Source organism: Amphiura filiformis, chromosome 8 (assembly GCF_039555335.1).
Source record: "Amphiura filiformis chromosome 8, Afil_fr2py, whole genome shotgun sequence".
Classification (NCBI taxonomy): Eukaryota; Metazoa; Echinodermata; class Ophiuroidea; order Amphilepidida; family Amphiuridae; genus Amphiura; species Amphiura filiformis.
This window is the reverse complement of record NC_092635.1, coordinates 25,930,038-26,033,509: the sequence shown is the minus strand read 5'-3', so window position 1 is coordinate 26,033,509 and position 103,472 is coordinate 25,930,038. Positions and strand designations below refer to the sequence as shown.

At 37.2% G+C, this 103,472-nt stretch overlaps 3 protein-coding genes across 5 annotated transcripts; 1 reads left to right on the top strand and 2 right to left on the bottom strand.

Annotated features, from left to right (window-relative positions):
* Positions 1 to 20,982: 20,982 nt before the first annotated feature.
* Positions 20,983 to 102,275, bottom strand: LOC140158869 (protein artemis-like). 2 transcript variants are annotated; one of them, XM_072182126.1, is made up of 15 exons: positions 102,083 to 102,275; positions 82,169 to 82,220; positions 80,043 to 80,187; positions 76,406 to 76,461; positions 74,478 to 74,579; positions 72,134 to 72,206; positions 70,552 to 70,589; positions 68,304 to 68,406; positions 67,158 to 67,265; positions 66,524 to 66,621; positions 64,118 to 64,172; positions 62,355 to 62,443; positions 59,933 to 60,042; positions 24,388 to 24,462; positions 20,983 to 22,047 (listed from the first exon to the last, which is right to left on the bottom strand). In XM_072182126.1, the coding sequence occupies exons 1-15, from the start codon at positions 102,192 to 102,194 to the stop codon at positions 21,215 to 21,217; spliced, it is 2,049 nt and encodes a 682-aa protein (XP_072038227.1). In that variant the 5' UTR covers positions 102,195 to 102,275; the 3' UTR covers positions 20,983 to 21,214. The 2 variants fall into 2 exon arrangements, with proteins under 2 accessions (XP_072038227.1, XP_072038228.1); XM_072182127.1 differs by having other exon boundaries at positions 20,984 to 22,035; positions 102,083 to 102,274.
* On the top strand, positions 28,053 to 47,147 carry LOC140158863 (uncharacterized). 2 transcript variants are annotated; one of them, XM_072182118.1, is made up of 2 exons: positions 28,053 to 28,459; positions 42,676 to 47,147. In XM_072182118.1, the coding sequence occupies exon 2, from the start codon at positions 43,144 to 43,146 to the stop codon at positions 44,746 to 44,748; it is 1,605 nt and encodes a 534-aa protein (XP_072038219.1). In that variant the 5' UTR covers positions 28,053 to 28,459; positions 42,676 to 43,143; the 3' UTR covers positions 44,749 to 47,147. The 2 variants fall into 2 exon arrangements, with proteins under 2 accessions (XP_072038219.1, XP_072038220.1); XM_072182119.1 differs by lacking the exon at positions 28,053 to 28,459 and adding an exon at positions 32,340 to 32,605.
* LOC140158862 (uncharacterized) lies at positions 52,943 to 55,707 on the bottom strand. The gene has a single exon (XM_072182117.1). The coding sequence runs from the start codon at positions 54,898 to 54,900 to the stop codon at positions 53,440 to 53,442; it is 1,461 nt and encodes a 486-aa protein (XP_072038218.1). The 5' UTR covers positions 54,901 to 55,707; the 3' UTR covers positions 52,943 to 53,439.
* Positions 102,276 to 103,472: the final 1,197 nt, after the last annotated feature.

Below are 103,472 nucleotides of genomic sequence, written 5' to 3'. Positions count from 1 at the left end.
CAACATCTTGGACTAATGACGTGAAGCTGGTTTGAATGCAAGGTGCAACGCACTTGGCATCAGATCGAGTGAGATGGCGTACTCTTGTGAAGACCACAGCAGTGCTACACAGCGCCACCTGACACAGAGAGAGAGAGAGAATTGGTTATCTTCAGAAGATAGCAGGATTAACACAATCTAATATTGGGTTATCTTCAGAAGATAGCAGGATTAACACGATCTAATATTTGGTTATCTTCAGAAGATAACAGGATTAACACGATCTAATATTGGGTTACCTTCAAAAGATAGCAGGTTATAGGCCAATAGTATTAGCTCATATATCATTAAAAGGTTAAAATTTCTCATAACAAGCTGATTTTTTCAGGATAGGTCCAGGAATATGTATAGAATCAAATTCCAAAAGTCCCCGAGAATCCCCCTTGTGCTTCCTTCAAAATCCAAGATGGCGTCCAAAATGGCTGCCATTTTCAGTCTTTATCATAATTTTGCCCCCAGACATGTTAAAATCACAAACAAAGCATCTAAATATATGTTTTGAGGTACAAGGAATGTTTTAAAAACATTTGCAAGAGGTTTCAATGATCCTAAGTAGCCAAAATCCAAGATGGCGTCCAAAATGGCCGCCATTTTCAGTTTTTATCATAACTTTGCACCCAGACATGTTAAAATCACAAACAAAGCATCTAAATATATATTTTGAGGTACAAGGAATGTTTTAAAAACATTTACAAGAGGTTTCAATGATCCTAAGTAGCCAAAGTCAAATATGGCGGCCAAAATGGCTGCCATTTTAGTAAGTAAAATTAGTTTTCAACTAGACTTGTTAAATACATACAATAGATATATTCAAAATGTACTCGAAGGATTTCAATACCTAGATATAAAGCCAAAATACAAGATGGCGTCCAAAATGACCGCCTAAGAAGTGTTTAAGATGTGTTAATTGGCATTGCAGAAAGTTCAAAACTCATGATTTGTAAGCAGACTTATAATGCACATCATCCAAATTCACTACCATAATATTACCATCATTATTTTACAATATTGATTCAGTGCTTTTACCATGTGTACAATACAATAGTTACCATTATTTTCTATTTGCCTCCATACTAGCTGAGCTCATGCCAAGATGACTTAAGCCTATACCCTTACCCTAATTTCGTGTAAAATTACATGAAGGAATAACCTCACATCGGTATCCATGTGATGTTATGCAATCAAATGGTATACCTTAAACTTAATCAACTTGCACTGTGTCTCCTGCATTAATGTTCTGCAATGTTGGTTCGGTCTCCTCCTCATTGTCCCCAACTAGTACAGGTGCTGTGGTGTTGCTGCAAGACTGACCACAGCATTTGCTGCACATCAATGTAGTCTCAAGTTTCTTGCTGCTGCATGTCATGTTGTTGCATCTTGTTTGCATCCACATCATGATACCATGTTGAGCAATGTGTCTGGTGCAACAGCGAGTTCTGTTTCTACTTGAACAAGAATTCCATCTTGTGATCTCCATTCCCAGTCAGTTGGACTTAGGTTGTTCCCCATCCATTCTTGAACCGTGAGGAAAGTGCGGAATGAGTGCTGTTTTGCAGCAGCACAAGTTGGGGAGTAAACTTCATGAGCTCAAATGAAGAGCTAAGGTTACTGCGACCAATTGCCCGTTTGTATACAGTGTGGCGGTATTCATTCAATGAACCATTGCTAGCCCCATACATCTTCAGGATGAAGCTTCCCCTGCTCTCTGTACCTCATCATGCATGCTGCTGGCATTTGTAAAGGTATCTAACAAGTCATATTCATGTTTCTTGTTCGGGGTTTGCGCTTTCCTCGACGATAAATGGCTGAGACTGTGTCACGGCCTGTAATAGCGTGAAGAGACATCAAAGCAGGTAAAAGCAGAATTGGGAAGCTGTGGGTGCAATACATCAGACAGGTGGCCCTTTAATATATTCGGCATTTCAGTAGAGCTGAAAGAACAGGGAATTGGAAGCTCCACCTCTACTGCATAAGAGAGATGATGCCTCACTTCTACGCTGCAGGGCAGCTCCACTATGCCAAATCTACAAGGTTGTATTTACAACAGATGGAGTCTTTGGGGAAAAACATGCCCCCAGATGAGTACCAACTGTTCACAGACAAGGGATATTTCACCATCCGACGTCTAGATTTTTTCTGGGGTGGAAACTTCTCTGACCAAACCATTGAGCAGTTTTTTGTTGTGGACTTTGAAGACATCAGGGAGAATGACACATGGTCGCGGCATCACAGACAGTACATTAACCAAGTGGGTCCACACACTTTCTCGATGTGCCCCAGATTATGATGCTTTAGAACAGTTCACGGGTGTTCATACGGGAACATAGGGGATCGTAAAGTTTTTGTTAGTTGGTTGAAGGCACATCCCCCTTTGCTGGGTATGGACTGGATCACAGTGACATCGCCCCGATATCTTCACAGTAGAAATCGCCATGGTAGGTTGAATCCACAGCCACGAAAGGTCATTTTATTCGGACCTTATGAGATGCATATTATTAGCGAAGTGACCTGACTAAGGCTACTGACAATAGACGGGGTAATTGATTTCTCGCTCTGTGAGCAAGCTTGTATACGACATTGCGGTCAATGGTTATACTCTCTCCACTTGAGTGAGTGCCGCTATAGCCTGCTGCGCGATGTAGTCCATACAGGACCAACGCAATATAAAATTGAGAGTTTTGGTCAAATTTTGAGTTCAAAGCGCGGCCAATTTTCAAAGCGCACGCTAACGACTATAATATCTGTTCAACACGTATTTTCAAGTGTATGAGACCACATCTGGTTTCTTGAGAAAAATTCATTTACGGGAGATATTCATCATTTTCTAACCCAGTATCCGAAGATTTTCGTCTGATATCAAAATCGTGCATAGCAATTCACGTGTATCGATCCCGTGTATTCATTTTAATGTCTCTGCTGCACCAAATAATTATTAGCCAGGCGATGTCGGTGTGTGGATCGTCTGGTATGTGTCAACTGGGACTGTAGCAGATTCATCCGCTAACTGTGATAGAGCGGTGGAAGTTGGCACGAAGTCAGCAATTTAGAAAAAACGGGTACGAAACATTGCCTTACGCCGAAATGACAAGGTTACTATGATTGGAGCAAAGGACAAGATGGTGCGAGTTAGGGGACAACAAGTAGAAGTGAATCCGACTCTATTATTTAACAGAATCACATGTGTACTGAACAACAGCTCTGAGATAGTGTCGTTCTTTACGTACGAACTATAGGTCCTCAGCAATCTCTCTTTGAAGATTACCTTATGCGTAAACCGCCAAAGAGTTCCCTGGGCCTTCTGTTGAAATCGTTCACTGAGCATTCCAAGCTGCCAGAGAATTGTCTCTTTGTAGTAGATGGTGGTTACCTACTTGACATGCCATTTGGCCACATCCCTCCACCTATGCAGGCATATGTCAGAATTACACATCACACATGCTAAAGCATTATGGAGCACACCCGATTGTTGTATTTGATGGATACGGCACTTTTCTCACGGTTCAAGAATGGATGGGGAGCAACCTAAGTCCAACTGACTGGGGATCGAGATCACAAGATGGAATTCTTGTTCCAGTAGAAACAGAACTCGCTGTTGCACCAGACACATTGCTCAACATGATATCATGTGGATGCAAACAAGATGGCTGCAACAACATGACATGCAGCTGCAAGAAACTTGAGACTCTTCTGTACATTGATATGCAGCAAATGCTGTGGTCAGTCTTGCAGCAACACAGCACCTGTACTAGTTGGAGACAATGAGGAGACTGAACCAGCATTGAAGAACATTAATGCCGAAAACACAGTGCAAGTTGATCAAGTTTAAGGTGTACCATTTGATTACATTACATCACGGGGATACCGATGTGAACATAGGCTTAAGCCATCTTGGTATGATCTCAGCTCTTTTGGAGGCAAATAGAAAATAATGGTAACTATTGTATTGTATACATGATAAAAGCACTGAATCAATATTGTAAAATAATGATGGTAATAATGGTAGTGAATTTGGATGATGTGCATTACAAGGCTGCTTACAAATCATGAGTTTTGAACTTTCTCCAATGCCAATTAACACATCTTAAACACATGTCTGGTTGAAAACTAATATTACTTACTAAAAAGGCGGCCATTTTGTCCACCATATTGGAATTTGGCTACTTAGGATCATTGAAGTCTTTTGCAAATGTTTTTAAAACATTCCTTGTACCTCAAAATATATATTTAGATGCTTTGTTTGTGATTTTAACATGTCTGGGGGCAAAGTTATGATAAAAACTGAAAATGGCTGCCATTTTGGACGCCATCTTGGATTTTGGCTACTTAGGATTATTGAAACCTCTTGCAAATGTTTTTAAAACATTCCTTGTACCTCAAAACATATATTTAGATGCTTTGTTTGTGATTTTAACATGTCTGGGGGCAAAGTTATGATAAAAACTGAAAATGGCTGCCATTTTGGACGCCATCTTGGATTTTGGCTACTTAGGATTATTGAAACCTCTTGCAAATGTTTTTAAAACATTCCTTGTACCTCAAAACATATATTTAGATGCTTTGTTTGTGATTTTAACATGTCTGGGGGCAAAGTTATGATAAAAACTGAAAATGGCTGCCATTTTGGACGCCATCTTGGATTTTGGCTACTTAGGATTATTGAAACCTCTTGCAAATGTTTTTAAAACATTCCTTGTACCTCAAAACATATATTTAGATGCTTTGTTTGTGATTTTAACATGTCTGGGGGCAAAGTTATGATAAAAACTGAAAATGGCTGCCATTTTGGACGCCATCTTGGATTTTGGCTACTTAGGATTATTGAAACCTCTTGCAAATGTTTTTAAAACATTCCTTGTACCTCAAAACATATATTTAGATGCTTTGTTTGTGATTTTAACATGTCTGGGGGCAAAGTTATGATAAAAACTGAAAATGGCTGCCATTTTGGACGCCATCTTGGATTTTGGCTACTTAGGATTATTGAAACCTCTTGCAAATGTTTTTAAAACATTCCTTGTACCTCAAAACATATATTTAGATGCTTTGTTTGTGATTTTAACATGTCTGGGGCAAAGTTATGATAAAAACTGAAAATGGCGGCCATTTTGGACGCCATCTTGGATTTTGAAGGAAGCACAAGGGGATTTTCGGGACTTTTGGAATTTGATTCTACACATGTTTCTGGACCTATCCTGAAAAAATCAGCTTGTTATGAGAAATTTTGGGGTTATAGCTAATACTATTGGCCTATTAACATGATCTAATATTTGTTTATCTTCAGAAGATAGCAGGATTAACACGATCTAATATTGGGTTATCTTCAGAAGATAGCAGGATTAACACGATCTAATATTGGGTTATCTTCAGAAGATATCAGGATAAACACGATCTAATATTTGGTTATCTTCAGAAGATAACAGGATTAACACGATCTAATATTGGGTTATCTTCAAAAGATAGCAGGGTTAACACGATCTAATATTGGGTTATCTTCAAAAGATAGCAGGTTTAACACGATCTAATATTTGGTTATCTTAAGATAGCAGGATTAACACAATCTAATATTGGGTTATTATCTTTAGAAGATAGCAGGTTTAACACGATCTAATATTTGGTTATCTTCAGAAGATAACAGGATTAACACGGTCTAATATTGGGTTATCTTCAGAAGATAGCAGGATTAACACAATCTAATATTGGGTTGTTATCTTCAGAAGATAGCAGGATTAACACAATCTAATATTGGGTTATCTTCAGATGATAGTAGGATTAACACAATCTAATATTGGGTTATCTTCAAAAGATAACAGGATTAACATAATCGATCTAATATTGGGTTTTCTTCAGATGATAGCAGGATTAACACGATCTAATATTGGGTTATCTTCAGATGATAGGATTAACACAATCTAATATTATTATTGGGTTTTCAGAAGATGGCAGGATTAACATGATCTAATATTGGGTTATCTTCAAAAGATAACAGGATTAACATAATCGATCTAATATCGGGTTTTCTTCAAAAGATAGCAGGATTAACACGATGTAATATTGGGTTATCTTCAGATGATAGGATTAACACGATCTAATATTATTGGGTTTTCAGAAGATAGCAGGATTAACACGATCTAATATCGGGTTATCTTCAGAAGATATCAGGATTAACATGATCTAATATTGGGTTATCTTCAGAAGATAGCAGGATTAACACGATCTAATATTATTGGGTTTTCAGAAGATAGCAGGATTAACACGATCTAATATTGGGTTATCTTCAGAAGATAGCAGGATTAACATGATCTAATATTTGTTTATCTTCAGAAGATAGCAGGATTAACACGATCTAATATTGGGTTATCTTCAAAAGATAGCAGGATTAACACGATCTAATATTGGGTTATCTTCAGAAGATACCAGGATAAACACGATCTAATATTGATTTGTCTTCAGAAGATACCAGGATTAACACGATCTAATATTGGGTTATCTTCAGAAGATAGCAGGATTAACACGATCTAATATCGGGTTATCTTCAGAAGATACCAGGATAAACACGATCTAATATTGATTTGTCTTCAGAAGATACCAGGATTAACACGATCTAATATTGGGTTATCTTCAGAAGATAGGATTAACACGATCTAATATTGGGTTATCTTCAGAAGATACCAGGATAAACACGATCTAATATTGATTTGTCTTCAGAAGATACCAGGATTAACACGATCTAATATTGGGTTATCTTCAGAAGATAGCAGGATTAACACGATCAAATATTGGGTTATCTTCAGAAGATACCAGGATAAACACGATCTAATATTGATTTGTCTTCAGAAGATAGCAGGATTAACACGATCTAATATTGGGTTATCTTCAGAAGATAGCAGGATTAACACGATCTAATATTGGGTTATCTTCAAAAGATAGCTGGATTAACACGATCTAATATTGGGTTATCTTCAGATGATAGAATTAACACGATCTAATATTATTATTGGGTTTTCAGAAGATAGCAGGATCACGATCTATTGGATCATCTTCAGAAGATATCAAGATAACACAATCTAAATTGGGTTATCTTCTGAAGATAACAGGATTAACACGATGTAATATTGGGGTATCTTCAGAAGATAGCCTAATATTAGGTCCAGTTAATCTTGCTATCTTCAGAAGATATCAGCATTAACACGAACTAATATTGGTTATCTTCAGAAGATACCAGGATTAACACGATCTAATATTGGGTTATCTTCAGAAGATAGCAGGAAAAACACGATCTAATATTGGGTTATCTTCAGAAGATAGCAGGATTAACACGATATTTGGTTATATTCAAAAGATAGCAGGATTAACACGATCTAATATTGGGTTTTCTTCAGATGATAGCAGGATTAACACGATCTAATATTTGGTTATCTTCAGGAGATAGCAGGATTAACACATCTATTATTGGGTTATCTTCAGAAGATAGTTCAGAAGATAGCAGAATTAAAACAGCCGCACATTGTCCCAATAAAGCCCTCTTTTTGGAAGCTCGAAGAATTTACATGAATGGAATATATCCCACAGATTATATCCCACCGATTATACCGAGTCAATGTTGCAACTGGGAATTGTGTTTTCGTCTTTGCTCCCCCTCCACCAAAAACGCTGGCTACGCAAACTAATTACCGCTCTGTAAACTGCTGTAAATTACCAGGTCTGTAAATTACGTCTCGGATGACATACGCCTCCATTCGTATTGTTGAAGCCAGGAATGGCTAACTGCTTATTTCATAAACACACGTATTTTCTCCTATATCAAAAGTGGTCCGTAAACGTGATAGCAACAGGCCGGTCGTCATTTTCCGCCCAATTTGGGCTCCTTTGATGATTTGACTTCATAGACGCTAACCATTGAGTGGCAAAAACAGGTGGTCTTCTTACAGGTTTTCATAGCTTTTAGCCGCACAATGTTTCTGTCAACACTGAAATTACGATAGTAAAGCCAGCAGGCACCCTCTGAGCCGAACCTGACAAGTTTTTGATTTGCAAACGCACGGCGGGAAGGAGAGTGTTGTTTAAAAATGACCTTCACTGCATGGGTAGGGTGGTGATAAATATCTCCTGTACGGTGGATGGGGAGGGGGGCTGCTTACCGCCATTAAAAATGTCAAGTGATTCAAGCCTACAGTAATGATTATAAACTTTATAATATAAGGAGTATTTCACTCAGTATTCAACCAAAGTGGTTGACATTAACAAGTTTATGGCCCTATATAAACATGAACATGCACACCACGTGATGGCATTTAAACCAATCGGTACGGTTGAATTCAGGTTTCGTTAAATCTTATGTTCTCTATTATGCATACACGACTTACACGTACAAAACTGAAGTCGAACAAGTAAAAAAGCACTTCATTTAGCGTATGAACTGGCCTATTTCTTTTATTTTATGGTTTAAAGGAAGGTGACCTGGTATGTTTGGAAAATCAAATTCTTTAAAAAAAAATATGTATAACATAAAATCCATTCATGCAAAAAGAACACGTAAATATGTTCCTTGTAAATGTGACTCAGTAATTCATTATAGAATTACTGACATAATATATACAGCGTGATACTGGTAGTCTACAGTGTTTTTATTTATGATAACCATCATGATCCTGTAATAAACTGATATCAAATGAAAGATCCTATTTTTCGCATTAACATATTGAAATTAGAAGTTCCAAGATATTATCAAAAGACTGTTGAATTAGTCTAAAACGTGGTATACCACAGATGAGACTAATTCGACAGTTTTATAATGATTACTTCAGAAATATACCGATTGGGAACGCTTAATTTCAGTATGGTAATGAGAAAAATATGAGCTTTCGCCTGATACCAGAGTGTGAATTTTGATGGGGTTAAATGGGGTGGGGGACAAGGCCGTCAATCAGGTTACCCTTTAAAGGTAACAAACAAGTCAAGTTCATTTACGTACGTAAAAGGCAAATCATCATTCAAGGTGTACATTTTACATTTCTTGAATAATGTTGAAGGGGTTTAATAAATAATTGGATGCTTAAGAATAATAATGACTGGTCTCCTCAAAAAACTGTTTAGAAAGGAGACCAGTCAATATTGTTCTCGGAACATGGTTTTGTCTACTTCACTCGGGTACCATGTGAATAGGAATCTTTCACCATTGTTGCCAGCTGCTATCTACTGTACGTATACACATGATTTACTTCACCCATAGCATGTGATATAGAATATTTTATCATTGTTGGCAACTGTACTAGCACATGATTTTGTCTACTTCACTCAGGTAGCATGTGAAAGGGAATCTTTTACCACTGTTGCCAAAATGCTATCTACTGTACATAGCACATGATTTTGTCTACTTCACCCAGGTAGCATGTGATAGGGAATCTTTTACCATTGTTGCCAACTGCTATCTACTGTAGATAGCACATGATTTTGTCTACTTCACTCAGGTAGCATGTGAAAGGGTATCTTTTACCATTGTTTCTAGCTGCTATCTACTGTAGATAGCACATGATTTTGTCTTCTTTATCAGGTAGCATGTGACAGGGTATATGTTACCATTGTTGTTGCCAGCTGCAACAATGAGTAAAGTAGACAAAATCATGTGCTATCTACAGTAGATAGCAGTTGGCAACAATGGTAAAAGATACCCTATCACATGCTACCTGGGTGAAGTAGACAAAATCATGTGCTACCTGAGTGAAGTAGACAAAATCATGTGCTTCACATGCTACCTGGGTGAAGTAGACAAAATCATGTGCTATCTACAGTGGATAGCAGCTAATCATGTGCTATCTACAGTAGATAGCAGCTGGCAACAATGGTATCACGCTGTATATATTATGTCAGTAATTATGTAATGAATTAGTCACATTTACAAGGAACATATTTACGTGTTCTTTTTGCATGAATGGATTTTATGTTAGGGCATATACATATTTTCTTAAGAATTTGATTTTCCAAATATACCATGTCACCTTCCTTTAAACCATAAAATAAAAGAAATAGGCCAGTCCATTCGCTAATTGAAGTGCTTTTTGACTTGTTCGACTTCAGTTTTGTACGTGTATGCATAATAGAGAACATAAGATTTAACGAAACCTGAATTCAACCGTACCGATTGGTTTAAATGCCATCACGTGGTGTGCATGTTCACGTTTATATAGGGCCATAAACTTGTTAAGGGATCTGGAATGAGCGTTTTAAGCGTTTCGACAGTATTTTTTGTGGGACATGAGAGCACATCAGACATATCGAATTGCATTCTGAATACGAAGAATGTCTTTCTGATATCAAATAATTTTCATTTTTGAAATTCACGATATAATACAAATTTTATGACAAATTATTAAAATCTGATATTTTTCACATTTTTGATATAACAGTCCTTGAAGTAAATTTTATAAATCTAATGATATATTCTTAAAGTGTATGTAGCTGGGAGGAAAAGCCGACGATCAATTGAAAATTTTGACCTTTCATATTGAAGATATGGATTTTTTCCCAAAAAGACCTAATTTTTTTTTGGTGTTTTTGGAAAAAAAATCCATATCTTCAATACGAAAGGTCAAAATTTTCAATTGATCGTCGGCTTTTCATCCCACCTACATACACTTTAAGTATAAATCATCAGATTTATAAAGTTTGCTTCGAGTACTGTTTAATATAAAAATATCAATTTTTATGATTTGCCATAAAATGTGTATTACATTGCGAATTTCAAAAATCAAAATTATTTGATATCAGAAGGCCATTCTTCGTATTCAGAATGCAATTCGATATGTCTGATGTGCTCTAATGTCCCACAATAAATGCTGTCCAAACGTTCATACCCCACCCCTTAATGTCAACCACTTTGGTTGAATACTGAGTGAAATACTCCTTATTATAAAGTTTATAATAGGCCTTAATCACTTGACATTTTTTAATCACGGCGGTAACCAGCCCCCTCTCCCCACCCACTGTATAGGAGATATTTTATCTACCACCACCCACCCCATGCAGTGAATGTCATTTTAAACGACACTCTCCTTCCCGCCGCGCCGTGCGCTTACAAACTTGTCGGGTACCGTAGGGCTCAGAGGGTGCCTGCTGGCTTAACTATCATGATTTCAGTGTTGACAGAAACATTGCGCGGCCCAAAGCAATGAAAACCTTCAAGAAATCCGTCTGTTTTTTGCCACTCAATGGTTGGCGTTTATGAGCTCAAATCACCAAAGGAGCCCAAATTGGGCGGAAAATGACGACCGGCCTGTTGCTAACGACCACTTTTGATATAGGAGAAAACACGTGTGTTTGTGAAATAAGCAGTTAGCCATTCCTGGCTTCAACAATACGAATGATGGCGTATGTCATCCGAGACGTAATTTTAACAGATGTTAGACTGTGACCGGTAATTAGTTTGCGTAGCCTTGGTCGGTGGCAAAAATAACAACTTCTACCCGATTTTGGTGGTGGGGAGCAAAGACAAAAACAATATTCCCGGTTGTAACATTTCGGTAGGCCTATTAATATCGGCATGATCGGTGGGATATATTCCGTAAATGTAAATTCTTCGAGCTTCCAAAAAAGGGCTTTATTGGGACAATGTACGACTGCAACAGACTGTGTTAATCCTGCTTCACAATCTTCCCACACAGATAACCCAATCGTATAACCATGTGCTATCTACAGTAGATAGCAGCTGGTAAATTTAATGGTAAAAGATACCCTTTCATATGCTACCTGAGTAGGCCTAAAGTAGACAAAATCATGTGCTATCTACAGTAGCTAGATAGCAGCTGGCAATAATGGTGAAAGATACCCTTTCACATGCTACCTGAGAGAAGTAAACAAACCATGTGCTATCTACAGTAGATAGCAGCTGGCAATAATGGTAACATATACCCTATCACATGCTACCTGGGTGAAGTAGACAAAATCATGTGCTACCTGAGTGAAGTAGACAAAATCATGTGCTTCACATGCTACCTGGGTGAAGTAGACAAAATCATGTGCTATCTACAGTGGATAGCAGCTAATCATGTGCTATCTACAGTAGATAGCAGCTGGCAACAAATTATGGTATCACACTGTATATATTATGTCAGTAATTCTATAATGAATTAGTCACATTTACAAGGAACATATTTACGTGTTCTTTTTGCATGAATGGATTTTATGTTAGGGCATATACATATTTTTTTAAGAATTTGATTTTCCAAATATACCAGGTCACCTTCCTTTAAACCATAAAATAAAAGAAATAGGCCAGTTCATTCGCTAATTGAAGTGCTTTTTGACTTGTTCGACTTCTGTTTTGTACGTGTATGCATAATAGAGAACATAAGATTTAACAAAACCTGAATACAGTTCAACCGTACCGATTGGTTTGAATGTCATCACGTGGTGTGCATGTTCAAGTTTAGGCCTATATAGGGCCATAAACTTGTTAATGTCAACCACTTTGGTTGAATACTGAGTGTAACTACTCCCTATTATAATCATCACTGTAGGCCCGGTTAATCACTTGACATTTTTAATGGCGGTAACCAGCCCCCGCTCCCCACCCACCATATAGGAGATATTTTATCTACCACCACCCGCCCCATGCAGTGAAGGTCATTTTAAACGACACTATCCTTCCCGCCGTGCGCTTACAAACTTGTCGGGTAGGGCTCAGAGGGTGCCTGCTGGCTTACCTATCATGATTTCAGTGTTGACAGAAACATTGCGCGGCCCAAAGCAATGAAAACCTTTAAGAAATCCGTCTGTTTTTGCCACTCAATGGTTGGCGTCTATGAGCTCAAATCACCAAAGGAGCCCAAATTGGGCGGAAAATGACGAACGGCCTGTTGCTATCCCGTTTAACGACCACTTTTGATATAGGAGAAAACACGTGTGTTTATGAAATAAGCAGTTGGCCATTCCTGGCTTCAACAATACGAATGATGGCGTATGTCATCCGAGACATTTTAGCCTGATTTTAACAGCACTGACCGGTAATTAGAGTGTAGCCTTGGTCGGGGGCAAATAACTTCTACCCGATTTTGGTGGTGGAGGAGCAAAGACGAAAACAATATTACCGGTTGCAACATTTCGGTAGGCCTATTATTCGCATGATCGGTGGGATATATTCCGTACTGACATGTAAATTCTTCGAGCTTCCAAAAAAGGGCTTTATTGGGACAATGTACGACTGCAACAGACTGTGTTAATCCTGCTTCACAATCTTCCCACACAGATAACCCAATCGTATAACCATGTGCTATCTACAGTAGATAGCAGCTGGTAAATTTAATGGTAAAAGATACCCTTTCATATGCTACCTGAGTGAAGTAGACAAAATCATGTGTTTTCAAATTTCACCATTGTTTCTAGCTGCTATCTACTGTAGATAGCACATGGTTTTGTCTACTTCACTCAGCTCAGGTAGCATGTGATAGGGTATCTGTTACCATTGTTGCCAGCTGCTATCTACTGTAGATAGCACACGATTTTGTCTACTTCACTCAGGTAGCATGTGATAGGGTATCTTTTACCATTATTGCCAGCTGCTATCTACTGTAGATAGCACATGATTTTGTCTACTTCACTCAGGTAGCATGTGAAAGGGCATCTTTTACCATGTTTACCATTGTTGCCAGCTGCTATCTACTGTAGATAGCACATGATTTTGTCTACTTCACTCGGGTAGCATGTGATAGGGTATCTTTCACGTTTGTTTCTAGCTGCTATCTACTGTAGATATCACATGAATTTGTCTACTTCACTCAGGGTAGTATTTTGATATGGCATCTTTTTATTTATTTTCAAGCTTTTATATACTAAGTATCTCAAAGCTATAATGAAGTGTGCCCTTGTCACAAGTTGAAAAAGAGGAAATGGTCCTTGTCTATAAGACATAGCATGCGATGTGCAGTAGACGGGTATCCAATGAAAATACCTTTTGAACTCAAATGAATGTTTGAAGCAGGCAATGCACACTGGATTCTTTATAGACTGGCCTTTGAGCAATAATCTTTCAAATGACAAGATCCAAGTTATTCAGTGGGACTCCATGAGGCGAGAAGTGTAGAGTACAAGTAATGTAGACAATCGTCCATGCAGCCAGGGTAGCTCAGGTAACTGGGTTTAAGAATGCTATTTTCACACAGGATAGCACCGAGATGAAACTTGCACACATGCATAGACCAATAAGCTGGTGCACAAAAGTTTAAACTGATTTGGAGTTTATTTAGCGGTCATTCCAAATTATTAAGTAGCACACAGATGGAATTGGCACACATGCATTAAATTAACTGGTACACAAATGTTAAACTCTGATTTGTGGTCAAAGGTCATTTAGGGGTCATTTCCAGCCACTGACCAAATACCTACCTTCAAAATGCTTCTTTTCCAACAGTCACAATAATTGGGATTGCTACTGCTAAATACTAATGCTACTAATGTCTTTTTGAGGGACAGAATAACAACAGAATTTGAACCAGCACATCTTTTTAGGAAACTTTTATTGATTCACAAGATATTAACAAAATTTATTTCACAAAATATTACAAACATTTACATTGAATTCAGAAAAGTTCAAATAAATTGCAAAATGATATCAATATGATAGTATGCATCACATTTCTTGTAAATGTGACCCTACTGAACAACAGTAAGGATTTCATATGAATGAACAGCCTGCACGTGAATCCAACACGCTGTTTGATTGGTTTAATCAGTATTTTCACCCGGCCACATTTTGTACTTTGAATTATGAATGTGTACTGTGTTCATTCAAATGAAATTTTTACTGTACGGTGCAGTAAACATTGCATATTACAATACCCCATTTAATGAAAATTAGGTATTACTGCAATCTTTCCCTTTTTAATTAAGGGGCTGTGCAATAATTATGAGCCCTGGGGAAGGTAAAATTGGGGGTGGGGGAGCAAGAATTGTTTGCAAGGTAAAAAAGAATGAGGGGTGGGGCAAACCAAAAAAGGATGAGGGGTGGGCAAACCATGTTTGGTAATTTGAAAGGGAGAGGGTAACACACTGGAGGACAGGACATTTTATTTAGATGGGCAAATTTTATCTAAATCTTTTTATGGATGAAAATGATTGGATCTTGAATCATTCAGACTGTTTGAGTTTGGTAGGAATTCCAAAATGTTTCAGGTGTGGATTTCAAATGAAATAGCCACAATTCCCAAGGGTTGAATACTGACCCTGTTATTACTATGAACTTTAATATACAAGTTAATTTTAACGCCATATTCAGTGATCTTCTGGATTGCATCAAGCTATTCCAGTTGAAATCAATACAACCCCATTTAAGATAATGTTCTTAATTTTCCACACAGGGAGTGTGCATTTCAAATTGGGTTATCTGAATGTGTGACTCCATTTGAAATCTACCCCTGTGTGTGAGATTAAGGTCATGTCTTCCATAGGGGGTGTATGTATTTCAACTGGAATAGCCCATTGCATAATGAGCTCATATGAGTGTATTTTGAGGTAGAAAACGAATGAGTTTAGCTTTCATGTCACAGTTAGACTATGCCATAGTCGAAATTTATTAAAAATATGTTATTATTAGTCATGATGAACCCATTTCATTGAACTCAAAATCATACTGATGTTTATTAAAATTAAAGTATTCAATAGTAAAATGGTCATAAAGAGTTAAAAATATCAGACGATTAGTGACAATAAAAGTAATTGAATGCAACATTATCTTGCATAATTATAACGGCTCACTTTAATACTGAACAATTCTGATTTTGGAACTATCTACCAGTTTATTGATAGCGAACCCCGAAATTTCGACTATGAACTTTGAATTGTAAGCAGAACTTTACCCCCTGGACTTTGCTCTCTAAAAACACACTGTCAAGCATACTTGTTTATCAGTCCATTAACCACAAGTACGCAGCTAGATGTTTGATGAGAGATTAACTTTCAGCGTCAACACAAAAGCGCCGTTAATACCACAGGCAGTTGTTTACGGTGTGATGGCGCGGGCCCAGACGATTTAAACCATAGCGAGGTATGGGCGACCAATCACAAGGCAGATCCATTTAAAGATGCATTTATTGCATTACATCATCGCCAATTTTAGTTAGGCCAGAAATTGGCCTAACTCTCCATAGAGTCCCGTGTTAAAAATCTTAACCGCAAGGGCAATGTCAGTAGTCCACTTGGGAAGCTAACAAACAGAGGGAGTAGGGTGACTGATCAGATGTGAAAATCTATCAATTGTGCACACATTAATTAAATCAGAGTTTTAAGCTTAAGTACAATATCCAGAGTATGCACAATGGGCAAGTGGACTACGGGGTAGTCTATGTCACAGTTGGCATACAATGACATTGCAAATAAAATTAAGTTCAAATGAAATGAATAATATAAAATATTGCAAATTTGATGCAATTCTACATTTCTACTTATAGTAATTATTAAACTTTTTTGTAACAAATTCATATGAAAATTCTAGTATTATCATTTATGGTATGGTTGTTCACACCAATCATGTACCACATTGCGCTTACTTTTTGCAGTGTATTGAATGTGTGCATGTCCACTGCATTGTCAAACCACCAGAAAGTTTTGAAACACTCATACTTATATGAGGGCTGGTCAATAAGTTCCCGCAACTATGGTGTATCTCTGCTCATGCATGACTTGGATGGCTGTTACTTACGCTAAATTCAAGTTTGTACTTTTGTCTTTCAAAACGAATATGTATTAGCGATGCTGAATGCTTGATTACGTAATGACATTAGCATAAACACAATAGCGTATGGGCACTGCCTGATTTATGGTGAAAAGTAGTCAAGAAAATCTCGCGCCAAATTGAGGTATTGTTACATAATTCCAAATATCTCGAGAATAAAAGTATAGAATCTGGCACGGTTTTGCAGCTTTATAAACCGATAACATAGGCATGATGCTGGACTCTTTTAGACATACACCATTTTTATTAAAGAAAAGAAATCGTGTTGAATATCTCCAATTTTGAGTAGGCTTTATCACCCATTGTTCTTTACATAATAAGAGATAGAAAGATTAATCGATGACAAAATTTAACCAATGGTACCTGCTTTGATTGGGTATCTACTGATTATAAAAAAGGGAGGTCCCAGTGGTAATACCATAAACATTTCTTTCTTAATGAACCCTTAATTTCAAAAGGTCTTGTTTTTGTAATTAAAGTAGCACACCATAGAGAGGCTCTGGATTGAATAAGAAATTTGAATTTCGAAAGGTGTGTCTAATTTTAGCATTAGACTTGGTATAGGCTAGCAATTCACTCACACAGCTACTGTTCCATAAACCTTGTATTAGTCATATTTTTAGCGCGTTTTTGATGAATTTTTACTTTTTTCATACATTTTTGGTACTTTCAATCATGCATACCATCAACGCATGCGCATATTTCTATTTTTGTTGCAACAAATTTTATTGTCCTGACTATGATGATCTGTAATACCATACCAATAACCATATTTGGTTTTGTTTTATTTTGGAGATAATTTAGATTCTTTCTTCTGCCGTGTGGGCTCTTTTTCGCGATTTTCACACCATTTTTGCTTGTTGTTATATAGGCCTATTTTTGGTGAAGTTCAAAGATGGTCCCTTTCCTCATCTGTCGACGGATACATTTCTTCTTTCACAATTATCAATCGAATATACTCAGATTACCTCATACCATAACAAAGGCTTGTAAACTGCTTTGGTCCTTACTTCTGCTTCTTTTTATTACACGTTCCTCAAAGCCAATTCAAATTTCTCGCCAATGTTGACAATTGTCAGTGTACATATAGCAATGACTTTATGCAAATGAGGTTACGTAATTAAAGGTACTCTGATACTAATTATTGTGCGTTTTGAAAGACAAAGGTACAAACTTTATTGATCGTAAGTAACAGTCATCTAAGTCATGCATGAGCGGAGATAAATAATGGTTGCGGGATATTATTGACCAACCCTCGTAAGATGCCAATTTGAGATCTGTCATCTTTGCTGATAAATCACTGGCGTGTCTAGGATCTTTTCCTGCGGGGGGTTCAGAGGGGCTTTCAGAGTTATGCGGGGGCCTCAATGGCTAAAATCGCCAAAAAACGGTTGATTTGACATGATTTTTAACAAAGTGCGGGGGGCTTCAGCACCCAAACCCCCCTACCACCTTGTATATGCAAAGCCAAAGCATAATTGAATGCAAAGGGTAACATGTGACATGATCTGATCCAATTAAAGTTGGAAATTTTGTAAATTGAGTTATTACTAAGTTGCTCATTACCCAGCTTACTGATGCTGAAATCCCACAAGTCCCTGCACAACTTTTTATTTGTCCATTTTCTTCTGTTTTTTGCTCCTTATTTTTGCCGCATCTCAATTTTATTATTGCTGACTTTGGTCTGATCTGATCATATCATGTCACATATGTGGTGTGATCAAGCAAAATCAGTCTGCAATCTGTCATATTCAATTTTCAGTTTCTTATTGGATTGTAAAAAGCATTTGCAAAGTTACATTTTGTAGAAAACCCCATTGAAATTGGACAATCAGTCCAAAGATATGAGCAGTTAAAGAGTTTCCAAAACAATAGGATACAAATGGAAATATTTCCTTTGTTTGGCTCTATCTCAAAATCAATATCTCTGACTTCCGACTGATTTTGCTTGATCACATCACATGATATTGATATGACACATGTGGGATATACCAGGTGGAGTACTGTACGGACCTATATTTATACTAAGGTTCACCACATAATGTTAATCAATGCAGGTGGACTTATTCACTGAACTGGAATTTGGTTCATTTCTTCAATACAAGAATGTAGAATACAACATAACAGCAATTTCACATTTCTCCTCTGTAAATGTACCTACACGTAAATTCAAATTTTCAATTCAATATTTATCTAAATGAATGCACCTACAAATAAATTTTAAATTGGATATCTAAATGCACCTACAATCTTGTGCGAAATGTTAGCACACTTGACATTCTTATCGCCCCATGCATGTGAATAGTGAGCAAAGTGGAAAACAATACTATGTTTTTATCATTGAAGATTTTGTGCTTCTTCCCCCCGCCTCCAAGCAATGTTGGGTAGACATAATTAGCCTTTTCTACATATGGCAGACACAATAGGATGGCGCTGCACAAAATGGGTAAAGTTTTTTGAATATTGTTGGGTTTTACCCATATTGAAGACTGCCCTCCTATTGTGTACGCCATATCTCGAAAAGCCTAATTGTACAATCATCTGCCACTCTGTTCAGCACTCAACATTAGGGAGTTTACGATTTCCACAACGGATGGTTCTGCGATGGTAAAACACCAAACGTAATGCGTCGTCCTCCAAATTCTACAACATGTGAAGAGTCTGACAACTGTCGTAGCGACGATAACAACGTTTGGTGTTTTACCATAGAAAAATTCCCTATTGTTGAAAGGGAGGGGACTGCATGAGATGTCCAAACCATAAACTAAAGCGATACAGACTATTCACAAACAGGTAAAGTCCTAGCATCACCCGAGGGTCGATGGTTCCATGAAGTACGACAGACGAAACTGCAATGCACATACCACATATTTTTACGGTCTTTAGCGTAAACGCGAAAACATGCAACGCTCTATCTCGTATATGCTAAGGCACACAAAACAGGCATGACTGTTAGACACACACAATTGAATGATCCGCCCTTATGCCAGAATTCACAGCATACAAAGCACAGGTGCTGTTTACGAATAGCCTGTATCTCTTTAGTTTATGGTCCTAACATTTTCGCACATGATTGTACACATAAAATTACATTTTCAATTCTAAATCACCCACACATAACTTGTAATTTCAAATTCAATGTACCTACATGCCCCTACAAATAACTTGTAATTTCAAATTCAATATATGTGACATGATCAAGGGGAATGAGTCGGATGTCGCTAATATTGTTTTTGTGATATTGGCAAAAACAGTGTTCAAATTCTTTTGATTCATATTGTTTTCAGCCATTGATAAATTGCTCATAACTCGGTAACCAGATGTCCGATTTCGGATGGGGTTTACATCAAAATGTAGCATTCATAAACTGCAAGAAAATGATGTTAAAAACGTCTAATTGAAAATTGCCGACATGTGACTCATTCCCCTTGATCATGTCACATATCTAAATACCCCTACACATAACTTGTAATTTCATATTCAATATATCAAAATTGCCCCTACACATAACTTGTAACTTCATATTCAATATGCATCTATGCATGAATTGAAATTGTCAATACAACGCATAATACAAATATTCAATGAATATAGCACCATGTGGGAAACCAATTGTCATATTACAATACTATAGTTTACAGGATATCATAGAAAACACTTTTAGGAAATGATTAACAATGGCTTTTTCGGGGCAGTGCAATAATTATGTTTACCACCCAGGGGTGAATTATAGGGGAGGGCAAACATTTTTGTAAGCATGTTTTTGGTAGATCAAAAAGGACACAAGCAACTTTTGACACATATCTTCTGGGAATCTTTTTGATATTACGTCCTAAAGTGTATAGAAAACATAGCAACAAATATGCAAAAATTTCCATTTTGTGGTAAGCTGATGGGCCAAAGAAAAAAAGAACACTAATTTTTGACAGACCATTTTGAGAATGTACCCTCCATGGTACACATAATTATTGCACAGCCCCTTATTGGTTACTGGTCTTCTTAGCCATCCAGTAACACTTTAGAAAATATCCCAAACTCCGCGCACAATCTTGTCAAAGTAAATGGCAGATGTTTTCAATGTGCTATTCCAGTTGAAATCCATACACCCGCTGTGGAAGACATGACCTTAATCTCCCACACATGGGTGTGCATTTAAAATGGAGTGACCCATTCGGGTAACACCATTTTAAATTCACACTTCCTTTGTGGAAGATTCAGGTCAAGTCTTCCACAGCGGGTGTATGGATTTCAACTGGAATAGCCCAACAGCTTCTATAATGTACCCAGAAAGGCTTGTACATTGTGAGGTATCTGTCTACTTTCTAGCTGCCTGAGAAAATAAGTATATTCTTTGGTTAATTTAATTGGTTAGTTTCTTAGTTATTTGGAAATTCTTAAACTACAAACAAATTAAGATTCACATAAATTCCATTGATAGAAAAAACAATGCTACACTCAAAACAGCTGGTTTTTGCATGAAAGAAGCTCAACATTCTTTCCTCCAGCTAGCTGCTCCTGTAGCTTAGCAACTGCTTCCTTGTCAACATCTTTAGCCTCTGGTGTACAAGGTATACTAAACACAGATGATGCATTGGATTTTTGTGAACAGCTAGTCTCTTGTGAGTCTGGTTCATCTGCATTATCTACTTGCTTCACAGGAGAAGACTGCGTAGGACTTAGCAAGTTTTGTTCATCTTTGCATCCACTGGATGAGAGTGGTAAAAATTCTTCAGATTTTTGTGAGCACAAAGTTGTTTCTTGAGAATCTGGTTCATCCATATCATCTTCATGTTCAGCTTTGCTACCATTCGACAAAATGGGTAAGAACCCTTCAGACTTTTGAGAGAACAAAGTAGTTTCCTGAGAATCTGGTTCTTCAACATCTTCTGCAGCACTTTGTGAGTCTTTCTTCATCAAGATTCCATCATCTTGACAAGAATTTGGTAGATACTTCAACCAGCTGTTCACATCACCTGAAGAGCCACAAGAGCTTGGGATATCATCATCACTGTCTTCATGATTGTGTTTACTATCATCATTGTCGCATAAATCATGACAAGTCCGTTCAGAAGGTGCAGGGTTTGGCTTCTTATCATCTTCTTGACCCTGACTATTTTTATCGGATTCTTGAGATGCCATCTGTAAGTCATACTCCAGGTCATCATCTGGATAGAACTCATCAGCGCCACTGCTGATGCTTCCCATATCACTGTCTTCGTCAGCTTCATCTTCGTCACTGTTGTTCTTTATTTGACCGTTGACATCACCTGATCCATCTGCACCATTGACTGAAATGGGAGAAGAAAAAAGAAGTACAAATATTTGTAGGAGTGAAATTAATACCATTTTGCTATAGCACAATAATTTTGCAATATTATACAAATATTGACTGCTATGAGGGCATGGTTAAAATTATAGGCCCGGTGATCTCAAAACCATGACTATGCCCGAGGCGTGGCCGAGGGGCATAGTCATGGTTTTGAGATCACCGCTGGCCTATAATTTTAACCATGCCTCAATAAAAAGCAGTCAATATTTGTTTTATATACCAAATCTTAAGATTCTTGTCATCTGTTTGGTTAAAAGCATCGATTTTGGGAAGAGAAATGAATAGTTTCAATGCGAACGGCACACAGATTACAATCTGTGCTTTCTGCGTAATTATAGCGCGTGAAAACATTAACGTGTGCGTAATATCATTTACGCTGGGAAAAACGCGCAGTTTGATCGTGACGCACGTGCCCGGTCCATAGTTCATTTCCATGGACCGGTCCATAGTTCATTTTGCGGGCATAGTTAATTCAATGACTGCACTTTCAACCAATCAGATGACAGGAATCTTTATATGAGGTATATAATTATATATAGGTGTGAATCACATACAAGATGACAAACTTGTGATGACAATGATAGCTACATTTAAAGAAGAATGTGAAGTTCATTTTTCAAAACCAATTAGATACTTTTTTCCACTGACCTAACAGTTTCGAGTGTCTTGGGCGCATTCTTCTTCAGAGTGAGCTATGTCCACACACCTTCTCCGACAAAATTTGGTCTGTAGAGGGCGTACTACTCACGGAGATGATTGGGTCATAGATGTGACTTAGAAAATGGGTCTCCTTGTCTCTGTTCATGACTTGTGGGGATTTCTTCCTTATCCAGATGGATTCCATAATTCTTCTCGATCTAGCGTCACCTTCCTTACTAAGAATTCTGGACCCTTTCCAATCGATGACACCAATCATCTCCCGAGTGAGTAGTGCGCCCTCTACAGGCCGAATTTCGTCGGAGAAGGTGTGTGGACATAGCTCACTCTGAAGAAGAATGTCGTCCAAGACACTTGAAACTGTCAGGTCAGTGGAAAAAAGTATTTAATTGGTTTTGAAAAATGAACTTTATATTCTGAATTTCTGCAAACCTGATGAATTTATTTAGATATATTTAAAGAATCCAGACTTTGCATAGCCCAGTGTGTATCAGTATTATGGTAAAGTGGCTATATTGGATTGTCATACAATATACATGGACACCAAAATAGTATACCTTCAGCATATACTGTGTTACAACAGTTTGTAGTGGTTAGTGTGTGCTATAGCTACAAGGCATTGTACACAAAATGCCAACAAACACACACTTCAAATCAAAGGTTGCCAGGTGCCAGGCGAAATAATTCTGAACTACACTATTTTGCTCTCCATGAGTGATATGCACACAAAGCCGAGTCTGGACTCTTTTTATCTAATTTCTTGAAGTTTAGCTTGTGGTCAGGCTTCCTAATCCAGAAGGCTAGCCCTACCAATGTGGATCCATTTTATTGATTTATCTTCCTAGGTGATGTAATGGTATATAGGACTAATTAGACTTAAGCCTGGTGGTTTAGGAAGCCTGACCACTAGCCATGCTTCGAGAAACTGGCCCATAAAGTCTTAAACTCTTGACTCGCATACACACAAACAAACAAGTAAGTATAACTGAACAAATTTCCCACCTCACTATACGATGCAGTGGTATATTCACACAATAGGGTCCTGGGAAATTCTTTTTGATATGTCTGCTCTGATATCTTTTTCTACTACATTTTAAAGTCAAAATTGCAAATTTTTCCCACAATTTTTAAAATTGGCAAATGTTTTGCTCTTTCCTGACCTACTACAATCATTTCTTGTAAAACAGAGAGACTGTAAACCAGAGAGACTGTCAGTATAGTATACTTGACTCATATCTTTTCAATTTCAAAAATAGTATTCGCCAAACAATGATGTTATCACTGATATTATGTTACTATCTTCTATGTGTAATTGGAGATTCCATTTAAACCGCACACACCAATTGCACCTAATATTCAATCCAGCTAGAAATTCTTGCTAGTTTTATGTTCAATTCCAGTTGAAAATTGTTGAAATATATAAAATACAGTTAAATTCTACCCGGGAATTCTACACACTTTGTGCACAAATGAGAACATTTTGATTGGAATTCCAAAATCTTCCACACCTTTTTCCATATTTATGGATGAAAGATGTGGATCTGGAATAATTAAACAGTTGAATATGGTTGTATTTCTAAAGTCTTTCACAAGGGGTGTAGATTTCAAATGGATAGCCCAATTGTTTGCAAGTTGATATTACCTTTAGATGTTACAGGTCTACTCTTCCTGGGAGATTCTCCAAACAAGTCAGCTAGGTCATCTTCATCACCGTGTGCTGCAAACATGAAAGGAAACAAAAGTGAGTTTATGTCAAGCACAAGGAAACAAAAGTGTTATTTTATGTCACAAAAGGTCAAGCTGATTCCATGTAAAAAGTATAAACCGCGTCATCTCCTGGGGTAGGGGCACTAAACGTTAGAAGTGACAGTATGTGCCTGTCAATAGAATACCTGATGACTCCCTCTTTTTAAAGTCATATCCGATTTTCCATTTTTTTTCTTACAGTCTTATCATGCAATAATATAATGAAATGATGCAGAAACTTTTATCTTACATCAGCCAATTAACATTGTAAATTTGGCATATTTGGAACAAAAATAGAATTATGTTAAATTTTTAAAAAACTTTTTATCTGATGACCATTTCTTTCAAAATTGTATACCAAATGACTCCTTTTCAAAAGCTTAAATATCCAATGACCCTTTTTTTTTTTTTTTTTCATACCCAATGACCCCCTATTTTAAAACAACATTTTATACCTATAGGCCCAAACTTCAAGACGTTGATAGGCACATACCCATCACTTCTAAAGTTGAGTGCCCCCCTGGGCATCATCTGCACCCCCGCACAATGCAATTCAGGGGGGAAACTCATATAGACAATGATATTCTTATCTTTTCCCATTTTTAAAGTATATGGTGAACACAATAGGCAATGATAGGAGGGGACTATAACCGAGTATTAAACCCTTCATGCAGAGCCATCCTGCAGAGCTAGCCATGCAGCGGGTTCTATGGACCACCCTTAAACCTGTCAATGAGAGTATGTTACCCTTCAAATCAATCAATTAATCAATCAATCAATCAATCTTTATTTCATTCAAAATACAACAAAACAACAACAGCAATACATACACATTTGAATGAGGAGATGCTCATAGAGGCCTGAAACAAACACCCCGTTAACATAATGGCCTAAGTTTCAAAATTTATCGGATAAAAACAATTACATACATACAAACACGCCCCCACACACCACCCTCTTTCATACATTCATATAGAGCTAAGTCAGATAAAATTAAGATTTCATAACATATAATCACGTATATCGCACAAGAGAGCTGACATTTTGTGAATATAGTATAACTGCTAGGAGATCCGTTAATTTAAGCAAGAAAAAAACCCCAAACAATTAAGAAGTAAAACCAAACTAAGAAGTATTCAGTGTACATTTCCATAAGGTTTGTTTTAATTTGGGACCTAAAGAGTTTTACTGATTTAGCCATTTTTGGCGCATTTGTCAATCGAATGATTGGAACAGTGTGATGGGATATAGGGGCTGTGAATGTAAAAAAAATTGTTATGAAGGTGAATCGGTGAGGGGGAACTTCCGCATAGTGACAGGTAGACCATCCTTTTTAGACTAGCTCCTACCCAATGATCCCCTTTCTTTTATCCTATTACTCAATGACCCCCTTTTCTATTTCCCCCTTTTTATGATGCCCTTATTTTTGCTCAAGTCATGACCTTAATTGTTGAATTCTGCTATCCAATGACAATATTCTAAAACTCACATTCACCACAAAATACAATGCTAAACAATGATATATCAGGTCTTCTAATATATCAGATTTGTACTGTACCAATTACAAACAGGCAAAATATTTTGTGTTGTGAATTTTATACCATATATATAAAAATTCAAAAACGAAACAAAAAAATGCAACCATATTTTTTCACAATTTTAGGGTCGGTCGAAGAGGTCAATACAATTTTTTTAAATCCTTATTTGTTGTTTTTTGTCATTGTTTGTTGAATGTGTAGTGTGTTGAGGATGTCTGTTGCTAATATCTTTCTATATCTCAAATTCCCCTGTATACCCATAAATGCACACAGGTGCTTCCCTTGCTTTTACAACAGAGAGGTTTTGTGTACCTATTACATCCAGCCAATGGTTTGTATATATTTATTTATTTAGAGAAAATAATGTACTCCAATGGGTACCTGCAAATTATACTCTCTATCAATGACTTAAGGGCAGAGTAATGGGAGAGAACATGGACCTTTTCGAGCTTCATTATTTCTGAATTGTATGTCCAAAGTATATAAAACTATACATTTTTGGAAAGGAAATAAGTCAAGGAATCCGATGGTGACGTCAGATTTGTTCAAAAATCTCAAGTTCTTGAAAAAAATCACAAAAATTCACTTTTTTACCCCAATTTTTTTGTGACAACTTAGAAAAAAATCCGTTCAGGTGTAAAAAAAATCAGTTAGCTTTTCATGAAGAAGAGACATGAACTTGGGGAAGGTTTTTTATTTTTTGAAATTAGTCTCTTTTTTCAAATATTGAAAAAACATGTGAAAAAAGCCATTTTGTCACTCTATTAAGCTAAAAATTGCACATAATGGTGTATATTTTTGTTTCAAACAAATATTTTGAAAAAATGAAAAAATCCTTCCCTAGACTTTGATGTACTCTAAAGGATAGTGCAAAAAGTTTACCCTTTGCTTGCATATTTTTCGAGTTATCTTGTCACAAAAATCGCGAATATTGTCAAAAGTGAACTCTGAGAAATCAACGCTTTAGTAAAAAATGTCAAAATTATGCACAAAACGTCCCTAAATTTTAAAACGGTAAGACTTTCACACTTGTAAAAGCTGTATCTGGTGCATGGTCTAAATATGCATCTTTTTGCACCAATGAAACTATAATCTCTGCTTTCAGTGCGCCAAAATTCAAAATAATTAAAAATCTATGTGGCATTTTGACTGCAAATTTTTGTTTTGTTTACACCACATTTGCTGGCGTTAACAACATACCGAATGCGCCTTGACTGCGTTGGACATACACGCAGAGTTACACCATGTCACGCGACTTGAATCGCGCGCGTAATCACAATATTTCGCATTCGTGCATTTCTGACTCATTATTTCCCGCCAATTTACTAAGCTGTCTTGAGCCATGTGACTTTTTAGAGTTGAAAAGAGTGAAATAAATCAAGCAAAAATACGAATAAATATTAGCAAGTTGTATTTTATCAGTTTCAAGTGAAAGAATACATCTTAGTGTTGATAAATATCAAAAAATCTCAAATTCGGTCGTGGACGAATGTGTCTTCCATTACTCTGGCCTTAAAGGAGGATATTTTCAGTAGATATCCACAAAAAAAGCTTATTCCCAAAATGTCAGTTGAATCCGATTTTGCGTTTGCGAGTTATGCATGATTATGTGTATGACACATATTTTTGCTAAACAAATTAATCTGCAAGAAATTTTTGGCACATAAACATTATGTAGCCAGAGGTTTCCAGTGGTATAAAAATCTCAACGTTTTTTTTGTTGCGAAAAGTAGGGGGATGAGGCTGTGGATCATGAAATGCCCTTTTAAATTTCCTGTCACATGGGACACCGTACAAAATTATTACTTCAAACATTATTCATGGATGATCAAAATACCTTGAAAAATAATTAAAGAATACATTGATTTTTTGCAGACATGATGACTAATTGTCACCAGCAACCAATATTAATTAATTATTGATTGACTCATTATCTACCGCTGCACAGTCAGCTATCCAAACACATAGCTAGCCAAGGATGTCAGCCTCATGCCCAACAGCCTGGTTTCATAACAATAACACAGTAAAGGCTGCCATCCATCCAGCCATGCAGGGTTTAATAGCATATGGTCACAGCTTGCACGTTGAGAGCGAGCAAGCGACAAAGTACAATGATGGCACTTAGATACCAATGCCCTTTGGATGATACCAGGAGCAACCGGAAATAGCCTCCAGTCTCATCCACGGTGATGCAGAGGAAAAGAGATGAATTGTAAGCGAGGTTGGATTCATTTTTTTCTGTGCACAATTTGTGATTAATACGAAAGGAGACAGATGCATAGGAACATGTTATTGTGAATATAATATTATAATGCACAGCAGATGAACATTGTGATTTTTCTTTGTCTGAGGGATGTTGCCAAGCAGAAAAGTGTGCACTGCTGTGGTGGTAGTCAACTGTGACAAAAGGCATGGTTTATAAAAGCAAAGGTAAATGTTAAAATATTAACCCAAAATGTAAACTAAGGTTTTGTAGTGATAATATATTTCACTCCTTTGTATACATGTATTCGATTCTGTATGTATTACCAACGTTTTGGCATGTCAATCTTGATGAAATAGTATATTAATTCACAAAGCCAATTGTGATTAAATCATTATTGCCAGTATACAAATATCAACTGTCTATGAGTGTGATGGTCGAAATATAATCACGAGGTGAAAGTGAGTGATATAATATGTATGAGTGATATAATATATTATATGGGTGTTCAGGGGTTTTAATAAATTAAAAAATAAATAAATTTGAGGATTAATAGTAATACCAATGCATGATGCCAACCCACATGCCTCTGTACACTTTACAGTGCATGGGGGGTATGTGGGGTCAGGTGTGGGGTGGGTGTTTGTGTGGGGGGGGTTCCAGCTTGCCACTAGCATCTCCCAGGTGCCAGTGGCATCTTCTATTTAGACCAGTGTTCCTCATAAAGAGCCACTTTAAAATGTATAGAATTCTATTAAGCACCACTATCCATGAGAGGGGATTGGGTTACAGGTGGGATTCTGTTTCTGCTGGGATAGTTTAGCCTTTCAACAAGGCTCTGCCTGGACCACCGTAGTGGGAGCGCCACCTATAATATTCCACTGAACCGCTCGCGGTTTCCCCCCCCCTAGGATCCCGAGGTCTTTGACAAAGACTAGGGATAGTTACTCGCATCACCCCAAAATTCACTCGAATTCACCCGCAACCGTTTGCTCAGTAGAAACATGGATTCTAAAAGCCCATTTAGGTGAGCAATAATGTTGGGTCCAAAAAAAGATATACAAGCAATTAGTAACAGGATTACACAAACTAACCCAGTTAGAAGGAAAGAAAATTAAATGGCTAACACACTTTCCATTGTTCTTGTGACACCATATACAATGTATTGTGTTTCTTTTGTTGTGTATGTCTCATGAACTTAACCCGACACCTTGTCAAGATAATAGTTCCAGACCAAGTTTACATAACTTTGGTGAATTCAAAGAAGATATAATAGCAGCTGCATTGGAATTTATTTTAAAGGTCAATTATGTCAAGTTCAGGAAAAAACAAAAACTGTGAAAGTGGAAATTTTTGTTAAATTTATTTTCATACTTTTCGCAATCCAAGGAACTGCGGCAAAAATAACAACATTGGCAAAGCATGAAAAATTACACATGTGAAAATGTCCATATTTTAGTATGAAGACTGAAGAGCAGGAAAAACAGAGAATTATAGGAAACATTGACCAGTGCCAGTGTAGTAGTCACACATGCATATTAAAGCCCTAATCAATAGGGACTGAAATGGTGTGCCCCTTACAGACCAACCTACAGGGAAAAAAACATATTTGTCCCCTTAAGAGGCTCTTGAGCCAGAAAATGGAGAGGTAGCATGTGAACTGATGAGAAGATTCCTCTCAAAATGATTATTTTAAATTTTACAGCAAAATGTAACAGCTTGTATAAAATGTTGGATTTTTTCCAAGAACAATTTTTGTGTGATCACAAATTCATGCCAAACTTCGTGCAGCACGTTTTTGGCTTGAGCATTATGTTTAGCCTGTTGTCCATCAGGACCTTTAAATTTATAGTTCTTTTGGGAGTCATACACAAAGGTTTTACTATACCTTTGTCGTTTGTGGCGCAATAACAGGAAAAAAGAAAAGGGAGGTAGGGCAAGCAATTTTTGGCAGGTCGAACAGCCCCTTACATGTAGGCCTATATGATCAAAAGCATATACATGAATTAATTGAATTTATCTTTGAATAATATAATTAATCAGATTCAAGTTGTTGGGGGTTGTTGGCAGACAAACTGTTTTCTTCTGTTGTTACTTTTTAGTAGTTTCATGACCTGGAACGGTTCTCTTCAGAATGGTCTTGTCATCAGCATACTACAATCGTGTGAAAATGTCCATCATTGGATCGATTCGAAGCATGATCGAGTCGTAATTGCTGATGAAAATTACCTGTTGTACACATTTTGTCATTGTTCATGTTTACTCAATGGACTTTATAATTACTGTTGTGTATGTAAACTGTGTAGGCCTATACCCAGAAATTATTACAAAATAATGATGAGGTGATTACTGTGTGAATGCTCTCATCATTTATAATAAAATCTGAATATAATCAGAAAATTACAAAAAATACTGGTGTGGACTGGGTCAAGGAGTTATCAGTTGTTGTTAGTTAAAAGGGTATTTCATGATCCACAGCCTCATCCCCTCACTTTTTTCAAAAAAAGTTGAGATTTTTATACCACTGGAAAGCTCTGGCTACATAATGTTTATGTAGAAAAAATTTCTTGCAGATTAATTCGTCTAGCAAAAATATCGTCAAATTTGAATTATGTTCTGGTGTACCAGGACAAAATTACAACAGTAGCATATGGAGCAGTGTAATACACATATTAAATCATGCATCAACTGAAATGTTGGGAATAAGCTTTTTTTGTGGATATCTACTGAGAAATATCATAAAAAGAGGATTCTAAGATCACAAAATACTCCTTTAATATAAATAATTTAAATATGAATTTACATTTTTTTAAAGTTTTTAAAATAATGATTGAAATGGCTGCTTCCTGACCTTGTTAAAAGCTTCAGTATCATATCCTTTTATAATTTTACATAAAATACACCACAGGAAATTGCACTCTTTAATTATGGTTAATAGCCACATGATCATGATGATACTAATCGCTGGTCATGTGTCTTTCCTTTGATATTCAGATTATTGGGAAATGATAATTGCCAAGGTTGGTACAAAACACACAATTGGGCTACTTTTAAATGGAATGCCACTCTTTTTGGGAAACAAATTGGCTAATTCAACAAAGTATGAGAATTATTATAAGATGTTTCTACACATAAAAATTAAACCCTTTATGATTCTGGGATATTTTGGTAGTTTACCCCAGAATTATACTTGTAAGCATCCGCGTGAAAGAAAACATGGATTTAGGGTGGTTTAGGGTATCTAAACACTCATTTTAGTGGAAGAAGGGGTGTTTTTTAACTTTTTTTAAAGAACGATCCTCGCTTAGGGTAGTTTTTTTAAATTACCTAATTAACGGTCATTAGTGGTGACATATTTATCAAGTTATTTGGCACAAAAGAGTGGTTTCAGAGCGATTTTACACACCAGATTTAAAAAAAATTCAGAGTGGACTTCAACAGCTTCTTGACTAGCCGATCATCGACACTGATAATAATAACTCATAAATAATGACACACGCAATGTCTACCCTCGCTTAGGGCCATTTTTGAAAGTCAATTCACATGGATGTTTACCTTTATGAGTTTTACTAGCTTTTTGTGCAAATAAGCATCAAATTCTAATGCATTTTTATTATCAATATGATCACTTCCATACCCAATCGGCCCGCAATTAACAAAAGAGGATTACTACCCCATAATCTTAGGTATGGTTGGTATTTTAAAAGTATATGTAGAAGATTTAATTTCTACTTCCATGCTTGAAACTTATAACCACCTACTGCCCCTAGTCAGAGCGGTAGCCAGGGGGTGCAGGGGCGGGCATGCACCCCCACGGCAATCAGAAAAAGTTCCAATATTTTCTGCAAAAAACAAAACAAAACAAAAATCAACCATTTTTGGAAGAAAAAATCACAAAAGGTCCATTTTATTTGGTAAAAACATGATAAAGTCAGCCCGTTTTGGATGGAAAATTCACTAAGGTCCACTTGTAACCCCAATAAATCCTGGGTACAGGCCTGCCCCTAGAAGTTGACAAGCGTGAAATCATGGCAACTCTGCCATTCAAAAACTAAATGAGTAATTACATTAAATTTGTTCAAGCATGATAAATGGAAATTTGCAATTTTAGGTCCAGACCTGTTTCTGTCACAGTGGTGGGAAGGGTCATAAGGTTAAAAGAGAATACTTGATATTGATTCTTACCTTACTTAGAAATACATGTAAATATTTGCCTTAGCCTTGGACAGAACTAGCAAGATAATATATAGGTATATAGGTAGCAGGATTGATAGCTTACTTTTTATATGGATGGAATATTTGGATTGTGAGGATCTTTGGCTGTGGCTATCAAAATCATATTGAAATAGTGACCACTAAAAACCTGTATAAAAGTAAGTTCAGATTCCTATTCATTTGTATCAAAATCTTTATTACTTCAACAAAATCTTTACTGTGGGGAGGGGGTATGTTTGTGTGTGTGTGGGGTGTGGGTGGAGGTGCATATATTCAAGAGAACCATTATAGGGGTTTATGGCAATTTCTCATTTTCCATTGTTACATTTCGGCTCAATTTCCAATTCATCCTTTTTCAATTCATGAGCTAATTTTTGGTTCAATGGATATGAGGCTCAGGATATGCTTTGACATATTTTGGCTGTGTTTTTTTTTTTTTGGGGGGGTGTGTATGGGGTGGGGAGGGGTCAGGGGGAAATTTCATGCAGGTTGGTATGATTTCCTTTCCTAGAGGATCCCTATTTCTAGAGATTTTACCCAACATGCACTGAATATTTTTCACTTATGGAAGTTTTACCCAGCATTTCACTGTGAAAATGAGTATATGACAATGTTTATACACACAGGTACAGTTAGCATCCTGGACAACCGATTCTTTTGTTTGGCAAGGCTCACTCAGTCATTTAATGAGGCAATACAAACGATCGAATTTGGTGTTGAAATGAGCTAAATTTTTAGTTACACCTTTTCGATGTAAAATTAATTTTCTCGGCCAAATGAAAAGCAATCATTTTCATTTTTTCAGTAAATGTCAGGAAAAATTGTAGTGCTTGATACTGTATTTTTTTTCAAATTCTAGTGTTAAACTTAGGCGTGAAATTTAATCATTTAGTGTAAGATTTCAATTTTGATAGGCTTAAACTCTGCCCATGAGCCTTTTTTGGATCAACCTTTTAGCTTTTCAAAGTAAGATAGTTCGCTAATGAAGAATTTTCCCAACTTTCTAACGCACATCACCGTGAGCGATATATCATAGTTTTGTCAGAATTTGCGCTTTTCATTTCACCATTTTTACTGCCGGCTGACCATTTTTCAAAATCAACGAGTGAAATCTAAGGCTAATACTAGCATTGTGGATCGATATCCCTGGGTTTAATAGGAATACCGGCATGGCCACAGTGTTGCTAGAACTTCAATATAGCAAAGAAATTCCCAAGCCTATAGCGCTCCTACTGATCATGTTTAACCAGAACACTCAATTGGGGATTTGGGCTACCAAATCGCTGGTCGGGCAATTTGCTTTCAATGGAAAATTGACCTGGATAAACAACAAAGGAAATATCGACTATTTCTGCTGGTTGCTCTCGAGATAAAAGTACTGAGTTAGACATTTTCGTATGAAGGGAAAAAGGGTAAAATAAAAACGGAAATTCTAACAAAACTATAATATATAGACCCACACGATGTGCTTTACAGAGGTGGGAAATATCTTTCTTTAGCAAACTATATTAGTTTGAGACGCTAAAAATGAATTCGTAAAAAGCTCATGGGCGAACTGAAGGCCTATAAAAATCAAAAATATCTAGTGCTGTAATCGATTGTCGTAAGTATCGATAGTCGGAAAATACATAGACTTCCGACATGTCGAAACACTCAATGTCAGTATCGATACACAAACGACATGGCACACATGCTTAGATTATCTCAAATCAGGTCTCAAATTACCGTCAAATACTCAAATTACCGCTCCCAATTCCACTTTCGCTTGTTTGATGCATGATCCATGTAGTTTTAGCTGTTAGGCTTCAATACACTTGTTGTTAACTTGTTTCTGGAACTTACTGATAATAAAATTGGTAAACTCAAATCCGTGTTTCAAACTGCGTGAGTATCGATAATAGTATCGACATGTCGGATGTTTGCCTCCCGACATATCGATACCCAGAAAGCTTATCGATTACAGCACTAAAAATATCACACTAAAAGACACAATTTGATGCTTAATTTTAACACCAGGATTTGTAAAAAAAATGTATATCCAAGCACCAAGTTTTTAACTGACATTACTGAAGAAAAAAAAATATTGCTTTATATTTGACCGAGAAAATTAATTCCATAGAAAAAAGGTGTGTCTCTGATTTGTGCTGATTTTAACATGTATCGATCGACTTTCAGCGCGACTAAGCATTTCTAAAGAATCGGTTGTCCAGGTTGCTAACTGGGTAATTTTTACATAACGTTATGTAAGTATAGAACCTCATAATAATAAAGTAAAATTTACCTCAGAAGTTCCAAGCAATATTTACTAAATTATGTACAATTTTAATTAAGTAAAATCAAATTGTACATAATTTAGTAAATATTACATACTTCTAAGGTACATTTTACTAACTTTTTTGAGGTTCTGTGCTTACATAACATTACGTAAAAATGTATAGCTATGTGTTAGCTGATTTTTGGCAAAAGTACATGAAGGGTTATTTTTTCCAGTGACAGAAAGTTGCCTTATTTTGTGCATGAATCAAAAAAGTTTTGACTCATCTGCACCTTTCAAAGGTGTATTATTGAAATGGTGCCCACTGCCCAAGCTATCAGTGCCAAAAATCCTCCTGCCCGACCTGCCAAAAATGCTTGCCAGGCTTTTGGCCTGTCACAAATTTGCTGCCACTATAATACAACACCCTACACATAATTATTGCACTACCCATGCACAGATCCAGAGAGAGAGAAAAGAAAGAAAGAAAGAGAGAAAAGAAAAAAGTATGCACTAAATTGTGGGAATTGAGTTCAGAAATGCACAATTTCCCCAAGCAAGGGGCGCTGCACTTTTCAACCCCTGCAAGGGGGTGTTGTCCCCTGGACCCCTGCCAGGGTACCCCTAGACCCCCATTTTGGTCACTGACTTTACAGCACCACCAGGGGGAAGCAGTCCTGGATCCACTGGTATGTGGCACTACCACTTAGACATAAGGGAGCAAATCAAAGATTGATGAAGTCTTCTAGCGTCATTTCTTTATAAAGCTCAAGCCCTAGTCCCTCCTTCTTTATCTGTAACATAAAGTGAGTGGAAGTAGGTATCAATAACATTGATTTTTTTAAAGAACACAGGAGAAACATAATCCATATATCAACCTCCTCTCTAAACTAATCGGTTCCATACAAAGGACATCATTGATATTTTGGTTTGTTCCCTTGCCCTGTACCCAAATCTTACTCAAAACCAGTGTGATATAATCAAAGTATTGACTGCTTCTATTCATAGCTGAACCAATATTATCCTACCTAGCCTGTGAATTTCAACATATGAAAGGGCTTAGTACTATAAAAGGTCTTTGACTTGATCTTCATTTTAGTATCATTATGATACGCTAGATCATATTTTTCCCTTATAGCTAAGGGTCGTTTTCTGTAATGTTCTTTCTTCTTTCTTTCTATCAATCTCATAATGAGCCATCATATCAATATGTTTTTTCCCCTTAATTGGTCACTAGGACAATTGGGCAAGGGGACAAATGTCACATGTCATCCACTTTTGGTCAATGGCCAAAAATGATATTTTCACTAACTAGAATTACGCATTAATCATGGACTTGAGGGAACAGAATTGAAATTTGCAGTCGAGGATTTATAGGTATACCTATGAGAAAAAAAAGTGCAATATTGATTCTATTCTCCCTCTTATAACACCAAGGGGCGAGCAAAAGAAAAGGATTTGTAAAAAACTTCAACTTGAAAAGAAATAAGAACTAGAGATAATTTGCGCTCACAGAGCGCAGACAATCGCAAGGCATGTAACCCTTTAATGGCCGTTTGACCTGACCTTTGACCTTAATGTTTCCCGGGTCACGAGGTTTGTTGTCACCGAAATTAAGCCCTATACCCCCTACAGACAATGAAATTACGGTATAAGATTTGACCCCAGATAACCTTTGACCTGACCCTGCAAAGTGTTCCTACATATTCCCCCTGGTCATTAAGTTCGTTGTCACCGAGTTTGAACCTCGTACCCCTTACAGATGTCCAAAAAATGCATTTCTAAAATTTGACCTTTGACCTGACCCCTACAAAATGTTCCCTGGTCATGAGATTTGTTGTCACTGAGTTTGAGCCCCATATCCCTTACAGATGTCCAGAAAAGGAAATTGTAAGATTTGACCCAAGATAACCTTTGACCTGACCCCTGCAAAGTGTTCCAAAATATTCCCCTGGTCATTAAGTTTGTTGTCACAGAGTTTGAGTCCCGTACCCATTACAGATGTACAGAAAATGCATTTCTTAAATTTGACCTCTGCATGACCTTTGACCTGACCCCTGTAAAATGTTCCCCTGGTCATGAGATTTGTTGTCACTGAATTTGAGCCCCATACCCCTTACGGATGTTGAGATAATGCAATTGTAAGATTTTACCCCTTAATGACCTTTTGACCCCAATTCTTTGTACAACTTTTAGACACTGGCTAAAGGCGATTGCAGGTATGCAAGTGACGACATTGTGTTATGTAATTTGTGGAAGAAGAATCATTTTTAGTGAAAATCACATTTTGGTCATAATGACCTTTGGATGACCTTTGACCCCGAGTTGGTCATGTAACATTTGTGCCCCCACCCAATGGTCCTTGTGACCAAATATGGTCACATTGGCTTAAAGAAAGACTTAAAGACGAAGAACTGACCAAAAACAGAACACTCGCAAATTGGAAATTTGCGATTGTAAAAAATGTGCAATATTGGGATCATATACAATTTTTTACTCAAAGTAGAACCACGATTGGTCTGTCGAATAATGCTTTGGCTTTTTGACTTTCTGGATCCCATTCTACGATGTCCTTTATTCCTTCTTAAAATGAATTTTACTGAAGGTATATTTTCTTGTACAGTGTTGAATGTTTTGTATGTATTGGTATTTATGCACCTGCAGAGATATGGGGATGGCATTTTGTCTTCTCCATTCTCTAGTCTGGTTTATGTGTTTTCTTTTTAATCATTGTGCTTAAAGTTTGTATATGTTTTAAATGATTGCAATTAAGATTGAAATGATCAAATAATACATAATAAATCAATTGAACTATGATAATCCCTATTAATCCTGTGCAAGGCATGAAACTAATTGGCCAATTACTCAGAATAGCAATTTGGCAAAGATATCAAGGTATCATTTGCAAAATTATCCATATCTTGAAAAGTATTGATGCTATTTATATAATTTTATATCATTTTAAAGCTTATTGCAGGGGTGTGATTGGTGCTTTAAGAAAAAAACCCCAAGGCATGGAAATTGCGAAGCGGAGCTCTCGCCTGTTGCGGCCGGGGGTCCAGGGGCCCACTTAAGGGCCCCTGGTGGGGTCCATGGGCAACGCCCCGGTGGGGGTCGAGGGGGCGAAGCCCCCCGAAGCCAGAGGGGTTTTACACACTTGAGCACCACTGGAGATGCAATTTCATGGGGTAAAATGCAAAAATGAGAAACTGTTAAAATACTTCACTTTATAGTATAAAAACATTTATTATCTGTGAATACATACTTCCAGTATCATATCATTCACATACACATGAGAAATTGCATCACCATTTTTGCACAGTACAGTGTGTCTATAAATCATCCAGTCAGGGTTCTAAGGAATTTTCATTTTAAAATGAAAACTGAAAATTCCGGAAATGTGACATCTCTGTTAAGCATTTAGCTCTTGGTCCAGGGCCACTCCAAAGCGAAAAAAAAAAAAAAAATTATTTATTTATTTATTTTTTTTTTTAATCCGAATTTTAGAATCCATCAAAAGCAGGGCTTGGTGTTAGGGTTAATGATTTTGCTTCTGCATGCCCAGAACCAGTGAACCTGACAGAGAGCCAAATAAAGAACCATCTGCACCATAACACAATTATGCAACATTATAATTCAACACAGAATTAAAAAAGACTAGTTTGCGTCTGATGTCAGGGCAAAGGTGTGACGTGATTGGTTGCTAACCTGCGCAGTACAGCATTTTTGGTCTGGTTGTCAGGATGTCATACGCAAACTAGTCTTTAGTTTAGTAGGAGCTTACTATGCTTGCCTTATGATTACATGTAGGCATTCCTACTAGGGCGTCTATACATTTCAGCTGGAATAGCCAATATTTCTTAGGTAATTCCTTAGCAATTCTACTGTATGTTTAGCATGGTTACCAAAATTATCCTACTTGCATAAAATTTCTTGTTCCTGGGGACAAAAAACTAATATCATCACAGCATCACCATTTGCTGAAGATGCTAGTCATGCTAGTTGACCTAGCGAAAACGTACCAGGTGAGCGAAAATAGTGTAGTGTTAAAGTTAAACTCTTTAAAAAGTCAAAAAACTACTAGGTTCTAACATAAAATTAAAACCACAGTTTCTGACAAATTATTTCTAGGAAGAATTACTTTTAAGGCCTTTCTTTCTCAACGTTGGAAAGTTAGGGAAAAACGTGGGAAAGTGGATTGCCTTATTGGCTTAAATTTGCTTTTCTATTTATTTAAAACACAAACAATACAATACAGATATATCAATACAAACACCCTGGGAAAACATGCCTGTTTATCACATCTCATTGCATAGATCGACTGCTCAGTGCCAGAAGTGGGTAAGTGCAATAGGTGTCATGTGTATAGCTGCCAGGGGTAGAGGAGTACAATACATTGTATACTGTAAGTAAATTGCCTAATGTTCACAGGGCAGCTATTGCACTTACCCACTTCTGGCACTGAGCAGTCGAGATGCCTGTTTGTCTGAATCTATAAATAGCAGTCAAGCATAGGAATTGTAGTGAAATGAAGCATAGAAACACAATTTTTAAATAAAAGCAGATTGTGATAAATAGGTATTTAATAGTATACAATCTTTGTTGTTTTGCTTGCTTGTTTGAATTTTGCTTCTGTGTTAATAAAGATTGATTGAACACACTGCTTTATTTGAGTCAGCAAAAAGGCAAAATGCCACTTTTTCAGCTTTAATTAACTCATTGAAGTCCTTGACCGATTGACAGCATCATCCCCCTCTTATATACCCGCAAAGGTTTTTGTCCTTCTACTTTTACTTTTAAGTACTAAAGGATTATTATTGAGCTATGTTCTATTTGGCAAAACATTACAATCATTAATTGATTTATGTTTTTAAACCAAAAAACTAAGTACTGTATTTTTCTGGAATCGGGAGTAATCATTTTAACTACAAGTTGAACTTTGACTCGTTAAGTATGTACCCACTGCCATCACGGCCCCAATATTTGAGTAATTTGTCATGTATTTCTTAAAACATCATATTTTGACCAAATACTTTATTTTGTCTGGCCCAATTCTTGATGGTCATCCAATATATTTGACCATGCTAAGTGTGGTCCTTGTATGTACTACATGACTGTATGTGTTGGAAGTCATTCTGACCATTTTCCATGCAAAACAATGTCATAAATTAACAAAATATTTGGTCATAAATTAACAAAAATATGTTCCCCATGTGTTCCCTTTAAGTCCCTATGTTCCATATAATTATACAGTACTTGTGTGTGTTGAATTTGTTTATTGTATGTCTGAATAGAACTGCTTTTATGCTCAAAATGGCAAGTTTTCCTATGCAAAATATATTACAATACACTACAGATTTTTCACTCCCATTGTGGCCTGTACACCATCCGCGATAATGAAAACGCGTAAAAAGGGTTGTTTTTCGTGGGTAGGCACGATACGCGCGTATCGCGTTTAGGGTGTCAAAAACATGAAAAATTGGAAAAGAGGGTAGCAAAATTGCAATTTCTAAATACGCGGAAATGAAATTTAGGGTATAAAATTTGATGTTAGGAATGAAATCCCTGTTTAGGGTGTCGCTTTAGCCAAGGGTTAAATCCTTGTTTAGGGTGCTTTTCAAAATTGATCATCGCGGATGGTGTACAGGCCACAATTGGAGTGACCCCCCCGGTGATGTTTTCCCTTAAATTTCTATGTTTTTTTGTTATTTAAGTATGTGTAATAAAACTGAACTGTAACGAAAAGTCCTTGTTAAAACCCATATGACTGTTGCTATGAAGACATGTGACATGATCAAGGGGAATGAATGACATGCTGGGCAATTTTCAATTACAGGTATTTTACGTCAATTTCTGGCAGTATACGAATGCTACATTTTGATGCAAACCCCATCAGAATTGGGCATCTGATTACCGAGTTATGAGCAATTTATCAATGGCTGAAAACAATATAAAACAAGAATTTGAATACAATTTTTGCCAATATCTCAAAAACAATATTGGTGACATCTGACTCATTCCCTTGATCATGTCACATTATATGTTTTAAATATTAAACATACAATAAATACTATGCCAAATCAGTATGGTTTTGATCAATGAAAACAGCAGCCAAAATCACATGTACAGTAGTATACAGTGGGATATTTTCTAGAGGTTTATATTTTGATGCTTTGTGTGGTTTCTTTTATTTCAAAACCATTAATTTTCAAGTTTGCAGAAAAAACATATTACATTCATGTGGTTCACATGGTTCAATAAACTGCTTATAATAAAACAGACCATAAACCTGTTCAGACCTGTAATAGAAATACAGCCAAAATGCCATGCATATATGGAGCTATATGTACATGTTTTTCTCAAGTTAAAGCCATAATGTATGATTTCCATCAAACCTTAATTTAGTTAATCTAATACCAAAAATGAAGAAATATTAGTAATAACTGTCAGGAAGGTTTTCCATTTTATGCAAAAATATTGGCTATCTTGTCTGTTTAACTTGGGTGTTTAACATACACTGTATGTTAAGAATGCACTGTATGTTTAACACCCGAGTTATGATGATAATTATGAGATGTAGGGCCTATAGTATGATACGTCTCTAAATATTTAAACTAAATAATCTAGGCCATGGGGTACTTATTACAGCATCCTGAGTACATTCTGAGGAGTACCTCCTCATTCAATGTTTGTGTAAGTTGTTTTGCTGTTATATTTTAATACTGAATGAAATACAGATGAATGAATGAATGAATTTAAATAATTAATTAATAAAAAAAACCAGGTTTGACCAAAAAAGTTATTAAAAAAATTGTACATGACGGCTTTAAGAAATATGATTTTGAGTTTAATTAATTAATTAATTAATTAATTAATTAATTAATTAATGAAAAAAAAACAGGTTTGACAAAAAAGTTATATTAAAAAAATTGTGCATTATGGCTTTAAGAAATTATTTTCAAACCATAAAATTACATTTTTTTTTTTTTTTTTAATACAATTTTGATGGTCAGAACACAAAGATTCAACTCTTCACATAAACTCACTGAATTTTATCCTGATTACATTTTGAATAACAACAACAACAACAGTCAACAACAACAGCAACAACATCAACAACAAAATAGAAATAGAAATAAAAAACTTAACATATTTGACTAATTTTAATCTGTTGGTAATGCTATGCAATCCTAAGAAATTTGTTTGTATTGTTCTCTGTTGACTTTTGTTTAGTAGTCATACCTAATTAAATATGGGGAATGTCAATTAGCATTGTTTTCCTCTGTTCCTTTCTCCATTGTCCATGCTTTGTATACAAAACAATGCTGGTTGGCTTCAATTTTATATTTGCTCTTCTTTGCCATTGAAAACAAAAGTATTGTGTTGTTTTATGAAGAAAGTTACCTGGCAGCCAGAAAAGGAGGGAGAAAATGATATTTTAAAGGACATGTATACTAAATAAGCCAAACTCTCATCGGTCAAATACCTCACCAAAACAAAAATGAAACATTTGTCCAATCATATGCTATTGTTAAGGTTGCACAACCCTATAGGGTATGCGAGAGAACAATACTATTATTAATACAACCCTAATAGGTTGAGAGAACAATTATGGTATTGAAAATGCTTAATTTTCACCACAATTGAAAAAGTTCTTTTATATGGCAAGTATGGTCATTTTGTAAATATAAACTAGTTAACTTAGTGCCCTGACAGATTTAATAACTAACAAATAATTTATCAGATTAATTTTGAGAATCAAAATGTTTCACACAATTTGTTAAATTAAATGCCTACAAAATTTTATTGAAAGCTTTCTTTTTCTTTTTAAAAATTATTATTGACCAGTTTACCTATTAAATGAACCATTAGATCCTTTGATGTTTTGCACGTAGCTCCTGGAATTTTAATTGCACTTAAGCTCTGGCTCAATATTTTACAAGTTTTCTTTTTCTTTTTCATTTCTTACTACAGGACTGTTCAGGCAGCATGGTTGGAAATATTCTGATAGTGGTGCAACTCTTTTGGTTAATGACTACTTTGTGATCATCCATTTCCAGTGGTGGAATTCTACACTTCAAAAACTTCTTCAAACTTGTTTGAAAACAACCAAAACAGGGAATTTTGCACCTAATTTCTACAAATGTATGAAGTAGAAGGTCTTACAAGTTTTAGGGAGGAGCATATTTTTGTTAGATTTTCAAAATATGCTTAACTGACTATTACTAGACATGCTACATTGTGTCATCCTTGGTGATATTCGATGTTCAATGAATTATTCAATAGAGAGCACAGCATGAGTTGAAACACAAGGCATTCTGATCTACACATTAGCTTCATCAATTTTACCAGAAGATAACTGCAGAGAACATCAGATAGAAATCTCACTGCATGCATTATCCAAAGTTGTGATAGTCCAGTATTTCTTGAACTCAACAAACCATGGAACGTGTGGCAACATACATCATCTTATTGCTGATTTTCTCCATCAATTGTGTCTCAGCTTGCCCTGAGCTATGCAGGTGTAGTGGTCATACTGTTTCTTGTCCAGATTCCTCTGTGATACCAGACGGCATTCCACAAGACACTGCATCATTGTCTTTTGTAGGTCATCTGTTCACCAATCTTCCCAGCTACACCTTTGTCTTACACAAGTTACATAATCTAGAATTGCTGCAAATTGAATACGGCAACTTGGAAGTTATTAGACCATATGCCTTCCACGGATTACCTAGACTGAACTTACTTCACTTACGGGCAAATAACATAAATTTGATCGACCCAAAAGCTTTTGATGGGCTTTCACGGGTCACCATTTTGTATCTTACCGAAAATAAATTACAGCAGTTAGCTCCGAGACAGTTTGATGGTTTAAGCAGTTTAACCTGGTTGAGTTTAAGTAACAATGAGCTCCAGGGTATCGCACCAAATGCCTTTAGTGGACTTGGTAGTCTTAAAAGTCTATATCTAAGAAACAATCACATCACAGAGCTAACAACTTACCAATCATTTAGTGGACTACGTAAATTATCACTTCTAACTTTAAATAGCAATGAAGTCCTTCAACACATTGGCAATGGTGTATTTTCCCAACTCGGCAACTTGGAGAAGCTAGAATTGGGTGACAATCAGATATCAGCGGAAACCCTGAACGAATCCACATTTGTTGGGTTGCAAAATCTACGACTGCTGAATCTAAATGAGAACCCACTATCCACCGTGCCAGAAGTAGCTTTTAAGGCTATTCCGCAGCTGCATGTTTTGTATATGTCTAAAACTGAATTAAAATTCATTCATCCAGGTGCTTTTCAATATTTACCCAATCTTATGGAGCTCACTTTGGATAAGAACTATGATCTATATGGCATTCCCCAGGATAGCTTCCACACAATGCCTGCTCTACAAGTGATGAAATTATCGGAGACCAATATCAAAGTTCTACAAGCAGACATATTTGCCAATGCCAGTAACCTGTACCACTTATCTATCAGCAAGGCAAGACTTTCCAAAATCAATCCTGGAGTCTTTTTAAATTTAACAAACATCCACAGCTTGGATCTCTCCAACAACAAATTAACATCTCTTCCGTCGGACATATTTGCTTCCATACCCTATAGCAGAAGTCTTAAAATTGATTTACGTAATAACCCTTGGGTATGTGACTGCCATCTACCTGAGTTTATTCGTAGTACTAACAAACTGTATACAACTACACAACTTCAGAAAATCTTCACAATCAGCAAAAATCCGCCAAAGTGCATGAACCCACCCAATTTAGCATCTACTCCGATTTTTACAGTGCCATTATCGAACCTAACATGTACTCCGTTATCATCTTCTAACAAAACAGACAAGAAAGTTATCTACATTACCATTGGTTGCCTGGGATCTGTGGTAGCTATAGCGACCATTTTTGCAGTGATTGTATTTTGGAAGAAATGTAAACAAAATAAACTTTCAGAAAGTGTTCGATTTGGTTCTCAACAAAATATTATACCTATAGATGATGATGTTTCCGTTCATGAATTGAATGTTTCAAATATCTAACTTTTGAATAGGCATTAAAAAAAATCCACTTGATTACAATGCAACATGTTTTCTTTCATTTTTTTGTTATTTCTTTTAATTTTTATGTGTAAATATTTTGTTTAAATTTTCATGTTCTTTGGCAACCTGTGAAATGTAATTGATATTAATCATGTATGGTGTGCTAAATTAGTATAAACCTGATTCGCTGTCGTAGTGCACGTTAGAATATGACTGTTGCTAGGTCAACTGGCTCACACTTTCTTTGTTACGAACCACTGATCGAAATGATTACAATACAAAGCCTATGGCATATCAAAATTCAGAACAGGTGTATGAGCCCAGGCTATCCAGTAACCAATGGTTACTAACGTGCATTACGGCAGCGAATAAACATTGTATTGCCCTCTACCTTGAAAAGTACTCAGAACAAAATGACCACAATCATGGCTCACATTTTTGGCGTTTGGTATATTAATGACCTCATTTTTCTAGACCAATTTTGGTATATGTATGGGTCATTTTTTGTACAATTCCCCCCCCCCTAAAATTATCTTATTGTTGCCTCACTGTAGCTGAAATGTGTGCAATTTTCCAAAGATTTGGGGTAAAGTTGTAAAACCTCTGGCAATTTCCATTACATTTAGCTGAAAATGTGGACTTTTGGTATATCAATTTGTCAAAATTTCTTGAAAAATTGGTACAGTAATGGGTCCCCTTTCAGATTCTCAGTGGCACAGGGGCATCTCCCTACCCAAACTAAACTTGAGTTACCCCACCTCCCCTGACCCTCTAACAACAAACCTTACACAACCTAAGACAACTAAAAAAAATCATGAAATCAGAAGAGCAGCAGAAGCAATCATTAACAACAACAAAGTTTGAGTTGGACATGTGATGCGATCAAGCAAAATCAGTCGGAACTCGGAAAAAAATAAATTTTCAGTTTCTTATAGGATAATAAAAAGCATTTACAAAGTTGCATTTTTCTGAAAATCCCATTGACATTGAGCAGCCTATTCCAAAGATATGAGCAAGTAAAGAGTTTCCAAAACAAGAAGAAACAAAAGGAAATATTTCCTTTGTTTGGCTATATCTCAGAATCAATATTTCCGAGTTCCGACTGATTTTGCTTGATCGCATATGTACATGAAATGTGAATGATTTTTGATAATTTGGTGCAATATCTCTGTATGGTTTTCATTGGAAAGTTAACATTTTTACTAAACACATCGCAATACATTAATCCACAAATGATAATCCTTAGAGAAATTCTCTGGAGGGCAATACAACAGTCTAGTAGGTCATGTGCTGTATAAAATCTATGCAACTCAGGATACACATCTTGTGTGAATTTGTGTCCCATTTATACCATGAAATTTTTGTTTCTCATAATTTTTAAGGCATTGTTATTTAGTCATGTTTAGTTTATGCGTTAAAATACAACAACAAATTCAGTATCTGACGATACAGTTCTTTCAGGGACACCCTGTAGGACTAACATAAACACAGTCAGTAATCATGGTAATGGCAATAGCTAATAATGTATGCAAGAGATATAATTAGCTGCATGCATGTTTTATGAAAGTATGCTTTTATAGTGGTATATGAGGATATTTCTGCACATTAGGAAATGCTCTGACTATGTTTTTAATAAATTAATTGAGTAGGGCAAAGTGCACTGATCAGTGATCAATATGCCTTTTGTTTGAAGCAAATTGGACATACGGTTTTCATAATACAATTTATATTTTCTTTGTCTTATTGTTTTCTTATCAATACTCAATGTATAGTTAGTGAGCTAAAATGACTGAAAAGGCTCCTTAATATGTAATTTTTGCCAATATTTTGCTAAAACTCCATTCATAAGAGGCCCGTCGAGTGCAGATCCATCGGAACACGCTTTTCAATACAGAATTCATTCATGGTTTATTAAAATACACAGAAAATGCTAACCTCAGCGTGACATCATCCAAGCAGCAAAGTACATTTCCCATTGAAAAAGCGTTATCCGATGGATCTGCAGTCAACCATTCTGATATTGTTCAAAATGTTCAGGGTACTTTTATTTTGCATATTTTTGCCTTGAAACTTGATAAAAGTGTTTCTAATATGTTCTAATGTATCATATTGTCTAACTGCCCTCTAATATGCATAATTGCATAATTAATGAGCTAATTTTCATAAATGCTAATTAATTGTGCAAATATGCAAATTAGAGGGTGGCTAGAAAAATTTATGTGGGTGGTGACCGTCGTACGTGGACATCGCATGATTGCGTATTAGTGTGATTGTTCGCTAGCAGTATTTCATTTATCGGCTATTTGACTTTTTGGCTAGGAAAATTAAAGATGTTAGAATTGTATTTGGTTTTCAAATTTAAAATGAGAAAATGTCATGAAGATGAAAGTGAAAAGTGACAGTTAAGGGATCTAAAATGAGCGTTTATTGCGTTTCGACAGTATTTTTTGTCGGACATGAGAGCACCTCAGACCTATCGAATTGCATTCTGAATACGGCATGTCTTTCTGATATCAAATAATTTTCATTTTTGAAAATCACAATATAATACAAATTTTATGACAAATTATAAAAATTTGATATTTTTCAAATTTTGATATATAACAGTCCTCGAAGTAAATATATAAATCTAATGATATATTTTAAAGTGTATGTAGCAGGAGGAAAAGAGGCGGTCAATTGAAAATTTTGACCTTTCATATTGAAGATATAGATTTTTTCCCAAAAAGACCTAATTTTTTTTGTGTCTTGGGAAAAAAAATCCATATCTTCAATACGAAAGGTCAAAATTTTCAATTGATCGTCGGCATTTCATCCCACCTACATACACGCTAAGTATAAATCATCAGATTTATAAAGTTTACTTTAGTACTGTTAAATATCAAAAATATCAATTTTTAATGATTTGCCATAAAATGTGTATTAAATTGCGAATTTCAAAAACCAAAATTATTTGATATCAGAATGACATTCTTCGTATTCAGAATGCAATTTGATATGTCTGATGTGCTCCAATGTCCCAAAATAAATACTGTCCAAACGTTCATACCCCAGCCCTTAATGACTTTGTATCAGTTATTTTCAGGTATAGTGAAAAATCTTAACATTTTTCTTGGATCTTGGGATAATATTCCTAGGTACAAAAGTAAAATGTTTAGATTTTACACAATACCCTCAAAACAACTGATGTACAGTCATTAACGTTTAATTAAAAAGAATGAAGTAAAAGTGTTCTTAACTTCTTAATTATGACATGCAAAGGTATACATTTTTGGAAAAGAAAATAGTCACAGGATCTAAATATAAACACAGATTTAGAGTAATAACAACAATTTTTGAGAAACTAAAACACAAACATTTTTTTGCTTCAGAATTCTTTTGGGAAAAAACCTGGCTTAGTCACAGTTTGGAGCACACCTAAATTTTTCAAAGGACAGGGCTTGACCATACCCTTGAATTGCGTTTGTTTTTTGCTTGTTTAATGCTTTGTTTAGTTCTTTTCTCTGTTGTTTGTTATCAAAACAAATTCTGTCATACCAAACGTCTGTATATAGGCTTGGATAGCATTTCATTTCATGCATTTTATCAGCTAGTAATACATATGTGACCAGATGATCCAATCAGGCCAAAGTCTGCAATAATGAAACTGAGATATAGGCAAAAAATTGAGAGAAAAACAATAAAAAAACATTAGAAAATGGACATATAAAAAGGTTCATAACTTTGCCACCAAGTATTCAAGAAACCTGGGGATTCAACGTACTGTGCAAATTAGTAATGGTAGTAACACAATTTTAGGGATTGCGTTTTGAGGCGTGCAAGTGCGATCACACCATCACACACCTTAAATTGCCTTACTGGGTGCGATTTAAAGCACACCTCGATTCCTACATTTCTTATTGAGTGTAATTTAATAGCACGCCTAACAGCCCACCTTAACGTCTCCAGAAGTGCGATTCATAGCACGTCTGTTATTTTCAGAACTCAATCCCTGCCATTTTCAAAATTTCCGACTCGCAAACAAAATATCAGAATCAGCTGAAATTTAATAATAATATTGGTTAATAATTTGATAATTTGTGTGAAATATGGGTTTATGTAAATATTTCATGCAAGCTAACCCTAAGCTTAATCCTAACCCTAATTTCATGTAAAATTACATGGAGGGGGAAATAAAAAATGATGGGCTATTCCAGTTGAAATTCCTACACCCCCTATTGAAGACATGACCTTACTCTTCAGGTAACTCCATTTGGAATTCACACTCCCTGTATGGATGATGTAGGGCATATCTTCCATAGAGGGTGTATGGATTTCAACTGGAATAGCCTATTGGGTTATAATTGTTATAAGATATAATATATTTTTAGCGATACCGCCCAACAATAGTGTCGCCAGGTTGTGTGTATCAATAAACGCCCAAGCCCGGGCACCCAAGACTAATTGGGTGCCAAGATGTCGGCCTACAGATTAAACCATGTCTGCCAAAGCCTCTTGATTTACTGATACCGTAGATTATGCAGGATAGAATATTGTTACAATATCTAAGTGGGCTCTTTATGTAATATTCTATAAATAATTTGTATTGTATTTATTGCAAAATGATGGCTTCTTGTATCTGACAGCTGAATTGACTGAAATTTGATATGATATGGTGCATAATGACAATAAACGGGTTCACAACATGTTACATGTCTGTTTGATTCTCTTTAAACCATTTGTACTTGATCTATTTATATTAATAGTTTTATCACAATGGTTATTCCTTGTTGCAATACTGTAGGGGGGTACTCAGTACAAATGACCATATGGGGATGTGTTGTGCCGCAAATATGGGTAGCATTTTTGGCCTTTTGGTATATCAATGACCCCTTTTTCTAGGCCAATTTTGATATATGGATGCGTTTTTAAGATTTCTCAATTTTTTTCAGAAAATAGCCTATTTTTGCATATTTTGAATTTTGGTATATCAATGGGACCTAATTTCTTTAAAACTGGGTATATTGATGGATCCACTTTCAAATTCTCAGCAGCATACCCCTACCCAAACCAAACTTGAGTACCTCTGGCTCTCCCCCTGTTGTGATATTTATTGACAAGATAGTGTTACAACCCATCATAACATTAATCTACAAATTAGGTTAATCTTGCATTGCATTATGATGAGCCATCACATCATCAGCCTTTTACTAGGGCCGGTTTCTCAAAGCATGGCAAGTGGTCAGGCTTCCTAAGCAGTGGCGGATCCAGAGCAGTCAGAGGGGGGGGGCCCAATTTTAGAAAAAGAAATGTAAGTAATGGCAAGCGGCTTATCCCGGAGCGCTTGCTTGCCGACGAGGGGTGTCTGAGGGGGATGTGCCCCCTCAGAAGTTAGAAACTTTTGGAAAATGTAGACCCATTTGAAGCCATTTGGTGGACCATTTTGTCACTATTATTGTGTAAAATTTTGGTTTGAAAAAGCCTAAAATTTGAGAAAAACAGCCCAATTGAAGCCATTAGTGTGGACAAGTTTTGACTTTTATTGTGTGAATTATTGCTTTATAATTATGTACCAATAAAGTTAAAGACGCAGGGGGGTGTCTGAGGGGATGTTCCTCTCAGAAGTGAGAAAATTTTGTAAAATGAAGGCCTATTGAAGCCATTTGGTGGACTATTTTGCACTATTTATTGTGTAAAATTTTATGTTTCAAAAGGCCGAAAATTTATGTAAATGAAGGCCCAATTGAAGCCATTCGTGGACAAGTTTTAACCTTTATAAATAAATTACCCTATATTGCTTTAGATGTAAACATAAAGTTGCGCACATTAGGGGGTGTCTGAGGGGGATATGCCCCCTCAGAAGTGAGAAACTTTTGCAAAATGAAGACCTAATTGAAGCCATTTGGTGGACCATTTTACACTATCATTATGCGCTTTTAAAACAAAAAAAAGGTTTGTAAAATTTTAAATGTAACACTGACACTTTATAGGCCTAAGACTTGAGATTCGCAATTAAAGCATGCATGGTGTTGAATTGAAGTCGGCTCGAGTCCGCCTTAATAGGCCTACTGACTTTGGTGACAAAATGTGACGGGCCCTACATATCGGTGGGCCCGCCAGTATTTTCACATGCTTTTAGGCAGAGGACCCGCCTTCAAGCAAAATAATCACATACCTATATAGACTGACCCGACTGCGATTTAGGCATGGGCCTACTATACGTGCAATTTAACCTTTTCCTTCTCCTTTTCTCCCTTTTTTCTTCTTTTTTCTCCTTTTCTCCTCTTTCTCTTCTCTTCTCTCCTTTCCTCTTTTTTTTTGGGAGGAGGGGGGGGTCCGGTCCGCCGGGCCCCCCTGAATCACGCTTGTTCCTAAGCCACCAGGCTTAAACCCAATCAGTCCTATCAGTGCTTACAATTTCACATTGTACATTATTATGAAAGATAAATCAATAAAATGGATCTACTTGGTTGGGCTAGCTGGCTAGTTTAAGAAGCCTGACCACTTGCCAAGCTTCGAGAAATCTGACCTTATTATCTTATGATTGGTCGTCGAAATCTTATTTAATCTATCAATCCAGATTCTGGTCCACACTGAACAATCTCACCCACTGAGGACAACATAAATAAGCTAACTGCAAATGCAAAGATAGTAGTCTACTTAGGGAGCTAGCAAACTGGTTAGAAAGAGGGAGTACAGTCACTGAAAAGATCGGATGTGGAAAATCTATTAAGTGGAGGGGCCTATTTCTCATTTTTGCTGAACCACGGAATGGTATCAGCATATAATAGTGTATGTTACTCACTAACCTTTTGGTCTGAAATGGACATATCTTTAAATGCCACGAAGGTTTTGTTTGTTTTGTTTGTTTTATTTCTTCTTTAACCTGGGACACTCAATCAGTTGAAAACACAATTAATCATCTGTTCTTCCTTGAGGCCCAGGGTATGAACCCCCCGGGTGGTGTCAAATGAAAGAGGAAGAAGTATAGAATATCAAAAAAATATTCCGCACCGGGGGTAACACTCTTCATAAGACCTGGGTCAACCTGTTGTTGACAAGAACAAATGCAGAGATTGAAACAAACAGTATCTTACTGATTGAGCTTAGTTGACTCTATGGCCATTCATCGAATAGTCACCCCACCACTTTTTTCAACCAAGATGTTTCAAAAATGCTGATATCTCCATGCTTTCTTGTGTAGTGAGCTTACCAGGGTGCACACATGCTCCCTAATGGTGTCGGTAATTGTCTGGTTGTAAACCCAGAATTGAACCGGAAGTCATCTTTCCTGAGTTCATATTTCAGCGTGAGTTTTAAGCTTACCTAATGACCTCTAATAAACGCTCCCCTTTTGGAGAATGCAACGCCCCAGAGGCAACTATTCAAGGAAATATGATAAGTATCTCACAAATCACAACCTACTGACTACTCATTTACCTTTCCCTGATCTGTATTTTTAATGGTTTGAAGATCTTCCTTTGAAAAATCTAGAATCATAATGTTACAATTATTTTTGTCCAATTCAGAATTTTTATTTTTCTCTATCTAAAATTTACAATATATACAGTTTACCTGAAAGCATGAATCTTTGTGAATGTTCTGTTTAAGTAAAAAACAAATCCATTCATTCATTCATTAGTTTGTTCGTTTGTTTCTGTATTTCTTATCTACTTCCCTTTTTCTTTCTGAATTGCTTTAACCATTTTAGTAAAAAATCAGTCTGCTTCAATAGGGAATAGGTTTTACAAAACAAAATTAATTGAAGGGTATTTCATGATTTTTTGTTCCTCTCTTTGAGGTATGGTTCAATAGATCCACAAATTGTCTGTAGTTTCTGATGGTATAAAAATCGCAAATGTTTTGGAATAATAAGTTGGGGGATGAGGCAAAATGTCCTTGAATGAATATGTAAATAAATTTTAAAAGATCTAAAGATTTGCTTATATTTAATATGGAGATGAATAAACTAACTGGACCGGTATAACAATTAAAATGGCAGCCATGTTGGGGGACAGTTCTAAAATGACAGAAGGACAGGTCTCTAGTTCAATTCCACAACCATTCATACCTATCACCTGTTTTATTGTTTTATCGTACCAATTGCCCTGTGGTACCTTACGGAGCAAGGCCGGAGCAAGGCCGTAGCAAGCGGGGCGGCCGGGGAATGCCATGGCCGCCCCACTTTTTGAGAAATTTGTTATGTTTTTCTTTATATCTTTATTTCAATTTGGGCATATATTTGAATTTTGGCCGCTCCACATTTATGATGGTCGCCCCACATTTTTCAACCTTGCTACGGCCCTGTTACGGAGGCCAGAATTTTATTATGAAGATGACTCTGTCATGAGTGATGTCACATTGCATACCCTCTATTGTCAAGGAACCTACAACAGAAATTGTTTTTCTACCCAACAGAGGGCTCACTTCACATTAACAATTTTATCAGGAGATGCTTGATGCTTAACACCATTTCTCTTGATTCACATAAATAAATACAAAAATTTGTAACATGCGACTTAGGCCACCTTAATTAAATAGTTAGTCTTAAAACTCCTGTGCGCATTAGTAAAATCGTCCGCTTTATGATGAGATATAAAGGTGGCCTATTCTTATCAAAAAGCTTGTACCACAGATAAAAAAATAAACATTATGTTGTTACAAAATCTATACAATTATTGAATTAGTGTCTTCAATATCATTTAAGATGTGTCATTTCTTGGCAGACATAGGCTCATAGCCTGACAATTCCATAGGCTCCAGATAACCATCACCATCACTTTCTCGCCGACTTTTGTATAGTTTTGGTTTCAAAGGCGAATGTTGTTGGGATGAAAAATCGTTTGGTTCCACATAATATGGATAGTCGTACTTATGAGATGATGCTCTAATCATGTTATCTCTAACCAATTTATTCTGTGAGCCACCTGTGTTTGGTGACAAACCATCCTCATGATTACTGTTCCGTGGAGTGGATGTTGATTGCGGGGGCGCTGACTGACTCGATCTTCGTGACCCTTTTCTCTGGTAGTGCACAACAACAACAACAAGAATTACAATAATGAGTAGCAGAAAGGAGCCTGCAACTATGCCTATTATCATAATGTCAAATTGAGAGAGCACTGCTTTACCTGCACAATTATATGATTCGTCTACGCTTATCTCTGCCAATTTGGCTTTCTCCAACTGTCCTGGTATTTGACATAAGATGGTGTCATATCCGACAATATGGACGCCCGATTCGTTGAGATGATGCCACAATCCGATGACATCACAATCACATGACCAAGGATTGCTTTCTAAATACACATTATTAAGCCTACTGTTGCTATCCAGAGATGCTTTATGCATTGTAGTTAACTGGTTTCCACTCAATTGTAAAGTAGCCAATAGCGGTAATTTGATGAAGCTGTTTGGTTCTACGACCGTCAACAAATTATTTCTCAGATCCAAATCAGACAGATACGATAACTGGCCAAAGCTATCACTGTGGACTGTAGAGATCAAGTTGCCGCTTAGTCCTAGCTTTATGAGGGATCCTCGCAATGTGTCGCCTGCATGCAAAATGGCTAACGGTACATCTTTTAACAGATTGTCATTGAGTTGTATCTCCTCCAATTTAGAGTTACGAATGAAAGCAGTACTAGATAGGTTTGCAATAGAGTTGCTGGATAAATCAATGGAAGTAAGCACCGATAATGTACCTAAAGTGTCTCCCACATCTTCAAGTAGATTATTTTCCAAATTTAGGTAGAGCAGATTCTCAATTCCACCAAACATGTCATTAGTTATGTCCGTGAGTTGATTAAAGGACATATCAAGACTTTCTAGCATACGCAACTCTGAGAATGCACGCCCCATCGTTTGCAGTTTGTTGCCAGAGACATCTAAATATGTTAATCTACCTAAATCCTTGAACATTTTGTTCCGTAACATGTGCAACTTATTATCTCTCAAATCAAGCCGTTCTAAATTGTTCAAATCTTGGAAGGCATTATCAGCAATATCCAAGAGCAGTCCATTCTGCAGATTCAATTCTCTAATTAAATATGTCTGCTTAAACCAGTTTGAACCAATGGTAACCAGTTTGTGGTTTGCTATAGTTAAAGTACCCAAAGATGGCATGAGGTAAAATCCATAAGATGGGATAGTTGTGAATGGATTGTTACTCATGCTCAACACCTGTACATGAGTTAGATTCTGGAAGGCGATTTTTCAAAGGATTCAATTAAGTTATCAGATAAATCAAGATGCTCGAGATGAGGAAACTGAACAAACTGATTGGTTTCCAGAGCATCAATCATGTTTCCCTGTAGATATAACTTCGACAAAGTTGGTGCTGTTCCCATCAAATTTGGCACTGTTAGAAACTGGTTATTCTCGAGATGCATTTCTTGCAGCGCATCGTTTCTCATAAATAAGTCTGGATGCAGATCTTGAAGATTATTATCACCAAGAAGCACTATCTGAAGGTCTGACAACCTTCGAAAGAACTCAACTTCAATGTGAGTGATGGAATTTCCCGTTAAATCTAATGCCCGCACTCGCTGCATGCACTCGCCATCGAAAGTATTGCCGCGTAATACGGTGAAAGAATTTTGGCCCAAATTGAGGACTTGAGTTGAACACGGGAAGGAGCAAGGAATTTGAGTAAGTCCTTTATTGCTGCAGTCTTGAGTGATACCTCATGAGAGCAGTAAGTTGCTGCACTTGTACACTCAGTTCTTGGATTCTGATCCTGACCAGTTATGAGGTGTATCGCAGTAACCAATATCATCAGCAGGTACTTGTGATCCATACTTAAATGCTTTGATAAAAGCACTTCTTGATCAAGTGAAATATCTAAAGTTCACTGAGACGAAAGATTTTTTGCTACACGAAGAGATGAACAAAGATGAGCTACATTGTATACCAATGGTAACAAGAATAGTTGATACCACTTCACATGATAGAAGCATCATCTATCTTCTATTGGACACAAAGTAAAATACAACAATGTCAAGTCACACCTCATCTCAACCAGCCAATGACCGTGACCTCATTTCCTTTTTGTGAGAATCCTTTGTCACATGCCAACAAAAAGTTTCTTTTCTAGAAACACTGCTAGACAACTAAAATGCAAAACTGTTTGAGAATTATCTATCCAACTGTCAGTCTACAACAACGCAATAAAATGAATATTTCCCATTTTTCTTACAATTTTCCCTAATTAAAAAAACAAAAAACAAAATTGTCAATAAAATTTATATCAACTAAATAGAGATTTAAAAACTTATTTAGAGCATATTCACTCTGAAACAATGACAACTGTAGGTCTGTAGCACACATACTTGTCTTTATCAGCCACCTTTCAGTCTGCATAGAGACAATGGAGTCACAATCTCACTACTGTATTTCCTGACAGGATTTTACACTTTTATCAACCTCCGATAGAGGAAACTAAAGAGTGGTATAATCAAGGTTACTTACTACATACATATTCATTTTATGGTTGCAAAGTTATCCTAACTCACCTTTAAAGAATACAAGAATTCCCTTTTTGCAGCATTCCCTTTTTGCAGCTTTTTAAATATATTCTTAAAAGAAATAAAGTTCAGTGACATCTCTGTGCACCGTTCCTCAGAAATGGCAACTCACCACATGCACAAATTTTGTTGGGGGGGGGGACAAAGAAACTTGTGTACAATTTGTGTCCAAAAGGTTTTGTTCCCAGTTTCTTAATAGAAAACCTTTGAGGACTAAAACCTCAGTGTTTCCGATTGAAGATGGAAGGAGTTAGAATCGTTTCACACTGTGGAGATAACTACACGGATTGTATGAAAAATACCAAGTCCAACAATTAAAAACATACCAAGCCCAACAATTAAACAAAATACCAAGCCCAACAGTTAAACAAAATACCAAGTCCAACAATTAAAAAAAAATACTTAGTCCAACAATGACAAAAAAAAACAAAAAAAAACAAGTCCAATAATTAAAAAAATATCAAGTCCAACTGGTGGTATGTAACAAATCAGTGTCAACATGATTTTTTTAAATAACATGTTGAGATATTAAAAATAGTACCATATAATATTTGAATGTCTTATAATTTCATTGTAGAGAGTCATATTCACACTGTATTTGAAGAAAAAGCACCTAAAACCTTTTAAAACCGTAACATCACTTTAATGGCAATGTACTTTTACAGCAATACTGATCTGACTGACTGGTCACCATATGTTTGTGAATGGGAATACACCCTTTGAATAATGACTGACTAATGTAATGTAGGTGTATTGATGTGTGTCACCACATAACACAGGATACACTCTGTACATATGGATAAACAAAACTGCTTGTTGTCTGGCACACCTAATTTCAAAATAGGCGACTACAATCAGAGTCGGTGATAAAGAAACTAGTTCGCGTCTGATGACACTTGTCAATCAAACACGGAAAGGGTTTTTTTACGATGTCTTGTGATGATTGAAATTTCTGAACATAGTGTGTAGATCACAGCATGCCCTATGGTTAGTTTGGTCAAACATACAAACCATCTCAAAAGTTTGGTCTCAGTAAGAAACTTTCTTTCCTGAAACAACGATGCCTAGAAAAGTTCATTTTTGCCTTGTTAAAGTATCGACATCATTCACCATTTTCTGCGATTCCTTTTCTCTGATGAAAGCACCAGATGAATCAACCTTCCTTTTATGCTCTACTAACCAATCACAGGCTGTGGGGAATTGATGGTCAGATCTGAACTAGCTTCTTTATATCTGACTTTTACTATACATACCCGTCTGAATGGAGGGTGTGTGCTATCTTGTGAGTGCTAAATTTGACTGCAATGCTGGCCATAAGTGTTGGGACAGTTTTGATAGGGTAATGTAAATAAGCTCCCCCGATCAATGTTGAATCTTAGCTTTTTGGTCACACGGGCCTGGTGGCACCCCACCCAACATTGATTAGTGGGGAAGGGGGAAGGTTGGGGTGTTAGGCAAGGGCTTAGGCTTGACACCAAAGAAACCTCCACTTTATCATGTTAAAAATAAAGGAAATAAGGCCATAATATAGTGTATGTTTTCCGTAAGTGTCCCAACACATTTTGGCCATGGTTGTAGTTCCTGAATACACAGTGTCCTTGTTGACAATCCCACTACAGGGCTGGAAAAATGTTGATTTCCTGGGAAGATAAGCCACATTTCATTCCAAGATAGCTAAATTTCCCTTAATTTGTTATGTATCTTTTTCATCAAGAAGTAAAATTTCATCCAAGTTCCAAAATTTCCCTCCAAATTTCACAATATCCTTGGAAGGAGTTTCCAGGTTCCACATTTTTTAGGCCTGCAGACTGAATTCAGATTACATATAATAATGTGCTTCTAACTGTCAAAATCCATGGTCAGAACATGTCAATTTACTTCAATGTTTGCATGTTTTATTTCAAGTTTACTCTAATTCTACCAATGGTAATTAACAAAATGAGTTTCTAAACAAATCATTGTGAATTCACAATTGGATCTTCTGCACTATTGGACAAACTTTTGAAATACTACTCAGTGCTATGAAGTAAATCACATAATAAATGAAACAACAAGGTGGTTCGCAACCCACTAGATCCCGTCACTCTAGTTAAAGGGGAAAAATGAACTTTGCATTATGATCACAGGGAGGGTTGTGATGGAAATAGAGGGTAGTTATCACACCACTGGGCCTCCTGCCATAGCATTGACAAGGTCTATAACAATTTAACCCTATTTGACCTTGCCCCATGACACATGATCCATCTCTGAACTTAACAACCACCTACTTGAGATATCTATGCTGTAAAGATGGACACCCACACTCGCTAAGTTCAAAAAGGTTTATAGCAATTTCATCCAATTTGACCTTCAAAACTTGACCTTTGACCATTTATGCTTTGAAGACATCCATACTCATTTAGATTGCGAGATGTTGTGTTGACAAGGTATTTAGCAATTTTACCCATTTTTACCCCATTTGACCTTTGACCCATGACCCACCTCCGAACTCAACCACCGCCAACTTTAGATACATCTACGATGCAAAGCACTGACAAGGTAGGGATGCACACGATGCTGTTTATGCCTATGCAAACGAGGACGTCCGAATCCGTACTCAATCGACATACCTAGGACGTATTTGCCATTTTTTGGTGTATTTTTATGGTTATGGAATTTAACCTAGTAACTGTGGACGTTATCTCTTACATAACGATAGAGGACATGTTTTGCAAATATGTTATACATGCAATTGCAGTTATTTGCAGACCTCCACTAAATGATGACGGTTCCACATTGCCAAGTGGTCCGTGCTTGGAATGTAGAGTGTGTGTGTGTGTCCTCGATTGACGGCGATTGCACACAACCACATACACCCCACCATCACACAGCACAAGGGGCACACAGACACCTAGCATTTCTATAGCTTGCTTCACATATTCTTGGCAGGGGACTGGCATTCTGAAATTCATACTTTGAACACCATAAAAAAAGCCAGACAATGCCACAACAATTGCGTAAATTTTGATGTTATCTACCAAATAATAGGAAGCCAGTACATCCCAATTGCAATACCAAAAAATTGTATCCTGGAACAATAAGCTAATGACCATCTGGCCTTCACTCTTTAAAATGAACTCCAGTATCAATGATTTGTCCAATCTATTGCATCTGCAGTATCCTGTTTACAGTGCAATAAAACAATATACTCCTCTACAAAAAACAAATTCTTATTAAACATTGTATAACCCATCAAAATTTCAATTTTTTAAAATTCACTGGACTCAATGCTGGTCCACTATATTTTACAAGTTACGGTATGTGTTCAACCAAATTTTAAAATGACCGGTCCATTTTGGAAGATCAATCAAATCATTTTTATTTATAAAGTGTAAGAGCGTATGCAGTGATGACTAAGTGAGATTACCTTTGTACCAACTATGAACTCAGGTAGTAGGTCCTGGGGGCCAATCCTAACTGAGTCCTGATTTTTTTTTTTCTCCCAATTTATTATACGTCAGTTTGTCTGAGCTTCATAATGTCATTTAAGTGTTAAACTCATTACAAATGATCATACCTGATACTGGCCACAAATATGGGCCTCATACCACAATTTTATCTAACTGGAGCCAAAGTTTCAATTTTTTCTTCTAATTTTGTTAAAGTGTACCAACCAATTTGGCGCCAAATCATGTACTCACCCCTTTGTCTTTTCCTGTGTAATCTATTAGTCTTCTTGAGTTGTCCCAAAGGTTTATACTGCACACTCTCACTGGTCGATCCTCCACCATCCCTGGTTAGATCTTTTAATCTACAAAGTAGAAGATTGGAATAGGTGAGACTCATAACATTGTGGATTGATATAGAATGGTGTACACACAGCTGGGTGCAGCACATAAACAACATACATACATACATAAACAACATTTAATAGGGCGCCTTTCCAACTTGATCAAAGCGCCGTAAAAACAAAGCAATAACAAAAACAGAGTCAATACGATGAATAAAAATGAGACTTCAAAACTTTCTTGAAACTAGGCAGTGTGCATGCCTCCCTGATGGTTCTTGGGAGGCTGTTCCAGAGTGTGGGTGCCGAAACATAAAACGATTTATCACCAATGCGATTTTTCCCGACATGAGCAGTGAGAAGAGTAGTATCAGAAGATGAATGTGTCATGGGTCCTGTAGCAGGTTTGACTTTATGAGTGAGAAAGTTTGTGAGATAAACTGGTGCATTACCCTGAAGACATTTAAAAACATACATGCATATCTTGAATTTGATGCGCCCCGTATGGGCAGCCAGTGTAGAGTGTCCAGGAGAGGTGATGGGCTATCACGTCTGTCAGCACAGAAAATAAGTTTAGCGGCTTTGTTTAGGAGAGATTGTAAACGATCCAGGTCCTTTGATTTGGCTCCATACAGGAATGCATTGCCATAATCCAGGCGCGAGAGAATAAGACAGCGAACGACATAATGTTTTGTGTCCTGATCAAGATATTTAGCGATGCGACGGATGTTCCGTAAGTGAAAGTTGACAGAAGAAATAAGACTGTTGATGTGCTTAATTAGTCATGAATATATATGATCGTCAAAAATCATCCCCAGATTGCGCACGGAAGTGCTGGGTTTAATCCGTTCATTACCAACTTTGAGTTCAACAGGAGAGAGTTTGTTCAGTTCTTGGGTGGTTCCAGCAATGAAAAATTCAGTTTTACTGTGATTGAGTCTTAACTTATTCACAGTCATCCAATTGCTGAGTTCGGTGATACACAGTTCAAGTTTTGAAAGAGCAGTATGACATGCCTCTGGTATTCTAGGGTCGAAAGAAATATACAATTGAGTGTCATCAGCATAAACATGGAAACTAAGTCCATGCTTACATATGATATTACCAACAGGAGATGTGTATAAAATAAAACCCAACGGGCCCAGTACAGAGCCCTGAGGGACCCCAGTGTCCAGTTTATGCATATGAGAGTAAACACTGTCTATCTGAACTTGGTACACTCGACTCTCTAAATAGGATCTCATCCATTGGAGAACCTTACCAGAAATCCCAAAATTGCTTTCAAGATGTTGTAATAACAAAACATGATCAATAGTATCGAATGCTGCAGCACCTACGCAAACAGCACTTTACGTATTGTGTGAATGATGCTCACTATTGTGAATTTACGCAAATATCAACTCAAATTTCTCGGCCATATATTGCGTCTTGAAGACAACGAGCATGTGAAAGAATATGCCCTTTATATTTCACCACATGGAAAGAGGAAACTGGGACGGCCGCACACACTGTACTTACAGTATGTCCAGCACCTCCTGGGAGATACTGAAGGGATGCTGCAGCCAAACAAAATTGTTTAGCTTGCCCAAGATCGCTCTGCAGCCGACTGATGATGATGATGATGATGATGATGAAGTTTGGACTTTATTGACTCGCTTAGTAACAAAAAACGAATAATTCTCGCCTATTACCAGCTGATCATAGTATACAGCTCAAAGAAACATAATCTACAGTATTTCTGTTATCAAATTGTAAAGAAAGGCTATAACTCTTTCACACACACTTGGCTTACCCAGACCACTTAAACCTTGCACCTAGATTGTGATCAAATTGAACTAGATGCCTTGTTTTTGTCATGTGAGAAAATGCCCACCATAAAATGTGGACACAAATTACATCATAACATAATTATACATCTGGCTTATTTAAAAATTGTAATAAAAGTTTGTTTTGGAACCCAGCTGTGTATCAATCACCTGATAGAACATGGGCAATATAATCATTTTTATGTGGACTTGTTGTTCCCCTTAAAATAATGGCAACTTACTTGTTCTATCAGGTCGCTAAATATACGGCTAGGTCTCAAAACAATACTCTTATTGGGCTATTCCAGTTGGAATCCATACCCTCTCTATGGAAGACATGACCTTACTCTCCCACACAGGGAGTGTGAATTTCAAAAGGAATTACCGAAATGGGTGACTCCATTTGAAATCTACACCTCCTGCAAGGCAGATTAATGTCATATCTTCCATAGGGGGTGTATGGATTTCAACTGGAATAGCCACTGTCTAAATTGCCCTCCTACATCAATTCATCTTAAAATGTGAACAAACCTGTTGATTATATCTTCCTCTGTGTTGTGGTATGGAATGACATTAGGATAGATGTTTACAGGACTAATGTGTTCAACAAAGTCTCTCACCTGCGATATAAATATAAAAAGAAAAGTATGAGAAATATGTGACCCACTCTACAAAACCAGGAACAAGTCGCATTTTTGACATTTCATTATTTGAATACAAATGTAAGCACTAGACAATAAGCTTTGAAATGATAGCCAAAATTGTATAAATAGCATCAATATTTTTCTAGATATGGATATTTTGTAAATGGTATCTTGATATTTTTGCCAAATTGTGATTGTGAGTAATGGGCCAATTAGTTTCCTGCCTAACACAGGATTGAATAGGGATTATCATAGTTCAACTATTAATTATTGATTAAATAAACCTCTTTTTAATAAGTACATTCAAGGATTTGAAAGTCCACTTAGTCCCACAGTCAAATACCATGAAATTAAGAATTCTAATTTTTTTTTTATGGGCATGTCATCTTTAACTCAAAAACATGTCTGGTGACTTGTTCCAGGTATTGTTGGAGCTGGTCAAATATTGTCAACATTGACAGGTTATAGTAAAGGGCTACCTCTGATTTATGACAATTAAGCATCATAGTTGACTAAAATGCCCTCACTCTGTGGCCCAATTTTAGTGATGATCAGTCAAAGCAGTCAAGATTCAATTAAGTTCAGGGTTACAATTTTATTTTTTGTCACAGACACACATATACAATGCGTCATGGAGCTCATTTCATAGTCCCTTCTCAAACGTGTTCAGCAGTGACAAATGGACAGTGTTGCCAAAACTTTTCAGCGTCAAGGTGCGGGGCATTGACTCGCCAGGCCGCGGTAAAGGATTCTCAAGTAGCCCAATTTCTTAAGCTTCCAAAAAAGCGCCCAATATCGGATTTACCCGAATTTAGAACGCAAAACACCCAATTGGGCGGAAAAGCACTTGACTTTGAAACTTCCGGTACTTACTGGGAAGTTACTGACCGATCAATAAATGGTCACAAAACCCATTGTAATTTCAATTTGGAGCTTCAAAGACTCAAAACCTTTATAAATCGGCTAAATTGAAAGGAAAATACTTCAAATTAGTGCCGCGGCCTGAGACTGGCAAAAGTAGCCCCATTTTAGACAAGTAGCGGCATGCTTTTTTGAGTAGCGGCAAGTGATCGCCAAGTAGCCCAATTGTGCGCCTAAGGCGCGGCGGCGTTGGCATCACTGCAAATGGATTATTATTTCATTTTGCAATTGGGACTAAGTTAAAACATTACTGACTGAATTTGTTGAAACTTTATAAGCCTTAAATTTGGATAAACCAAACTGCAGAGGGTGTTCACTGGGAATACTATATCTTTCTCAACTTTCCTGGAATAATGAAGTACACCCTCTACAGTTGGGATCTGTCTTGAAAGAAACAACATTTAAAAGATGCCTCTTAATATTTGGAAAAGTGATTGCTGGAGACATCCTTTAATACCACTTCACAAATCAGTATTACTGTGCTTTACATTAATTATTGAAGTAAATTAGCCCATAATTCACTGTTCAGTTGCTTCAAAAATAACATGCATAATACAATTTGGGGAAAACTTTGGGCCCAGTTTATGAAAGTTTTTTTAAGCTTATATGTTTACAAAATTGGAAGGATATGACACTTCGCCAATTGGGTCCGTTTTCCAGAAGCCTTATGGCCAATCTGGGAGGGTTGATATCTCTGCATTGCAGGACCACTTTGGATTAGGAACTCACCTCACCAAATGAAGAATGGAAAGAAAAGCACAGTCTCCATACAGCTCCTTTTTTCCTGAAAATAAAAACAAAGACAATGTTATTTGTAATAATTATTCTTGCTAAGGTCTCAAATAAATATGTGACACTATATATAGTAAATATTATGCTCAAGGTGATAGCACCCTCAAATAGAAATAACTGTGTTGTCACATTTTAGTATTGTTGATCATCCACTGTTTCCAACTATAGAGGGTGTACTTCATTATTCATATCTATAGTATTCTGAGTGTACCCCTCTACAGTTGGGTTTATCCCAATTTATGGCTTGTAAAGTTTCAACCACAGAATTTAAAACCAGAGAACCAGGACTCACCACCATCTTGATACAGGCATGGAGCAAAAATTGGGGTATTCGGTTTCCCTCGAATGCGCTTGAGGCATTCGTTGTCATGCATGCACGACATAGATGATGGGCGCATTTGTGAGACGCACTCGATGCGACCTGCACGCGAGTACCAAGACGCTTCAGATGAGACGCAGAATTGTCTCCGCGCACTGTCGGCAAGGACCCGAATACCCCCAATTTTCTCCCCATAGCTGACGGCGCGATTGTACGTGGCGGTATAGGGAGTCCCGGTTCTCCTTCTCTAATTCTGTGGTTTCAACACTAAAATTCTGTCAGTGATGTTTTGACTTAGTCCCAGTTGCAAAATGAAATGCCAGTTAGATAAAATAAAGTTCCCACTTTTCAGATTTGTTCATAGATCCTCCACAGTCATGATAGCAGTCAATCAAGTTGTCTGGCTCATTAGTATGGTTTCTTTGGGAAGGGCTTCCATGTCCAATCGTTAACTAACATTTGTATTATTATAAGATCTTAAAATTGCTGTCCATCTGTACTGTCATTGTGATTTAGCATGTTCTTCTAACAGATGAGAAAATAATTATATAACTATCCGCCAACATGCGAAGCCCCGTATGCTATGTATGCTATAAATTCTCGCATACTCACAAGAGCCGTGTGTAACAAACCATGTGTGCCTTTGCATTTATGTGATAGAGTATTGTGTTTTTTCATGTTTATGTGAAAGACCTAAAAACATATATGCGGTATGTATACTGCGCCAATAAAGTATCCTTACAGTTAGAAAAATAATCACAATTTCAAAACTGAACAATACTGGGGTGAATTTGTTTTTGTAATAGATGCACTAACTAATCATGCACATTATGACACCACATTGAATCCAATGTGACTTCAAGAAGTAAAGTTACAAGCAATTGAATAGACGAAGGTCCAGTTTTAAAAGTGACAAACTGGCCTATACAAGGCGCAAAAAGATTCCAACAAGCGCAACAAAGAGATTTCAAAGTTTCTTCAATGAAGCGTTATTTACAGCAGGTTTTTATTTCAGTTTTTACTTCTCTGTAGTTTTCATAACTTTCATTTTATTTGTCAGTTCATTTGTTTAAGTTTTCTTTTGTTCCTTTTGTTTTAAATTAAAGCCAAACGCATAAATTAGCCATTCACCACTCTCAACCCAGATGTCTAGTGTGTGGAGTTTTGAATAGGCCAGTTTGTCACTTTTAAAACGGGACCTTCATCTAATCAAATGCTTGTAACTTTGCTTCTTGAAGTTACATTGGATTCAATGTGGTGTCATAATGTGCAGGATTAGATAGTGCATCTATTAAAAAAACAAATTTACCCCAATATTGTTCAGTTTTGAAATTGTGATTATTTTTCTAACTGTAAGGATACTTTATTGGCGCAGTATACATAGCAGTTTCGCCTCTCGCACTTCATAGAATGATCAGCCCTCATATGGGTGATGTTGGGACTTTGCCTGTTGGTCGTTGGTCTGTATATTTTCTCATCTGTGGTTCCTCCTCTTTATATTCAGCACTCACACACATGACTCAGAATCTAAGCTGCACATCTATAATCTCTAATAACAGTAAAAAGCTCACTTTATAAGCGAAATTCATAATTGAAGATTGCAAGTTCTAACCCTGCCATGGCCAGTACTAGTGTGTTGCGTCCTTGGGCAAGACGGCTAAATTCCCAATCGCTTCACTCCAACCAGGTGTAAAATGGGGAGCTGTTAAGGTTTAATCACGATCAGTACCGGTGCATCAGAAGCCCTACTTTCGGCTCTGTTGCTTTAGTATACTATGCTTAATGCTTGGTCCAGCCCTTTGGGCTGGGCTCACGCTAATTAGCGCTTCGCTAAGACTGTGAGGGCCCAGACTGCAGCTAATGCATCAGTTGCGGACTTGATGAAGCGGAAATTATTCAGAAATATCCTAATGGCACTAGAGTAACTGTTGAAATGTGCTGGTACAAAAGTGTTGCACACATTAAATCACCAACATTTATGTAATGTTTGGTAATAGTAAAGTTTATACATATAATGGCCTTACACAAGTATTGTTGATGGCTGTGCATTGCTAGGATTGGTGAAATACATGGTACTTGGAGTGATGACTAGCACATTAACTGCTTTCGGCATTGCACAGTCCTAAAAGAAAAGAAAAAAAGAATGATAACACTAATGTATGCACATTTTGTACATACTGTTATTTTGTCAAGGTACAACTGCTAACAAAAGGGTAATTTACCCCACAAACACAAAAATGTTTTTTTAAACGTTATAAATATGTTAAAGATACATGTTTTGGTTTTGATCAAAATGTTTTAATAACATTTAAATATTGGGTTATATAAAGCTCATTATATCAAAAAACACTAAAACAAAATTGTATAAATGATGTCAAAATGTTGTCACATTTTTTGACAAACATTTTTCAAAATATTTTGTCAATTTGTAATAACATTATGTTAGAATGTTTTGCATGATGTTTTCACAAATGTTTTCTGAATGTTATTAAAACATTTTTTTACCCTTTACATAACCCAACATTGGACAATTTTCTGTAAAACATTTTGAGCTTACAAGGTACATATCTTTGTCATACATAATTCTAGCCAAGATGTTCTTCTAAAAATCAATATTTGACTTAGACTGAGAAAGCTAGACTATCAACAAGAACTCACCACATATCTGCAGGCATGAATTTGAGTACTGGAACCATCTGCAGTCAGGTATCTTGCAAGTTCTGGTACTTTCTCATACTGGACATACAATCTCTTTGGTACATGTACCTATATAATTAGGGAAACAAGTTAAATACAACATCATTGACAACAGGCCTTGTAGAGCAATCATTATTTACACCGGGGGAATGGAGAAATTTAGGGGGCAATGCAAAGGAAATTTTTTCCTGGAAATCAGGGAAAATAGTTCTGTTGTTTTTTGATAATCGAGGGATGGGAGCTGAAACTTTTGCAAGTCATAAAGGGGACATGATTGTTTTTTTTATCTTTGAAATTTGTCCATTCTCTCCCCCCCCCTCCTGCCGTAAATAATGACTGCTCCTTTTAACTTGTTTGATGGCCTTATTAACTTGTTTACCAGGAATGAATCAAATGCTGTCATTCAAAACTGGACCTCAGAATTTCTTCTTGCCTAAAAATTGTTTTGTGAAGTAAATGTATATGAACATTCAAAGCATCATTTACAAGGCTCAAAGCCAATAGAGGTTTTCTATTCAGGATTGGGTGAGGATGTGTGTTCGGGACTCCAAAAACATGCCCTGAAAATATACAAAATTTGTGGAAAAAAAATTGGCATATTTGTAGTGTTGATGAATGTTCCAACTTAAAACTAAATGGAATCGGCCAAATTTGTTGCATTTGGCAGGTAAATGAAGCAACTTTGACATAATGTCATAAATCACACATTAAATCTCCCATAGAACTCCATGTTAAACAGCCAAAATAACCAGTTTTGTTTCTTTTTTATTATTTTGGCTTAAAATGGACAGAAACCATTCCTGAGTACAAAATAACAAAAAGAAATTTTCATGGAAATTTCACATAATGGTGAAAAACATGTTCCTTATTTTATTTATCTCATCCTGCAAGTGAATTGTCAAAAATTGTGAAATACAAGAAATCCCAGAAAAAAATACCAGGTGAATGAAATTGGACATAAGTTGAGAAATAGACATTGGAATCCAAAAATTTAAAATGAAGCGTGTTGATTCGATTCGGTTGACTGGTTGCGAAGAAATTACACATTTTTATTTCTTAAATTATGACACTAGACATCTAATTGGATCACAATGGGCCTATCTTTACCTTCATATTGAATTCTTTGCTTAGCTCTACATACAGGTACTCATAACCATACCTGGCCTTGCAAGCCAGTCTCACCATGTGGAGCGGGCTCTTTTGTAGTTGACTGTCAAAATAAACATAAATGGTTACAATGTGTTAAATGTAGTGTATCAATCTTGGCTAGCTATTCATCTTATTCAAATGCAACTCACTCCAAGTTGCCAGAAGGTGCTTAATGCACATATTTGGGCAACTTTGGAACGGTCCACATTGCCATAGAAAAGATGTCAAGGTACCATGTGGTTCACCTGCTTACACAGTAGTTTGTTGTGGGTAATTGGCAGATTTCCAAAGATTTTTCTCCAAAATTGGAAAAAAAATGTTTTGGCACTTTATATGTCAGTTTTCTTCAGTGTATTCAATTAGATGGTGTGATGCCCAATTGTCTATTTAAATTTCTTTGCTACATGTAGAATCAGTAAGATTATCAAAATATTAGAATTTTGGATGCTTTTTTACTGGTAATTGGGCTCATTGAATAGGCTATTCTAGTTGAAACCATACACCCCTTATGGAAGACATTACCTTAAAAATGAAGTCACCTATTTAGGTAACCCCATTTGTAATTCAAATTCCCTGCGTTGAAGATTAAGGTCATGTCTTCCATAGGAGGTATGGATTAAAATTGGAATAGCCCACTGTCACCTGCCACACCCTTGATTTAAACAATGGTGGCAACCCGACACTCCCATCTCCCTATACCAATTATATCTACAGACAAGAATAACATCATGTAGAATGTATTCTTTCCACACATCCCACATATCTATTGATTCCACTGTTCAAATAAATAACTAAATGAATAACAAAAATAAAGCTTCCTTTCAATCCATGGTAAAGACTAGATTTCAAGAGTGACTGAAAACATGTCCATATCTTTCACAATAATGAAACAATTGATAGAGCTCAATACTGAAAATACTGACTTTTAAAGAAGTTTTATGCTGAATAATATATACCATGCAAGTCTTTTAAACTACAAGCTTGGTATATGTAAAGGGATGTAAAGCTTCCTTTCAAACCATTGTAAAGACTAGATTTCAAGAGTGACAATACATTTCCATATCTTTCACAATAATGAAACATTTGATAGAGCTCTACATCAAAAATACTGGCTTTTAAAGAATTTTTATGCTGAATAATATATACGAACTTGCTGAATACACCTAGACATCATACATCACTACACTTTGTTCAACTTATTTATAATTGGCAAAATTATTTATTTTCTTTTTACCGCACATGTCAATAAAGTCTTTAAGTTACGCTCACGTAAATTAGCATATGCACCACCAGTCATGCATTACACAAATTTGTAAGTCAAACAAAGTAGAAACACTTACATTATAATAATAAACAAGACTGCTACATTAATTTCATGCCCTGTTTATGAAGGCAGTTCATTGAGTAAACAATATACAGAATAATATGGCTGAACAAGGATCAAGTAGACAAGGGGCAGTCTTCAGTGAACGGCTCTATTCAGAGCCACCTAACCTTCAAAATCAGCAGATAGGTGAGATCTGCTTGTTTTCTGTAGACAAGGGACAGTCTTCAGTGAACGGCTCTATTCAGAGCCACCTAACCTTCAAAATCAGCAGATAGGTGAGATCTGCTTGTTTTCTGTAGACAAGGGACAGTCTTCAGTGAACGGCTCTATTCAGAGCCACCTAACCTTCAAAATCAGCAGATAGGTGAGATCTGCTTGTTTTCTGTAGACAAGGGACAGTCTTCAGTGAATGGCTCTTTTCAGAGCCACCAAAACCTTCAAAATCAGCAGATAGGTGAGATCTGCTTGTTTTCTGTAGACAAGGGACAGTCTTCAGTGAATGGCTCTTTTCAGAGCCACCAAAACCTTTAAAATTAGCTGATAGGCGAGATTTGCTTGTTCTCTGTTGACAAAGGGCAGCAGTCTTCAGTGAACGGCTCTTTTCAGAGCCATCAGTAGGCAAGGGGCCGCCTACATTTCTCATTCTTAGGTACTTTGTCCTGAAGAAGTCAGAGCTACCCCTGACGAAAGCTTGATAGTTCTAAACTTGTCCGACAGCGAACCCGCTAAAAAACCCACTAAAAGGATCAAGGGGCATATGACACCAACAACTTATTGAGTTACGAATTTTAATAGAAGCAAAATATAGTTGCCAAATCCACAATTGGCTCAAAAAATATTTTTATTGACTATTAAATTCTATTTGAATTGATTTCTTACCTCTGCACTAGTTCTAACAACACATCTCGCGATTGCTCCTGAAATGGAAGAATACAGATATAATTGTTAATTTTGCTTATAATATACCTTGCTAACAACTTCTGCAATGTTAAAGCTCAGTTGGAAACAGATATTTGTTATCAAAATGATTGATACCCATCAGTTCTTTTGGTGTATATCGACGAGTCTGCTTCTTCAATATGCAACATTGGATCCTCTTGAAATGACCAGGGTTTATAATTTTCATGATTCTTGTAATTTCTTTATAATGGTATTGTATATTTTCTTGTAATATTTTTTTTGTCACAGGGCCTCCAAGAATAGCAGTATTTGTGTAACTCATTTTGCAAACAAGACTTCATCAGAGTTGAAAATTGCAATTATTCTTAACCACTTGTCAGGCTTCAAAATCCGATATCGCAAGCAAGTTTCTAAAACCTGCCAAAATAATTGACAAACATCATAACATTGGCCTACATGTAATGTAATCAAATAACACAGTTTATTTGATAGAACCGCTCATTTTGAGATGTTACCAAAATAATGTAAGATTCTTCTTTTGTCAGTTTTCAATGCAATTATTTAACCAGGGTTTGAACTTAAGACCTCTTGGATTTCTACAACATCACTCATAGAAACACTGTTCATACAATCTGAGCTAACAAGGAAGTTAGTGCATGCCAGAAGTTCCAAAACATGCTTGTTGATAATTTCATTAACTTCAAGTGCCATGTTATCTTTAATCAACCATTGGGCATATTTGAACAAGGCTTTTATTTTTAATTTATTTAGCATGGCTCATTTTTCTTAACTGTATTACATATTCAAGTATCAAAATCAAAAAGTGTTCAAATGGCCCTCCAAGAATCTCTAAAATTGTTGAAATGTGCTTATGAACACGTGGCACAAGTTAACATTACCCAAGTTCTTCAGGTGCATATTTTTATTTTTAAGTTGCGGAAACAACATTTTGAGCATGTCAAATAACAACAATAACACAACGCTGGCAGCAAAGCATTGTTAGCCCTAACTAACTGGACACCTTTAGGTGGAGGGAAAGGAAAGAGGGAAGGAGGAAAGAAGATGAAGACCAAAGTTCTTTTCTTGAGTGCGGTTTTGCCAGACACATGTCCGGGGATAGCGTGCCACGGGGGTGTGCCTTGGCCAGCCAAGCTTCCCATATATGTGTTCACATGATGATGCAATTGGGTTACATGGGGTACTTGCGCTTGCAGTTGCTCTGTGCTGTAGCCTCTTGTGGATTTTGCTAGTGTTAGGGTAGGGGTGCACAATGTTTTGTCCCATTGTAGGGGGGGGGCAAAGCCAAAATTTCATCCCCATTTGTCAATTTTTTGTCCCATTTTCAGTCAGTTTAATAACAATTTACTCTTTGCTGTCCCCATTTTATCCCTGAAAAATTTCTGTGAGGGAAATTCCCCAGCTACGCCACTGGGTTAGGGTTAATATCAAATATCAAATGTGCATTATGAAAGAAATATCATACTATATTGGATACCTCTAAGTAAATGAGCCATATGGTATACAAAAGATATTATCAGCTAGACTATGTTTTGAAACTTACCCTACTAGGAATGTACATTGCCTGTGGAATACAGAAAGTAGTGTCAAGATACACACTCTGAATGTCTTTTACCCTGTGAAATAAACACAAAAAGACACAAAAAATTGACTTCTATCACTCCCTATTTATAGGTTGAGCACTTTTCCACTGGATGGTTTTAAATCTTCTTGGATTACAAAAAGACACATATATATATTATTGGTAATGAATTAAACTGTCAAAGCAATGACATTGGTACTTTTTACCTAAAGACACCTGAACAATCTGACCACCTTGGACACCAAAATACTGGTACAACCCATTGATCTCAACAAGACCTTCGTTTTGGCTTTCTTTTTATGTACTTTTGTTTTTTCTGGAACGTAATTTTGGATTTTCTGGTTTGTACTCTTCTTGTAACCCTTTGTCACAAAAGTTCTATAAACATGTCAAGGTATTCATATCGAGGAGGCAACACTATGGGCAAAAAGAGCCTCATCCCAATGGCATAGTCCAATAACCTCAATTACATTTATCATAGTGCAAAATTGGACCTCATGTTGCAGATTATGAGTTTTTGTACCCAAATCTTCAAAGGTCATTCAATGAATTTGCAACTGTATTTGGGTTAAAGATCTGTGCCCTGATGGTTGAGCATCTTGTGGATCCTAGTGCAAGTCATTTCAAACCTATCAGTCTGGTTTCTTATTAATACTATTATTTACAACTCAAAACTATTTCAGTCCCACACTTGGCACTTGTTTATATCAATAACTGGTTTAATGACATCACTTACAGAATTGCATTACCCATTAACTAAACCTCAAGGACTTTAAAAGCAATGAAACATCTTTACATTCCTAATCTGTGACAGACATATCCGATTTGTTTATTTTATCATCACATCCGATTAAATATATCAGTCTGAATGTGTCAATTAGACCCATGTTGATATACTTGCTGGAGGATGGAGATAGACAGGCCTAGAAAACACATGTGCATTTCCCAAGGGCAAATTGACACAAAAATAACAATATTTCTCATAATATTTCATGTATTTATGTATTTATTTATTTGGTGAAGTATGATTTCCCTATAACTGCCAATAATTTTCCTCAAAATTTCACAAATTTCCCAGGAAGGAGCTTACTTAGGTCCCCTTTTTTATGGCTCAGGCATAAAGATGGTGTGGTTTTACAATAAGAAAAGACCTGATTAGTGATTATCACCTTTAGTTCCCCCTATTTCTGCCACATTCAACCAATGGAACACAAAGCAAAGCAACATTGGTGACCCAGACCATCTCTATGCCTGGAAAAATAAGCATGCCCCAGGAAACTCCGTCCAGGAAAATTCTGAATTTTTTAGGAACATTTTTGGCAATTATAGGTCATAATGATCGAAATGGCAAATCAGCTGTTACATTGCATTTCCCCCTTAAATCCCTTAAAACTACATACAGAAATTTTGGTGACAATTTTTTCCCAAACTTGAACCAAGATGTCACATACGCTCATATATATTGTACTAAACACTGAAAAGTGTATACATAGTCTCTATCTTTCAGGCTAGACGTTCTGCGTGTTTCTACTGAGGGCCAAATTCCGTGCCATGCCGTGCCGTGCCGGGTCATACCGGGTAACAAGCCCAGTAGAAACGATCGGGGCAATCGGTTGCCGTGTCATGCCGGGTCATGTGCTGCGCCTTCGTGATCCACCTCTTGAGGTGGATCATGCCGGTCAAAGCGTGTAATCCGCGCGGTAGAAACGAGCCGTGTGATCGGTTGCGGGTCGAGGTCATGCGTGTTGCAAAAATAACGCGATTTATGAGCTTTTATATTCTACTTGTACAGTAGGGGCCTAGGCCTATAATGTAGTTCTTTCTGATATTATATATACTGGCCACATGTGTGACTCGCATGAACTTGATGAAGTAAAATGGATATGACTTTACTTAGTCTAGGCCTACTTCTTTATAGTTAATGAGTTGGTTATATTTTGGCTGTAAATTAATTATCATAATAGCCAATTACTAGATCCACTGGTAAATTAATGCAATTTGGATTTTACGAAAACACTAAATTGTGATTGTAGGTCATATGCCATGAGCTGCCATGCGTGGACATTTAAATTTAGGATACAACCGTCAAATCTGTTTTCCGTACTTCGGTTTACAGGAAAAAAATGCCGTGCATCGTATGCGAGACACGGCTTTCTGGTCTCAGTAGAAACAAGCTGGGTAACGGTGGCGGATTATGATCGGTATTTTGTGCCCGGAAAATAGCGGGTCAAAAAGCCGTACGCTCAGTATAAACACGCTGAATAATGAAATGAAATACATTATGTACAGTACATGATATGATTACCTATTCCCAGAATGTAAGTGTGTCATTCTGGCTGCTTCTCCTTTTGCTAGCCGAAAATCTCCTGTGTACAGAACATTGCCATTGTCCCCTTCAAACAAGAACCTGCAGAGTGGAAGAAAAATTATTCCAAATAATGATGACAAGTTAAAAAAATATGACATCATTTGTTTGATGTTTAATATAGTTGATGAATATTATACAAAATCAAGGGTCTTTCTTGGTTTTTTGGTTGAAAATCGCCTGAAAAAACAAGAAATATGAGGAATGAGCAATTTTGGGTCTTTTAGAGCTGAAATTATCAAAATCAAGGGTCTTTTCGAGCTTTATTTTGGTCAAATATAGGGGTCTTTCGAGCTGCGAAACCCAAAAGGGGGGTCTTTCGGGGAGCATACCCGTCACGGTCATTTGTGTTGAGTGCCCCCGGTATTTTTTTTTCATCCTTACAGGGAAATAGGTTTGGGTGTGGCAACAGTTTTTTTCACATATTGTAGTTGACAATGTCTGCAAATTTTATGCAATCAGAACAAAAACACCTGAATGTTTATATTGCTTGAATATGATGTCCATACTGCTTCACCTTGAATTAACCCCATGAGAACTACCTGCCGATTGGTCAAAATGAAGTTTTCATTATCAATTGGACCAATCAGCAACATTGTTAGAATAATTTCACCACACAAAAATTGGGGTGAAATATTTACAAAGCTCCATTCTCATTGGTGATTAAAATTAAGATATCATGTAATTGACCAATCAGAGGCCATGTTAGATCGGCAGGTAGTGCTCAGGGGGTTAAAAATAATCCATCCAAATGGGAAATGAGAGTAGTTATTGCTCAGCAAAAATTTTATAATCTCAACTTAAATCTTCAAATATTAACATGGAAAGATAAGAAGATAATGTACACAGTATTTTCAAGGCTGTTTCAAATTGACCAAATATAAAGATTATTCATATAAGCACTGCAAATATCAAGTTCATGTAAAATTCATAAGATCTGTCAATTCCATCTTAAAGTAAACATGAACTGTTTAGTAGAAATCTGATTTGCATTTTCAAACTGATCTGGAGAGATGCAAGATACAGTATATCATTCATTAAAACAACTCACTTGAATTAGCATTGATTCCGCATTAATTTTGCAAAGGTGAGTATTTAATTTATTTTAATTTGAGTTCAATACCAAACAACAACTAAAATTGATGAAAATTCTAAAAATAATAATATGAGACCTGTTCCCACTAAATGACTGGAAAGTTACAAAATTTTATTTTGAGTTACATGTATATCCAGATTTATATTCTCTGGATCATAAGCTTTAAAATGATATATAACTTCAACTTATCAGGTTAGTCCTTCACTTGATCTTCAAAAGTCAGTATTTCAATGAAGAATTCTTCTGTTTTCTGTTATCTTCTGACATGTACAATTAACCATATCTCCTTCTCTTTTTTGACAACTTTCCACTCATTTTGTGAGAACAGGTCTGATGCACAACAAATATATGGGTTTTTAAATCATCATTTACTAAAAAGGGAACACTAAAAAAAAACACCAAAAAATTAGTGAAAATCACGTTTGTGGCCATTGACCGGAAGTGGGTGACCTTTGACCGGAAGTTGATCATGTTACATTTGTCCCCCTACCCAATGGTCCTAATGACCAACTATGGTCAACATGACTCAAAGCATATGGCTACGAACGAACGCACGAACGAACGAACAAAAGGAAGAACAAAAGAAAGAAAGAAAGAAAGAAAGAAAGAAAGAGAGAAAGAGAGAAAGAGAGAAAGAGAGAAAGAAAGAAAGAAAGAAAGAAAGAGAGAAAGAAAGAAAGAACATTGTAAAAACAGACCTTAACCATTTATTTGGAATATAAAGCCTTTTTCAGTAAAATAAATCTGCTTTGATATTTTATTTCCTACTCACATGACTGATCCTGGGCAGTGTCCTGCAGGCAGTAGTGTCACTAGTAACTTCTCATCCTGTACCAATTTTAAAAAGTAGGGAAAATATTGGTGTGCATTTATTCTACAACTTTGTATCTACCATATTTACAAATATCTCAGTAACAAATTCAAGGCATAATGTTAGTAGCTGTAATTTATTAGCTTTTATTGTGAAAAACCTTAAGAACAAAATGATGAATCAAGAAAATAAAAGCATCAGGAAAAGGGACAAGATTGTGACATTAATGGCAGGATATTCAATGACTAAATGGTCTTCCGAGTTACGGTATATGATTAGGGACCGTTCACAAACACTTGTAAGGGGGGGGCTTGATGCAAAAAAAAATTTTATCGCGAAAATTTTTCGGGGCCCCCCCTTTACAGACCTCGAAAATGTCAGGGCCCCCCTTTTTCGACATGAAAATTATCGGTCAACCCCATAGAAAAGCATATAAACTCCATTTTCCCAGGAAAAATTATGGTCATTTTTTTCAGGGCCCCCCTTAGGAGGGTGAAAAATTTTCAGGGCCCCCCCTTTTTGCATCAGGCCCCCCCTTACAAGTGATTGCAAGAAAGTTGTTACGCTCAATCACGTCATCAAGGAGGATATCATCACATATCAGTAGATGAGTGCCAGTCAATTGACAGGGTATTGCCATTCCAAAATGACAGGTGGATGGGTGGCTAGCTAAGGGACCGTTCACAAACACTTGTTAGGGGGGCCTGATGCAAAAAAAAAATTATCGCGAAAACTTGTCGGGCTTCCCCCCCCCTTTCAGATCCCAAAAATTTCAGCCCCCCCCCCCCCCGCTTTTGACATGAAAATTATGGGTCAACCCCATAGAAAAGCATATAAACTCAATTTTCCCAGGAAAATTTGTGGTCATTTTTTCAGCCCCCCACTTTTAAGGCCCCCCATTTTGCATCAGCCCCCCAAACCTTGGTGCTTATTAGGGGAGGGGCACTAATTAGGTTAATACAGTATTATTATTTCTTGCTATAACATTGATTTATCCATCATATGCATGATATAAATAGCCTGAACCCACAATGTCAGAATGTCATCCACTAACATTGCTCTTGACTGTGATTGGTCCAATCAGTGTGGCTTTGGTGTCAAGTAATTCCAGTGACAATAATACCTTAAAGTATGACATTCACTTTTCGCAATTTAAACTGTTCTGAGTAGTTATGCAGTTTCTTGTATTCAAGATTACCAAGAAGTACACATTAAAGCCTATGGATAACAAATATTTTTTTAATTTGCGGTTCTGAAATTAGCTGCAAAAAGCGTAAAAATAAAAACCTTGTGAATTTTTTCCCTTGTACAGTATGATCAGTATCAAAACTCAATTGCCCAACATGATTTGATGGAGGTGTTGTGATTGTCAATTACAACACCCAATACAAATTGGTTTTAACCAGGGACCATGTATAATAGAATATGGTCCCTGTTTTAACACAATCGCACCCACAGGTTAATAACATTATGTCCACATTCATAATGCAAAGTCCTATGGTGTATGTATATCAACAGATAAAGCTGGTTACCATAATGATCACACTAAAAATGCAAAGTACATTTTCCACACAGCTTGCAGCGTAAATATGCATAAATTCATAAACTACAATCTGTGATGAATTTTGGCCATCTGTCAGGGGAATGGTAAATGATACTACAAAGTAGGCCTACAAAGATGTAATTTCATAACAAATTGTACACAGATGTATTGTGATAAATCTAACAGCATCATTATTATCAGTGATGAACACCATACCAATCCATGTGTTACCTCAAAACATAATGAAATGGCTAGAATTTGTGGAGGTCCTAGCTCGCTCTTCCTTAAAGGGAATGTCCATCATGTGCATGTGTAAATATCTGAAATTACTTCCATGATGAAATATGACATCTTGAAAGTTTCAAATAAATATTGCATCCATTTACAGATTGGTCAGATGGAACATAATAGCAATATAGCCATAGTTCTTCTTCTTGGGTCTTGGGTGTGAAACCTAATGACTGGGAGATATTTAGATCTCAGTGCTTTCTGAACAGCCAGTCCCTTATTTCTGCATCAACTTTAGTGAGACCAGTTGCTTCATTTGGCAGTCCATGGGGGGGGTCAAAGATGATATAATCAGCTGTCTGGTGTTCTGCTCCACTCACAAGCTTGGCTATCAGACAGGCTTACTACAACCTGTCCTCTCCCTATCAAATCCTAGCCCTAATCCCATTTCTTCAAGTGGAGATCAAAGTCTTTTCACTAAAGTCAGTGAATCATACCTTTGTCTGCTAGAGAGAAGGTCCAAAATAACAACTAGTTTCAAATAACATTAATAAATGTTAAGATCAGTAGTCAGGAACAGAGTTAAGTTTGGTTACCATGGTAACTCCACAACTAAAAATGTTTTGTTTCAGGGCTTGGTCCCCAGGCAATAGTAAAATATATAGCATCATCCTACAAATTGTCACTTTCAAGCCAATGACAATGAAAATGAGGTCAAAGTTATTTCCCTACTTTTCTACTAATCATGAATGTAATGGTCATAAATAATGCTAGTTGAGCTGTGAACAATTTGAATGAGTCAAATGTCACAAAAGTTACAAATACTTGCCAGATGATCAACTTCACAGCAATGTGCAGAAAACAGAAACTGATCTGATGGAATATGTTTACTATTAACAGGGATATGCTATTAAGGGCTCATATTGAAATTCCCTAACACAGGAAGGTGTGTGCCATCCTACAGCTTTCCTGTGCTAGCCTTCTTTGTTAAAATCCTGGGCAGGGTGTATCACTGATGCATATAATCCATCCGTTTATGACCGAGCTTTCCTGAGGCGTGCGCTTAGCGAGGGGAATCCTGCCTTCTTTCTGTGAGAAAACGTGGTAGGATATTTCAATATGAGCCCTAAAAGGGTTTCGTGATCCACAGCCTCATTCGTCATTCCCCCCTCACACTTTTCTCAAAACAAATTGAGATTTATATGCCACTGGAAACCTCTAGCTACATTATGTTCATGTACAAAAAATATCTTGCAGATTAATTTGTTTTGCCAAATTTTGCAAAAATTTGAATTACAGTACGTTCTTGTACACCAGAACAAAATTACAACACTGGCCTATGGAGCAGTGTAATACACATTTTCATGCATAAATCAACTGAAATTTTGGGAATAAGCTTTTTTTGTTAATCTCTACTGAAAAATGTCATAAAAAGAGCATGCAAGGATCACAAAATACCCCTTTAAATCACAGAATTTAATGAAATTTCTTGTCATATCAATCTATCTGCAGGGTTGTATTTGCGAGCAGCGACCCAAGGGGTCTGTGGTTCAAAACCGCCCAAGAAAAAAAGGTTTTTGGAAGTTTACTCTTCTTTTTTTCCTCTTCTTTCTTTCTTCATTCCTTTCCACTCTCCAATAAGCACTTGGCGCAATAGGGTTAATTAATATAAGCAAAATTAAGTTCAATGAACTTCTGGAATAGAAAAACATAAATATATAGGGCCTATCACTCAAAAGGACAACTTTAAGTGCTCCATATTAATACATACCTAGATGGGATTTATAAAATGAAAACACGACAGGTCATACACCTAGATATTCTTACTTTGTTGCTGATATCATCAGGTATGATTACGTTGCTAGGCTGCTCGATTGGTAGGCTCGCCAAATACGGCTCCAAGAATTTGTACTTCCGATCCATGGTCAGAAAAGCACATGTTACTTCGCTGGCATACAGCTTCACTGTACGACTGTCATGAAAATCAATTACAAACATTCATTTATGATATTACTTACAAGCTCCAAAAAATTTTTAATATTGGGGGAGCCCATCAATATGTGGCCTTCTCTGACAGACCCATATGCATCATTTGGGGGGGGGGAGTGCTGATTTTGAAAAAGTGGAATTTTTTTCTGAAATTTTGGGACTTTTGTATACTTTTTCTACCCTAAAATCATGAGTTTTATCTTCAATTATTGTGGGGTCCTAGGGTACTTTCCCCCTCCAAATTATTGGGGGTGCTTTGAATATGAGAGTACACTCACTTCCCTGGCTCATTTCAATGAAAATATACTTTCACACCAAAATTTATAAAGCAATGTTCCAAATTATCATAATCCTGATAATTGGTCAGTCCTTGGTGGAGGTCTGTGGTGTGAAAATATAATTTCAAGGGGTGATAGAAGGTTAACACCAACACCTAGAGCAAGACCCCTGCCATAGATGTAACCACAAAGTGGCAATCATATTTCAAAGTCAAGTTTAATTCCTATTCATAAACCACTCACCATTCATTACATACTGTGAATCTAGAGGTCATAGGGCATGGGAAACTTGAAAGAGAAGTGTGTGTCATGTTGGGCAACATTCAATGAAATGCTCCCCCATGGCTGTGAATGTTTACCCCCTACTTTCCTTGACCATGAGGTATATATTCCGGGATATATTCCTGCACACTAGCCCTCTGAGTCATTTCTGATTTTCTTTATTATGTGATTGTGAAGTTGATAATTTTGTTCAGATTTTGATATTTTGATCTAGATTTCTACTTATAATAAAGTACGTTCTGTTACATAAATATGTTACCGTACATGAATTAGAGTTCATAAATTTACATAAATAACTAAAAGTGAACATATTCTGGGATTTTACGCCAAATGTTATCAATAATCAAGTCAACTTTTATTTTGAAATTGAATTTACTTGATATTCATTTTCTTCCTGGTATCCCTTTTCTTTTATTATAATACTTTGATATCATTACTTTATTCATTAAATAATTTAAGTGAAAAGTTGAATGGGAAGGAAAGGAGGGGAGCGTGGCCTAGCGGTTAAGGCGTTGGACTGTGAATCCGGGGGTCAAGGGTTCGAATCCCAGGTCCGCCCGAGCTCGGCTGGCTCTTTGTGTCCTTGAGCAAGGCACTTCACTCTACTTGCTTAGTGCTTCGGAGGGCACTTTAAGCGGTCGGTCCTGTGTACATGCATATTTTCTCACATTAATGTAGTGTGCACATTAAAGAATGTCACAGGCTATTCGTAAAAAGAGCAGGGGGTCATCCCGGTACTGTTGACTGTACTTCAAAAATATCTATCCTATAGGTTCCAGGATCGTGCATAGGTAAAAAACTGTGCACGTAAAGCCTGTGCGTTGATACTCAAACTGTTGAGGTAAGCATGTATATGGAAGGAAGGTATGGTTCATTGGACACGCAAGAAAACATTAAGAAATGAAATAAATTGTCTTTGAAAATGTGCACTTTCAAGTTTTCAACACCAAAATCAGGGAGCAATCCTGGGAAGCTGGTATCATCTGATGATCCAGAGATTATGAATATGGACTTAGGGATGCACCATTAGATTCTCAGGGGGGGGGGGTAGGAAGTTTTTGAAAAAAAAACTTTCCCCACCAACACTTTAAAAAAATTTCCCCTCCTAACTCACAGCGTATAAATGCATGAAAAATTTTTTTTTAAACTTGGCGCCGAAATTACCTAGAAATTTTTTTTTCACTTTCGCGAATCCTCTCATTTTGTGGGAACAGAACTCATTTTTACAGTTATAAATGGATAATTCATTGGCACACAAATAAATTGTATGCGAATAAATAAGCTAAATAGGTAAATAAATAGATATAAATAGCTTAATAAATACATAGTTAAACAAACAAGCAATAAATAAATAAATACACAAACAAACAAATAAACAGCCAATAATGATAATTAAATACTTACCTACACTTCAATCTTTCAATAAATTGTTTGGAGTCAAGCCCAACCATATGATCTGAAAGCAATATCAGATATACCAGGTATTAGAGTTGGGCGACTATCACTTTTTTCCTAGTCGACAGCAAATAATCACGACTACGACTATTGTCACGACTATCTGCGTCCAGATTTGGACCAAAAAATCGGGTGAAAGTTTGGTGCAAATTTACAATAACAATTCAACAAGACCAATTTAATGATGATTTATGGACTTAAATGATTACTTGTTTGTATAGTGTTTCTATTGGTAAGACAATGACTAACGTTTTTATCACATTTTCACAGTATTATGTAAGTATTTGGTTGGTTTTGGTGTGGATATCTGGCACTTTTAACATGATTTTGTAACATTTAAATATAGTTGCGTTTGACGACTTTTGGTTTTCAATAGTCGTAGTCGCGACAACGACTATTGGCGACTTAGTCACCAAACTCTACCAGGTATTTTAGTAAAATTGAGAAATACTGTTTGCTTGCAGTAACATAATTTAGTGAATCTATGACAATGCTGGTAGTCTTTGCAAGAAAGACTGAGAATTTCCGCACTCATATTTGTGACCGTACACCATGAATGAGCCGTAAATTCCGCCCTGGTCAATTTTGTTTTATTTCGTGTTTAGAAAATATATCATTTATTGCTTTAAAATGGTATATCATTTGACTTCAAACGATATCCAGAAGCGGGGTTATGGTTTATTGAACTTTGCTCCTTCAACAAAATGGTACCTTTTTTCGGCTCTACATGTGTCTCTTTTTCCACATTGCTGGTAATAAATATCAAACCATCATGTCCATAGGCCTTCAAAACAAACAGTCACAATTGGCGGTTATTTCAAATCATCCTCAAGTCAACAAGGTTGTGGATTCCAAGCTCAACTTCAATGACCACATCAATGCCACCACAAAGAAACAGTCAAAGAAGCCATCTACATGACTTATGCCCTGCTGTGGCCTGGGACCCACATACTCAACACAATAAAGAAGGTTGAGCAGGTTCAGCGCAGTGCCCTATATCACAGGAAAGTACGACCAAAGGACAAGGTAACGGGCTATTCCCACTTGGTCCAATCCCATTTGGTCCAATCCCACTTAGTCCAATCCCATTTGGTCCAAATCCCACTTTGTCCAGATCCAGTTAGTCCAATCTCACTTAGTCCATGTCCCACTTGGGCCATGTCCCACTTAGTCCATGTCCCACTTAGCCATGTCCCACTTAGGTCATTCCCACTAGGGCCATGTCCCACTTAGGCCATGTCCCACTTAGGCCATGTCCCACTAGGTCCATGTCCCACTTAGGCCATGTCCCACTAAGTCCATGTCCCACTAGGTCCATGTCCCACTAGGGCCATGTCCCACTTAGGCCATGTCCCACTAGGGCCATGTCCCACTTGGGCCATGTCCCACTAGGGCCATGTCCCACTTGATCCATATCCCACTAGGGCCATGTCCCACTATGGTTATAATATTTGTTTTTGGTCATTTTCAGTACTTGTTTTAGTTTTCATAGTAGGGCCTATAGTTGTAAGATTGTATTGTATATATTATATATATTATATAGATTGTTTTGAGGTTATAAGTTTTAAGAAATAGTCATAACATGTGGATATTTTGGATGTAGGTCCATTATGACTAATAATTAGTAGGCTTATATAATAGGATGTGCATGGAAGAGTAAGTTATCTGGAGGTGGTTTATGGACTTCTGGTAAAAGGCATGTGTAGTTTGTTATTTATATGGGTCAAGAAAGGCCCATCTTCCTTGATATATTTGGAGTTGTACATATCTACGTGTTGGTGCCAATTTAGGCTTTTAAGCGTTTGTATGTGAGGTGCGCCCTTAATTCAGTAAGCGATCTAAATTTAGCTCATTTCTGGACTTGCGCAGGGTCGTGTAAACAAATCAGACAGACAAAATGGCGGAAGGTTACCTGTGGTAATTACAATTTGTTCTACCACTGAGCACACTGAAATCACTAAAATCAGACTAAATAGCTATCTAACAGTATTGTGAATTATCAACGAGTATTAAAGAGATATTAAAGAATTGGTTTGTAAGTGAAAACTGTGTTTGGTGCGTATGTTCAACTAATCCCAGGTTACATTCTGCAAAGTAGGGATCGATCTGTCTCAAATAGGCCCAGAGTTCGTTCGTCAGGGCGAAGTTTTGGTAGAACCCCGACATGAAGTAGAACAAATCGTGAGTGTTCTAAAGTTGAACAAAGGTTTATGACATGCTATAAGGTTCATAAGTTGAACCATTGTCATAAAATAGAACAGGTATTGCCGTAGAGTCGCAAATTGGCGAGATTTATGGCAAATAAACAAGGTTCTATTTATAGAGCAGTGCAGTGTCGAGTGACAACACACAGTGCAGTACGCCTGTGTGTGTATACTGTATTGCAAGCTTTTCTGTGATATCAATGAGGGCTGTACAGCAATCGGTACACGTACATGTGTATAGCAAATAAGCTTATAAAAATACAGTACATCTGTAAACAAGCTAAAAGTTATTTCAGGGCTATTCACATGACAGTGCATGTACATCAGTATAGCATACACGCTAAAATAAATAAATCAAGGCTAAAACAGTCATGTGACCGTGTTTCTCATGTCTGTTCGGCAAAGATATTTAAATGAAAATCGAGGCTCTACAGTGTTTTGTGTGCGTAAACTCTGTATAGCAAATAATTTGAGCAAGCTTATTTAAGCAAAAATTGAGATTCGTGTGCATCTCGCATACCGCATCTCATGTAGCACGCCGCAAATTTGCGCGTAACAAAGCATACATACTTGCAGACATACTCCTATTGATTTTAGGATTTTAAGGCAAATATACACGCACAACATACGCTTTCTTGATTTCGAGCATAAATCAAGGCTTTTCGGCTAAAAATATTTGCGTGCTTTGACGAAAATAGGCCTACATCGGTAGGATTCGGTACAAACTGTGTACAATAAATCGCAATCGCATAAGAATCGTGTGTAAATAAATGCCGCATTATAAGCCACACCCATAGCATGTGTGTCAAAGCTACAATTGAGGAGCTTATTTAAGCAAAATTAAGTTGGTGCTTTCGCATATTATATTGCATCTGCATAGCACGCCGCAAATTTGCGCGTAACAATAAGACGCGTCCCTTTCTTGATTTTAGGGCGGTAACGAATCAAGGCATACATACACACATACAAAATATATACTTGAATTTAGGGTGCATGCAATAGTTATACCCCTTTCTTGATTTAAGGGCGATATTCGAATCAAAGCATACTTACATGCAATACTTACCCCTTCTTGATTTAAGGGCTTAACTCGAATCAAGGTCAATATACATGCATGACATACTCTTTCTTGATTTCAGAATAAATCAAGGCTTTTCGGCAAAAATACTAGCGTGCTTTAGCGAAAATAAAGTCGTGTCGAAATTGTGTGTAAACAAACATTGCATAATAAGCTGCACGTATCGCAAGTGTGAAAAAGCTACAATTGAGGGCTCCCTTCATCCAACAAATAGATTGTGAAATAAAGTTGAGACACAAAGGAGAGTAATAAAATGAGTAACAAAAGTACAAGCTCTGCTCCCAGGAGTAAAAGGTCATCCAGAACTTCACTATCGAAAAGCACAGAGTATGCCCTCCTTGAAGCAGCCACCCGAAAAGCGGAGCTACAATGCCGTGCCGAGGCACTCAAATTAAAACAGTCTCTGGAAAAGGAAGAGTTTGAGCTGCAGGCTAAAGCAAGATACCTAAAGCAAGCTCTGGAAAAAGAAGAGTTTGAGTTACAGACTAGAGCAAAAGACTTGCAACAAAAGAGGGAGCTGCTAGCCATGGAGACAGAAATAAATGTCGAGGAAGCAAAAATAGCTTCATTAGAGAAATACGATGACGAAACAAAGAGCAGAAGTGGCAGGACATTATCGGAAGATATTCCACCAATTCTAATTAGTGACAAAATTTCAGTGAGTCGTTGGTTAGAAGATACCAAAGAAATTCAAGGCGCTACAGGCCCAAATCCATGGGAAAGTCCAAGTGACAATACAGCAAAGTTGGATATTGCAAACGAGCAAAATAACATGACCTCTGAGACACACTGTGATGTACAGCAACCAAAGAAACAGTGGTCTACCAGTAGTCTAGCGCAAATTGACACCTCACCTCAAAATGTCGTCGGTCAATTGCCGTCAACAGCAATGCCAGTGAATATGAGAAAGTGGTCAACTATTAGTCCAGTGCAAATCGGCACGCTACCACAAAACGACAACGTCAGTCAATTGGATATGGGAATGTTGGCAGCTAGTAGTCAAGTGCAAGTCGGCACCCCACCACAAAATGACACCAGTCAATTGCTGTCTACACCAGCGGCGGTGGATATGGGAATATTGTCTACTAGTAGTCAAGTACAAACCAACATCACACCACAAAATGATGCCAGTGAAATGCCGTCATCAGCAGCGCCGTGAATGTGGGAAAGTTGTCAATTAGTAGTCCATTGCTAATCAGTATACCACCACAATATGACACAGGTCTATTGTCAGCCATAGCAGCACCGGTGGATACAGACAGAGATCAGTCAAAAGAGATTAAAACTCCAGCTGGACAATTCAAGACACGTCATGACAATGACATGCAACTACATCTAGGAAATTCACCCGTATTCATGAATGCAAGCAAGGGTCAACCTACAAGTATAACAGTGCCTACCATGGCAGCACAGATGCAAAACGAAGAGAGTTTGCAGCAAAAGGGACCAGCTGGCAGTGACCTCAGCAGGTTAACACAACTGCTCATCACACAACAAGTTAGAGCACAACTGCCAGCACAGAAGATCCAAGTATTTAGCGGTGATCCATTGAAATTTACCACATTCATGAAAGCCTTTGAATACGGAGTAGAGGACAAAATTTTAGATGGCCGAGACAGAATTAATTACTTATGGCAATACACCGCAGGTGAACCAAAGAGCCTAGTGAACAGCTGCTTGTATTACACAGACGCCAATGAAGGATATATCAAGGCAAAGCAGCTACTGACCAAACGGTTTGGAGACAGTCACAAGATTGCACAAGCTGTTTTGAAGAAAGCAAAGGAATGGCCAGATGTCAAGGAACAGGCTAGTTGCCTTAATGAATTTTCGTTATTCCTGCTAGAATGCCACAATATGATGCAAGCTAACAGTCCCTTGAAAGAACTGGACAACACAAGTAGTCTGCAACTGTTGGTTGGTAAACTACCATATAGGCTTAAGAATTTATGGAGAGCCAAGGTATATGATATACAGGAAGAGAAAATGAGAACCGTTGGTTTCAAAGACTTGGTCGACTTCGTGAGTCGCCATGCACAGATTGTCGCAAATCCAGCCTTTGGTACGATTAGCAGCGACACCAAGAGTAATAGCAGAAATCAACAGTATGACAACAAACCAAAGCCAAGGACTTCAAGTTTTGTCACCGGTACCCATAGTGAAGAGAAATCGCCTCAAAAACAGTGTCTTCACTGTGATACTTCAACACATACACTGGAAGTATGCAGGGTGGTCCAGAAGAAACCATACGATGAAAGGGTGGCTACTCTCGGAAACTGGGCGTGTTTTTGGCTGTGTCAAGAAAGGATCTCACTTCGTCAGAGACTGTACAAAAAGAGTCAAATGCATCACCTGCAAAGGCAGGCATCCAACATTTTGCACCGTGAAAGAGGCGAAAGAGACCCCCAGAAGTCAGAAGTAGAGGTATCAACCACGTGTGGTTTAACTGGGGCAGGATGCATTGCATCGGTGTTATCGGTGGTACCGGTTACCATACTATCAAGAGACACAGGCAAAAAAGTCAAGACATATGCTCTACTGGACAGCAAGAGCACTGCTGTATTCTGCTCCAAGAATCTGAAGAGTAAATTGGCTATGAAAGGAACAAAGACAAAGATCAAGGTCCGAACTATCAATGGAGACAAAGATGTCGACACATACAAGTTATCAGGTTTGGAGGTAACAGATGCTGATGGTAAAATCAACATTGAATTACCTGTTGTTTATACCCAGGACTCCATACCAGTCAAGGTGGAAGATATGGTCTCCAAAGAAGATCTGACTCCATGGCCATATTTGCAAGAAATAACAGTACCTGAGTTGCGAAAAGGGCAAAGAGTTGACCTGCTTATTGGGAATAATGTCCCAAGAGCATTGGAACCACTGGAAGTCATCCAGAGTCAACACAACGGTCCATACGCATGTAGATCAGCATTAGGCTGGGAGATACATGGGCTTACAAAGTCAAGATCAACATCAACAAGTATGGCTTCTGTACATAGAATCTCTGTTGAGGACTTGCATAATGAGTTGGCCGACCCGTACAACCATGATATTAATGAGCGGACGATAGAAGACAGACCGCAAAATTCAATAGGTGACAACATGGTGGTAAAGTCGATTCATTTAAAGGACGTCGACTGTCAGATAAAGCTGCCACTTAGTAACCAGGAAGTTACATTCCCAAACAACAAGTCAGAAAGCAAAATCTCACACCTGAAGAGAAAATGCCAAAGAAAACCACAGGTCGGGGAAGAGTATAACAGAGCCATAAAAGAAGGTTCTTCACCCTCACAATGGCAACATGTTGATACGGCACGGAACCCGGCTGATGAATGCTCGCGGGGTCAAACAGTAAAAAATTGTCTCAGCAAGAAGACTGAACAGCCAAGTCAACCATGTAACAGTGATGAGAACCAACTGGATAATGATCCAGAAGACGAGGCATCCGTTAACGCCATTCAAGTAGAGGAACACAAAGATCCTATTGTCAAACTACTGCGACATTATTCCAAGTGGAATTCCTTGAAGAGAGCGGTCGCATACCTACTGAGACTCAAAAGAATACTGCTGCAAAAAGCTAAAAAGAGAAAAACAATGCAGCTGCCAAATGTGACAAAGTAACCCAATCTAGACAATCCTTAGAACCCACTCCAGTGTCCCATTTGTCAGTGGAGAATCTCCAGGAAGCAGAGGAAGCAATTGTTCGCTACATCCAGCAAGGAGCATTTGCTAAGGAGATCAGCGCTCTGAAAGCTACCCCAGATCAGAAGATCATGTGTGAGAAGAGACAGAAAGTAGGTTCCTTAGACAACCTGGATCCTATGATACATGATGGGATACTACGAGTTGGCAGAAGACTCCGCAACGCTCCTATACCAGATCATGTGACGCATCCAATGATTCTGCCAAAGAACCACCACGTTTCGCGCCTGATTATAAGACACACGCATGAACATGTCAACCATCAGGACAGAAACAATGTTTTAACAGAACTGAGGCAAAGATTCTGGATAATCAATGCGAGCAAAGCGGTGAGAAAATTAGTGAAGCAGTGTGTAACATGCTGCAAATACCAAACCAGAGCTGTCACACAGAGGCCCCAGAAGTGGTTGTGTCCCCAAAGAAATTTACAACCAAGAGATGTGGTGTTAATGGTAGACAACCAGGCACCACGCAAATCATGGACCCCAGGCTGCGTTCAAGAAATACATCCAGACAAGTATGGACCTGTCCGCAGCACCAAGATCAAGACACAAACCACAGAACTTGTAAGACCAGTCACAAAACTTTGTGTATTGCTTGAGCAAGATAGCCCATTGCAAGGGCCCCCGGTGGGGTCACTCCCTGGCAGGGGGGACACATAGGACCGTTACCACAAGTACAATTTACCCCCTTTCGCAGTCAATTTCAAGGACAAATCATGAAATTTTACCCCCTTTTTTACTTCAGAACAAGGACAAAATGGTACTTTGAAACACCCCTATTTTTTAGATTCCGAGGACACATTTGCAATTTTGGCCCTATTTCAACATTTCAAGGACGAGGCTTTTCGCCAGCCCATAGGGCTGGTATCTAATTCTTAGATGGGATTTGTGTACACTAAAGATTAGCTAAGATTATAGCCTTCTTCTATTGGTATGAATTATTTTTTTACTTCTTGTGGTGGAAATGTTTTTGATGTCTGCTAATTCGATTTGCAAGGAAAAGACAGTATGTTTTGCCGTTTCAACGAACGAAAACGAGTGATTAGTGCCAAAGTTATGTTTGAATTAATTATGACTTAAAAAGTTATCTTAGGTTAGGCCTACACCTATAAACATAGACTTGTTCAGCAATCAGCATGTCAAAAAAAAAAAAAAAGCGGGAATGATCACTGGAACGAGGTCATATCAGTGGACTAGTACTGAGCATAGCATGATGTTTGGTTGTCTGTGAGTGCATAATTGATATGTTGATAACAGATCTAATAATGTTGTAGAATCAAAATCTTTAAAAAATTATATGGACCACATTAATTATTGAAGTCAAAGTAATTATCTATCCTATCTTGTAACGTTTTATGGATAAAAACGGGATAAAAATGACTCAAAATGTTATTGATGATATTATTGCTATCATTAACATCAGTTTTGTCTTTTCAACGGGAAAAATCCGATGGAAAATAAAGTTTTTAGGGGCTAGCTATAATATTGAACAATATATCCCATATTTTGACATGCACTTATAGAAAATAAATAAATTAGTGTCTTACTTTATAAATTATAAATATTGTAAAATGACACATAACTAAAGTGAGGCCACTTTCTATCCTTTTATTTGATTCATAAAATTACATTCAACAAAATGATTGAAGACTGAGAAAACACACTATGGATTATAAGTAAGATGCCATGTCCATAGCTTTGCAGGAGCTTCGGACTAACAATCAACACATTCAAAAAATACAGTTTAAAAGTGAAGATTGTAGTGAATGATCAGTCCTTTATCATGTGCTTGCCACTATCTACTTAATAGTAAACTATACATTGCGAAATAATATAAAATCATTTTAAAATAAAATGTGCATGTAAGTTGAGTTTACATAGCGAATTAACTAACAACTGCAGTGTATTTCTTGATTTTAATAATAAGCATGGGTAAAGAGCAGTAAAGACAAAAATACAGAACAATTTGGAGTAATGAATTAAAGAGTTGACAGGAGTTATAGGAGTTAAGGTTTTTTGCTGTTTCAGTGTGCATGTTCTCACCATTGATGGTTTGGTGGACTGTCATGTAACATGGAAGTAAGCGTGATCCTAAAAAATGCCTTTCACGGTGACCCAAACTATTTACAAGACCTCTTCTGCATTGAGGCTGGCCTTCCCTTTTAAAGGGAATTTTTATTATAATATGAATCTATGCTAAGGCTAAGCACGAAATAAAACCGAGAACAATATTGATCACTGGATGAGTACGAAGTAGGAAACCAAATTTATTCCTGTGATTTAAAATCAATCTAGCCAGCTATCCACGGGATCGGGAGAAAATAATAAGAACCCCTTTTTTAATTTCGCGGACATTTGTGCGATAAAACACCCCTATTTTTCCAATTTCAAGGACAATTTTGTCCGCGGACAAGCCCTAAAAATGACCCCTTTTTCCGCGATTTTGGTAACGATCGTGCGGTCAGTATTGCAAGTTGAGTGACCCCACCGGGCAAGGGCCCAAGGACATGAACTAAAAAGACACAGCGAGCCCCTGGCGCCTAATCTGGGACACCAACTGGAAGTTTACTTTTAGTTGATGGGGGTACTGGTAACCCCAAGTCAGACGAAAAACAACACTGACTTTAAGGGCCTTGAGCCCATCCAGCCATCCAGTCATTATTGTGATAAGATACCAGTGTGAGAGCATGCAGACACTACCTGTACCAGATACCTACCAGTGTGGGGTGAGTGTGAACCTACCAATGTGAACCTACCAGTGTGAACCTACCAGTGTGGGGTGAGTGTGAACCTACCAGTGTGAACTACGAGAACCATGAAGACATGCAGATATTGGAGCCGTGGAAGTTTTGACTGCTGATCAACATGGTGCAGGTTTGCAGACAGCAGTCTACCATGTTGATTGTTGTGACAAGCAAAGTAAACTTCAAACTTTTATTTATAACCACTGAGGAAGTTTACAGCCCAAAATTTGCACTGTGAAAATGCTGACAAATGTGGTAAAATGATAATTTGCCAGGTATGTGAAACTCTGATATGCAGCCGCCCTTGTTGGGTTTCCTTAGGATGTCAAAAGGGATTGTTTTGTTTTGAGTTAGGCCTTTTTGTCATATTTCATTTGCCCTTGGCATAGCATATCATATTTCATTTTACTTTGCAATAAGTCACTTAAATTTGAGATTGTGGACAATTTCAGCAGCTTGGTGTGAACTACAGGTACACGATAACATGTACATAGCCACTGATCAACTTGGACATTTGCTTGAATAGCTGGTTACAAACATTGGAAATGAGAGACAGTAAATGCATCATCTTAGAACCAGCATAATTCCTGTGAAATTTGGTTTTTATGGCCCATTGGATTGAGCCTGCTACTTTCAAAAATTGCCACATATCACATGTCAGCACGCGTAGTTAATTTCACACAGTGCTCCAGTCAACAGATTGAACTGTTTACATGTATTGAACATTTGGATGGACATTAGAAATCTGGAAATAAGTTGTATAAAGACAGCTTTAAATTTCAGCCATGACATTTATGATTGAGAAATTGGTTGAGTTTAAATTAGTCCAAATTTGGACAATTCTACCAGAGTTCAACTAAACTAATCCTTTTTGGATTAAATTGAGCTTCACAGTGTGATATGGTAAACATTTGGGTTTCATTTCAGGCAAAATTAATTGTCAAATCTTCTGTGCAATTTTGCACTGTTTTTGTTTGTGAAGTGTTTCATTTTCTGTGGAAAGTTTACTGAATCACACCATGAAGTATCTTTATTGGAACAATCAGGATTTTAGAAATCTAGCTTCATATTCTGGTTTACTCCGGTCTTTGAACTAGATCATTTATTCATCATTTATTGGATTAGCATGATTATAATTAACAGATCATGTTGGTAATGCTCGTTATTGCCTCATTAGATTAGAAGTGCTTCTTTAGGTTTATAACATTTCCCATGTGCACTTGAGGCTTGAGTAAAGTTTAATTTACATGTATATTTACATGTGGCTTCTCCATGTGACTTGGTATATTTGCTGGGCTCTTGTTTGCCCTGCCAATTGCTTCTTCCCAATTGCTCAGTGCATTTTGCACTGTTCTTGTTTTGGTCATTGTTTGAGTATCTACCAGATCACATGGTGAAGTGCTTTTGTTTACAAATAAGTAAAGTCAACATTTTGAACAAAATATTGTGTTTTTGAGGTTTGGCTATATTTAGCCCTAAGGTATTTTTCAATTGTTCAGTTTTAAATTTAAACCTGCTCAAAGGACCAAGTTATATTGAGTTGGATAATTTTGATATCATCATATGAACTGTGAAAGGACACTATATAGTATAACTGCTTACAATGCAGCTTTCAAAGTAGCACTGCTACTTCAATGGTCTTTAAAGAACCAGAACAGTCTATGAAAGAAGGACAACTTGACACATAGCAGAGTTAATCTTCATGATAAGTTTCTTTATTGAGCATTCCCCTGCATTCAGATGTTTGCTATTTACATGAGGTGTTGTCAAAATGTGTTTGCGTTATATTTAGTAATCCGCCAGATCACATTTATGGTTTTGGTCACTTCGTTTCACATTGTTCGATATTTTGGAGTGAATTTGCAAGGTGTCCGTTTCTAAATTGGGCACTCAATTGTTGTCAGTCAATTTAGGAGTAATTGAAAGCGCAGCGTTCAATTAGGGGCCGGAATGTTGGTGCCAATTTAGGCTTTTAAGCGTTTGTATGTGAGGTGCGCCCTTAATTCAGTAAGCGATCTAAATTTAGCTCATTTCTGGACTTGCGCAGGGGTCGTGTAAACAAATCAGACAGACAAAATGGCGGAAGGTTACCTGTGGTAATTACAATTTGTTCTACCACTGAGCACACTGAAATCACTAAAATCAGACTAAATAGCTATCTAACAGTATTGTGAATTATCAACAGTATTAAAGAGATATTAAAGAATTGGTTTGTAAGTGAAAACTGTGTTTGGTGCGTATGTTCAATCTAATCCCAGGTTACATTCTGCAAAGTAGGGATCGATCTGTCTCAAATAGGCCAAGAGTTCGTTCGTCAGGGCGAAGTTTTGGTAAAACCCCTACACTACGAGTGTGTTATGTACATGGTGAGCTTTATCATGCATTTTTGGGGGTTTTGATGGCTATATCGTGGATGTTATAGAGTTTATTGTAATAGAGCAGTTCTTTCTTTTGTTGCAAGATTTGGTTGTGGTCATGTGAATCTTAGATGACAAATTTCATTTTTGGTTTTCAGAGTCTAATGGTACCCATTTTGATTTGAGTCTGAAAGGAGCAATTTTGTTTTTGTTTTTAGGCAACGAAAAAAAAAACCCTGTTCTGGGCCCGACCGACCCAGAGTTTGAACAAATTGGGAAAAAAATGTTTATTTGTATTTTCTCAAATTGCAAATTATTTACAAATTTTGGTGATCTTTTGGGTCATTAAAAAAAAAAGAAGAAAAAAAAGGCCAACCGACGTAGAACAGGGTATCTTTATGCTATATCTTATCTGCTACAACCTGGTTGATATCAGATGGAGAGAGGTCATAGCTCCAAATTCTGCAAAGGTCACTGCAACTCCAACCAATTTGCTGCCTCCTTCTTCCCGAGATCTAGCCGGGATTGGAACCTACTGAGAATATATCCTGCAGAATTCCTATCCCTTGATGCCTTCAAAATGGCATTAAGGGTAGATGAGGTATTGCTGAGACTAGTATACCTAATACTAGTCTCAGGGTATTGTTGGTCGAAGCAACCTAAAAATCGATTTTCATTATCTAGTTCAATATATTATTGAAAATTAACACCTTGATGTGTTGCAAAAGTCCATTCTACAAATTGTATACTTTGCAAACTTGCTTAATTTATTGTTGTTGATGAGTTATGTACGTTTTACAAAAGTGTTGTTGTTTCAGCCCTCTTTACAACGTAACCACAGCACCTATAAAAGTATATCTGTGATATTTTAATTCTTCTACATGCTCACTATGAATTGAGCAATGCAGTTTTTGCTCAAGCTCACTACCATTCGTAAGATGCTGTGAACTACCAAATCACAACAGTTTAAAATAATGAATAACCTTAAGGGCTGGGGTATGAACGTTTGGACAGTATTTATTGTGGGACATTAGAGCACATCAGACATATTGAATTGCATTCTGAATACGAAGAATGTCCTTCTGATATCAATTAATTTTGATTTTTTGAAATTCGCAATGTAATACACATTTTATGGCAAATCATTAAAAACAGTACTTGAAGTAAACTTTATAAATCTGATGATTTATACTTAAAGTGTATGTAGGTGGGATGAAAAGCCGACGATCAATTGAAAATTTTGACCTTTCGTATTGAAGATATAGATTTTTTTCCCAAAACAACACACAAAAAATAGGTCTTTTTGGGAAAAATATCTATATCTTCAATATAAAAGGTCAACATTTTCAATTGATCGTCGGCTTTTCCTCCCAGCTACATACACTTTAAGAATATATCATTAGATTTATCAAATTTATTTCGAGGACTGTTATATATCAAAATTTGAAAAATATCAAATTTTAATAATTTGTCATAAAATTTGTATTATATCGTGAATATCAAAAAATGAAAATTATTTGATATCAAAAGACATGCTTCGTATTCAGAATGCAATTCGATATGTCTGAGGTGCTCTCATGTCCCACAAAAAATACTGTCGAAATGCCATAAACGCTCATTCTAGATCCCTTAAGGGGGATGCCATGTAACCCAGTTGTATAGTGTAGTAACTACAAATTTCGAACGTTTGAGGACTTGTTCTCAAGTTGTAACAGGTGCCATAGGGTGTCTTCAGTGTTAATTGTTTTCATTATAAATGTCGCAAAATATCTATAATAAATTACTGAGTTTGGCGAATTGGTAAGGCTAAAAACTTCTACGTTACATTATTTCGTTTGAGGACTTGTTCTCAAGTTGTAACAGGTGCCATAGGGTGTCTTCAGTGTTAATTGTTTTCATTATAAATGTCGCAAAATATCTATAATAAATTACTGAGTTTGGCGAATTGGTAAGGCTAAAAACTTCTACGTTACATTATTTCGGAAAACGGATTTTTGCGTTGCGTAGAGTAAAGTTGTCCGCACCCCAATAAAACGTCCAATTTTGTTTTTGTTTACGTTAAGGGTGTCAAATTATGTTAATTAGTTTCAAAGGCAGGGCAAAGGCAGTGGCAGCGTACCTACATACTAGAACTTTTCATGCCAACACAATACACTAATGTTGACATAGCCTGAATTAGGCCTTCTATCCTGTCATCGGTGTGAAGATATTATGCCTGTAGTCTCAACTATTACATGACACAGTAGTCTCAACTATTACATGACACAGTAGAAGCAACTATTACATGACACAGTAGAAACTCAATTAACATCTATTGTTTATTCAACTAATTGATCAACATTAGCATGTATTCTGTGTTTTTATGGAGAAAAGTGAAACTTTTGAAGGACAAATTAATCAGGGTTGCCAAACCACAATAGGCCTACTCTGCTTTGTGGTAGTGCTGTTTAATGTTATCAGCATAATGTATGATCATACATTATATGAAATAGAGTGTAAGGAAATGTGAATAAAATTGTTTCAGCTGCACAGTGGTGTAGCCAGGACTTTTTCAGAGAGAGAGAGAGAGAGAGAGAGAGAGAGAGAGAGAGAGAGAGAGAGAGAGAGGGGGGCAAATTTCATGGGGGATTGTCACAAATGGGCTAAAGATGACAAATTTATCCAAAATGGGCTAACAAATAAAAAGTACAACAAATGCATAGAAATCTAAAATATCAGATCAGCCAGCAGGCCACACAGGGGGCCCAGAAATATCAGATCAGCCAGCAGGCCACAGGGGGCCAAGAGGGATGTGAATAAAATTGTGTTCATTTGCTCAGTGATGTAGCCAGGACTTTTGCAGGAGGCGGGGCAGCAAGGTACATTTCAAGGTGGGGGACAAACTTGGATGAAAATGAGCTAAAAGGTACAACAAAATGTGAATAAAATTGTGTTCATTTGCTCAGTGTTGTAGCCAGGACTTTTGCAGGAGGCGGGGGCAGCAAGGTACATTTCAAGGTGGGGGACAAACTTGGATGAAAATGATAAAAAATGAGCTAAAAGGTACAACAAATTTGTCCAAAATGGGCTAAAAAGTACTGTAGAAACAAATGCATAAAAATCTTAAATATCAGAGCGACCAGCATCCCACAGGGCAAGACATGATCTAATTGCAATTTCAAGCCATTGATTTATATGGAAAAGATACTAAATATTATACTTCTAAGTTCTAAATGATCATCTCCTCTCATACCATTAATCACATTAAATAAAACATTTACATGTACACAAAATGTACAAAATTTACCAACCGTGAAAGACCCTGACCGCGAAAGACGGGTGACCGCTAGTTGATATAATTAACAACCTTTTTGACCTCTCCATATATATTCATACATTGCTCACCTGTGTTTTCATATCATATTTTGTGGTGAAAAATGATTACAAATGTGTAATTTGCAATCATTTTTGGAGCAACAATTTCTTTGTACCGGTGGCTTTGATGGAAGTCGTTCTTCTGCAGCCAACTATCACCCTATTTCGTTGACTTCAGTGCTGTGCAAGACTACTGCAAGTTATGTGAACATATCATTCACTGTTCCATCATTCTGTCACCTCTCTGACAACAAAATCCTGTCAGACGCCCAGCAAGGGTTCAGGAAACGACATTCTTGCGACACACAATCAATTGCCACTATAGATGACCTAGCTAAGGGAATCAACAAGAAATCTCAAACCGATGTCATCCTCCTGGATTTTGAAAATGTGTTTGACAAAGTGTCTCATCGCCATCTTCTAGCAAAGGTCAAGCATTATGGCATACATGGCAGCACAAATCATTGGATCAGCGACTTCCATCACGCCAGAACACAGGTCGTACTGGTGGATGGTCAGAAGAGTTCGGAAGCCTATGTCACATCTGGTGTTAGGCCCCTCGTTTTCCTGATCTTTATTTAAATGATCTACCTGCCACTGCTAGATTGTTTGCTGATGACAGCATCTTGTACCACCAAATATCTTCAAGTGCTGATTCCATCAAACTCCAGAAAAACCTTGACGCTCTCCAAGACTGGGAATCGAAATGGCTAATGAGGTTTAATGCCACCAAATGCCAGGTCCTCCAAATTCTACAGTTCATGGCTAAGTCTTGGAGGTGGTGGGCTCTGTAAAGTATCTGGGCGTTCACTTGGATACTAGTCATCTGGATTTCAACACCCATATTGATGCCATCACCAGGAAAGCCAACTGTACAAGAGCATTCCTACAACGTAACCTCAGCCATTGCAGTAATCAAGTGAAGGAGGCTGCTTACACAACATATCAAGGGCTTAGAGCCAGAAGCAGCTATGTCCATTTGTTTTCTCAATTACATGTTACTCATTTCGGCAACAAATGTACGGTTAATTATACCCTCTATAATAATTTGCTTACAACTGGTGTAGAAAGTCATGTTCTGAAATGTAAACAAGATAGACTCCGAATTGGCTGAAACAACCGAGATTTGCTTTGGTACACAGTCATTCCATGGGAATCACTACCATAGAGAAACAAAAGTTCAAATCAGCAATCAACAAACTGTATAACATCGCAGAAGAATAGCATTTAATAGCACTATACGTGCCCACCTAAACCTGCTTGAGTGACTCCTGCAAAGGGGTGTTAGGCAGTATTTAACAAGACAAGACAAGACAAGACCTCACCCCACTCAGAACATCCACCAGAGGTCACAACTCCCGATACTTCATTCCATCAAACAAGACAAGACCTCATCCCACTCAGAATATCCACCAGAGGTCACAACTCCCGATACTTCATTCCATCAACCAGCGCTTCAGTTTATACTGGCTCATTCTTTCCCCAAACCATCAGGGACTGGAACAATCTATCTGTAGATTAATAATTTAGTTATACATCCCCCGATGCCTTCAAGGCTGCTGAGGGACCTCCTGCTGCATGCTGAAGAGTGAAGTAGCTCCATCACCTCATCTCCAGTTTTTACTTGTGTAATAATCCAGGTGGTGCATGACGTGCAGTCCCTAAATTCAGTAAATTTTCATCGTCAACCGTGTAATTGAATGGGATTATTTTGAAATTTTAAAACGCTTGAAATATCACAAACAAATAGGCCTTTGTTGATATATGATATGAATACAAGCTAAAACCGTTGGGGTTCGATAATGAACCCCACAAAACTAACCGAGTATATGGAAAATGCCATATGGCCGGGCGGTTTCACGAGTTGCCGGCTCGATCATGTCATCCGCCGCCTGTAATAATCCTTCATATAAGAAGTACCTGGATAGACAGTTCATACACAGTTCAGATTCCAAGGAAAATGATGTGTCAACAATTATTACCCTTAGCCTCTAGGAGCTAAGTCCACGTGTTTTTCAGTGGTACTGCCCTCTCGTAGAAAATATGCCATTCAAAAGTAGGATGCACAGACAGTAGAGAGGAGTCGTCTGTTGCTATTCAACAGGGAGTGAGCTAACACCATCACTAAGAAGTGAGTTGGTAATTGGAGCTGATAGTTAACTATGTAGATGTTAACAGGTTTCAATATGGCATGATTTTCCATTAGGCAGAAGAAGTAACACTGAGAACTCGTCTTATTAAACATTAAGGCACGGGCCAGGATGATTTGCACATCGATCTTGAATGCCCACCGAAATAAAAGAGTGGTATCTCGACAGTCGTAACTAAAAGAATGTTGTCTTAACGCCTTTCGATCAAGTCACAAGTGTGTTTCTCCAGATCAAGAAGAATCGAACCCAGAAGGGATGTAGGCCCGTTCGCGTATCTTTTAAGTAAACATAATGAACGTACTTCCATTCTCCACAGGATAAGAGGATTCGTACAAATTCCTACACTCTTCTGCTTCTGCTTAATTACTCCCCAACGCTACAATCGTAACCAGGCGAGGAGGGATTAGTGCGCGATGCGATGCGTAGATGTTTAACTTTGCTGTTGATAGTGTTTCAGGATCTCTTGTTTGAATTGCTTATTTTCTTCAATGTTGACAATGTTCTGTGGTATTAAATTCCAGTCTCTTATTGTGTTTGGGAAGAAAGAATAGACCCAGCAATCCTTCCTCCCTGACGGTCTTTGGTATGCTTTGTTGTTTGTGTTATGGGTAAGGCGCTTAACCGGCTGCAGGTACGGTTGCTCTGGAATGGCTGCCTGACGATATGTGATCTTGTGCATTAGTGAAACTCTGTTAACTCTCCTTCTGAGTTGCAGCTTATCCCATCCAAGGGATGTCAACATGTCGGTGGGACTACTGTATCGGCTATAATCTCGCTTTCACAAATCTTGCCGCTCTTCTTTGGGTTGATTCAACTTTTTTGATAAGTTCCCCATTGTTTGTGTCCCAAACTGAGGAGGAGTACTCCAAAAGTGGTCTGACTAACGTTGTGTAAGCAAGGGCTTTAAGCTCTTGCGGACATGATAGTAGATTTCTTTTTATGAAGCCAAGCTGCCTGTTGGCTTTGGCGGTTATGTTATTTATGTGTGTGTTCCATTTTAAATCATGCGTTAATTCTACACCCAGATAGTTGTGACTCTGAGCTTGTTGTAATTTGCTGTTACCAATTGAGTAATCAGTAAGTATTGGGTTACGAGAATGTGTAATGCGTAGCAAGAAACACTTGTCGGCATTGAATGCCATCTGCCAGGTATGTTGCCACCTGTCCAGCATTAGCATATCATTTTGCAGCTTTTGAGCATCAGCCTTACAAGTAATGTTTCTGTATACATACAACACAGTCGTCCGCAAAGAGACGAATAGAGGACGTTAGATTATTTGGCAGATCGTTCAAATAAATCAGAAATAAAAGCGGTCCTAAAACCGTCCCTTGCGGAACTCCAGAGAGCACATTCACCCAGTTTGAGTTCTCACCTTTCACTACTACTCTTTGCTTTCTTTGGGTTAGAAATTTATCGAGCCATGCGTGTATGTTTCCTGTGATATTACATTGTGATAGTTTTCTCAAAAGTCTTTGATGCGGAACCGTGTCAAAGGCTCTTGAGAAATCCATCACAATGAGGTCAGTTTGTTGTTTATTTTCCAACGAATGTGCAAGGTCATGGACCGTTTGTACCAACTGGGTTTCGCACGAGTGGCATGCTCTGAACCCGTGTTGTTTATCAGTTAATACATTAAAGTTGTCAAGATGAGACATGATATGACTGTGCAGTATATGTTCAAACATTTTGCACACTATGCAAGTTAAGGACACCGGACGGTATTATAAATTCGCCGGACAAGTTTTGTCCCCTTTTTTATATATTGGAGACACATTGGCTAACAGCCAGTCATCTGGTGGTGTACCTTGATCTAGGGAGGATTGGAATATGGTGACAAGCGCCGGAGTAATCTCGACGGCCGCTAACTTAAGAACTTTGCACCTTGTATATATATTTATAATGCACCTGGAACAAAATTTCTGTCGCCTCTTTGAGACGACGCATGTGTACACCATAGTGCGAGTTTAAATATCTTCGTTTACATGAAGCCTGCACTTCAAGGGAGATCGAAATACAAAATAAAACTTACATGCACAACTCTGAAAGTAAAAATTGGCTGATTTTCACTAAATTTTACATGCACAGGCAAAATTCTACATGCACAGAGTCAAAGTTCCCTGATCTGTGCATGTATACATGTGGTATTTCGAACACTGGAGAAAGAGAAAGAATGTACTTCTATTCAAATCAAGTAAGCTTACCCCCGGTACTAAAAGTTCAACTTCAACAAGTGAACAACCCGGGTGAACAACTAAGTTTAGTACTTACCAGCATGGAAATGTGACAGAAAGTACGCTCTTGCCCTAAGCACAGCAGGTCCTTGAAATCTATCAAGTGCCACTTGAGGATACTCTTTCATGAGACCCTCAAACTGACTCATGATTTTGTTATTTCTTGAGCTACCCGCTTCAATAAAATTGTTGACAGGGCGCTGACATTTTGAAACGTTGTAAGAAGGAGATTCCGTATTTCACAGGAGCACCTGATACGTGATGGAACGCCGCGGTCGGCTCCACTCAGTTTCACTCAGCATCCGGCCCGACGAAAGTAGGCCCGCGCCGGTAGGCAGGATTTGGTTTTTTTTTTTGGGTGGGGGGGTGCTCCACTGTTATCAAAACCAATTTGACGATATTGTTAAACGAAATCTGCAAGAATTTGTTGGTAGGGCAGAGGTTTCCACTACCGCGTGACTAAAAATCTCAACTATTATAGTGAAAAGTGCAGGGATGATCATGATCATGATAAAGTCATGTCTATTATATAATTTATAATATCGTGGTGCTGTGTGCATGCATGAATGTTAATTATATCATGATGTTGTAGGCCTACTGCGGGGGCGTAATTAAAAACCTATACTACCCAAATTGACCCTTTCGACTCATTGGAACGGCTTCACATGATATGAGCCTGGATGAAAAGGGCCCCTTTGCTAATTTGTCTGATTTTGACATTCTATATACAATGATAGGCCTTTTTACATTATATCCTTAAGTGGACATTTGTGTATTTTATTTTGCCCTAAAGCTGCCCCTATAGTCGTATGAAATCTTTTGTTTGATTCCTTGAACAGTGGCTATCTTTTGGAGACGGGATAAGTTTATGGTATTGAAGCTAAATTATGGTGCAAAAAGTGGAACATTATAAAATGGGCACCTTTTTAATAGGCTAAAATGGCCAAATAGGCTTATAAAGCATGATAAGGTTAATTTGGTCAGAATCCCACAGTACCGGCGTCAACATGTGGCGGGGCGTGTATGGGCCCCGGTAGGCCTATAGACCAATCCCCTAATCTCCTATATCAAAATATTGTGGGATTTATCCCACATCCCCCGGGATTTACGCATTAATATTTAGGGGTGGTGCATGGCGTATCACATGTATCACGGATCTCAATTGCATTAATCTCGAATCTCGGAAATACCACGAAGGTATTTGACCCCAAGTGGTGTTAAATGAAGAAAAAATAAAGAATATATAAATCAAAATATATGCCTAAATATATAATCCTAGAGAAAGAGCACAATCAGAAAAAATATGTAAAAAAAAGTTGATTTGGAAATTTTGTTCTTCCTTCGTTATCATATAAACTATGCTAGAACTATACACTGTAATAAAAAAAAAATTATTAATAGTTAGCACATGCATAATTGTTTTGGTC

Excerpts from the sequence above, each read along its gene's own strand:
- LOC140158863 (XM_072182118.1), top strand. The coding sequence starts at position 43,144 with ATGGAACGTGTGGCAACATACATCATCTTATTGCTGATTTTCTCCATC.
- LOC140158862 (XM_072182117.1), bottom strand. The coding sequence starts at position 54,900 with ATGAGTAACAATCCATTCACAACTATCCCATCTTATGGATTTTACCTC.
- LOC140158869 (XM_072182126.1), bottom strand. The coding sequence starts at position 102,194 with ATGAGTCAGTTTGAGGGTCTCATGAAAGAGTATCCTCAAGTGGCACTT. Across the intron at positions 74,580-76,405 it reads CACTGCCCAGGATCAGTCAT|GTTCTTGTTTGAAGGGGACA; the intron begins GTGAGTAGGAAA and ends TCCACTCTGCAG. Across the intron at positions 72,207-74,477 it reads CACTTACATTCTGGGAATAG|GGTAAAAGACATTCAGAGTG; the intron begins GTAATCATATCA and ends TTTATTTCACAG.